The 142229-nt window shown below is 40.7% G+C and overlaps 1 protein-coding gene and 1 long non-coding RNA gene across 2 annotated transcripts; one reads left to right on the top strand and one right to left on the bottom strand.

Moving 5' to 3' along the window:
• Positions 1-14065: 14065 nt before the first annotated feature.
• On the bottom strand, positions 14066-14357 carry LOC134202866 (uncharacterized). The gene is made up of 3 exons (XR_009977363.1): positions 14315-14357; positions 14173-14250; positions 14066-14112 (listed from the first exon to the last, which is right to left on the bottom strand). It is a non-coding gene; the product is annotated as an uncharacterized LOC134202866 (long non-coding RNA).
• A 6596-nt stretch (positions 14358-20953) lies between these two features.
• Positions 20954-97851, top strand: LOC134202857 (uncharacterized). Its single transcript, XM_062677840.1, has 5 exons — positions 20954-21698; positions 82754-82916; positions 83034-83176; positions 83286-83427; positions 96566-97851. Exons 1-5 carry the CDS (start codon positions 21647-21649, stop codon positions 96825-96827), a joined length of 762 nt encoding a protein of 253 aa, XP_062533824.1. The 5' UTR covers positions 20954-21646; the 3' UTR covers positions 96828-97851.
• Positions 97852-142229: the final 44378 nt, after the last annotated feature.

The raw sequence follows: 142229 nt of genomic DNA, 5'->3' as shown, positions 1-142229 counted from the left end.
CTCGAATTTCTCCGGAGGTATTTCTGGAGGAACAGCCAGAGGAACTCCTGGAGGAACTTCCGGAGGAATTCCTGGAATTTCTCCGGAGTTATTTCTGGAGGAACTTCCGGAGGAATTCTGGAGGAACTTCCAGAGAAATTCTGGAGGAACTTCCAGAGGAATTCCTGGAGGAGCTTCCGGAGGAACTTTCGGAGGAATTCATGGAGGAATTGTTGGAGAAACTTCCGGAGGAATTCCTGGAGGAACTTCCGGAGGAATTCCTGGAGGAACTTCCGGAGGAATTCCTGGAGGAACTTCCGGAGGAATTCCTGGAGGAACTTCCGGAGGAATTCCTGGAGGAACTTCCGGAGGAATTCCTGGAGGAACTTCCGGAGGAATTCCTGGAGGAACTTCCGGAGGAATTCCTGACGGAACTTCCGGAGGAATTCCTGACGGAACTTCCGGAGGAATTCCTGACGGAACTTCCGGAGGAATTCCTGACGGAACTTCCGGAGGAATTCCTGACGGAACTTCCGGAGGAATTCCTGACGGAACTTCCGGAGGAATTCCTGACGGAACTTCCGGAGGAATTCCTGACGGAACTTCCGGAGGAATTCCTGACGGAACTTCCGGAGGAATTCCTGACGGAACTTCCGGAGGAATTCCTGACGGAACTTCCGGAGGAATTCCTGACGGAACTTCCGGAGGAATTCCTGACGGAACTTCCGGAGGAATTCTGACGGAACTTCCGGAGGAATTCTGACGGAACTTCCGGAGGAATTCCTGACGGAACTTCCGGAGGAATTCCTGACGGAACTTCCGGAGGAATTCCTGACGGAACTTCCGGAGGAATTCTGACGGAACTTCCGGAGGAATTCCTGACGGAACTTCCGGAGGAATTCCTGACGGAACTTCCGGAGGAATTCTGACGGAACTTCCGGAGGAATTCCTGACGGAACTTCCGGAGGAATTCTGACGGAACTTCCGGAGGAATTCCTGACGGAACTTCCGGAGGAATTCCTGACGGAACTTCCGGAGGAATTCCTGACGGAACTTCCGGAGGAATTCCTGACGGAACTTCCGGAGGAATTCCTGACGGAACTTCCGGAGGAAATCCTGACGGAACTTCCGGAGGAATTCCTGACGGAACTTCCGGAGGAATTCCTGACGAAACTTCCGGAGGAATTCTTGACGGAACTTCCGGAGGAATTCCTGACGGAGGAACTTCCGGAGGAATTCCTGACGGAGCTTCCAGAGGAATTCCTGACGGAGGAACTTCCGGAGGAATTCCTGGAGGAACTTCCGGAGGAATTCCTGGCGGAACTTCCGAAGGAATTCCTGGAGGAACTTCCGGAGGAATTCCCGGAGGAACTTCCGTAGGAATTCCTGGAGGAACTTCCGCAGGAATTCCTGGAGGAACTTCCGCAGGAATTCCTGGAGGAACTTCCGCAGGAATTCCTGGAGGAACTTCCGCAGGAATTCCTGGAGGAACTTCCGCAGGAATTCCTGGAGGAACTTCCGCAGGAATTCCTGGAGTAACTTTCGCAGGAATTCCTGGAGGAACTTCCAGAGGAATTCCTGGAGGAACTTCCAGAGGAATTCCTGGAGGAACTTCCGGAGGAATTCCTGGAGGATCTTCCGGAGGAATTCCTGGAGGAACTTCCGGAGGAATTCCTGGAGAAACTTCCGAAGGAATTTCTGGAGAAACTTTCGAATGAATTTCTGGAGAAACTTCCGAAGGAATTCCTGGAGAAACTTCCGAAGGAATTCCTGGAGAAACTTCCGAAGAAATTCCTGGAGAAACTTCCGAAGGAATTCTTGAAGAAACTTCCAAAGGAATTTCTGGATAAACTTCTGAAGGAGTTTCTGCAGTAACTTCCGGAAGAATTTCTGGAGGATCTTCCGGAAGAATTTCTGGGGGAACTTCCGAAGGAATTCCAGGAGGAACCTCCGGAGGAATCCCTGGAGGAACTTCCGGAGGAATTCCCGAAGGAACTTCCGGAGGAATTCCCGGAGGAACTTCCGGAGGAATTCCTGGAGGAACTTCCGAAGGAACTCCTGGAGGAACTTCCGGAGGAACTTCCGAAGGAACTCCTGGAGGAACTTCCGGAGAAATTTTTGTAGAAGGAATGCAGGAGGAATTCCAGAAGGAATTCCTGGAGGAACTTCCGGAGGAATTACTGGAGGAATTTCCGGAGTAATTCCTGAAGGAAATTCGGAGGAATTCCCGGAGGAACTTCTGGAGGAATACCCGGAGGGACTTCCGTATGAATTTGTCTTGTTTATCTTATTTGTCCTATTTGTCTTATTTGCTTTATTTGTCTTATTTGTCTTATTTCTTTTATTTTGCTTATTTGTTCTATTTGTCTTATTTGTTTTATTTATTTTCGATTGTTTATCTCATCAAATTCCTATATTTGATTTCAATTTATATATTTGGTATCCTCGTGTTCACAAATAGGAATACGCTTTTTTCTAGTGTCACGCTAGATACAAAGTTGACGGACTTTCTACCGCTCTCATCGCTCCTTTCCTGCCGTGCACCACAAGAAAATATGCTGTTGGCTGCTCTCCCGAAATGGTAACTTTTGTATGGAATTTAAAAAACTTGGTTGAAGTAAAAAGAGCTTCCTCCAAAATTTATTGCGGTGACATATACTTTATATTACATCAAAATGATCGTTGGAAAAATTCAAAACTTTTGTCAGTTGGGTTTTGCGAAATTCGGTTCCTTTGTGCCTCAAATCATCGGAGAGAGGTACTGAGAAGCGATAATTTCAGTTGTACAATTTTTCAGTATTTAGAGCTTAATTCAAATTTGGGAAATAGTAGGTCCATGAAATTTTGTAGGAACATTCCTTGATAAATTTCAAAGAGATTGTCAGTTGGGATAAGCGAAATTCGTTCCCAGTTCCGAGTTATAGACATTTTAGTACGAAAATAGCGCTCTACCGCGAGAAGGCTTCCCTCAGACCTTAATTCTGGGTGCCCAAATAGGATCGGAATCCTAAACGAAATCCAGCTATGAATACAGCAACCAAATTGCTGTAGACAAAAAGCAACGCGCAAATCAAATACATTTGCGGGATTTGACTGATGGACCCCAATCTGATTATGAAATCTCGTCATGTCTCGCAATAGGCAACATATTGGACGTTTCTCTCGGGTCACAGGGAGATCGTCAGTTATTTCAATTTGTTGAGTGTGTGACTAAATGTTTATTTTATATATTTGTAAGACTTTTCATTCAATAAGTACCTCAATGAATGTAAAAGTTACCCCTTTTGAACCTATAAAGAAAAAGAGCCGCTGATGTAGAGGACTAATGAAACGACCCATACGAACTAATTATATAAGTTAGCTAATTCTGCTGAATTGCGTAATCATTACATTGTCTACTTTAATCTAATTTAATCATTACCGAGTGCTGTAGGATTGTTGGCAATAAAAAAAAATTGTCATTAAAGTACACTGCACAATGGTCCCAGAGTCGAATCTAGCAAGACAAAAATGTTTGCGCCAAAACTATTAATTTTAGATATATAGTGTCTTTGGGAAAAAAAATTCATATTTTTTGACGATTTTTTTCCATGTAGTGAAATTAGGGTGGTACCTATATTACAGAAGTTCATAATATCAACTTTTTAAGTTTTCGGTAAAGTCTTGTGCAATGTTCCACAAAGTTGTAGAGCAATTAATTTTGAGCAACTTTGCCGAAGAAACCATTTTTCTATCACTTATGGTTCGCAAGTTATGAGCTTTTTAATAAATACGTTAGGGCGGTCCCTAAAAATCGGTATTCTTCACATAACTTTTTATACATTCATTTCTCGCATAAACTTTGTTCCGAGCACTTTTAGGACTTTTGAAGACGCACATTTTTGTTAAAGAACCATGGATCTATCTCTTATAACAAAAAAGTTATTCGAGTTTTTGTATGAAAAACATGTTTTCTTCATATGCGTATATTTCAAAATGGAGCAAACCGATTTCCAATCTATTGGTTCTATTCGAAAGCTCACACTTTTCTGCGTTTATGGTGGGAAAACTGAGAGAGCGTTTTCTGTTTATAGCGTTTTATTTTATTTTGAAAAACAAAATATGTTTTTAATCGAAAAACGGCTATAACTTGATAAATAAACGAGATAGGTCCATGGGTCTTCAACAAAAAGATGTGCCTTTAGAAGTTCTAAATGTGGTCCATACAAAGTATCCCTCAAAAATCAATACATAAAAATATATTTATAAAAAACGGTTTTCGTAAGGAAATAAACGTTAGTTAGATCAAAGAAGGCTGGTCGACAGAGCGTATGATTTTTTTGACGTTATTGTGCCTTGCAACAAAAATTACAACTTTCGTGATAATTTTCCAAAGCTCTCATAGATGTGAAAAATTTCTCCGCAGTACAAATAGCACGTGCTATCCAAGCATTCACCGCTAGGATGCACCACGTGGCGGCCAAATGTGAAGATTTGATTTTAACGTAATAGTAATAAAAACATTTCAGTAGCTAACCAATGGTCATCTTCGCTTTCTCCCACTGGCGATACCGAAAAAAAAACTAATCAAAACAAGATAGTCTTGTAACAAAGGCTATACTCAAAACTGACGTATTTTTAACGCTACATATCCAACAGAAAACCAAGCTACTACCATTAATATGCATAGTAGCCTGATTTCCTGTTTGATGTTTAGCATGGCACACAAAAGACATGGCAGTCTCAACGCGTATGTAAACATTCAGTATGAATGAAGAGAAAATGCGCTCTCTAGTTCGGCCTACTTTGATCGATCTAACGTTCATTTCCTTACGAAAACCGTTTTTTTTAAATATATTTTAATGTATTGATTTTTGAGGGATACTTTGTATGGACCACATTTAGAACTTCTAAAGACACATCTTTTTGTTGAAGACCCATGGACCTATCTCGTTTATTTATCAAGTTATAACCGTTTTCGATGAAAACATAGTTTTTTCAAATGAAATAAAACGCTTTAAACAAAAACGCTCTCTTCAGTTTTCGCACCATAAACGCAGAAAAGTGTGAGCTGAATAGAACCAATAGATTGGAAATCGGTTTGCTCCATTTTGAAATATACGCATATGAAAAACATGTTTTTCATACAAAAACTCGAATAACTTTTTTTGTTATAAGAGATAGATCCATGGTGCTTTAACAAAATGTGCGTCTTCAAAAGTCCTGAAAGTGCTCTGAACAAAGTTTATGCGAGAAATGAATGTATAAAAAGTTATGTGAAGAATACCGATTTTTAGGGACCGCCCGAACGTATTTATTGAAAAGCTCATAACTTGTGAACCATAAGTGATAGAAAAATGGTTTCTTCGGCAAAGTTGCTCAAAATGAATTGCTCTACAATTTTGTGGAACATTGCACAAGTCTTTACCAAAAACTTAAAAAGTTGATATTATGAACTTCTGTAATATGGGTACCACCCTAATTTCACTACATGGAAAAAAATCGTCAAAAAATATGAAATTTTTTTCCCAAAGACACTATATATCTAAAACTAATAGTTTTGGCGCAAACATTTTTGTCTTGCTAGATTCGACTCTGGGACCATTGTGCACTGGAGACTGTTTTGACCGCGTATATCCCGATAAACACCTAGATAGCAAAATCCACGAAAAGTAACTCAAACGGAAATCGATTTCGCGCGGACTCCACGGTATCCACAGTGTTTTTTTAAGCCCCTTGCATTTATTTTATGACCCACGCCGGTTCAAGCCGCCGCGCCGTCACCGCCGATAAAAGCAATCGGCACGCCGCCGCCGCCGACGCTGCTCTTACCTTGTGCCCATCTTCAAATCGGGCAAAAAATCGGACATTCGTAATTACCGTGGAATAGCCATTATCTCTTGCATTCCCAAACTTTTTGAATCTATTATTAATGAAAAATTATTTTCACAACTTAAAAACAGAATTACAAATAAACAGCACGGATTTTTTAAATGTAGCTCAACCGCTACAAATTTAATAGAATTCATTGATTATACTCTTCATGCGATGGATAATGGTAACTACGTGGATGCTCTGTACACTGACTTTAGCAAGGCGTTTGATCGCATTGACATTCCATTGTTACTCTTCAAATTGCAAAAAATTGGAATTGAACCAGGACTCTTTAGATGGCTTGAATCTTACCTCACAGACCGGCAACAAATAATTAAATTTAATAGAAAGAAATCCAATCCCATTCAAGTCACTTCAGGAGTTCCACAAGGCTCCAATCTTGGCCCTCTTTTATTTATATTGTATGTAAATGACATTTCCCTCATTCTCAAAAATATAAAGCTTTTAATTTATGCCGATGACATAAAGTTATTTATGGAAATAAAAAATGAAGGCGACATTATCGTATTCCAGAATGAAATACAGATGTTTTATACATGATGCAGAAAAAGCCTATTTCAACTAAATGTAAAGAAATGCAACATCATATCATTCAGCAGAAAAAGAACAACACCAAATACACAAATTGTACTAGGAAACAAAACAGTAGAAAGAAGTGAAAGAGTTAGGGATTTAGGAGTGATTTTAGATTCAAAACTAACTCTTGTTGATCACTAAAACACAATTATTCACAAAGCTAATAATATGCTAGATTTTATCAAGCGCTTCTGTTTCAACTTTCAGGATCCCTACACAATCAAAACACTATATATTTCATATGTACGATCCATACTGGAGAATTGTAGCATTGTATGGTCGCCTTACTTAACCTCACATGAAGAAAGAATAGAATCAGTACAAAAACAATTTCTACTATACGCTCTTCGTAAATTAGGTTGGACGTCATTTCCTCTTCCATCTTATGAATCACGTTGCATGCTTCCCAAGTAACAATCTCAATGCTTCGAAGATTTATGCTAGTTTTATAGAGGTTTTATTACGGCATATAGAAATGCTTAAAGTTTTATTTTGGTTTTATTCAGTTGTCATTTAATTAGATCCGCAAGAGTACTTGAGAACTACGTTTTGAATTCCAATATAAAACCACAGCTCCTTAGGTTTTATAATGCTCCTGTGTTCCTCCTCAGAGCTAAAAAATGGAACTGACATAAAGCCAGCAGTTAAGTTATATGTTGGTTTTGATCAAGACTTATGAAAGCTGCCAAGCTTCGTAGAGTCCTGTATAAAACCCACATATAACCTTTACTCCTGAAGAAGACCTGCATAGGAATACGAAGCTTGAAACTACTACTATGGATAGAAACTAAATTTTCAGCACAAATTATTTGACCCACGGAAGTTTTTTCATTTCGCTTTCAGTCGAAAATGAAAAAAAACATTAGTTTTTTCTATGTCGTGAATTATGTAGGGGAACTGTTCCGATCTCCATCTCACTCACTGAAAATACATTCATCTTATCGGGAAGTAAAGAAATACGGCACCAATTTCTTCGCTTCTTTTTGTCAACATGCGAACTCCTGCTGAAAAAAATCACAAATCAAATACCTTTCCATTGCTCTGCTTTCAATGGGATGAACATCGGAGCCATGAGTTGAAATCCAGGAGCAGTTGGCTTATATATTTAAGTCGTTGAAAAAACTTTTCAAACAGCATTTGCTCATGAAAATATGTATTTAATCCATACATGCTTTGCCAATTTAACACGAGTAAAACACTTTTATGGTACAAAATATACCATTTAACAATTGCCACTATATGCTTTTTAATTGAAATACTTATTTTTAGTACTTTCATTCGATGCCGAGGGCAGAAAAAGTTTGTTTATGATTTTTTTATATCTGTCTACACTTTCATGTTGTCATTATATATAAAACTACCAAGCTTTAGGTTTGACCAAGATAAAACTTGCTAGTCGTAACATGGTCTTGAAAAAGGCCAAGATAAAACCTCTAGGTGTTTGAAATGCCCAGATAGGGCCAGTTCAGGAGTGATGGTTATATAGAGGCATTTTTTATGCAATCAAAGTTTTATTCGAAAAAATGTCGCCGATATGAAAAAATAATGAATTTCATAATCGAAATATCATGCAAATTTCTGTTTCACCTTTTAAACGGTAAAATTGGACAACCTAATAAGTTTTAGGAACAATGCTTTGATTATTTGATCAACCAAAGTGGTTATTCATTGAAATTATTTTTAAAGTAATTAACTAAGGCAATCAATTAAACTTGAAAAATTCTAAATAATAACAAATTAACGAAGCGCATTGTTAAAATACTGATTATTTATCATGGTTTCACCATGAAAAATCCCCGGCATGCCTTCAAACATGCATAGAACACTCAAAGCCAGATATGAACTTTTATTGAACTGGCTGATAATAATTCTTTTATTTTTGTTGTTGACATGTAATCCATGTATTGTAGGAAGAAAAGCATATTTTTTCGAGTACAAACAATAAACAAATAGTCAACCTGTGAGATGACAACTGTTTCATTATCGGCTTATTTGTTGTTGTATCATAGTCATGAAGTGGTTGTATCATGGTTATATAGTGGTTCTCAAAACCACCAAGTCTAGAGGAGGTTTTATGTTGCATGTTTTATGTGGGACTTGAAGTATATTATAAAACCGTTGGTTCTGAACTGGAACGCATATTAGGTTTTAATGATTGCAATAAAACTGGGCCAACTGGCTGTAACATGGTTTTATAGAAATCTACAGGAGGTTGTGGAAACTGCGAGGACTGCATGGAAGGTTTTGAGATTAGGTTTTGGAGAACGCTATAAAACTCTGATACAACCTTAATTGTTACTTGGGATAAACATACAAACATTGAAACAGCGTTGAGAGTTTGCAACGGTTTCATTTGTTAACGATATAGTATCTCAACGTGTTGACTCAACTGAAATTTTGTCGAAATTAAATTTTTACATACCTTCTCGGCTACTTCGACATAGGACTTTATTTTTCACTAACCACCGCTGAACAAATTACGCCAAATTTGGACCTCTTAACCGAATGATGGCTGTTTATAATCAACACTGCGAAGCTATTGACTTAACAATGTCTCGGCATTACATTAAAAAAATATTTTCAAAGCACGAACATAAGGAATTCAACAATTTAAATTCATAATTACAAACAACTTTGGCAAAAAAAAATTTTTTTTTTAATGTTTTTTATTGTATTTCATAATCTACTATAGCATTACAAAAGAAAAAAAAACATGTATATGTATTTGTACTAGTCTACGTCGGTTGACGAAATAAATAAATAAATAAAAAAAGTGACTGCCACGCCGCCGCCGGCGTTAATGTGGCCGGTGCACAGGTCTTCGTTAAATACTCATTGTAGGCTAATCTACGCATCATATTGTCCGCAATCTCTCACTCAACGACCTTATGTGCTAAAACTTGGGCATCGACCTTTCCGGATTACCTCTAAGATTCGTTGATCTTTTACAACTTTTGGGGAGAATGATCGTTTCCTTTCTTTCGAGAAGAAGGGAGGTTTTTACCTACACGGAGAAAATATGTAGGCGTGGGAAGAGGCGATATTTTACCTCCACGAAATTTTGTGATTGGCAACATTTTCAGCAACAATGACCATAGAATCTCGCACTTTGATCTGATGATCATTGTTTTGATCTGACTTATCTCGTTCATGTCGTGTCGGCCTACGACTGTCTACGGAAGACGCAAGAGTAGTTCTGCCTTGTACTGGATGCATTTGTCATACCCTTATGTCATTTTTGTCTGCGGAAAAATATATAAATTTTGCGGCTGGTGTTCAAAACTCGTTAAATCCTAAATTATGTGCATCCTGAGAATTTTTTTTTTAATCTTTATTTGAGATGATTTCAGCCCTATAAGCTGGCTCACCGCAACACCTGAGAAACTCTTGCGGATTTGCTTAACGCAATGCAAGCAAATACCTACACAATTCTCGGAGAGACGAACGGATTCTGACTTCAGTTCTTTGAAAGTTCTTCAGTTCTTTGAAGACTTCATTCTTCATTGAACTTTCACGTTATATAGATATAGGTACACACAACTTGTTTCAAGTATATCTTTCTACATTTGTCGTTTTTTTGCACGAGGAGATATTTTGCTCGCGTAACATCTATCTTTAAAAAAAAGCTTCCGGTTTCCTCTACTGTTAGTTTAACTGTAGCTCATGTTTATTGCTTTCAGTAAGCTCTTTCTTAAACAGTACGATTAACTTTGGTTGTTGAATGTGCGGAAGTTGAAAATTGTGTAAATCATATGCTCTGTAATCCGTATCAAATGTACTAATGGAGAAAAATAGTTCAAGTTCAACCGTGCTGGTAGGAGGCCAAGTGGAGATGTGTGTCACACAATGTAGATCTGTTGATACGATGATGGGATTATTGGATATAAATGATATGTCGTTTGTTCTGTTTGAGACGGGAAGGCATTTTACGCTGTCATAGATTATGATAAACGAATTAGAAACCAGCTACTAGAGTTGGATGTTTATTGATGTGAATGCTTCAACGGACAAAATATAGAAACATAAGCTATGAGACCTGTTGTCGTATGTATATGTGTGTGGATGTTCATTTCAAAGTTTGTACGAGGAGGAAATTGTCTTAAGTACTTGTTGCACTTGTTGAATGTCTAGATAAGAAAATACAACTAGCAAACAATTTAGATTGATGTCGAAATGCGTATCTGTAAACTACAAATGGATTTCTACTAATAAGTATTATGCCAAACAAAGAAATTCAACTTAACGGACTCCTAAACATACTTTTCTAATCAGTATAAAGCAAACTTAGTTCCGGCAGGTCAACGTTTTCGGTTCCAGTGAAAGATTCAAAAATCAATTGATGAAACCTTCTAATGTTGTTACTAATACGATGGAGCTAAAGAAAAAGTTTCTATTTGTTTTTCAACGGACGGAAATTTGACTCCAGATGGATATTCCAGCCCAGCCATAACTATTTTCAAGTCCTTAAGGTGGTTATACAACAAAGCCACAAATCGGCCATCTTGGAAACAACGTACTTTTTCTTCTGATTTTTCAAGGGCACGAATTGAGAGAACCACAACGCCCATGGGGATAAAACATCCGTAGATCGTTGGCTTACTTATGCTAAACAATCGACTTTAATTTCAGCATTGTACGAAAATTGTTACGCTAGATTTGAACTTTTGATAATATGAGTAGAAAACCGTGTGGTGAATTTGAAATTCACCACATGACTTGATTGTATAATCACCTTAAGTGCTAACTCATGTTTCCCATCATCGTGATTATTATTGGAATTTCTTTCCTCTTTCAACATTTATTAAATACTAGCAGACCCAACGAACTTCGTTTCGCCGAAAATTGATTAATTCTATGATTAGTTCTCGAGTTATGAAGAAATTGGTGTTTCATTTGTATGGGAGCCCCTTTTTCCAAAGGTGGGAGGGGTCTCGAATCTTTTCAAGAACCTTCCCCGGCCCCAAAAATCTTTGCATACAAATTTTCACGCCAATCGGTTCAGTAGTTTCTGAGTCCATAAGGGTCAGACAGACAGAAATTCATTTTTATGTATATAGAGAAGAGATTTAGAAACGAGCCATACAATCGCACGCACGCGTGATTGAACTTGATTTATTTTTGTCTCTCGGTTTGAACACCTTTTTCTTTTCATGTTTACTTAAACTATTTTCCACTCCTTTTCTACTTCCGGCTGCATGATTTCTTGCCTTTCTCGTATACTAAGTACAGGCATACCTCGATAGTACGTACCCTCGATAGTGCGTACCCTCGATAGTACGTATCCTCGATTGTACGTACATTTTACCTCGATAGTACGTACATAAAAAAAATTTTTTTTTTCGTTCAATTTTCTGTACGATTTTAGTAAAAATTTGAATATGCTTTGATCATGGCACATGCGGGGTCCTTCATATGTTACGTAATAAACACCATCGTGAGGTTATAACGAATTTAGTAGCAAAACTTTGAAAAAGGCAGCGTGTCATAAATGTTTGCCAGTCTTACGTAACACATATTATACTATCATTTTGAACAATTGAAGAAACATCTGAAACAGCAGAGCGATGCGGAGCGCGTCTAAGCCCTCATAAAGCAGAATATCAGCAAGAGGAATTCTTTTGTCTTGGACGCATTCGCACACGCACTCGCGTGAGTTTGTCACGGGCATAAGAGTGTTATCAGCAATAATTGAAATTTTATGGGTGTGATTTTCTTAGAAAGCAGATTAGCTATCCACTTAATTGTTATGTTTATGAATTATTATGTTTATGAATTATTATGTTTATGAATTATTTTATCTATCAAGGAAATTAGTTCCAGTTCTAGAACCCTTCCCCAAGCATTAGTTCATCTGATAGACCAGAAAATATTTCCCCGAGGAGTGAATGGTGAACATTGGTGATTTATAAAACTGAATTTTCGGCAAGATATTTTACTGTTTAATTAAGTTTACATTAAGTTTAGTTCCACAATTTTCTTCTTGTCTACAATGGATCAATCTCCACGAAATTGCTGGTGGGGATTCTCATCGATTTGTTTTCGCCGAAAACAAATCGATGAGAATCCCCACCAGCAATTTTTTTCTTGAGAAACAAATTAGCAGCGTTACTAAAATGAGGAAAAATTTTGGTCGAAAATTTCCTCTGAAACGTTTTACTGGGATTTCCGAAGAAGCTTATCCTGGAACAACAGTTCCTCCCAAGGGTTCTTCCTGGGATACCTTAGTAGTTTGGTCGTAAATTCCATACATGATTTAACTCAATATTCTATCAAGACCTGCGCGCGGATTGAAATTTTATCGACGGTGAGGCGTGATAGATCATTTTCACCCAATGGCAGTGGTGGTGATTAGCGGCGGCGTGAGTCAGCGTGAATCAATTTCGTGTATTACAAGTTTTCCGGAATTTATCTGGATGTTCCTTATTTTCTGTGTAATTTCTTCAGCAATTCACTTAGGAATTCTCTTAGAAATTTCCATATCCCCTTTCTCAGAACTTCCACAAGAAAATCATTCAGAAAATCCCATGTAAACTTATAACTCCTTAGTAACGTTCCTGGATTCAAATGTGAATCGGAAACTCCCAGGGTCGTTTTATGCGAATTGTTTACATTTCGATACAGGGAAGAGTCAGCATAATCACAACATAATTTTAGATGAACTCTCGAGGTTCATTTACCAGGGTTGAAACCAACTTGCTAGCTCGATCTTACCTTTTCTACCCTCTGAAAGATTTCAGAAAACGAGGGGTGGGAAACTTTTGTTTTAAAAAGTTTGCATCGAATATAGGGCGATATTAATTAAATAATGTGATTTCTAAGATCATCAAATTTCTTTTCCTAATAGAAAGCTAGGTGGTTTTAGGTAAAACGATTGTTGTACAAACATCATGCTATTTATTTAGCTTACTTTTGGGTACCTAGCTAGATTTGCCTAACCTCGTGATCACGATTTACGTAACTGCCTATTGCACAAAATTTAGGTTTAATTAATAATACCAGCGCGACTTACGGTTTATCTGGATGCTGTGGATCGGTGGCTAACTTACGGTGATGGTGGGGAATCTCTGGATCGATCTGCTACACATTAAAAATCGCCCGAATGAACCAATAGTGATTGACCAATTAACCGACTTGATGGTGGAGCGACGGTGGAGAACCTCTGGTGGGAAGCGCAGCAATTATTTCCTCTTTCGCTACGTGGGGGAAGACCGGGTCTATTATCGCCGGGCCCGATTCACTTCCAAGATATTCCAGCGATTGATTCGGCCTGTCGATTCAAGATGGCGTCTCCAACAATGGCGTCGAACTCCGGATCCGAATGGTCTAACAAAAGTCCGAGAAACGTGGTTGGACAATGGTGATGTCGAGGATCCCTCTTCTGCTATTTACCCCAAAGGAGTACCAGCAGGGCAGATTTCTGGCTCAGGGATTTGATTTGTTCTGGAAAATTCCAAATAGATGCAAGTTGGGTGTTTGGGACCAGTTTTTCCCGGAAATCCAGACGACTGGCCTAAACAAATGGAAAAAGGCCTCGTTAGGCCTGTTCAGGTTGATATTAGTGACCTGATAAGATTTCATTCGACGACTTTTACAATCATTTTGATCCATTTACCTTTTTCCACTAGGTTCAGTGGCACGCAATTCCCTTGGAATGCGAACCGCTTTTATTAGCCACACAGCACCCTGTATATAGTACATTTATTTTTAGGTTAAGTTTCTCTAACACTATTAACATTTCTTTACCTTTAATAATTTACTAACTGCACTACTAACACTTTATTTTAAGCTTTTTAACAATTAGCTTTTAAGGAATAACTATAACTAAAAGAATTAGAAACAAGAATTACTCAAAAATCACACATGCTTTTTATACAATTTTCACTACCTCGACTTTTAACACGCGCCGCGCACTTCTAACTTTCTTGAAGTCTTGAGCCAGAAAGAAAGAATTAGTTCAATCATGCTAGCAAGAAGTCTATATTTAATAAGTATTGGTAATTCATTCGTATTGAATAATGATTTTGACAGCCCTCTAGTGTCCATATCGAGAACCATATTGATTTTATGAACTGAAATTCCCATATACGGTTTACCTTAAATTTGTTTCGAAAATGAACTCCCGCGACCTCAGACATAGATGGCAGCACCTATTCCATTAGACCAGTGGCGTATAAAGGAGGTCGCCCAAATTCCCGCATTTGGTGGAGCCAATGCGATAATTTTGAAACCATCGGTTACAAACTCCTCCGCGCATTCTCTCTGGAGTTACTCCAGAAATTCCAACAAGATTTCTCCATTAATTACTTCGAGGTCTTTCCAGAAATTTTCATAGAATTTCTTCAGAAACTCACGTGGAAGCCCTTGATACTTTCCTGCAAGAACTCTCCCGGAAAATTGTTCCCGTTTTTTTTTCTTCAGGAATTCTCTTGGAAATTCCATGCAAAATTCATCTGCAAATTCATCTGGCTACAAAAATTAAATTTCGTCAAAACCAGTGTTGGAAATACTTGCTTCACGAGTAAGAAAAGATTGTTCTTCTTCTTCTTCTTCTTCTTATCCTTATTGGCATTACATCCCCACACTGGGACAGAGCCGCCTCGCAGCTTAGTGTTCATTAAGCACTTCCACAGTTATTAACTGCGAGGTTTCTAAACCAGATTACCATTTTTGCATTCGTGAAGCTAGCTCGATGATACTTTTATGCCCAGGGAAGTCGAGACAATTTCCAATCCGAATCGAACCCAGCCACCCTCAGCATGGTCTTGCTTTGTAGCCGCGCGTTTTACCGCACGGCTAAGAAGGGAAGAAAAGAGTGTATACGTAAAGGCTATATGATCACTCTAAAATCAAACTTTTGATAGAAGGCTCGGAGTGTATGTATGTATGTGTGTGTATGTGTGTATGTGTGTATGTGTACAAAATTTTGTAGACACATTTTTTGAAACTTAGCATTGGCCGAATTACTCGCAACAAGTTCCATTCGACTGAGAATCCTGTCTCATTGTTCGCTATTGAAAATTGGCCATATTGGACTATGGGATCAGAAGTTATGGCCAAAATACTATTTTCTATGCACAAAACACGCTAAAAACACTCACTCATATTTTTTAGTATTTTTTTTTTGAGAAAGGCACCAACACCGCTTGGTGGATTAATCAGAGTTTTTTATTTTGCGTTTACTTCAACAAACTTTTAAGATTGCTGTGAACTATGGCGGCGTAACAGACTTGCAAGTTATTAGATAGTTCAAAGGACTAGTTGGAAGTTGGTTAAAAGTGCACGAGCAAGTAACAAGTAACTACAGAACAGTATGACGACCGGCGGCAGCCGCAACAAACAACACCAACAGTGAGCAAGTGTTTGAAATTGAATGAAAAGTTTCTGCGAAACGATTATTAGTTTTATTAGGGTACATAAATCATTTCAGTGGGTTCTCGGTGCGGTGCGGGAAGCAGCCGCTTCCTGTCGGCACGGCAACTGACTGCACTTTTGAGGATGAGGAAAATTTCGTGATTTTTTTATCCAACACCGGAGTGCAAACTGAATGGCGGCGCTAACGGATATTTATGGTCTCTTTCTCATTGCCTTGGCAAAAGTTTATGAACTTTGTGAGTTGGAAGCATATCGCTTTAATTACTCGAAGACTAGGAACATGAAGGTAATTAATGTTGCTCAATTAACGTAAATTGTAATTTTTATTTTCATTTTCTACCTTCAGTACATTAAATCAAATTCTCCGCGATTCCATTTAACGACACACAGTTCAAAATTCATTTTGCTCTAAGGGAAAGTGTCGAATCATCACGTTTTGACTTTGGTACATCAGCTGTATCCTTTTTTCCAGCCGGCCATGGCGTCGGACTGTCTCAGAGTTCTAATTAAAAATAAATCGTCAGCATCGTTGCTGGTACCGGCGCCAGCCCCGGCCAAGATTAGAATGATGAATGGATTTTAAACAAACTCTTTGAGCAAGGCTCATGGGTGGAGAATGATTCATTCATAACGCTGGCTATCTTCTTTCGGTTCACACCAGAAACACTTCAAATTGTTGTTTTGTTTGTTCGTACATAATGTTGTTAGGTCTAAATAAATTAACAGATGAGAAGACTTGTTTGATTTAAGATTAATTAGAAGAGAAGACTTCCACAATCAGAGTTAGTATGAGTTAGTGCTGATCCCTTTTTCTAGGGATCGCTTGAAAAAAGTTGCAAGGTGCACATTGTTTTTTTTTGCATATTTTTCCCTTCAAAATAATTTGATCCTTCGTCTTATAACTGTTGACTATTTTCGAAAATTCATATGGTCAGAGAAGTTTTAGCGCCTCCCCAGATTCTTAAGTTGCGGTGAAGATGAGTTACATATATACGTTCAAGCCATTATTGCCTCAAATGTAGCACTATAGCACTTAGTCTAGTCGAGGAATAAATCACATGAAAAATGTCCCAGCCAAGAAGAGTAAAACTGTAGTAGGCAAGGTCAGGTTGCGTTTCGACGTCGCATTGGGTCCGTTTTAAAAGAAATAAATTTCTTAAGCTAACTAATATAAAATAAAGACTTAAATTAAAAAAAAATCTATTTTATAAAAAAAAATAAATAAATAAAAAAAAATAAATAAAAGAATAAAAAGAATAAAATGATTATTTAATATACATTTGTTTCAAAGAAGAAAACTTTAAACATCAAAATTGCAATTGAAAGCTTATCAAGAACCGTAGAATGGTAAAACTTTTATTAACTATTACGAAACCTTCGAAATTATAAAAATCTCTGGACCATTTAATATCAAATTCCAAATTTATTTCAAATCCAATCCAAATCCAATCCATATCCAATCCAAATCCAATCGATATCCAATACAAATCAAAATCCAAATCCAATTCAAATCCAAGCCAAATCCCTACCAATCCAAATCCAATACAAATCAATCCAAATCAATCAAACCAATCCAAACCAATCCAAATCAATCCAAATCCAATCCAAATCCAATCCAAATCAATCCAAATCAATCAAATCAATCCAAATCAATCCAAATCAATCAAATCAATCCAAACCAATCAAACCAATCAAATCCAATCCAAATCCAATCCAAATCAATCCAAATCAATCAAATCAATCAAATCCAATCAAATCAATCCAAATCCAATCCAAATCCAATCAAATCAATCAAATCAATCCAAATCAATCCAATCAATCAATCCAAATCAATCCAAATCCAATCCAAATCAATCAAATCAATCCAAATCAATCCAACCAATCCAAATCAATCAAATCCAATCCAAATCAATCAAATCAATCAAATCAAATCCAATCAAATCAATCCAATCAATCCAAATCCAATCCAAATCCAATCCAAATCAATCAAATCCAATCCAAACCAATCCAAACCAATCCAAATCCAATCAATCCAAACCAATCCAAATCAATCCAAATCCAATCCAAACCAATCCAAATCAATCCAAACCAATCCAAATCCAATCAAATCAATCCAAACCAATCCAAACCAATCCAAATCAATCAAACCAATCAAATCCAATCCAAATCAATCCAAATCCAATCAAATCAATCCAAACCAATCCAAACCAATCCAAATCAATCCAAATCAATCAAATCAATCCAAATCCAATCCAAATCAATCCAAACCAATCAAACCAATCAAATCAATCCAAATCCAATCAAACCAATCCAAACCAATCCAAACCAATCCAAACCAATCCAAACCAATCCAAACCAATCCAAACCAATCAAACCAATCCAAATCAATCCAAATCAATCCAAACCAATCAAATCCAATCCAAATCAATCCAAATCAATCCAAACCAATCCAAATCAATCAAATCCAATCCAAATCCAATCAAATCCAATCCAAATCAATCAAATCAATCCAAACCAATCCAAACCAATCCAAATCCAATCCAAATCCAATCCAAATCAATCCAAATCCAATCCAAATCCAATCCAAACCAATCCAAATCAATCAAATCAATCAAACCAATCCAAATCCAATCCAAACCAATCCAAACCAATCCAAATCCAATCAAATCAATCCAAATCAATCCAAATCCAGTCAAATCAATCAAATCAATCCAAATCCAACCAAATCAATCCAAATCAATCAAATCCAATCCAAATCAATCCAAATCCAATCCAAATCCAATCCAAATCGAATCAAATCAATCAAACCAATCCAAACCAACCAAACCAATCCAAACCAATCCAAATCCAATCAAACCAATCAAACCAACCAAATCAATCCAAACCAATCCAAATCCAATCCAAACCAATCAAATCCAACCAATCCAACCAATCAAATCCAATCCAAACCAACCAAACCAATCCAAACCAATCTAAACCAATCCAAACCAATCCAAACCAATCAAACCAAACCAACCAAACCAACCAAATCAATCCAAATCAAACCAACCAAATCCAACCAAATCAATCCAAATCCAACCAAATCAACCAAATCCAATCCAAATCCAACCAAATCAATCCAAATCAATCCAAATCCAGTCAAATCAATCAAATCCAATCCAAATCAATCCAAATCAACCAAACCAATCCAAACCAATCCAAACCAATCCAAATCAATCCAAATCAATCCAAATCAATCCAAATCCAATCCAAACCAATCAAACCAATCAAATCCAATCCAAACCAATCAAATCAACCAAACCAATCAAATCCAATCCAAATCCAATCCAAATCAATCCAAATCAATCCAAACCAATCCAAATCAATCCAAATCAATCAAATCCAATCAAATCCAATCCAAATCAATCCAATCAATCCAAACCAATCCAAATCAATCCAAACCAGTCCAAACCAATCCAAACCAATTCAAATCAATCCAAATCCAATCAAATCCAATCCAAATCAATCAAATCCAAATCAATCCAAATCAATCAATCAAACCAATCCAAACCAATCCAAATCAATCAAACCAATCCAAATCCAATCCAAATCAATCAAATCAATCCAAACCAATCCAAATCCAATCAAATCAATCCAAACCAATCCAAACCAATCAAATCAATCCAAATCCAATCCAAATCAATCCAAATCAATCCAAATCAATCAAATCCAATCCAAATCCAATCCAAACCAATCCAAACCAATCCAAACCAATCCAAACCAATCCAAACCAACCAAATCCGATCCAAATCCAATCCAAACCAATCCAAATCAATCAAATCCAAATCAATCCAAATCAATCAAATCAATCAAACCAATCCAAATCAATCCAAATCAATCAAATCAATCCAAATCAATCAAACCAATCAAATCCAATCCAAATCAATCCAAATCAATCCAAATCAATCCAAATCCAATCCAAATCCAATCAAATCAATCCAAATCAATCAAATCCAATCCAAATCCAATCCAAATCCAATCCAAATCAATCCAAATCCAATCCAAATCAATCAAATCAATCAAATCAATCCAAATCAATCAAATCCAATCCAAATCCAATCAAATCAATCCAAATCAATCCAAATCAATCCAAATCAATCCAAATCAATCAAATCAATCAAATCAATCCAAATCCAATCCAAATCAATCCAAATCAAGTCAAATCCAATCCAAATCAATCCAAATCAATCAAATCCAATCCAAATCAATCCCAAATCCAATCCAAATCAATCCAATCAAAATCCAATTCAATCCAAATCCAATCCAAATCCAATCCAAATCCAATCCAAATCCAATCCAAATCCAATCCAAATCCAATCCAAATCCAATCCAAATCCAATCCAAATCCAATCCAAATCCAATCCAATTCTAATCATCATCATCATCATCAAGGGGCGTAACATCAATCATTCAGCCTGATTGTTTCGTGCACAATATTAATTTTCTAATTTAGAATGCAGCTGAGCAATAAACACTGGAAACGGGAATAAGGACGTTCCATGTTTTCCCTATTTTTGTAATTCGAGGAATGCGTCTCTAACCGCCAAGCGCCTAGGAACACTCTGAGCTGTTATTTCCTCGAAGCAAATATACTTAATGGTAATTCTACAGAATGACACATTTTGCGATTAACGAACATTATAGACGAACACCCATCATCTAATATATTTGTTTAATTCTACGAATCAATCTCCCTATCTTGGCCTAACGAAAATCATCATCAAGTAAGAAACTCATTGCTCTAAATTGGTTCGCACTAAGCAACAGCCCAATTCACAACGCACTCCAAAAACAAATCTCCATGGAAGTGTAGTCAAGTACCTATAGTATGCCCACACGGCTTCTAATATTGGATTTCACTTCCGCAGAACACATCCCCGCCAGTCAGGCTTCGAGCGATACATTTAAGGAACCGAAGGTAAACAAATCAACCGGCAAATGAGGTTTGAGTGGCCGCGACCACGTGTTTTGCGGTGCGCATGTGCTCGCCTCTGTGAGCGTCCGGAACTTATCCGACACAGCGCGGATGCTGGCACGGAGATATTGGACGGTACACAGTTAAAAAGTACCACATTCCATGGCGTGCGGCTCAGTCTACCGGTGACTTGCGATGAAGCGGAACCAGCTTTTTGGAGTGTCTTGTTCGCGAGGGAGATACCAATTTCAGAAGTGACGAGATTTATTGGCCTTAAGCGATTGAATCAAACGTTAATCAATCAACTCGTCCATAGCCCGGGGGGGTTGTGTTTATGTTGACACAACAGTGCGGACAAACATACGATAGTGGAAAGAAAGGACTCTCGAGTCTCGTGCCTCCGGGTCTGGTGGCAACGTCAGAAAAAAAAGTCACTAATCGTGGTTGTTGGCCAAGCGGACTAGTTGGGCCTTCGTGGCACCGTTCAACCATCCAGCTGGTGTGCTTTGTGTGGCGATTAGTTCTTTTTCATCCGGTGTAGTGGAAACCTTTCATGATGTAGGATGATGCTTCATCACCACTTACAGAAGTGATTTATCAACAGCACAAAAACGTATCGAGCCACATCGTTATATGAAGTGTGAAAGTGTATGCAGATTGTACGGAGGTTGAGTGAAGTAATCCGTTAGACATGGTCAGGCCTTCTCAGAACCATTTTAGATGATTTTCAATTCGGTCAACAGTTACCACCAGTAAAGGGAAAATAGTTTAGCTAAACTGGTTTCCACGGCAGGGATTTGTGAACATTCCTGGTTTTTGTATGGTCTGTGATAACGGATCGAACGCTTGAGTATAAGGAGCTAAAAACGCGAAGAGGATACATATTGAAAAATGCTTTCCATTCTGTGGATTACAACGACGCTGCTGACTGCGAGTTTTTGTGGTGAGTTATATCAACTTCATCCTTTGTCTTCCTCGTACGATTAATTGCTGTTGAAAGGGTTGAATATATATGAAAATAGTGTGTATTTTTTCAGTACACTTCAGTTGCGACCAAGATTGTCATATAATGCCGGGATGTCCTTTGCTGTATCGCTTTACGCACAGAAATACTCATATTTCTAAAATAACAGCCTTTGAACGAATGCGTTGTGGGCGTCTTTCTGTCTGGGTAACAATTTTAAAATAATATCTATGAAAAGAAATTCATGTCTATGCTCGAGCAAAATCTGACATCATAATGAAAGCAAATAGAAAATATATTTTGATGTTGATATCACAATGAAATTATTTTGATGTCGACATTGAATTGAAATTATTATTTGTTTTCAAATTTTAAGCTTTCTTGATTTCCTTACATACTTCGATCTTATTTCGCTATAGACTTCTAATTTGCATGATATGACATTAAATTGAATACATATTTTGCTATCGGAAACTAACATCAACATTAGTTTTCGATTTGCTCATAGACAGCAGGAATAGTTTTTGATTTGAAGTAACAATAATATGTTTCTGTTATATTCTTCTTCTTCTTCTTCATGGCATTACGTACCCCACTGGGACATTGCAACTTTACAAGATTAATCGATGTTGATTTTGTAACAAATTGAAAGTTAGTGCTAAGTAAAGTTAAAGTTAAACGTATGTTAAACGTATTGTTTCAATAAATTGAAGTGTTTGCCTTGGACGTCACGTTTATTATATAATTGGACATGGACACTGGAAGCGCCAGCAGAATTCTGGTAAAGGTGGGGCACCAGCATTTTTGGCGTAATAAGTTAATTCATAATTTGGCGTCAGTAGTAAGAATTATAATTGGAAGCGTTAATCAGTCAAGCGATAAATCAATTTAAAAAAATGTCAGACAATTTAAGTGTAACGAAGTTAATTGCATTTTATCGTCATTATTTGGAAGCTCACTAAAATCTGAGTGAAATATTTTTTTTTCCAAAAACTTGCAATTCCAGCAATTCCAGAGTCAAAACCGGGGTTTACTACTGATCTGAATTCTTCGGATGTTCTCAAGAATTCCTGAGGAATTAACGTCTGCCATTCTTCAGGAAATACCGCCAAGATTACCAGGAATACCTTCGAAAGAAGAAATCTTTCCGAAATTTCATTAAGAAATTCTTTGGAAATTCCTTTGAGAATTCTGACAGAAATTAATTTGAGAATTTCAACAAGATATGTTTCAGGAAATCCTTCAAAAATTATTTTGAGAACTCCTACAATAAATTACGCCAGGAATTCCTTTTGGCATTTCTTCGGAAAATTCTCTGGAAAGACCTTTGTAAATTTATCCGGAAATTCCTTGGAAACTTTCTCCAAGAAACACTGCGGAAATCATCTTAGTAAAAGCATACGAAATTTCCGCAGGAATTATTCCAGAAATTTAGTTGGAAGAATTTTTCCGAAAATTTATTGAAGAATGAAATAGGAAATACTAAAAGAATTTTCCGAAGAGTTTCTAACGGAAATTTAAAAGGAATTTCCAGATGAAATTTCGGAAAGAATTCTTAAAGTAATTTCCAAATGATTACTAAAAGAATTTTTGAAGTGATTTCCGAAAAAAAAATCTTGATGGGAATCTCAATATCTAATTGAATTTACGGAGGAATGTCCGAAGGGATTCCTGGATGAAATTTTGAAGGATTTCCAAAGTTCTTCCATCTTGCGAGAGGAATCTCTTAAGGAATTACTGGAAGAATTTCTTTAAAAATTCCTGGTATAATTGCTAAAACAATTCCTTCTGAAAGTTCGAAGGAACTCCTAAGCCAATTTTCATAGAAATTTCAAAAACAATTTCAAAAAAAAAAATCGGTAGAAATTCTCCTAAGAGAATTTCTGGAGGTTTCCCTGATGAAATTTCTGAAGGTATTTCAGAAAAAATTCTTTTAAAAAAATCGTTATGAAAATTTTGAGAATTTAAAAAGAATTTAAAAAATGCAAGTTTTCTTTAAGGATTTAAAAAAAGATTTTTCTATAGGAATTTTTGAAAGAATTCTTTAGGGCAGCGGTTCTCAACCTGGGGTACATGTACCCCTGGGGGTACCTTCGCTGGCCCTAGGGGGTACCTCTGACAAAAATGCGTAATGGCGGACATATTACAATTTCAATCAAAATTCATTGATAAAGTTTTGATAATTGTGTTTCGAAATTGACACAACCACCACAATGTATGAAGGGCTGAGGAACCAAAAGTTTCAAACGAACAAAACGTCGAATGAACAAAATGATTTTATTTTTCACTAAAACTCGGTTGTTTTGTTGCAAGAGGATTAGAAGCATCCTTTTACGTCTCTCAGAAGCCTTCTTCCAAGCAGCTCAAAGGCTTCCTTTCAAGAGGCTCGGAAGCCTCCTTTCAAGAGGCTCGGAAGCCTCCTTTCAAGAGGCTCGGAAGCCTCCTTTCAAGAGGCTCGGAAGCCTCCTTTCAAGAGGTCCAGAAGCCTCGTTTCAAGAGGCTCAGAGTTTCCTTTCAGAGGTTTGGAAACCTCCTTTCAAGAGCTCAGGAAGCCTCCTTTCAAGAGGCTCAGGAAGCCTCCTTTCAAGAAGGCTCAGGCTCCTTTCAAGAGGCTCGAAGCCTCCTTTCAAGAGGCTCAAGCCTCCTTTCAAGAGGCTCAGAAGCCTCCTTTCAAGAGGCTCAGAGCCTCCTTTCAAGAGGCTCGGAAGCCTCCTTTCAAGAAAGGCTCAGCCTCCTTTCAAGAAACTCAGCCTTCTTTCAAGAGGCTCAAGCCTCCTTTCAAGAGGCTCAGAAGCCTCCTTTCCAAGAGGCTCAAGCCTCCTTTTAAGAGGCTCAGAAGCCTCCTTTTAAGAGCTCAAGCCTCCTTTCAAGAAGCTCAGGCCCCTTTTCAAGAGGCTCAGAAGCCTCCTTTCCAAGAGGCTCAGAAGTTTCCTTTCAAGAGGCTCAGAAAGCCTCCTTTCAAGAGGCTCAGGAAGCCTCCTTTCAAGAGGCTCAGAGCCTCCTTTCAAGAGGCTCAGGCCTCCTTTCAAGAGGCTCAGAGCCTCCTTTCAAGAGGCTCAGGCCTCCTTTCAAGAGGCCTCAAGCCTCCTTTCCAAGAGAGCTCAGGCCTCCTTTCAAGAGGCTCAGAGCCTCCTTTCAAAGAGCTCAGAGCCTCCCTTTCAAGAAGGCTCAGAAGCCTCCTTTCAAGAGACTCGAGCCTTCTTTCAAAAACTCAGGAAGCCTCCTTTCAAGAGGCTCAAGGAAGCCTCCTTTCAAGAGGCTCAGAGCCTCCTTTCAAGAGGCTCAGAGCCTCCTTTCAAGAGGCTCCAGGCCTCCTTTCAAGAGGCTCAGAAGCCTCCTTTCAAGAGGCTCAGGAAGCCTCCTTTCAAGAGGCTCAGAAGCCCCTCCTTTCAAGAGGCTCAGAAGCCTCCTTTCAAGAGGCTCAGAGCCTCCTTTCAAGAGGCTCAGGAAGCCTCCTTTCAAGAGGCTCCAGGCCTCCTTTCAAGAGGCTCAGGAAGCCTCCTTTCAAGAGGCTCAGAAGCCTCCTTTCAAGAGGCTCAGGAAGCCTCCTTTCAGAGAGCTCCAGAAGCCTCCTTTCAAGAGGCTCAGAGCCTCCTTTCAAGAGGCTCAGAGCCTCCTTTCAAGAGCTCAGGAAGCCTCCTTTCAAGAGGCTCGAAGCCTCCTTTCAAGAGCTCAGAAGCCTCCTTTCAAGAGGCTCAGAAGCCCCTTTCAAGAGGCTCAGTAGCCTTCTTTCAAGAGGCTCGGAAGTTTCCTTTCAAGAGGCTCAGAGCCTCCTTTCAAGAGGCTCCAGAAGCCTCCTTTCAAGAGAGGCTCAGAGCCTCCTTTCAAGAGGCTCAGAAGCCTCCTTTCAAGAGGCTCAGAAGCCTCCTTTCAAGAGGCTCAGAAGCCTCCTTTCAAGAGGCTCCAGGCCTCCTTTCAAGAGGCTCAGAAGCCTCCTTTCAAGAGGCTCGGAAGCCTCCTTTCAAGAGGCTCGGAAGCCTCCTTTCAAGCGACTCAGAAGCCTTTTTTCAAGAGGCTCAGAACTCTCCTTTCAAGAGGCTCAGGCCTCCTTTCAAGAGGCTCAAGCCTCCTTTCAAGAGCTCAGGCCTCCTTTCAAGAGGCTCAGAGCCTCCTTTCAAGAGGCTCAGGCCTCCTTTCAAGAGGCTCAGAAGCCTCCTTTCAAGAGGCTCAGGCCTCCTTTCAAAGAGCTCAGGAAGCCTCCTTTCAAGAAGGCTCAGGCCTCCTTTCAAGAGGCTCAGAAGCCTCCTTTCAAGAGAGCTCAGAAGCCTCCTTTCAAGAGGCTCAGAAGCCTCCTTTCCAAGAAACTCAGGAAGCCTCCTTTCAAGAGCTCAGGCCTCCTTTCAAGAGCTCAGAAGCCTCCTTTCAAGAGACTCAAGCCTCCTTTCAAGAGGCTCGGAAGCCTCCTTTCAAGAGGCTCAGAGCCTCCTTTCAAGAGGCTCAGAAGCCTCCTTTCAAGAGGCTCAGAAGCCTCCTTTCAAGAGCTCAGGAAGCCTCCTTTCAAGAGGCTCAGAGCCTCCTTTCAAGAGCTCAGAGCCTCCTTTCCAGAGGATCAGAAGCCTCCTTTCAAGAGGCTCAGAAGCCTCCTTTCAAGAGGCTCAGAGCCTCCTTTCAAGAGGCCTCAGAAGCCTCCTTTCAAGAGGCTCAGAGCCTCCTTTCAAGAGGCTCAGAGCCTCCTTTCAAGAGCTCAGAAGCCTCCTTTCCAAGAGGCTCGAAGCCTCCTTTCAAGAGAGGCTCAGAGCCTCCTTTCAAGAGGCTCAGGAAGCCTCCTTTCAAGAGGCTCAGGCCTCCTTTCAAGAGGCTCCAGGCCTCCTTTCCAAGAGGCTCAGAGCCTCCTTTCAAGAGGATCAGGCCTCCTTTCCAGAGGATCAGGCCTCCTTTCAAGAGGCTCAGAAGCCTCCTTTCAAGAGGCTCAGGAAGCCTCCTTTCAGGAGGCTCAGGAAGCCTCCTTTCAAGGGCTCAGGAAGCCTCCCTTTCAAGAGGCTCAGAGCCTCCTTTCAAGAGCTCAGGCCTCCTTTCAAGAGGCTCAGAAGCCTCCTTTCAAGAGGCTCAGAAGCCTCCTTTCAAGAGGCTCAGAGCCTCCTTTCAGGCCTGAAGCCTCCTCTCAGAGGCCTCCTGAAAGCTCAAGCCTCCTTTCAAGAGGCTCGAAAGCCCTCCTTTCAAGGCTCGAAAGCCTCCTTTCAAGAGCTCAGCCTTCTTTCAAGAGGCCTCCAAAAGCCTTCTTTCAAAAGGCTCCTGGAAAGCCTCCTTTCAAGAGGCTCAAAGCCTCCTTTCAAGAGGCTCAAGCCTCCTTTCAAGAGGCTCAAAGCCTCCTTTCAAAGAGGCTCAAAGCCTCCTTTCAAGAGGCTCGAAAGCCTCCTTTCAAGAGGCTCAAAGCCTCCTTTCAAGAGGCTCAGCCTCCTTTCAAGAGGCCTCAGCCTCCTTTCAAGAGGCTCAAGCCTCCTTTCAAGAGGCTCAAGCCTCCTTTCAAGAGGCTCAAGCCTCCTTTCAAAACTCGAAAGCCTCCTTTCAAGAGGCTCAGCCTCCTTTCAAGAGCTCAAGCCTCCTTTCAAGAGGCTCAAGCCTCCTTTCAAGAGGCTCAGCCTCCTTTCAAGAGGCTCAAGCCTCCTTTCAAGAGGCTCAGCCTCCTTTCAAGAGGCTCGAAAGCCTCCTTTCAAGAGGATCGGAAACCTCCTTTCAAGAGGCTCGAAAGCCTCCTTTCAAGAGGCTCGAAAGTCTCCTTTCAAGAGGCTCGAAAGTCTCCTTTCAAGAGGCCCCGAAGCCTCTTTCCCAGAGGCTTGGAAGGATCCTTTCAAGAGGCTCGGAAGCCTCCTTCCCAGAGGCTAGGAAGCTTCCTCTCAAGAGGCTCGGAAGCCTTCTCTCAAGAGGGTCGGAAGCCTCCTTTCAAGAGGCTTGCCCTAGTAGCACAGTTCTGACCGATTTGGTTGCAGCAACTCTAATGTGACCAGATTAAGTCGCACATAAGTCGCAGTCACTTGTCTATGACAAATGTGCTACTCAGGTGGAAGCCTCCTTTCAAGAAGCTCAAAAGCCTCCTTTTCTAGAGACTCAAAAATCTCCTTTCAAGATGCTCGGAAGCCTCCTTTCAAGAGGCTCGGCAGCCTCCTTTCAAGAGGCTCGGAAGCCTCGCTTCAAGAAGCTAAGAATTCTTCTTTCAATAGGCTTGGAAGCATACTACCAAGAGGCTCAGAAGCGTTCTTTAAAGATGCAACGGAAGGTTCGAAAACCGCTTTAAAGAGGCTCGGAAGCCTCTCTACAAGAGGCTCAAAAGCCTCTAATAAAGAGGCGAGGAAGCCTACTCTAAAGGGACTCAAAAGCTTAAAGAAGTTTCCCTTCAAAAGGGCTCGGAATTATGTTTTCAAGAGGATTGGAAGCCTACTTTCGAGAGGGGGTACCTCAAATCATCCAAAAGTTCAAAGGGGTACCTCTCAAGAAAAAGGTTGAGAACCGCTGCTTTAGGGAAAATCTGAAGGAATTCCTAGAATTCCTTTTTTTAGTTTTCGAAAGAATATGTTGATGCTTCCCAACAAAAATTCTGTGTCTCTCTTTGAAGTAATTTCCTGATAATTTGCCGAAAGAATCCCTAGAAAAAATCCCGAAGGAATTCCTGGAGGAATCAACAGAGAAATTCAAGAAGTTTCTCTGAAATTTGTTTTGTAATTCCTGAGAGTAATTCTGGCGGATTGCTAAAGGAATTCCTTAAGGAAATTGCAGAGGATTTTGCAAAAACGAAAAATGTATTAACTCCTTGCATCAACATTTATTGAAGGATACTCTCAAACAAATGCTTCCAGTAATTCCTCAGAAATTCCCTTCCGAAACTCTAGTAAGAAATTCTTGGAATTCCTTTGAAATTTCACTTAGGAATTTCTTCAGAAATTCTTTTAGAAATCCTTCGGAAATTATTTTAAAGAGCTTCATCGAAAATTTCATCTGGAAATTCCTTTCATATTTCCTTTAGAAACCCATCCGAAAATTCCTTTATTATTATTTATCCAGACTAAGGCCGAAGTTGCCTGTGCGGTATATGAGAGTCTTCTCCATTCGGCTCGGTCTACACGTCGCCAACCACGCAGTCTACGGAGGGTCCGCAAGTCATCTTCCATCGATCGATCCACCTTGACCGCTGCGCACTTCGCTTTCTTGTGCCCGTCAGATCGTTGTCGAGAACCATTTTCACCGGGTTACAGTTACAGATTTTCGCGGTGTGAACGATGGATGGTTCTTCCAGCAGCTGATGCAACTCGTGGTCCATTCGTCTCCTCCACGTACCGTCCGCCATCTGCACCCCACCATAGATGGTACGCTGCACTTTTCTTTCGAAAACTCCAAGTGCGCGTTGGTTCTCTTCGAGCATCGTCCAGGTCTCGTGTCCGTAGAGGACTACTTGTACTTCGATGCACTTCGCCTTCGACGTGTTGATGACTAGTCCGATCTGCTTAGCTTCCCTCTTCAGTCTGATGTAGGCTTTCTCCATCTTCTCAAAGTTACGTGCCATAATATCTATTTCGTCGGCGAAGCCAAATAGCTGGACTTATTGAAAATTGTGCCACTCGTGTTAATCCCTTCGTATTACTCCTTCCAAAGCGATGTTGAATTGCAGACATGAAAGACCATCACTTTGTCGTAACCCTCTGCGCGTTTTGAAGCGATTCGAGAAAGCTCCTGAAACCCGATCCATCGTCGCTTTGATCAACCGTGTTAGTTTATCCGGAAATCCGTGTTCGTGCATTAGCTGCCATAGCTGGTCTCGATCGATTGTATCATATGCGGCTTTGAATTCGATAAATAGATGATGTGTGGGCACGTTGTAGTCTCGGCATTTCTGCAGTACTTGGCGAATGGCGAATACCTGGTCCGTGTTGGAGCGTTCGCCCATAAAACCCGCCTGGTACTGCCCCATGAACTCTCTTGCATTTGGTGCTAGTCGACGGCACCAATTGAGAGATTTTTTTTATAGGCGGCGTTCAGCAATGTGATTGCGCGGTAGTTGCTACAATCCAGCTTATCGCCCTTTTGTACATGGGACACATGACACCTTCCATCCACTCCTGCGGCAAAACTTCCTCCTCCTCCTCCGTTTAAATAGCTCTCCTGGTAGTTGGTCAACCACAGGGGCTTTGTTGTTCTTCAGCCGGCCGATCCTGGATTTCCTGGAGATCCGGAGCCTGCGCGCGATCTACCAGGTCCATCACCATACCGCCATCTTCGTCTGCCACATCGCCACTCAGGTGTTCTTCGTAGTGCTGCCACAACCTTTGGATCACCTCACGCTCGTTCGTAAGAAGGTTCCCGTTTATGTCATTACACATATCAGGCTATGGCACGTGGCTCTTATGTGAACGGTTCAACTTCTCATAGAACTTTTGTGCGTTATTAGCGCGGTGCTCCGTCTCTTCACGGTCTCGATATTCCTGCTGGCGCTTTTTCATCCGGAAACTCGAGTTTTGTATGTTCCGTGCCCGTTTGGATCGTGCCTCGTTCGCCCTCGTGCGGTGTTGTAGCAATCTCGCCCATGCTGCATTCTTCTCTTCCACTTACTGCTCACTTTCGCCGTCATACCAGTCGTTTCTCTGATCACGGGGGCACCGTGCCAAGTGCAGCGGTTGCGGTGTTACCAATGGAAGATCGAATATCTCCCCAGCCATCTTCAAGAGACGCTGTGCCTAGCTGCTCTTCCGCTGGGAATGCCACTTCCAACTGTTGCGCGAATCCTTGGGTTAGTCTACCGTTTTAAGCCGCCCAATAGGCCGCGGCGCCCGACTTCAACGCGTGTTGTACACCGTCGAGAGTTTTGAGCGCAGGCATACTGCAACGAGGTAGTGGTCGGATTCAATATTCGCACTGCGGTAAGTGCGGACGTTCATGATGTCGGAGAAGAATTCACCGTCGATTAGAACGTGCTCCATGTGGTCTTGTGGATATTTTTGCGGGGAAAAAGGTGCTTCGGACTACGCTTCGAAGTTTATGCATCGTTGGCCGTTGTCATTCGATACGGTGTGCAGACTATCCGGTCTATACCTGTGCGTTCATGTCGCCGATGACGATTTTGGCGTCCCGTGGGCATCCATCGTATGTCTGCTTCAGCTGTGCGTAGAACGCTTCTTTCTAGTTGTCAGGTCTCCCTTCGTGTGGGCAGTGCACGTTTATGATGCTATAGTTGAAGAAACGGCCTTTTATCCTCAGCTTGCACATCCTTGTGTTGATTGGATGCCACCCAATCACACGTTGGCGCATCTTACCCAGCACTATGACGCCGGTTCCCAGCTCGTTGGTGGTGCCACAGCTTTGGTAGAAGGTAGCCGCTCGATGCTCGTTTTTCCACACTTTCTGTCCTGTCCAGCAAATCTCCTGCAGCGCTACGACATCGAAGTTGCGGGGATGTAATTCATCGTAGATCATCCTGTCACAACCTGCGAAACCTAGCGACTTGCAGTTCTATGTTGCAAGACTCTAATCGTGATCCTTTATTCGTCGCCTAGTCTTTGCTGATTATATCGAGTCGCATTATCTCTTATATTGTTCGTAATTATAGGTTTTCCAGGCGGCTTATTGGGCCTGCGCAAACCTCCTGTCTCGTCGGAGGGCCGTCGTGTTAGGTCTGTTTTGTGTCCCATCTGACACCAGGACTTGGGCTTGTGCAGCTTTTTATAGGAATTTAACAGGACCCACTGTCAAACCCCACCACAATCTAGGCAAGCCCCACAACTTGCAGATGGCCTGGGGAGGGATCGTCAAGCCCTTTGGACATAGTCCCTGCTGCTCGAAAATTTCTTTAGGATTTCCTATTTCATTCTTTAATAAATTTGTGGAAAAAAAAGCTCCGACAAAATATCCGGAATAATGCCAGCAGGAACTTTATATGGTTTTACTAAAAGAAAAAAGAAGTTCCGAAGGAATTTCTGGATGAATTTACGAAGGCCTTTCCAGAGAGTTTTCCGCAGGAATTCTTGAAGTGGTAAGAATCTCCAAAGGATTTTCAGAAGAAATTCCTGGAGAAAATTCAGAGCGAATTAGCAAAGAAATCTCCAAAGCCTGAAAGATTTTCCGATAGATTTAGCAAAAAAATTTACTGAAGGTATTTCCGAAGGAATTATAACAAGAATTTACTATGGAATTTTTAATAAAATTACCGGCGAAATATCTATTTGAAAGAAATTCCTAGATTTCTTCAAAAATTATTTCGAAAATTACTTCACGAAATGCTTCGGAAGTTTTTCAAAAATCAATCGAAATTCTATTATTTTTTTCACAAAGATTTTGACAGATATACTCAATTACTTGTCATAAGATGAGTTTCTACTATACTCCCGCTTGTAAACTTCCGCTTGAACTAAGTGGTGCACAAGTGATAAAAGCATAATGGGTAATGCCTGCCCCCAAAGAGTGAGCTACCGGAAGTATGGGTAATCACACAAATAAGCCTAATATGGAACGAATGGTCAGTAGTGCAACGCACATGAGGTGCAGATGCAAGTCAGCTGCTTCGGCAATAGTGTATGACATACATACCCTTTTTACAGGCATACTCTTTTTGGGTCGAGACCGCACGGTGCGAACGTGGCTGCTTGAAGCTGTCGTGTTTGTCAAGAGTGGGGCCGATTGAAATTTTACCGGCGGCGGTGTGATAGATAATTTTCATCCAGCGGCGGTGGCGTACCGCCGTTGATGGTCAGCGGTGATCGGTGGCGCGCGGCGGCGTGAACTAGTCTCAGGAGTAGATGTTTTTTCGGAATTTCTTTAGCTCCCCAACAGAATCCTCAGCATTCCAGAACGTATTTCTCCACAAGTTCATTGGGAGGTTTATCAGGAAATTCCTCTGGACATTCCTCCAGTTATTGCTCCGGACGGTCATCAAAAATTCCTGCGGAAGGCCCTCCAGGATTTCCGGAAGTTCTTCCAGGATTCCGTCTGGAAGTTCCTCCAAGAATTAGTTTGGAAGCTCCTCTAGGAATTCTTCGAATAACATCTATGGGAATTTCTTTGAAAGCTTATCCAAGACATCTTCCCGGAATTTATAACAAATTCCATCCAAATTCCTCCAGTAGTTCCCCAGAAAGTTTCCTCAAGAGCTTCGTTAGAAGTTCCTCCGGAAGCTTTTCTAAGTATTCATCCGAAAGTTTCTCCATGATTTCCGCAAGTTCCACCAGAAAATAGTAGGGAAATTACTTTACGAATTCTTCCCGAAATTCGTTCAAAAGTTCCTCCGGAAGTTCCATCAAGAATTTCACAGTTCCTCCAGGAATCCCTCCGAAAGTTCCCCAAAATTCCTCTAAGAATTCCTCCGGAAGTTGCATCTTCCAAGAATTCTTCGGGAAACTTCTCCAGTAATTCCTTTGAAAGTTCTTCCAGGATTTTTTCCTAGTATTCCTACATAAGTTCCATTAAAGTTCTTTAGGGAATTTCTTCGGAAGTTTCTCCAATTATTCCTTCAAAAGTTCCTTAGGAAGTTATTCATTAAGGTGATTCAGGAAATTTCCACCATACAATGTCATTGAATGCGGGATTTCAAAGTTCATTAGTAAATACTAGGGATCCTATATTAAGAGATGGGCGAATACTTTTTCAGACGATTTAGCAACGCTGTTACTTGCGTAAACAACTGCCAGCATTGCCGCAGCGAAAAATGTTTAAGCTTGTACATGACTTTACATTTGAAGACACTTTTTTATTATTTTATTATTATATCCTCCAGCAGTAAATTTTCGCTCAAATTAAAGAGCAATACGAATGAATATGATATAAGGCATCAACACTAGACTACTTTCACTTGCGAAAGCAAAACAAACTGTTTATTCGATAAAACTTTTCAAATCCAAAACACAATTTACGCATCAAACCTCAAATAAAAGAATAACAATTGTGCGTTGCTTCCGACGTCGTGTGCACTTGAAAACCGCGAGTAGACTTAAATTTGGATTCCGGGAATCTTTTTCGTTATGAACTTGAATTATGTACTGAATTGCATGTGCCGTATCCCACTGGAATATAATTTTATCACAAGCACGTTAGGGGCATCCACCATGGACGCCACGCTTTTATGGGGGGATGGGGGTGTTGAAAATCACCGATTTTTGCGTGACGTACTATGTGAATCTTCCCTAAATTGATAAAAGACCAGATCTTGTCAAGCATTTGTGCATTTACGGCTATTAGACTTGTTTTTGTTTATAATAAACTTGAAAAAAAAAATTGTTTCATTCTCAAAGTTGTGGGAAATGAGGCTTTAATTAAAAAAATACGCTTTAAAAACGCGAAACATGCCATCTCCGCTTTGTGGATTAATATCCATATATAATCTTTTTTGTAATGTTCCGGTTCTGTATACACATTCAAAGCAATGGCTCGGAAAATTACTAGAGCAACGATGAAAGCATTTCCATGTCTGTACGTTATTCATATGGTTAGAGATTAACGATTGAAAAAAAAAAGATAAATCGCAATTTTCAAGCGCTTATATCTAATTATATGGGGTCTCCAGTAGCCTTGCGAGCGAAGGTGTAGGGTTACCAATCCAGAGATGGCGAGTTCGATTCGCGGTTCGGTCTTGGATGTTCTCGGGTTGGAGACATTCTCGACATCCTGGGCATAGTGTATCCATTGTACTTGCCACACAAGATACATTCTCATGCAATAATGGTGGGCATAGAAGAGGTTTTAATAAACAACTGAGGAAATGCTAATAGAAAACTAAGTTGAAAAGCAGACCAAGTTCCATTTGGAATGTTTTTGAAGAAGAAGAAGATATCTGATAATATGAAAAACGTACAAGCCTGTAAATGCTCTTCATCGTTGCTTGCTTACTCGCACCATTTACAGCACAAACCGAGGAAATTTAATGAAAAATGTGCGAAAATATATCTGCTAAGATCTGCAATCAACCTTCTCTGCTATCAACTTGATAATCTGCCTGAAAATAGTACGCACTGGAGCGTAGCTGTTTGGGTAAACGTGATAGATTGATCCCTCAGAGACGCATCCATGCCAGTAGGTAGTCTGAACATCAGACAGAAATTTAATTAGACCAACCATCGGGGAAGAACTAAACTTTAATCCAACGGATAATACGCTTTCCCGGGAATTGATGATTGAGCGTTTTTCTTCCGACCGCGCGGCAACACAGCCATTCACAGTCGAACGAAACCTTTCATCGTATTTTTTGGGAAAGTTGCCGTGACCGTTTGTCCATGCTTCTGGGAACAACGATGGATTTCCTTCCGCCTCCGTGCCGAAGCAGGATAGCGGTCGGTAATGATGACTTTTAATGGACCTAACAGAGCGGCAAATACGGCGTGAAACGAAAAGTCGGCAAAGTGATGACGAAGATTTGTTCGGATTAATGTGCTCGGTTCGGTGAATTAACACTTAGCTTTGAATGAATGTTCAATTGAATCGAAAATAGCATCAAGAAGGGAACGTTTACGCAAATTGGTGGAGAATTTTGCTCTCAAAATAGATCGGTACTTTATGAAAAATGTCTTTGTACCGTTGTGATTCCGTATCATTAAAGATTTGTAATCCTATAAAGTTGATTGAAAAGGACTCGCTCCGTTTTGTGTCGAGCTTTTTAGGCATAGGATAACATAATAGTTGACAAGGTCTTAATGTTGCAACATGTATTATATAAACACATCAACTTCAACATCAAAGATTGAAAGGAAAGAAAGTATGAACCTTTTTTTTTTTACAAGATATGTGAATCACGAGTAACCGATACTTTATACCATCCAAGACGGGATACACTTCCAGAGCATCAATCCATTTCAATCAATTGGATTGACAGGATGGTGTATGGGTTATTTATTCGCGAGTGTTATCCCTGCTCTGTCGGAACGATGAAGCACTTACTTGATAGGGGAATATTGAATCGCAGATACAAACAGGAAAACCGTAAGCAAACACACTTATGCGTGTACATGCGATTCGACATTAACCATGCCAGGCGACATAATTTGTTGCGATGGAAAATTTCTTCCGATTCAATTTCCTTCCTATTGAAGGTAAAGAAATACTCGTGGATCTAAGTGCTCATTCATTAGCATATGCAGCATATCAAGTAATAAGATTTGTTCTCTTAGAGCTAAAACTCACTAAAATGTCACGTGCTATTAGAGATAATGTCATTTGACATGGATTTAGCTCTAATGCCCCTGATTACAGATTTAAAACAATTTCCTGTCAGACAAAGTAATAGGATCATATAAGCGCTACAAGTGAGTTATCCTTCATAAATTGATATCTTGTTTCTAAAAAAAATCAGAAGGGTTATGTACAAGACGTTCGGAGATGGCGGGTCCGGTCTAGGATGTTTTCGGGTGGGAAACATTCTCGACTCCCTGGGCATAGTGTATCCATTGTACTAGCCACACAAGATACATACCCATGCAATGGCGGGCATAGAAAAGCTTTCAATTAATGACTGAGGAAATACTTAAAGAATAGGTTGAAAAGCAGTCCATGCTCCAGTTGGAATGTAGAGCCATAGAAGAAGAAGACTTTTGCCGTTATGTTCTGCACTTTGAGGAAAATTCATGCCAAATCAATCTTCCCTTGTATGAAATGGAGATCCTGGAAAGAACTGATGTTTCGTCAGTCTGCATCGTGCTTTCATGCTGTGCGGTTCTTTTTCTCTTAGCTGAAGGAAGTTTTTAATACTACCTGAAGCTGTTTTGATTTCAACAGTGCTTCTCAGCGCTATTTGTACCTACTGATCCCGTTACGATCTTTGCAAGGACCCGTGCCTTCGTTTTACGTTGGACCCGTTTGCGGAAGTAAAATTCCGACAAGCGGTGGTAATCCTGCAGGGACACCGTTCTGGGAAAAAAACCTCTTAGAAGGTCACGTCTCCACGCTCAGCAACGAGCATTAATAAAAAACATGAGGAAGGGTGAGTCTCCGAATTCTCCACTTTCTTCTTGGAAACAAGGTTTCAAGACCGTTCTGCCAAAGCGCGGAAAAAATAGAAGGAAGCTGGAGACATCCGATGTTCCTTCTAACTCTAACATTGGAAATATTTCTTCTCCTTTCGAACGGAGTAATCAGTTCGATTTGATTCATGACAAAACTGAGCAAATCGAATCTACCTCTCCCAGGTGATTCGATCCATGTGAAAAAGCAAAGGATTCCACCAATTGTGGTATCTGTTGCCGAGTTTTCTGGCTTTAGGAATGAGATTTTGAGTAACCTTCAGGGGATCAAGGTTTCATTTCAGATTGTCAGGAAGGGTGACTGCCGCGTTTTGCCGAGATCCTTTGACGATCGCAAACGTCTGCTTCAGTATTTAACTGAAAAGCGGCATATATTCTTCACATACGACGACAAAACTGAACGATGGTTCAAAGTCGTCTTGAAAGGTCTCCCCAGTGCAGTGATAATAAATCCCTGGATGAGATTGAAATTGCAATTTCTCAATTTACTTTCACCAGTCCAAGTAATGAAGATGAAAAAGAAATCACGCTCTGGTACTTCCCAAAGGGGTATTTCTCAAGAATTTTATTTAGTTCACTTGCAAAAATGTGAACTAAATAATATGAAAAGTTTGGAAAAGGCCTGTATTATGTCCCATGTAGGTGTAACATGGGAACATTTCCGAAGTCCTGGGGAACCCCATCCAGTGCAGTAAGCGCCAAAAGTGGGGTCACGGAGCCAAACATTGCCAGAGGGATGCTAAATGCATGATTTGTGGTGGAACCTCTCACGCCAAGGACGCCTGTCCTGTGAGAGAAGATTTGTAACTGTTCGCAAAATCGTATGAGGTTTTATATAGCTTTGTTACTTTTTTTTATTTATTGAACGGCTACTCAGTCTTGCACTTATTACAACGAGTTTTTTAATTACCCGACGTTTCGACACGGGAATTGTGTCTTTTTCAAGAGGATCCCCGTGACGAAACGCCGGGTAAATAAAAAAACTCGTTGTAATAAGGGCAAGACTGAGTAGCCGTTCAATAAATAAAATTTAAACGCACAGTCGATCCATAATCAGTTTTATATAGCTTTGGTGGCTTAAGCGCCAATCTCGCGTGCGAGAGACCGCCAGTTTGTTGATTTGCTCGACTTTCTTGAGACAATTTCTCAGGGGAAATCCTTGAACGGTTGTTGGCTGAATATTCCAAACCACTTGCCAACGAAAAAAGGCTTGCTTTACCTTATTGCCCCTCGTACTCGCTTAAGCTCGTTCAACCCAGTACTCACTTTCCGCAGAGGAATAGAAGTCTGCAGAAACCAATCTACAACGAAACTACTGGAAACGTAGGAGAACAGTGAGTTCTTAACGGAATTGCTGAAAATAAAATCAATTGGTACCCAGATCTTCTAAAACAACATATTTTATTATCAAGGTAGTTCATTCGGGTTGGACGACATGCTAAATGGACTTAATGTTTATATGGGAAACTTCATGGCCATGATAACAATGATTCCACGTACTGGCGTTTCCGGCGGGGTGCCGAAAACGGATGATTTTCCGATGGGGTGGTGGGGACGAAGATTATTCGTCCGACCGTGCTGATGACGTCGTTGTCCTCGGAGCGTCTTGTTACCGGCGGCTTGCCAGTGGGCGATCGCTGCTCCACAAGATGGCGGTGTGAGCTCGTGCGCAAAATGGCCGAATTAAAGGTGCGGAGGGAGTGGTGGCTGGACGGAAGACTTTCGATTTTCGATCCTCGAGAGCGTCCGGAATACCGTTCCCTCGAGCTAGTAGCCCACTTTCCCTTACGACCCGGCTCCACGTACCTTTCCGATTCACCGGGTGAGGACTAAAAGGAAGCTACTAACTCTTGGTTCAGGTTTGGTCCAGTGTACGATAATACGACGTACGGGGACCGTGCTCTCGGAACCTGACCACCGGGGGTTGTAGCGTACGGGTGGTGATTCTACGACAGTTTTTGGCGACCGTCGGGTCAGTTTTGCTGGACTGACTAGCGAACTTCACTCCTCTCCGTTTAGCTACCTCGAAAGGCGGACCTTAGCGGACACACGAGCTCGAATGGTCGCTCTGCGATCCTCAACAAAATCGACGGAAACCCAAAACTGACTCCGCTGGTCGCTTTCCGAATTCCAGCCCGTCCAAAAAAGCGCCTCGCGTTGGAGAATGACGAATGTTAATCAAAAACCAATTAGAATCTATTTACACGAATTACCCTTTTTTCCCTGGTTAATTCTCCAATAGCCGCACTGGCGAAACTAGCTTCTATCTGGAAGCCACCAAAAGATTCATTTCAAAACACTGCTCTCAATCTACCTTCGATAGACTTGAAGGTACACACGTTCCACTTTTGAAAATCTTTAACTCCTTTTTCGGAACCGCGATACTTCTACTCTTCGAGTTGGACCGAAAATGAACGAACTTAAGGGTTCTATCCTTCAGGAAACCTTGAAGGATAATTGCTTATTCTTTCACGATTTTCGAATGGCGATAGCATTGTGGCGCCTTCCTAGATTTAACCTTCTGTCTGTGCTCAAAAAAACTTACGTTGTCTGTGCTCTGGGGTCAAACTGACCCCAAATTGAAATTGCTATAACTTTCTTAATGTTTGGCCGATTTTGGATTTTTGTGGCTGTTTCGAAAGATAATTTAATCATCTTTCAGGTCGTTACCAAAGATTGACTATTGGTGGGCGGGTACATCGCGGGGAGGGGTTTTAGTGAACAAGGGTACAAAAACAGTGATTTTTCATGAATATTTTAGTTATATCCGAAAATCCTTCCCATTTGGAACAGAACCTTTTTAAAAAAGGTTATAGGCGTGTGCTTTGGGATGAGGCGTTGATAAGTTTAGAACTTGGCCGCCAGGTGGTGGTATATTTGAATTCATTATTTTAGACTACTCAAGTAATTCCGATATATAGAATTCTCCTCAGTGTAAATATTCTTATCGCACAAATTTGAAATTTGTTAAAATGGCGTCTTTAACAAAGGTCGTCTAATGGGAATGGACTGTCTTGTGACGGAAGTAATAATTGGGAATTTTACAAACAGGCGGAAAATTGGCTGATCTTTGGTTACGCATGTAAACCCAAAGGCCTTAATTCCAGGGTTTTCTTGGATGACCTAAAATATATTCTGTGAACATATTCTATTATTTGCAGCATCGCTGGAGCAGGTATACAAAGAAAACTTTTGATGAACTCTACCACAACATTCATGTTTGTCAAAAAAGATGCAAACCAAAATACATCAGATCTCACATGGAACAATATACTCAAATATAACAGTTCACTAGCGCCGCATCTTGGAAGAAATGCTCATTATATTGAGCACTGCTTTGTAGTCCTGGACATCCTGGACAATGTTGCCGAATAGGTATGAGGGATCTCAAGCTAAAGCAATATTTCAAACATGCAAGAATATTGCAAGTACACTAGCCTATTTGTAAATTTCCTAATTATTTATTCCGTCACATGACAGACCATTCCTACCAGACGAACTTTGTTAAAGACGTCATCTTTACAAATTTCAAATTTGTGCGATAAGAATATTTTCAATGAGGAAAATTCCGGAATTGAGTAGTCTAAAATAATGAATTCAACTATACCGCCACCTAGCGATCAAGCTCTAAACTAATCAATGTCTCATGTCAAAGCACACGCCTTGAAAAGGTGCAGTTTAAAATGGGTAGGATGTTCTAATATAAGTAAAATGAGCATGAAAAATCACTGCTATTGTACCCTTTTTTACGAAAACCCATCCCCGCTATATACCCGCCCACCCATGGTCAATCTTAGGTAAAGTCCTGAAAGATGATTAAAATATCTTTCGGAACAGCCCCAAAATCCAAAATTGGTCAAACATTAAGAAAGTTATAGCAATTTCAATTTGGGACCCCAGAGCACAGACAACGTAAGTAAGACAAAGTAAGAAAAAAGTACACTGTAGCGCATATTTGAAAGATTTTTCAAGCGAATTTGCACCTAGGAGACAGATCTCGGCGAGTTTTATCAAATTACCAAAAATTAGGAGAATCGGTTGAAAACTAAAAAAATGGCAGCCACTCAAAGTGGCCTGGGGTCATATTGACCCCAGAGCACAGACAAAAGGTTAAGCAAATGGTTGAAAAAGAGCTCTATACTTTCAGGAGCCATTGTTGCATTCACTGAAGCAGCCAAGACACAAACCGCACGGAACATTTCATTACCCAAGACAGTCAAGCAGTCAAGCAAAGACATATAGTCATATTTTGGTCTCGCTTTGGATTTCAAATCGATTAACGATTTCTATCATTATTTTACTTGAAAAGAAAAAAAAACGTCCAAAACTAAATGAATTCATAAGAAAAATAAATATATACAAAAAAAAAACAAAATAATTAATTTACAATAATAATAATAAGCTTTAATTCAATTTATTTATTATTTTGCTTAAAGGATAAAAACGTCAAAAGCTATTTACTTTAATTACAATAATAAACTTATTTCAAAATTTATTTACAAATGATTTTGCTTAAAAAAATAAAAACGTCTAAAGCTTTTGAATTTCTTTTCAATATTAATTCAAAATATTCGTCTATCGTTACAGATCCCAATAAACTTAAATGTGCCAATTGTGGGGGCAATCATAAATCCAATTTCTGGGAATGCCCTTCACGCAAAAAAGTTTTGAATTCCCGTGCAAAATTGATGACGGGAAATTCCAATAGGATCCCAGATTCACCGGGTAAACATATTTCAAACGCTCAAAATCCGCAATCATTTGTCGGTCGAGCAATTCATACCCACCACAATCAATGATGCAATTTTGCTCCTTCCTCTTACCGGGTAACGAACAGTTCGTTGAATTCTAATTTTTCAAACATGCCTACCTATGAAAGCATTGCTGGAAAAAAATCATTTCTGAAAATTTACCGACGATGAATGATTTTCATACCCATTCATCAGCGGAAAATAACGTTCGTTATGACGACTCAGGTAGCACGTCTGTTTCCGACTTTGATTTTCTAAATGAACAATTGCATCACATGATTAATGCAATGTTAAGAGCAAATACCAAAACTGAAGCTGTTCAGGCTGGTATCAAATTTACTCAATAAATTGTTATTGGACTTCGTTTTAATGGATCGAAATAGTTCTTTGAAATTTTTAAATTGGAATGCCAAAAGCGTAAGGAAGATGAATTATTCAACTTCCTATCAGTTCATAATGTGCACATTGCCATTATAACCATTATAACATATTCAAAACCTAGACTCTTCATCATAAGAGATCCAAATTATTTTATTTACCGAAATGATCGTCTTGACAGCGTCGCCATTGTCATTAATAGACGTATTAAACATAAATTATATAATATAAATTATATGCTTTGTTTGAAACCAAAGTTTTCGAAACCATGGGAATTTCTGTTGAAACATATTTTGGACAATTCTCTGTTATTGCTGCCTACTTGCCTACTTGTTGAGAGCTGATCTTCAAATTCTAACTCGCAACAAATCCAAATTTTTCATAATTGGTGACTTCAATGCCAAACACCGTTCATGGAATAATGCTCAAAGCAATTCCAATGGTAAAATTTTATTTGAAGATTGTTCTGCGGGGTATTATACTATTCAATATATCAATGGACCAACTTGTTTTTCTTCCAGTCGAAATCCTTCTACAATTGATTTAGTTTTAACGGATTCAAGTCAGTTGTTGTGGTAGCTTATGCTGACTTTGACTCTGATCACCTTCCTGTGACGTTTGAAATCTTACAAGAAGCCATTAACAATCCAATCAGCTCTACTTTTAATTATCATAGAGCTGATTGGGAATTATATAAAACGTATATCGATAGGAATTTTTATGTTGATATTCCTCTCGATATATAAAGGGATATTGATAGTGCTCTCATATCTTTGACAAATTTAATTGTCGAAGCCAGAGGCATTGCAATTCCTAAATGTGAAATTAATTTCAACTCCATTATTATTGACGGCGATCTTCAGCTACTGATCCGCCTTAAAAATGTGAGGCGAAGGCAATACCAAAGAACTCCCCGGGCAGAAATCATGAACAGAATAACAAAACATGATATGGACTTGATTGATATAAGAGATAAAAGAACAGGCAACAATATCAAAAATTTGCACCGAAATATCATTTCAATATCAAGATATGCTATGGATAAGAACAAACTAATGGCACTTGATATTGATCACTTATTACAAATAACATATCTTGATATCCTTATGATATTTTAGTGCAAAATATTGATATTGTCGTCTGATCTTTTATCTCTTATATCAATCATGTCCATATCTCATTTTGCTATCTTATCAACATTTGATATTATTGAGCTATTTGCGTCTACTCGGGCGCGATCCCTCGTTGAGAGTTATTTGGCGAGATTTGCAAAATGAAATTAGAAAACGTTTCGCTATTCTGAGAAATACCAACTGTGAGAATAATATCTCGAAGTTGGCTCCCAGTTCGAAACCCTTTTGGAAATTAATGAAAATTATTTTAAAAAAACTCAAAAGCCAGTTCCAGCGCTTAAAGAGGGAAATAAAATATTATTAACAAATGACGAAACGGCTCAAAAACTTGCTCAGCAGTTCGAGAGTGCCCATAATTTTAGTCTAGGTCTCACTAGCCCAATTGAGGATCAGGTTACATGGAGCTTTGAAGACTCTCAATCAAGAGAATGTTTTTGACCCGTTGGGAACTAATTTGGATGAAGTGAGATCTGTTACTACAAAATTTAAAAATATGAAAGCCCCGGGTGATGATGGTATTTTCTACATACTTATCAAAAAACTTCATGAGAGCTCTTTATCCTTTTTGGTTAATTTGTTTAACAAATGTTTTCAATTGGCATACTACCCAGATAAATGAGAAAACGCCAAATTTGTTCCAATTGTGAAGCCGGACAAAAATCCAGCTGAGGCTTCTAGTTATCGCCCAATCAGTTTGCTTTCTTCAATAAGCAAACTGTTTGAAAATATTATTTTAAACAGTATGATGGTTCATATTAATGACAATTCTATTTTTGCTGATGAGCAATTTGGTTTTCGCCATGGGCATTCCACCACTCATCAGTTATTAAGAGTTACGAACTTAATTCGGCTCAACAAATCTGAAGGATATTCGACTGGAGTTGCTATTCTTGATATAGAGAAAGCATTTGACAGTGTTTGGCATGAAGGTTTGATTGTAAAATGGGCATGTAAGTATCATCGTGCTAGCCTCTTGATATACAAATGCAAAAATGGTAACCTGGCTTAGAAACCTCGCAGTATATAACTGTGGAAGTGCTTAATGAACACTAAGCTGCGAGACGGCTCTGTCCCAGTGTGGGGATGTAATGCCAATAAGAAGAAGAAGAAGAAAAGTACCTGTAAAGGCTGGTGTTCCTCATGGCAGCATACAGGAGCCTTGCATAACATTTTTACTTCTGACTTACCTGACTTACCACCAGGGTGTCAAAAATCTTTGTTTGCAGATGACACGGGTCTCTCAGCCAAAGGGCGAAGCCTTCGTGTCATTTGTAGTAGATTGCAAAAAAGTTTGGATATTTTCTCCTCTTACTTGCATAAATGGAAAATTTCTCCGAATGCTTCCAAAACTCAGCTTATAATTTTCCCACAGAGAGCTTCCTATTGGAAACCTTCTAGCAAACATATTGTCACTATTTAGGACTTCTGCTAGATCAAAAACTTTTAAAAGTCACATTGAAGGCATTCAAGCCAAATGTAACAAATATATTAAGTGTCTATATCAACTTATAAACAGAAAATCAAATTTTTGTCATGAGAACAAACTTTTGATTTACAAACAAATTTTTAGACCAGCCATGTTGTATACTGTGCCAATATGGACTAGGGACACGGCAGGTATTTCCGTCCATCGCCATAGGGGCTCAAATCAATGAAAGCAACGTCATTTTGCTAGAACTGCACTATACCAGAACGTTTCGCCTAAGCTTACGATTGGGTACGGATGAATTTGACAAAAAACTTCTATTTGATTGATATTTGAGACTATGACGATAAGACGAAAATGCCTGCCTTAACCCTAGTTGCTGCAATACCAGAAAGAAGGCACTTCAGAGGATTCAAAATAAAAACCAACTTAATTCACCGAGTGGTGACACTGCTTTTCTCGCATTTAGCCAAGACACCAACCTTATATGGCGCTTACATAGTTCGATTCCGTTTTCTTACTAACTTTTAAACACAATGGTCGATCGTTATCAAATTCAATAGTGATCAACTAAGGTTTGTCCCCCGTCGAATGCAACTTATTGCGAGAAAATCGGTTAAGAATTACTATATGAAAAAGTGGCTAATGTTTTTCGGTTTTCATGTGCACACACACACACACACGGACAGACAGACATTTGTTCAGCTCGAAGAGCTGTGTCGATTGGTATATAATATCATGGGTCTCCGAGACTTCTATAAAAAGTTCGATTTTGGAGTGAAAAGATAGCCTTTCGGTACAACTTTGTTGTATGAAAAAGGCAATGATTCTGAAGTTGCATCCGTGGTATAGTATACCAATGAACTTCATAGAATTTCTAATATTGAGACATTGCAACAAATGTCCAATAAAATAATTTCCCATTTTAGACAAAAATCGTTGCAATCTTCTATTGTAACGATTAGCCTTAGTATAAATTAGGTTAAGTTTAGTTTATGTTGAAAACATTGCAACTTCTACATGGTTCAATTTAACCAGGGGAAAAATCATAACTGCCTGAGGCAATTGAAATGTAGTAATAATAACTAAAATGTATTATAGCAAATAAGGAAATAAGGATGATAGTGTTAAGAAAACACGGAACACCTAGTCTAAGAGATGAATGCATGTATAAGATAATTAACAAATAAAATTTATTTAAAAACAATCTAGGGATATTGGATAACACAGCAGTTCCGTGCCCCTTCGGAGAGATTCCGGAGGCATCAAAATTGAACATTTTCAATATACTACAAACTCTAAAAGTATGGATTTCAAGCATCCGCGGTTTGTAAGACAAGTGGGATTAAGACATCCAAATATGTATCTGGGCATATTGACCCCGCTCTTTTAGCAGGACAATAATCACGCAGAGTTTCATTGTTACACGCTATAAAGATACAATTTATTAAGATTTCAGTAAAACACATATAGAATACAAAATAAAATATATCTACTTACAACTTCGGTGTTTCTTATACAAAACCGAAGGTTTTAATCCGTTCTAATTATAAGCACCCATTCTGCTATTTATCGCATCTTGTCAACAATATTGGAAGCAAAACACTAAAGCTAACACTTGGACGCATACAAACGAGATAGACATTATGTCAGGGGTTTACAACACAATTCTCACGTAACAAGCGTATTCAAATTACAAAAAAACAACTGATTGCCAATACCACAATGCAGTACAATGAATCTTTTTGCCTTTCTCGTATACTAAGTATACGTAAAGGCTATATGATCGCTCCAAAAACAAACTTTTTATAGAAGGCTCGGAGACCCATAGTGTTATATACCAATCGACTCAGCTCGACGAATTGAGGTGATTTATTTATTTATTTATTTATTTATTTATCCATCAACAGGCTTAAAATAGCCCCAATGATGTTGGTAATAATATAAAACAAAAACAGAGATACAAATCAGGTCGGCAAATAGAAGTAAAACAAAATAAAAATAGAACAAAAAATAACTAACAATAATCTACATTCATCTTCACAGTATTACGGACACCTGTTAGAAAAGAATGACGAAAACTTATGACGAAGCATATCACGTGTACTGTTGAAGTCGAACAACGGTGCCACTCTATTAAAGATCCGTTGTAAGCCACTAACTCCTCCTTGCAGGCCATAATTGGTACGTCGTAGAGGCAACCGAAGCATTACACTGTTGCGAAGCGTGCGTTGTTGAACGTTAATATCGATTCGCTCCAAGATGGCTTCACAATCGATTCGACCTTGAAGCGTATCAGCAATCGTCATTGCTCTTGCTGTATCTCTTCTGGTGCGGAGCAGCTCAAGATCTTTTAAACGACATCTGCTCTCGTAGCTCGGCAACTGGAACGGATTCCTCCAAGGAAGCTTTCGAAGCGCAAAACGAAGGAAGGGGCGCTGGACGGATTCTACTCTATCAGAGCCATTGTTGTAGGCTCCAGACTGCTGCACAATATTCCAGTGTGGAGCGAACGAGGGCACAATACAGAGACTTCAGACAATATATATCGGTAAAATTTTTCGCTGTTCTGAAAATAAATCCCAGCGTCTTTGCAGCTTTCTCGACGATATACGAGACATGCTGCTTGAATGTTAATTGCGAGTCTAAAATAACTCCCAGATCCTTCACTTGATTTACGCGCCCGATTGTCGTACCGTGCAGGTTGTAGGCGAATGTGATCGGTTGCCTCTTTCGCGAAAAGGTGATAACGGAACACTTGGTAGGATTCAGTGTCAAGCGGTTTAGCAGGCACCAACTGGCGAAGAGATCTAGTTGCTCTTGTAGATAGTAGCAGTCGGCGATTGATTGGATCAAAAGGAAGATTTTTAGGTCGTCAGCGTACGATAACCGGGGGCTCTTTATGATCAAATGCGCATCGTTGAAGTAGAGTAGAAAAATCAGTGGACCTAGATGACTTCCTTGTGGTATACCGGATGTTGCAAAGAAGCAATCAGATCTGAAGTCTCCAATCGCTACCATCAGTTGTCGGTCCGACAAATACGATCTAAACCAGCGAAGAAGGTTGCCGCAAATACCGAATCTATCAAGTTTTGCTATCACGATGACATGGTCTATCTTATCAAATGCGGCGTAAATGACATCTGTCTGAGCCCGTTCAATAATGCTATCGGTGATAAACGATGTCAGGCACAAAAGGTTGGTGGTCGTTGAACGTCCAGCAGTAAAACCGTGCTGATCTGAGCAGAGGTGTTGTTTGCAATGCGAGAGCAACGGTTCCATGATAATCAGCTCGAAGAGTTTCGACAACGCACTCAGCGAAGATTTGCCTCGGTAATTGTTAACGTCACGCTTACTGCCTTTTTTGTGTTTCCAGCAGGATGGAAATTCGCCGCTGGATAAAGACGAACGAAATAAGCGCTGAAGCGGTACTAATAAGCAGGAGATATGTTTCTTCAAGAACGATGCTGGAATCCCATCTGGACCGGGACTGTTCGATGATTTCAGTTGAGACGCAGCCCTGGAAATTGCATCCGCGTCCACATTGAATGTACCAAGCGTTTGTCCAACCAATGGCACATTACTAGCGAGGGTGGCTTGATTATCACTTACAGCTTCATTGCTAAATACGCTAGAGAATTTCTCTGCGAAAAGACGACACGTTTCTTGGGTGGAAGTGGCTATTTCGTCATCCAGGTGCATCGAGGATGGAAACCCAGACTCCTTTCGCTGTTCATTGACATATTTCCAAAAACGTTTTGGATGAGAGCGTAGCCTACGCTGAATATCTTGCTCGTATTGGAAAAACATCTTTGATTGGGTCGCTTGTACTCGTAATTGAGCCTGACGTAATGATTTCTAAGCGGTACTGTACGGTGCCTTGTAAACTTACGCAGGGCAGCTCGTTTAGTTGATTTCAGTTTGCGTAATGAAGTCGTTTGCCAGGGACAGTCGGTTTTCCTGTCTCGCACAGTCTTTGGAACATGTCGATCAATAACGTAAGTTAAAATATTTGAGAAAATTCGCGCCGCAGTTTCGACGTCTTCTTGTTCCAGAATACTCTCCCAATCTAATGAAGACAATAACTCGTCGATACTTCGATTATCGGCTCTTGAGAAATTGTATGAAACAGTTACATCTGAAGCATTGAAATCATGCGCCGCATTATGAGCGATCGTCACAAGCAATGGCGGGTGATGAGCAACCGATTTTACCAGAGGGGCAGGAGCCTGAACTACGGACGGAGCATGATCATGATCACTGGCAAAACATGATGATGATGATGATGATGATGATGATACTACCATCTATTGTAGCAAGGCACCTGCCGATAGCACTGGCCATATCTGACAAACGATTTGATCATGATTATATTATTGTTTATATTTCATCAAACTCCTGTATGAAGGGCCAAAATGGGTGGGGTGGTTCCATAAGCAGAGACACTTATGCGAATCCACGGGATGAATAGAGAATCTCCTTCCAGAAGAAAGTTCGTACATACAATAATATAATCTGGCCCTCGTTTCCCAGATTGACCCAATAGATGGGGAGAAGAGCCCGCCCTTTATCCACGAGATGTTAACAATAGGAAGTTGGCGATTCCACTCTTCCTATCCAAATCGCTTCACCCGATTGAATGGTACTTTTATATAATCATATAGTTGCGATGTTATATACACAATGGAATATATATAATGGAATTCTCTCACCGAATTTCCACATGTTTGTCTCGGATCGACCGTCATGCCTTTATATAAGTAGTTGTCTTCAAGGATGGAAAAGCCAATTATTCGTCGAGGAATATCCTTGTTGAATTCATTAAATATGTTTCGTTTTGAATTGTAAATTTAGAATAGAGTTCTTGAATCCTGAAGAATAAAAGCAGTATCAAAAATTATAACACTAGATTTTTGTGTACTCTGATTTTGCCCATCCAATTTTAAAAATATTGTTTTTAGAAATTATATGATGCATAAACGTGGTAAGAGCAAAGCAATTGTATTATATTATAGATTAAGTAAGGATAAAATCATAAACGCCCAAAAAACGAACTAATTGGATATTCTAAATTAATTAAGTAAAATAAAGTGATACTTGGGTGATATGTCCGACTTGGTTTGCTGCAATTTTGCGTGATAAGATCCAGTTGCTGGTGCGTTTTTGTCCCCAAGCGGTAAACTAATCGATGGAGGACTTGGAACTGCTACCAGATTAATTGCCAGTGCTGTTAACGCCCTTTCCGAGATGCTATCTGCTGCTGGTAGAATGGCTAGATCCGGACGTACTGCTGATGTTGCTGGGGCTTGTCCATTTTGCGGAAAAGCTCGAGTTGCAGTCGAACTATTGCCAGATTAATTGAGACGACTACTGCACGACGCTTCGTGAGGAAAGCTAGCGTGAAAATTTTCAAGGGGAAATAGTGTATTTCTTGGAGAATTCTTCGATTTCACACGGTTCTAGGCACTTTTTTTACGTTATTCAGGTATCTAGGCACTTCACTGTCACACTGAATAATTTTTTGGTATCATTTTCTCTTTAATGAAAACTAGGAAAACTTGAAATATTGGAAATCTAGAAATCAAGGAAAATGACGCATCGAAACACAAAGTGGGGCCCTCCTTAGCCGTGCGGTAAGATGCGCGGCTACAAAGCAAGACCATGCTGAGGGTGGCTGGGTTCGATTCCCGGTGCCGGTCTAGACAATTTTCGGATTGGAAATTGTCTCGACTTCCCTGGGCATAAAAGTATCATCGTGTTAGCCTCATGATATACGAATGCAGAAATGGTAACTTGGCTTAGAAACCTCGCAGTTAATAACTGTGGAAGTGCTTAATGAACACTAAGCTGCGAGGCGGCAATGTCCCAGTGGGGGATGTAATGCCAACGAAGAAGAGAGAGAAGAGAGAAACAAAAAGTCACTTCCACTTTTAACCATGGCATACAGGTCCAAGCAAACTAGATATTGGTCACAAACTAGAACAAACTAGATGTTGGTCACGCGAACAGATATAAGGACCTCAGGCATAAAGGATGGTAAACACAAAATGCACCAAAAACAGCCAACGGTATAAAGAAGGTATTATGCCAAACGTCATGGACCCAGCAATCTCATAATTTTTCATCAACACATTTCCTAAATGAGTGTTCAAGAAGTTCTGAAGAAATTCCCAACATTCCAACATTTTCACATTCCGGAACATTTTTCTTCTTAGGTTCCTTAAAAAAAAAACTGAAATAAAATTCAAAGAAATTTCCGAAAGAATTCTTAACCAAATTTCCAAAGAAATTTCTAAAACAATCTTAGAAGAGTATCTGAAGAAATCTGCAACGTATTTTATAAAGGTATTTCCGAGGGATTTTCACAAGACATTTTCGAACAAACACCTAAAGGAATTTAAAAAAATCGTGAAAGAATCGGCAAATGCATCTCTAAGGAATCTCCGGAACAATTTCTTGAGATGCTTTAGCAAAGAAATTTTCAAATAAAATCCTGGAGGAAGTTCTGAAGCAATTCTTAAAATTCGGAGGATTTTCCGAATCTATGGAGAAATTTTCAAAAGAATACCTGGAGTAATTTCCTATGTGATTCCTGAAGGAATTTCGATTAATGGGCTGAAGCAAATTCTGGGTGAACTTGCGAAAGAATTCCTTGAGGAATTTCTTAAGTAATTTACAACATTGTTTGGCTACCAAAAAATCTTAAAAAAAAAATCGCAATGTTTACTTTTTTGAGTAGATTATTTTGCTGCTAAAATCTATATATGGCACGTTTCGTTACCTGGGAATTAATGTAAAACTCCTGGAAAAAATCAGGGAATTTTGTTTTTACAGATGAGTAGACACCCTGTCGAATACAAATAGGTTTCAAACATCTTCCAGGCCAAACATTTTGAATTAAGGGAGTCAAACGCAAAGGGGTGTAAGTGAGAAAAAGTTGGTTTTGAGAAAAATGGGTACAAAGTTTTTCAATATTTTTTTGTTTAATACAAATTGTATGGAAGATCAAAAAATACTTATTTTCTGTGAATTTTCACATTTTTTATAAACATCATACAAACTATATCAACATATTGCCGCAAAGCTCGAGAACCAAAGTATTTTTTGCTGTACTCAACTCAATTTTGACCAAAATGTCACTTACATCCCTCTGCTTCTAACCCCCTCAATTGCGATTATACGTGGCGATGTTCCAGGTATATTCTGACAAAGTGTGTCTATTATATTCACACGTAAACCTTGATCAAAAAAGTGCGTCTGGACTGTACAAAACATCTGTTCAAAATATACATTGTTTTTTGCCAACATATTGATTCATTGGATGGAGATCAGTCACTCAACAACATATTTTGTTCTACTCCATCGTATTCTTTCAATTTTCTGTCATACTCTATACTAGTTTTTATATCACTACTAAATAGTTCCAGGAAGTAAAATAATCTCCAGAATGTTTCACTCATTTGTGTGTCTTAAATAAATTTATGACAGCGCTGTACAATAACAACATGCTGACAAATTTAATGGTGGTAATACTTGTTTCACATAAATATTGTAATGAATAAACTTATTCACAATTGAACTAAGTAAAAAACTTATTTTTATAAAACTTGGTTGTTTACCTGGGATCTATTTTCTGGTATGATCACTGGTTAGTAAACGACACTATGTACTATATAGATATACTCCGCGGTTGTGTTGGCCCTGCTCAAATATAGAATGATAAAGATCGAACTTACCAAAGTTACTTCTATAAAAGCGTTGACTGTACCAAAGCTTTTTACTTCCGCTCTTACTTTGTGTATGTAGCCTGTAATGAGCGAGTTCTCCAGATCAGCCTCAGAGTGTTCGATGGAAAATACACATCTCAAGCGGCGATTATTTCCTGCGCATCTATTTTGTCGATCCAGTTTCATCTACTGCTTCAACCTCAATTTTTGATAGAACTAATTTAACTTGTGCACTCGATGGATTCTTTTTTGATATTTAATTTTGATATTTTTGATGAATTTTCAATTCTTCTTCTGCTTCACAAAGTTTTGTTCATAATTTATTTTCATCATTATTGACAGAACACGGCCATGAAAAATTTCATGATCACTGGCAAAACATAGGTCCAAAATACGGTTGTTTTCATTGACGACAGAATTCATTTGTAATAATGTGGCGGAACTGTAGCTGTCGAGTAGAGTCTCCGCACCAGCATGGAAAGTGCTATGTTCAGTGTCCGGGAATAAAAAACCGGCAGGTGAAGATTTCCAAGAGATTTGCGGCAAATTGAAGTCCCCTAGCACGATAATTTCGTCGATTGTGCTGGCTGTTTCGATAATTGAGAAAATTGATTGACAATGAGCATTAACGTACTCAACGTCCCTGGTTCTATCAGGAGGAATGTACAGCGCGCACAGAAAAAGATTACGGTCACCAAGCTGGATTGTTATCCAGATCTGCTCGAGACTTGCCCATGCGGTTTTCGCAACGATTCGTGCATTCAAGCCGGTTTTCGCAGCAACCAAAACTCCACCACCTGTAGATTTCCGACTATTGTCACGGCAACGATCGCATCGAAAAACTTCGTAGTCCGAACCGAACACCTGGCGTGTTCTCATTGAGCCAAGTCTTAACCAGATCAATGACGTCGTAGCAATGGTCGGCGACTGCAAGGCGATAGTCCTCGACGGATAAGTTAGTTCCACCAACATTTTGATAATACAGCAGTAAGTTGTGCGGTAGACCGTGGCTGTAAGTTGAACAACAATCAGGCGGCGGAGGGTTCACTGACTTAATATACTTGCCTGCGGAAAGTGTTCGGAAGACCCCTTCACCTGACTCAAGCACAGGGCCGGGACGGCTGTTGGTCGCTGGCTGCAAGGGCTCGACTGTGATGAGTAGGCTTGGGGCTTCCTCAAGGCTACAGGCAGTTGTGCGTCCCGGTGGAGAAGACATCGTGGAACCATGATGAGAGGCGTTCGAAGTGAGGCCAGCAGCCGTTTGATGAACTAGTGCCGAGTAGTTCAGCTGTAGATCAGTACTGGAAGTCGAAAGTCTTATAGCCGAGGGGCTGCTCGATAATGCATCGTACTTGCCTTCGAAAGAAGAGCGGAAGACCCCATCACCTCGCTCATGCACAGGGCCGGGACGGCTGTAGGTCGCTGGCTGCAAGGGCTCGACTGTGATGAGTGGGCTAGGGGCTTCCTCGAGACTGGCGGTAATTGTGCGTCCCGGTGGCGATATGGAGAGAGAGATAGCGGCCGGGTAAGGACCGTCTAGGTACGGATGCTGTCTAACAGGTTCGATTGTAGGAAGATGGCTGAAATCGGGAGAAGATTCAGGAGGCGTGTTGTTCAGCGAAAAACGGTACTTGCCTGAGAGTTGATTTTGGAAGACCCCTTCTCCGGACTCAGACACAGGGCCGGGATGTCTGTTGGTCGGTGGCGGGAAATGCTCGACTGTGCTGAGAGGATAGGGGACTTCCGAGATACTTGAGGCAAGTGTGCATCCCGGTGCTCCAACGAAGACATGGATATTATTCACTCGATCATAATTGCTTCCTCTACCGTCGGGAATTCCAGCGGGTCGTGAATGGCTGGTGATGATTTTGGTCGCCAAAAATTCGCCGATGAACTGTCACCAGAGAATTCCCTAAACAGAATTCCTTTTGGCCAGGTAGATGTGGAGAGCGCTCTTGGTTTCAGTTCAACATTCATACCTACTTTGAATGAGACGAAGGATAATGTACTAACGTCTCTACCTTTTGCTACCAGCCTTGTAACTTGAACGTCATCCGCATCTAAGCGTTTTTTGGCAAGGGCGGCTACTTGCTCCACCGAGACGTCAGGTGCGATTCTCGACAGATACAGATTAAATTTCGGTTGATTTTTAGGAACTGTCCTGATTTCCAAAGACGGAGATACGGAGCTACCGGATCCTTGAAGAAGTGTTGGTCTGGAAACCGAGGGTGTGTTATTATTCACACTAAGAAGCCGTCGTTTCTAGGAGAAACGCCGTTCAACTCCGATTCTCTGGGAAGCCATAGGAGTAAGTGAGTTCGAGTTAATCAAGGTAGCAAAATTATTCCGAATCTCTGGTTTTAGCTCGTTGAGAATTTCGGTTTTGAGATTTTCCAGAATATCTCCATGCGAATTCAACGCTTGCTGTTGACCCGCATCATGAGCGGCTTTGACGGTATTACGAAATCGTGTGTCCTTCATCAGTGTGGTACATGATGGACAGAACCAAAATACCTGATGATTTTTCATTACATGCTCAAAGGCGTCAGAAGACATGCCGGTGCAACTAGGATGGAATGTAGCGGTGCAAAACCCTCGACATTTCACGTGGCTCTCTGATGCATCACCAGTGCAGGAATGACAAATAACGGACATTTTATGACTTTTCGATGTATCGCGACACCAGACAACTTTATATCGAAAAACCGGTAAGAGTATGCTTCTCCGATTTGTTATTATTTCTTGTACGGTAGCCGAAAAAGTCGCCGCTAGGAGACACAACACAGCCAAAATTTAACCACTGTTTTGCGAGCGATTAAAAATATAGCGATAATGGTTTGTTTCACTTTCACATTCAACTTTCAAGTTCACTTAATGCGCATCCAAATATACAACACTTTTTTTTTTTTTTTTTTTTTTTAACTAATTTTATTTGCTAATTATCTAATACATGCATTCATCTCTTAGACTAGGTGTTCCGTGTTTTCTTAACACTATCATCCTTATTTGCTATGTTACGCTTTTAGTTATTATTAATACATTTCAATTGCCTCTGGCAGTTAGAATTTTTTCTCTGGTTGAATTGAACCATGTAGGAATTACAATGTTTTCAACTTAAACTAAACTTAACCTATTTTATACTAAGGGTACAAGGAGTTAATCGTTGCTATAGAAGATTGCAACGATTTTTGTCTAAAATTGGAAATTATTTTGTTGGACATTTGTTGCAATGTCTCAATATTAGAAATTCTATGAAGTTCATTGGTACTATACCACGGAGGCAACTTCAGAATCATTTTCAAAATTTTATTTTGAATCCTCTGGAGTGCCTTCTTTCTGGTATTGCAGCAACTAGCCCATATTGGCACAGCATACAACATGGCAGGTCTAAAAATTTGTTTGTAAATCGAAAGTTTGTTCTTAAGACAAAGTTTTGATTTTCTGTTTATAAGTGGATATAGGCACTTAATATATTTGTTACATTTGGCTTGAAGGCCTTCAATGTGATTTTTAAAAGTTAATTTTTGATCTAGCAGAAGTCCTAAATATTTAGCTTCGCTAGACCAATTAATTGGAACCCCATTCATAGTGACAATATGTCTGCTAGAAGGTTTCAAATAAGAAGCTCTCGGCTTATGTGGGAAAATTATAAGCTGAGTTTTGGAAGCATTCCGGGAAATTTTCCATTTTTGCAAGTAAGTGGAGAAAACATCCAAACTTTTTTGCAATCTACTACAAATGACACGAAGGCTTCGCCCTTTGGCTGAAAGGCCCGTGTCATCTGCAAACAAAGATTTTTGACACCCTGGTGGTAAATCAGGTAAGTCAGAAGTAAAAATGTTATACAATATGGGCCCCAGTATGCTGCCTTGGGGGACACCAGCCCTTACAGGAAATCTATCAGATTTAGTATTCTGATAGTTTACCTGCAGCGAGCGATCTGATAAATAATTTTGGATCAGTTTAATGATGTACAGAGGAAAATTAAAATTCATCAATTTTACAATCAAACCTTCATGCCAAACACTGTCAAATGCTTTCTCTATATCAAGAAGAGCAACTCCAGTCGAATATCCTTCAGATTTGTTGAGCCGAATTAAGTTCGTAACTCTTAATAACTGATGAGTGGTTGAATGCCCATGGCGAAAACCAAATTGCTCATCAGCAAAAATAGAATTGTCATTAATATGAACCATCATTCTATTTAAAATAATCTTTTCAAACAGTTTGCTTATTGAAGAAAGCAAACTGATTGAGGATAACTAGAAGCCTCAGCTGGATTTTGTCCGGCTTCAAAATTGGAACAACTTTGGCGTTTTTCCATTTATCTGGAAAGTATGCCAATTGAAAACATTTGTTAAATAAATTAACCAAAAAGGATAAAGAGCTCTCAGGAAGTTTTTTGATAAGTATGTAGAAAATACCATCATCACCCGGGGCTTTCATATTTTTAAATGTTCTAGTAATAGATCTTACTTCATCCAAATTAGTTCCCAACGAAGGGTCAAAAATATTCTCTCGATTGAGAATGTCTTAGAAGCTCCGTGTAACCTGATCCTCAATTGGACTAGTGAGACCTAGACTAAAATTATGGGCACTCTCGAACTGCTGAGCAAGTTTTTGAGCGATTTCGCCATTCGTTATTAAAATTTTATTTTCCTCTTTAAACGCTGGAATTGGCTTTTGAGGTTTTTTTTAAGAAGTTTCGTTAATTTCCAAAAAGGTTTCGAACTGGGATCCAACTTCGAGACATTATTCTCAAAGTTGGTATTTCTCAGAATAGCGAAACGTTTTTTAATTTCATTTTGCAAATCTCGCCAAATAACTTTCAACGCGGGATCGCGAGTTCTTTGGTATTGCCTTCTTCTCACATTTTAAGACGGATCAGTAGCTGAAGATCGTCGTCAATAATAATGGAGTTGAATTTAACTTCACATTTCGGAATTGCAATGCCTCTGGCTTCGACAATTAAATTTGTCAAAGATACGAGAGCATTATCAATATCACTTTTAGTATCGAGAGGAATATCAACATCAAAATTCCTATCGATATACGTTTCTATAGAATCCCAATCAGCTCTATGATAATTAAAAGTAGAGCTGATTGGATTATAAATGGCTTCTTGTGAGATTTCAAATGTCACAGGAAGGTGATTTAGAGTCAAAGTCAGCATGAGTTACCAATTGGCCACACAGCTGACTTGAATCCGTTAAAACTAAATCAATTGTAGAAGGATTTCGACTGGAAGAAAAACAAGTAGGGCCATTGGGATATTGAATAGTATAATATCCCGCAGAACAATCTTCAAATAAAATTTTACCATTGGAATTGCTTTGGGCATTATTCCATGAACGGTGTTTGGCATTGAAGTCACCAATTACGAAGAATTTTGATTTGTTGCGAGTCAGAATTTGAAGATCAGCTTTCAACAAATTCTTTTGCTGCCCATTGCATTGAAAAGGCAAGTAGGCTGCAATGAAGGAAAATTGTCCAAAATTTGTTTCAACAGAAACTTCCAAGGTTTCAAAAACTTTGGTTTCAAACGAAGAAAATAATTTATGTTTGATACGTCTATTAATGACAATGGCGACCCCACCACAGGCGCTGTCAAGACGATCATTTCTGTAGATAAAATAGTTTGGATCTCTTTTAATGGAGAGTCCTGGTTTTAAATACGTTTCAGTTATAATGGCAATATGCACATTATGAACTGAAAGGAAGTTGAATAATTCATCTTCCTTACCCTTTAGAGAGCGGGCATTCCAATTTAGAACTTTCACACAATTATTTGGATCCATTGAAACGGAGTCCGATAACAATTTTTGTGTGTACTTTATACCAACCTGAACAGTTTCAGGAATGGTATTTGCTTTGAACATTGCATCAATCATGTGATGCAATTGTTCAGTTAATCAAAATCGGAAGCAGTCATGCTACCTGAATCGGCAACATGACCGTTATTTTCCGTTGGGACATGGGTATAAACCTCATTTTGAGAAGAGAAATTTTGTCTACCAGCAGCGATGTTTGCATACGTAGGTACATTGGAAAAATTGGAATTTACTGAAGTGCTTGCTACCCGTTGACGAGCGGCAAAATTTGTTTGTGAATTGTGGTGGGTATGAATTGCTCGACCGGTAACCGGTTTCGAAATTTGAGCGTTTGAAAAATTTCTACCCGTCGAATCTGGGATCCGATTGGAATTTCCCGTCATCAATTTTGCACGGGAATTCAAAACTTTTTGCGTGAAGGGCATTCCCAGAAATTGGATTTATGATTGCCCCCACAGTTTGCGCACTTAAATTTATTGGAATCTTCTCTCACAGGACATGCGTCCTTGGCGTGAGAGGTTCCACCACAAATCATGCATTTAGCATCCATGTGACAATGTTTGGTTCCATGACCCCACTTTTGGCACTTACGGCACTGGGTAGGGTTTTGGAAATTTCCCCCAGGCCTGCGGAAATGTTCCCATGTAACACGGACATGAGACATAATACAGGCCTTTTCCAAACTTTTCATATTATTTAGTTCACTTTTGTTAAAATGAACTAAATAAAATTCTTGAGAAATGACCCTCTGGGAAGTACCAGAATGGGATTTCTTTTTCATCTTAATTACTTGGACTGGTGAAAATCCAAGTAATTGAGAAATTTCAATTTTAATCTCATCCAGTGATTTGTCATCACTGGGGAGACCTTTCAAGACGACTTTGAACAATCGCTCAGTTTTGTCGTCGTATGTGAAGAATTTATGGCGCTTCTCAGTTAAATAGTGAAGAAGACGTTTGCGATCGTCAAAGGATCCCGGCAAAACGCGGCAGTCACCCTTCCTAGCAATCTGAAATGAAACCTTGATCCCCTGAAGGTTACTCAAAATCTCATTCCGGAAGCCAGAAAACTCGGCAACAGATACCACAATTGGCGGAATCCTTTGCTTTTTCGCATGAATCGAATCATCTGGGCTAGAGGTAGATTCGATTTGCTCAATTTCATCATTAATCATATCGAACTGATTGCTCAGTTCGATTGGAGAAGAATTATTTCCGATATTAGAGTTAGAAGGAATATCTGAATTCTCCAGCTTCCTTCTATTTTTTCCGCGCTTTGGCAGGACGGTCTTGAAACCTTGTTTCTTTGAAGGAAGTGGAGAATTCAGAGACTCCCCCTTCCTCTTGTTTTTGTTAATACTCATTGCTGAGCGTGGAGACGTGACCTTCTAAGAGGTTTTTCCCAGAACGGTGTCTCTGCAGGATTACCACCGCTTGTCGGAATTTTACTTCCGCAAACGGGTCCAACGTAAAACGAAGGCACGGGTCCTTGCAAAGATCGTAACGGGATCAGTGGGTACAAATAGCGCTAAGAAGCACCGTTGAAATTAAAATAGCTTCGGGTAGTATTAAAAACTTCCTTCCGCAAAGAGAGAAAGAACCGCACAGCACGAAAGCACGATGCGGTCTGAAATATACAACACTAAATACTTCGAGTGAATAGCGACAAACTGACACAAAAAGGTAAAATAACTACAACAATTTACTACTAAATAAACGATAAAAATACGATGGGGACTGATTTTGGATGTTCGTACTCGGACCTATTCCCTACTATTAGTGTCTGTTTGTGTGTATGTATGTATGTGTGTGTGTATGTGTACAAAATTTTGTAGACACACTTTTTGGAACTTAGCATTGGCCAAATCACTCGCAACAAGTTCCATTCGTCTGAGAACCCTGTTCTATTGTTTGCTATCGAAAATTGGCCAGATTGGACTATGGGATCAGAAGTTATGGCCAAAATACTATTTTCTATGCGCAAAACACGCTAAAAAACACTCACTCATATTTTTTTGCACGAGAAAGGCACACCGCTAGGTGGATTAATCAGGGTTTTTATTGATATTTTATAGACCTGATCTTATCTACTACAGCCCCCACATAAAAATGGCGATTCTCGCTTTGTTTTCGCTCCTTTCGTGTTGGTTACTGCATAGCTGTGTAGAACAAGTTGAAATGCATCATCAGAGCCAGTCCATTTGGAGCTTTCTAATAGAAATTTATCATGAGGTATACCATCCCGAATCTGTTCTCTATCATGACAGCTTGCGAAAAAAATTTCTCGCGGTATGCTACATATCGTATATGTATACAGATATGATAAGTGAGAGACTTGTCCTTTCTCTTTAGGATTCAATCCCTGACTCCACTTGTTTTGCAAAATGCTAAAGATTGATACCCATATTGCCATAGTTTGTGACATTTCGAAAATGGCCGATTTTGATGCTTCCGGAAGCTCCCCAAAGGGCCTCGTTACCCTAGCAGAACAACCCAGACCAATTTGGTTGCAGCAACTTTAATGTGACTAAATTTAATTGCATATGGGTCACAGAAACTTTTGTGTAACATGTGTGCTGCTTGGGTACTGTCCCCAAGGTTGCCAATGTCCCCAGAATCATGTCCGGATGTCAGAAGAGATTCAAGAGAAGACAACGTGAGTCACCCACCACGAGTTTGTGTCGGTGGTGACGAAATCGAGGTGTTCAATTCGTGTACTTGGGCTCACTGGTGACTGACGATAATGATATCAGCAGAGAAAATCGGAGACGCATAGTGGCTGGAAATCGTACGTACTTTGGACTCGGCAAGAGGCTCCGATCCAATAGAATTCACTGCTAGAGTTTGCCGATTCGTACCCAACTGACTATCTACAAAACTAGACTCAAAACTTAGACTCATTAGAAAAATGGTTTCTTCGGCAAAGTTGTTCAAAATTAGTTGCTCTACAACTTTGTGAAACATTGCACAATTCTATACCGAAAAATTAAAAAGTTAATATTACGAACTTCTGAAACATAGACGTACCATCCAAATGTCACAACATGAAAAAAAATATCGTCAAAAATATGATTTTTTTTCCCGTAGACGCTATATAAAACTAATAGTTTAGGCGCAAATATTTTTGTCCTGCTATATTCGACTCTGCGACCATTGTGCAATGTCCCTATCCCATATATCACAGGTTCACATATTTTTTGTCATTTTATCTTTAGGAAATTGCTCTAAATTTGTGTTCACTGCGAATCCATAGAGGTGCACTAAATATATTTTGCTGGTAAAAATAGGAAATTTAAGGGACTTTGGGGTCACATAAGTATCTAAATGGATTTTATATGAATTTTTCATGTATTCTGTAAAAATTATTGATATTTACAGATAATTGTTAATATTGTTGTCCCAAAGTGTTGAACACATATTGATAATTGTTGCCGAACAATAACTAATGTAAGTAATCGTTTCGTAAATGTTTTATTTTATTATTTATTGGGTTGGACCTCTAAAAATACTTTTAAAAAAATGTAAAAATAGCGAGATTTGATATATATATATATATATATATATATATATTTTTTTTTATATTATATAGCGCGTAAAAGAAATTAGCTAGACCCAGAGCCGTAGCGTGGCATCCCAGCGCCCTTGGCGAAACATTCATTGGGCGCCCCTTTTCAACTAAAGAAAAAAATGTACAACATTTTACATTTGGATAAAAAATTGAATTTCAGAAATTGAAGATGCTGGAAATCCTTCAAAGAATGTTTGAAATTTCAAGGTATTTTTTTACTATTCGCAAAATATGCTAAAAACTTAGCAGAGCCATGCCAAGTGATTTGAGAAGAGTGACGGGGATGTATTTTTTCGTGAACTTACACACTCCTAGAGGTCAATAAAATCAATAAAATCCAACTCTGAAGTGAGATGGTCAATGATAAGAGTTATTGTCGGACCTAGTTGGATCACTAAAAACCCTATGGACGCCATCAGATCTATTCAGAATATCCGGATAAAGAAAAATCCAAAGCCGGTCGATGATTTGAAGGAATATTACTGGACTTAGTTACTTAAAAAAATCCTGACGTAAGTATACCGATAATGGCCCAAATCGAAATCAGACCAACCCCAACAAACATTGGAAGCTAGTAAAGCACTTAAATATTAAGTCAAAAATACCCTTCTTCTGCCAAAAAAAAACTAGCACTTCGTTGAGGCTAAGATCAAGAAGAATCCAATTATGGAGTATTTCAATGGTTTGAAGACACCATTGGATTAAGTCAGTTCAATGAAATTCTGCTAAGTAGTGGGTTGATCGATGATCGGACTCCTTATTGGACCTAGTCGCATAAAAAAACCAAACTCTTGAGTTGATTGGTTGGTGGCCGAAACCGACATCGGACCTATTCGGATAAAGAAAAACCCCGTTAGGGAGTGAGTCTGTCGGTAAATTGGAGGCACTCTGTAAATTGATGAGCAAATAAAATTTAACTCTAAAGAGAGTTAGTTTCCATCGAAGTCGCTATCAAAAGCTTCAAAACTAGGAAAAATACAATTTTGGACCAATATCTGGTAATTTTTTGAAAAAATCAGTAATGAACGCTGAGGACATTAAGGACATCCCTCTTCAATCACCTAATCCAAATCAATTTAACAAAACAAATATTTTTAAGCTTTCCATCTCTTATAAAGAACCCAATGATGAAGTCAAGTTCTATTATCTATTATAAACGTACAACTCGTGATGAAAAAATCATCCTTTTGCAACTATATGCACAAACTACTATGTATTTTTGGATCACATGAACATTTTTTGAATAAAACAAGCAAATTCATCTCGTATCAGAAAAGAGCCAGCTTAGGGATGCAAGGCAATAATTATCATGATAACAGTGGAAAATAGTTCTTCAGAACTTGGTTAACCGGTTTGGTCATTGGGTTGTAGCCCCTGAGGGAATGGTCTGAGAAAAGCTGAGTTATTTCAAACCAATTAACTTGAGAGTAAATAGTCCTCACTACTGCTTTAAATCACAGTTCCGGGGAACCCTGGGTGATATTGGCAAAATGGAACTAATCTGATTAAGCAGTGCAGGTATTATACTTCAGTATATTCAAATAACAATTTGAATATAATAGTTTTGGATTTTGTTTATCAAGCTGGCCTTTTTTAACCGCTTCTGGAAGTTCTCGAGAAACCAGAATAGATGTTAAAACTTAAAAATGTTCTATCCATATGACATGTTGATGTGGAGATAAAGAATTATTCTTGTTTGCACTACATTATTCAAAATATTTTCAAAGTCAATTTCTTGTTGGTTGGCCCCTAAACTAATACATCAGGCTGGGTGTAAAGGACCCATAAATAAAAAAAAAATGAGGCATTCCACGGGGGCATGTCAGTCGATCCTGAGCGACCATTTCGAAAATATTTGAAACTCTGCACAGTTTTTCAATTTCATCTAAATCGTCATTTTTCGATATCAAATCTTCATATTGAGTCACGACTAACTTTTCAAAAGGGTGTATGTGAAAATGGTTCAAAAATATTTAAAAAGCTGCACAGCAAAAACGGAATGTTCGATTGTTATGATTTTTTCAGCAAAGTTAGACAACTAGATGGTGATTCTTAAGAAAATGTGCACAGTAAAAAAAAAATTTTTTTGCCTTTAAAAATATCATTTTGTCACAAAACTCAAATATCTCAAAACCCTATCTTTTTCGAACGTAATTTTTAGGGAAAACGGTCCATTATATTAGCTATCTACCATAAAAATTTGGTGATGGTAAACTAATAAACAAAAAGTTATGACATTTCAAACATTTCACAATTTTCACATTTAGTAAAAAAAATTTTTTTCTGTGTAAGTTATTTCGAGAATTGCAGTTTGATGCAGATTTTATTGTTAAGGGACGTGATTTAAACAAGTTGTTTTCATGATATTTTGATTTAATTATTCATAGCATCTATAAGAAACTTAGACACGATCCAGTGTTGTGATCAAAAGTATTGATAGTGTCATAATTTTCATTGCACGTGACTGGCGAAAAATTCTTTTAATAGTGTTGAAACCTGTTGATAATAACGTTGATAGAAACATATCAGAAATGTTATTTTTAAGACAAAAGCTGCAAAATCAAAGATTTATATACACGTGTACGTCTATAGTTTACCTTGAAAAAATATACCTCTTAGAGAATAGACTTTATGATCGGGAGGAAACGGGTATCTTCAACAACAACAAATGCATGATAGGTACATACCATGACAATGTTTCACGAAAAAGCAAAAAATTACTACTACTAAGGTTGTTAAAGCTCTTATAGTAATTTTTCTTCAGTCAAGCAAATGACACCAAACTAGTCAGTAAAAACTTAAAAGTGATTTTTGTTTATTGAAATATTACGAACAACATGAGTAGCCGCTTTCTCAACTGTTGTAGGCCGTTTGATGGAAAAAGTGTTCAAAAGAGTTACGAAATCTCACCGAAAGCACCATAGATAAACTGAAAGCGACTGGTTATGCTCCAATGTCCACATTGAATACAAATTTACGCATTTGCACGTCCTGCCGTCTAAACGTTGACAAAAGAGCAATCTGTATATCATCGGTTGAGCAGAGCGCAGGAAGTTCGAAAACGACAGCAACTGAGGAATTGCCAGATGTATCGACAACAACTGAGGAATTACCAGAAGTATTAAGTGCTGAGAGCCTTGCCACCGTACCATCAGCGAAATCTGTTTCAACAAATCAATCGGAAGATGAGTGTATCCAAAAGGTCAACATCGAACGCTTTAACGAGGGCATAGCTGGGATAAAAGTGACTCTGATTAAATGGAAAAAATACCGTGAAATAAACGAAGCTGTACGAAGAAACCTCTTCAAATTAGGACCTGATGATGTGGAAAATACAGACTACGATGAGGTAATTATAAATATGAAGGAAAGGTTCTCGAATGCAGCCACGACAAGGAAAGAAAAATTATTGATTTTGTCGATGCTGCCAAGTTCGTGGTCTATTCAGGATGCCATTGATGAGTTCAAAACCAATAGAAATACAGTAAAAGAGGCAAAACAATTGAAGAATAACTGTCTTTCAACCAAAAAATACTAGGTCTAGTACTGCATTAACAGATGAGACAAAAGAAATAGTAGTTCAATATTTTGAAGATGATGAAGTAAGTCGAGCTATGCCTGGTCAAAAAGATTATGTATCAGTAAAAAGATGGAAAGCGTCAAGCAATCCAAAACGATTAATGATGACGATTTTGAAAGAAGCGTACACACGCTTCAAGGAAATTCACGATAATATTAAAATAGGTTTTTCCTCATTTGCAAGCCTTCGGCCAAGGCAATGTAAGCTTCTTTCCAATTCAGGAACACATAATGTGTGTGTGCACAACCCATGAGAATATTAATCTTATTTTACATAGTTTGAAAAGAATCAATTTAACAAAGGATATTAAAATGTTAACTGGTAGTCTTTGTGTGAAAATACAACATCAAATTGCTATCTACGATCTTGTTCGGATTGTCCAGATTCTTCATCATTGGAAAATACTTTATTCGCTGAGTTTGAAGAAAAATATATTGATCAGTTATCATTTGAGCAATGGGTGACCACGGATAGGTGTGACATAGAAACTATTGTAAAACCTGTAGATGAGTTTGTGTCATATTTTTGCTTGAAATTAGAAAGTTTAATCCCTCACGATTTCATTAAAACAGAACAATCCAGCTTTTTAAAAAATACGAAAATTACATTACAAAATGGTGAATTTTTAGTCATTTGTGATTTTTCTGAAAATTACAGCTTTGTATTGCAAGATGAAGTGCAGTCCCATCACTGGAACGTACAACAAGCTACAATTCATCCATTCGTTATTTATTTTAATGGAAGTACGCAAATTGAACACTTAAGTTTTATTATACTTTAAGAAGAATTAAGACACGATTCGGTATCCGTGAACTTGTTCGTTGAAAAATGATTAACTTTTTACGCGTTGATAAGCATAAAGAAGTCAAAAAGATGTATTTCATGTCTGATGGAGCAGCGTCGCAGTACAACAATCGTAAGAATTTTTCGAGCCTATGTCAATTTAAATCAATGTACGGAATTGATGCAGAATGGCATTTTTTTGCTACATCACATGGCAAAGGTCCTTGTGATGCTATTGGAGGAACAATAAAGCGCATGGCCACAAGAGCAAGTTTAGCCAAAGAACGTGAGCATCCAATTAAAACTGCGAAAGAACTTTTGATTGGGCAAATCGTAGAAAAGAAAAAGATTTAACCAAATTATCATTTTGTTTTACTACTACTGAAGAGTACGAAATAAAGGCTTCAGAGCTCAGCGAGCAATTTAATAACGCGAAAACGATCCAAGGAACCCAAAAATTTCATTGTTTCATTCCATTGTCGGAAAATAAAATTAAAGCAAAACTATACTCAAACTGTGCTGATAATCATTCAAAAGTGTTCGATATTTTAAAAATTGAATAAAAAAATAAAAAATAAGTATTAATAAACTGTTTTCATGATATCATAACCCATACCAAAATTCAAACCCAAAACTCTTAGAGTTTCTATAACAACATTGTGTAACTGCCACATTTAATTTAATACTTAGGATAATATTAATTCATTTTATTTATTTATGCATATAATATTTATACATATAATATACATAATATCGATGAATACATAAATATGGAATATCATACAAACAACTTGTTTAACTCACGCAAGGCCCTTAACAATAAAATCAGCATCAAATCAGGATTCTTGAAAAAAAAAACACGGAATTTTTTTTTTGTTTACTATAAGTGAAAATTGTGAAATGTTTGAAATGTCATAACTTTTTGTTTATTAGTTTACCATCACCAAATTTTTATGGTAGATAGCTGATATAATGGACCGTTTTCCTAAAAAATTACGTTCGAAAAAGATAGGGTTTTGAGATATTTGAGTTTTTGTGACAAAATGATATTTTTAAAGGCAAAAAAAATTTTTTTTTACTGTGCAAATTTTCTTAAGAATCACCATTTAGTTGTCTAACTTTGCTGAAAAAATCATAACAATCGAACATTCCGTTTTTGCTGTGCAGCTTTTTAAATATTTTTGAACCATTTTCACATACACCCTTTTGAAAAGTTAGTCGTGACTCAATATGAAGATTTGATATCGAAAAATGACGATTTAGATGAAATTGAAAAACTGTGCAAAGTTTCAACTCAATAGAAAATCATGAATTAAAAATTTTCTTAAATTTTGATGCTGTTGCTTGGAATCGCTCAAATATACAATTATTGTTCTATTTCTCATACTGTGATTCTTGATTTCGGCGCCCCCCAATAGGCTGGCGCCCTTGGCGGGGGCCAACCCGGCCAACCATACGCTACGGCGCTGGCTAGACCCCGAAATCGTCGAAATTTTTTTTCTCAATATCTGGCGATCATTGCTTGTAGATCAGTTGTAGAACTTACGAAATTGACTGTCGTAGGCATGTGGCTTGGCTCTCCCAGCAACTCGTATCGGGTCAGCGGCAAATAGTGCCCGACGGGGAAGTCTTTACAGTGAGTTTTTAATTTTCAAATTTCTTCTCCAACAACTTCCAGGCCACCTCATAAGTAACATTCGCATAGTCCACTGGAATGCTTTGCGTGTTGTACCAGAATGCAAGTACGTTATATATTGCAAGAGAACTCGACATCTGTTGGTTGGGTGTACCCCTGTTGAATATTTTCGCTTTGTATTTTAGAAAACAAAGAAAATGGAACCATATGGCAGAAAAAATCATTTTTTTCCTAAACGTATATATGTAGGGGAAACTGGACACACATGATCCCCGGGGACACATGATCCCCCCTGTTTTCTCGAAAACTAATCACATTTTTATACCAGTGATATGTTCAAATGAATCCGTTAGATAGAATATTGAATCTGAGTAACATTTGATATTAGTTACTTTATGTATATGAGTTTTAGAGCGGTTTTATTATTTAAGCATTCTCAATCCTTTTTTTCTTCAAAGGAGAAAAGTTTAATAACTTCTAATATGTCCAACCAAAACGTACCAAATTTTTACTGGACAAAGTTTTATTATTGTAGAATTGAATAAATTCATTCAATTAACTATTGCTTATTTTCCATTGAATACAAAAAACAAAACAAGATAAATACTCAACATGGACACACTTGATCCCCCACAGTTTGGACACACTTGATCCCGATATTGCATATATTAAGGCGTTTGTTGTATACCGTCGCATATTATTGTATTGTATGTAACTAATTAGGCTAGATGTACCAGTTGTGGCTATAGCACCAGTTGTCGCACTAGTGCTTTATATGCCAAATTACCAATCAAATCACCGCAAACCAAGTTCACATCGATAAAGCATATTCATATGATACGATAACACCTTTGGTTTCCTCCAAAACAAGCAAAGCACAATTGTAAAAATTAGTTTTGCCTAATTTTTTACGTCCTTTGCACCAGTTGTCGCACTAGTGATCCCTATTTGGCCAGTCCCATAAGAAAACAATGGGATTTGCCAAATAAGGAACCAAAATTAAGAATAGTGCCACAACTGGTACATGCGTTCCTATTATGGATTAATCAATTTTAAGGATAATAACAAATTTTATTGTGGTTTTCACAGCTGTTCTAAGGAGCAGGAAGTAAAACCTTTCGTTTGATATATAAAGTCCACCCACATGCCTTTTACTTATTTAAAAAAAAAAAGTCTCTTTAGTTTTGTCATTCAGTATTGTCTGTACGCGCAATTTGAATTTCTCAATAGGCTTATTTTATTAACCAGAAAAAAGTGAAGTTGAACATGAACATACTTAGTTTTGATTAGTTTTATTAAATGCATTTTAACATTATTTTCAATGAAAAAGAGTGTAAATTAAGCTTTGAAAATACTCAACAAATCACAGGGCTTAAAATCAGTATTAATTTTTTTTCCGTTTGAACTAGGAGAAGTTTGCTTACAATCACCATTTATTTGTAAATCTTCTTAAAGAATTTTTAATAAAAGACTCATTCAACATCTTTTGGTCAGTCGCTTAAGAGAAATCGCATTTGTGTAATAATAACATGTACAACAAAAATGATGATGCGTGACAGTACCATATTGATGTATGAAGTCATCATCCTGGCATGATCACGGTTGTGGTATTGATAGTAGTCTGGTGATCTCGATGTACCGTCGTCGGGAGAGGCGATGGGTCAAATAGGGGTGATAATGGGTCACTGTTTCAGCTACTTAGAATGCTTGTAGAATAGATTGAATGCATCTGAGGACAAGAAGACCAAAATATAAGAGACCTTTTTGAACAATTCTGCTCTACTACCTCTAGACTGCCGGTGAGAACGATGACCCATTGTCACCCCCGATGGCGGTATCACACTCTTTTTATATTGGTCCTAAAACTGGTACATGGCATTGGCAGTGTGGTCAATTTTCAGAGATATAATAGCATAATTAGATTCTAAAATTACAAAGATATATTTATGTATCGATCAACCATTTTTGGTATCATAACTGTATCCATCAAAAAGAGAGATCCTCTTGGGAACATCATGGTTGTCGTGATATGACTATAGTCTTACTGTCTTTTAGTGGAGTCTTTTAGTGGAGTGAATGGTTTTCAGATAAATCATCGTCACCATGCAAATTTTGTTGCTATAGCAGACATTCTATCTGTCACTATAACTCTATTCGAGAACTAAAATACTTGCCTTGCTTAATACTAACAATATTTAATTTTCGCACGACTGATATTACGGTAGACTATGAAGAATTGTTAGGATTTGAGGCTAGACCAATTCAACCTTTCGTTAGACTTGGAAGAACCTAAACATGTTCAGCTCATAAAGGGATCAATTTCCCCCTGTATGGGGATCAAGTCTCCCGCAAGTTTTAAATATGCCAAATTTTCTATCTTTCGGCAAAATCGATTTTTTGGTAACTTTCATGAACAAAACATTGCTTCCAATGATGTTTTTGAATAGCTTATTAAATTCTTCATCAAGTCCATCAAGAAGCGTGCAATTCTGTGCTTGTTACATCGAGAAATATCCTAAACAAAAAGTCCGGGGATCATGCGTGTCCAGTTTCCCCTATTCAATTTACAAACCCTCACGGAATGTAGAGCGGATAAACGGAAAGGCAATTGCCCAAAAGATAATGCTTACTCACCCTGAAGATTGCCACGTGGTGGAGCAACGTTGGCCTCTTCGGACTGCAAAACACGCGCGCGGTAGGTATCCTTAGTTGCACATGTTTTCATCTCACAGTGTGTAGATTCTAAGTAGGGTCTAAGAGTATGTGCGTGCGTGACATGTCCTCCTCTATCAAGCGAGGACTCATAGGATCAACATATTTGAAATAACTCTACGGCAATGGTTACTCTGATTCTCGATAGGATTTGGTTCCATATCCACGTCCACGTGCTCGGGTATTATCGACTTTGGATGTGAGACTAATTTGCATAATATAGCGGATAGTTGACAATTCTGTTCAATGCTGTTACCGACTTCTTATTTTTATTGCATAGCAATTGTCGTCCGAGATATAAAACATTTGTAATGAAACAGAAAAATGGATTTCAAAGTAATGAAAGCGTTTTGTTTCATCTCGGATCCTATCTACGAGAGTTTCCTTTAATAGCTCGATTCCTCTAACATTCATACTCTCGAGATAACACCACGCACAAACCCAAACAGAAAATAGAGGCTCGCCTCCTGATTTGCATGAACACGCACGAGGGAGTTACATGGTGGGAATTGCTGTGGCAAAGAAAATCCAAAGGATTCTATCCCAGGCCTCTTTCTGTTCCGAATCAGCATATTCGACAAAGGGGATTCGCATTGGCTCAACCGCTATGGGAATATATTTCATTGGAAGACACGCATATGTACATACGGTCTTATCGATGAGAATCATTTTGTTCGTGCCATGTTATTTTGTACAAACATAGGATCCAAATTAATTACGTCAAGAAATGCGAACAGGTACGTATGGAACGTCAATGATTTATGACAACTTTAAGCAATGTTGGAATGGATTTACAATTGACGTACACCAAGGTGCATCATGAAGCGTATGTTCAATTCAAACGCAATTTCTAGTTGAGAGGCACTCCTGCGCTTTTCAATTATAAATCTAGACAAGTTGTGTATGTGCTGTTGTGTACTTTGAAATCCATCCATCCCAATCCAGACAGGTATTTTAATCTACGTAATTCGTTCTTGCTTACAAAAAAATCGATATCAAATAGTAGAGAATCAAATATGAAATTGCTTTATCGAGGTATCATACCAGTAATTGGACAAAACTGTTTTAAAAATTAATGACAGCATCTGAACTAATTCCTAGTACTAAAAATAGTAAAGCAACAAACTTTTTTAAAGATCGTGCTGCAACTCTTCCAAACAACAAGAGCTTCTGTAGGTTTCCCCATAAATTCGAATCTAAAATATCCTAACCAAGTTAAATCAATCAAGGGGCATTATGCGCTTAAAACAGCTATAAGCTGATCAAAATAGTATTGATTTCATTTTCCTCTCATGGAAATGTGGTTTTCAACCGAAGGATATCCGCTGCACACACGGACAGAAAAACGAAGGCGGGAAATTGTCCTAGCAACGCGATACGCAGTTCTGGGATGCGAGCTTCCGGAAGACTATCGAATACGCCATGTGCAAAAACTATTACGGTAATCATCCGGACGCAACGTTATTGCAACTGACAAATTGGAAATGGTTTTTTTTAGAAAGCAGCTTCCTTACATGCTCACAGTTTATGGCAGATTGAGCATGCCGAGAATAGTGGTCTTTTTCATACCCTCCAGACATGCTGGCGCTCACTGTTTCTATGGCTTCTCTTAACAGGCTACTGAGTCAAACCATTTACTGTTAGTTACTTTTTATTATTAAATCAATCGAATGGATAACTCAACAATCGACTAGTATTTTCAATCAATTATCAATTTAACGATTCATTATTCTCGATAAGCACCACTCATCCAGTCGACCTAATTCAATGAAAAGGTTCGATTTAAATATGGTTTCATATTTAATAATCCTATAAAGGCCACCAAACGTCGTCGGCACCACAAACAGAAGGGCATTGAAAGTGTGTTCTATGGGGTTTTAACTCAAGAATTATATCAGAAAATCATTTATCAACCTTTTCATCATACCCAAGTCAAAAACATTTTTCAATCATTATTGTCGATTACTTGTGCTCTGCAGTCAACATTTCTGATCCTTTCATGGTGCTAATAGTTTTATTGATTGGCTGTATGTAAACTGGGGAAATGTGTGCCTCCTGAGTTTTAGTTTTTGTTCATATACATCACAAATATCATCACAAATACAATATAAAAGTAAAGTGGTTTCAAACACAAAGATTATGTGATACAAAATTTATAAATAAAGGAAAAAAATCGCAGAAAACTCATTTCGATGGAAAATTTGCTCTCGTGTTCATTGCTTTCTAACATAATTGCCGAAAAGGTTTTTTTACAATAACGATTGAAAAACTTTATCACAAAAATTGTTAAAAATGTTAAATACGCTCTGAGTGTCTACCTCAACCACAAATTCGCAATATTATGGAGTCTGCAACTCTGAAAATGACAGTTTTACTATTTCTATATGAAATAATTAATATTAAGCGTCTTAGGGGAAACATTTTACAAGGTTAAAAAAATTAAACTAATATATCATCAGATACGTATTTCGTTTTCTATTTGAAAACTTCTTCAGTGTTTTGTTATCGACTCGTTATCGAAGACGATAACAAAACACTGAAGAAGTTTTCAAGTAGAAAACTAAATACGTATCTGATGATACATTAGTGATTATAGTTTGGAAGTTTGAAATTTTTTTAACCTTATTTCTATATGTTTTATTGCTTCCTCAAGGACGGAAAGCCATCAACATATCCAATGGAGTATTCTATTTTGTTTATGTCACATCAAAGTGTCCATTTTGAAGTTTAGATCCAGAAACATATATAAATTGAAAATAAGTATGAAACTGCACAAAAATAGGGAAAACGGCTGTTTTGTCTTGAAGCGCATTTTATCCCTTCCACCCCAGGACAACCGAAAGCTGTTGCACAGTACCGCAATCAACCGTGTGTCAAAACCAGACCACCCTTATTTCTCCGTACCATTAACCCTATCGGTACCTATTCTGTGGTAAACTGTTGTGACATTTTCTATTATGAAACATTGGAAAAGTTCAAGGAAAACCGTTGGTAATTTTTAGCATCAATTATGGAAATGAAAAAATAAACCACAATTAGAAGAAGGAAATCGCCCAACATTTCGCGGTATTGTCGACAAACAGCAAGAGGAATTCGACCAGTGAAATTAAAATCAACATAATTTTGTTCACGCTTGTTCCTAGCATGATTGCTGTTCATCTTTTCGGTGGAATCAATTTTGGTCTCTCTTGAGTTTAACTTTGAAAGAAAGCTTTCAGCCGTCTAGTCTAGACAATCAATGCGGGATATTTTTGGATAAGGTTTTCTGCTATTCCATTAGCCAGGGTTAGCACCCATCCACCGCCCTAGTAGGCACTCTTGACAGCCCGAAAATAAAGGATTTGCTGCTACTTGTTATGCTATTTTGACGAACCTAATCCAAGAAATCTGACAGAAGGAAAGGAATCAATGTTCGAGTAGGTATAGGAATGATGCGTGATCCCATAAGATGGGTAATGGATTCCTGCTCTTACTTGGAAATGTTCGAGGGTGAGCTCGATTGACGTATCCAATTATTTTCAAAGTGCATTTGTATGTACGAGCCAGATGATAACTTTATCAACACCGGCGACACGACATCTTTTGACATCCTTGTGTTAATGTGGCGTTCTTAAAGCTGGTAAAGCTTCCGTTTCATTGAACCAAAATGTGTATCTTGTTTAATTATACAACACTCAACCAGAAGGTTTTTCGATTTTTTTTTGTATTTTAATTGAATCTCACAAGATCTATTAATATCATGTAGTAAACTAGATGAAATCCAATTAATATCCAATGGTAATTTGATGTTTCGGAATTACATGAAATTACGTTTTAATTTGTTTTCTCAAGCTTTGTAGCAGATGATGTTTTCTCATACAAATTTTCTAAACAAATCTATTGTGAAAACGGATGTAATCTGTAGACATAGCTGCTTTAAAATACATTGATTGATTAGATAATCTTTATTAGACTTTCACAGCTCTGGGCTGGTTGATCTAATGACGATAGAAAGGCGAGTTAGTAGGATTCGTGTGAATAAAACAATTGATATTAGTTTAGGCACCCCGAAATCTAAGACGATGTCGAATCAGTCTATTAGAGTACTAGGTACTCTATTACTAGGTACAGTCTATTAGAGTACTAGAGTACTCCCTTTAAATCTGGCCGAACGGCTTTTTTTAGTGTTCTTGGTGACCCGTCCCCGAACCTTTGGGTTCAGAAGGGTTGTGTATAAGACACGACCGCAAGGTGGTGCATCGGAATCCTTACACCTGAGCACTTCAGAATGCAAATAGAAACGCCCGTCATTGAGACAGGTTCACGAGGGCCTCTATGTTTTATGTGGTCAACTGTATTGCATTTAAAACAACGAAAAATATGATAAAATTGTGAACAAAATCAACACATACTGAATCGAAATTCGTCCATCGTGGACGGATTTTGAAGCACAGGATCATAATCCGTAAAACTATTTTCTAACTAAATATTTTAATTAAAGCAGACAAAAGATATTTTAGTTATTAGATAAAGATTGTCGCTTCGGTTCCCTTTGTTCTGCTGTCCGGAACATGTTGGGTACCAAGCTGTCAAATCGTATGGATTTTCCTTCTTTGACATTTAGCTCCCCTATCCTCGCCAGCAAAAGATGTTATCTGGTAACTAAAATATCTTTTAAGCAGACCCATTGGTCAGCCTACCATTGTAAATAGTTCAATATGCATCTTTATAAGAGATCCTTTTGATTTTTATTCTGCAAATCTAACTCTATTAATTTCGATTTACCATTTAAACACAGTCACTTTAGATACAATTATACAACACATATGAACAAGTGGCACCTGGAACATCGCGTTTGCTAGGTGGCGATTTGTTTTTTTTAAATAAAATTGTGTTATTTTAATTTCAGAGCCTACTTTTCATTCAAATGGCCAGAAAGCTTATTGTCAAATATATAATCAGGATTTAACTTGAACGATTTATAAATGAATTACTTCAAAGGGGTCGTACACTTATTACGTAAGCATTTTTTCTGGGTTTTTCGACACCCCCTCCCCCCATGTAAGATTTTTTTCACACAAAAGATTTTTTATTTATATGGAGCGTAAGATATTGACCGACCCCCCCTCCCCCCATAAGTGCTTACGTAATATGTGTACGGCCCCAAACTTCCTTTAGTTTATTGATATCTCACGAAGTGGTCCGATTGCGGTGCTGTACGGACTTCAGTCCTTTACGGTAGACATTCAACAACGTAAGGAGAAAGACATCGTTGCGATATTTCTGCCGTAACCAAGCAACTATGTTTTGTACATTGAAGAAATTTAAATCAAATTCGTCTCGGCTTAAGCTTTCATTGTGTAGAATGTTGATCCTGAAAAGAACCGATTAATTCCCAATAATGTGTCTTTTGAATCACCACTCAATAGTCCGACGCGCGCTTGTGATTCTGCTGCCGAAGTTAAATTTCTGCTGTTGCCAAGCGATGATGATTTGCACTTTGATGAAAATTTGTTTCGGCTCAACATTTTCTACTAGGTTTTCTATTAGGTTCTGAAAAGAACCGATTTATTTTCAATAATACACTTTCCCAATTAACTGCAACAAAATCAGATCCTGAACCATCACAAGAGTGGAAAATGTCACTGGAGTGCTGTTTATGTCGACGATATCCACTCGTTAGATTGCCACTGAACCGCTACAGATGCAGAAGGCACCACCAACGATGGTGAAACCGCTGCCGACGCCATTGTTCTGTCCGCTCTCCGTGACAACTCACCGTGGATCCTCGAGCAGAAATGACGCACAAGGGCGAAATACCCAGAGAAAATTGATTATTTATTTATTCAGACTAAGGCCGAAGTGGCCTGTGCCGTATATAAGAGTCTTCTCCATTCGGCTCGGTCCATGGCTACACGTCGCCAACCACGCAGTCTATGGAGGGTCCGGAAGTCATCCTCCACCTGATCGATCCACATTACCCGCTGCGCACATGCGCCCGTCGGATCGTTGTCGAGAACCATTTTCACCGGGTTACTGTCCGACATTCTGGCTACGTGCCCGGCCCACCGCGATCGTCCGATTTTGGCGGTGTGAACGATGGATGGTTCTCCCAACCGCTGATGCAACTCGCGGTTCATTCGCCTCCTCCACGTCCGTCCGCCATCTGCACCCCACAATAGATGGTACGCAACACTTTTCTTTCGAAAACTCCAAGTGCGCATTGGTCCTCCACGAGCATTGTATCATATGCAGTTTTGAAGCCGATGAATAGCTGATGTGTGGACACGTTGTATTCGCGGCATTTCTGCAGTACTTGGCGAATGGCGAACACCTGGTCCGTGGTGGAGCATTCGCCCATCAAACCCGCCTGGTACTGCCCACGAACTCCCTTGCAATTGGTGCTAGTCGACGGCATAAAATTTGGGAGAGTTCCTTGAATGCGGCGTTCAGCAATGTGATTGCGCGGTAGTTGCTACAATCCAGCTTGTCGCCCTTTTTGTAGATGGGACACACGACACCTTCCATCCACTCCTGCGGTAAAACTTCCTCCTCCCAAATCTTGGTAATGACCCAGTGCAGCGCTCTAGTCAGTGCCTCACCACCGTGTTTAAATAGCTCTCCTGGTAGTTGGTCAACCCCAGGGGCTTTGTTGTTCTTTACCCGGCCAATCTCCTCCTGGATTTCCTGAAGATCCGGAGCCGGTAAAATTATGTTCTGCGCGCGTTCTCCCAGGCCCATCACCAAACTGCCATCTTCGTCTGCCACATCGCCATTCAGGTGTTCTTCGTAGTGCTGCCGCAACCTTTGGATCACCTCACGCTCGTTCGTAAGAAGGTTTCGGTTTATGTCCTTACACATTTCAGGTTGTAGCACGTGGTCCTTACGTGAACGGTTCAACTTGTCATAGAACTTTCGTGTGTTATTAGCGCGGTACAGTTGCTCCGTCTCTTCACGGTCTCGATCTTCCTGCTGGCGCTTTTTCCTCCGGATAATCGAGTTAGGTCTGTTCCACGCCTGTTTATATCGTGCCTCGTTCGTCATCGTGCGGTGTTGCAACAATGTAGCCCATGCCGCATTCTTCTTTTCAACGAACTGCTCACATTCACCGTCATACCAGTCGTTTCTCTGATCCGGGAGCACCGTGCCAAGTGTTGCGGTTGCGGTGCTACCAATGGCGGATCGAATATCTCTTCTTCAGCCATCTTCAAGAGACGCTGCGCCTATCTGCTCTTCCGTTGGGAATGCCACTTCCAGCTGCTGCGCGTATTCTTGGGCTAGTCTACCGTCTTGTAGCCGCACAATGTTTAGCCGCGACATCCGACTTCGACGCGTGTTGTACAGAGTTTTGAGCGCAGGTATACTGCCTCGAGGTAGTCGTCGGATTCAATATTCGCACTGCGGTGAGTGCGGACGTTCGTGATGTCGGAAAAGAATTTACCGTCGATTAGAACGTGGTCGATTTGGTTTTCCGTTTCTTTGTTAGGTGATTTTCATGTGGCCTTGTGGATATTTTCGCGGGGGAAGAAAGTGCTTCGGACTACCATTCCGTGGGAGGCTGCGAAGTTTATTCATCGTTGGCCGTTGTCATTCGATACGGTGTGCAGACTATCCGGTCCGATGACCGGTCTATACATTTCCTCCCTTCCTACCTGTACGTTCATTTCACCGATGACGATTTTGACGTCCCGCAGTGGGCATCCATCGTATGTCTGCTCCAGCTGTGCGTAGAACGCTTCTTTCTCGTCGTCGGATCACCCTTCGTGTGGGCAGTGCACGTTGATGATGCTATAGTTGAAGAAACGGCCTACACGCAGAAGAATATTGTACGATTGAAACAACTATTGCGATTGTTGCATCAAACCACGTGAACTTTGTTGTATGAACCTTCAAAGTTGTTGTTTCAATGCTGATTCACTGCTTTATTCAACTGAACATTATTGTTGTTTCAATCCTGCATCGCATGATTGGAACAATAATAATATCGTTCTTTTGACAACCATTCCATGATGTGGAAAAACTGTAGAAACTGATCAACATAAATCATCCTATCTACATGAAGTGAGAATGGAGCAGAGGTAATGTGAATGACTCTCACTGCTCGCTTTTACACACTTTCTGTCCTATCCAGTAAATCTCCTGCAGCGCCACGACGTCGAAGTTGCGGGGATGTAATTCATCGTAGATCATCCTGCCGCAACCTGCGAAACCTAGCGATTTGCAGTTCCATTTTCCAAGCTTCCAATCGTGATCCTTTATTCGTCGCCTAGGTTTTTGCCGAATATTTCGAGTCGCATTATCTCTTATATTGTTCATAATTAATGGTTTTCCAGGCGGCTTATTGGCGGCAGAGAAAACGGAACGGCCCGTAATTTACATAATTCTGATGTCTGTGTTGGGAATGCATGGACGGAATTGATTGGTTCTAGCACACTTAGTAGAGTAGAGTGAGCAAGAATGCGCACTTAGTTTTAAATCGTACATGGGGCTCTTATGAAGCAAGCTTCTGCATATGAAATCAATGTCAACGATTCATCTACTTTTCCTTTATGTTATCAGGCGGAAAAAAATATTGAAATTATTTAAATTCATTTTAGTAGAACCCCAAGTGTAAGACACGTGAAAAACGCCGGTGGGGTAAGAGTGCGCATTGAGTGGGGTAAGAGTACGCAGTTTTCCAATCATGTGTTTTAAGTATGTATTTATATAAATAAAAATTAACAGCATTTAATTTATGTTCATTGAAAGTATATTATGGTACGTTTAGAGATTACGTTACTCTGAAAAGGGGAGGGGGTCCTAGAAACCCAAAGAACAAAGTAGATGCTGTGTATATTCATCATTTGCCTTCAATAATTGTTCCATTCCAGGTGACCCAAGAATTTCCTGGAGTCTACACACGTAATCAAGGACCATATTTGGTATATTAAACCAAATTTCGTTGCAGGTCATCCAAGAATTCCCTGGAGTATAGGTCTTGGTCTACCAGCGTAACCGAAAAATGTTTCATGCTCTATATGATCTATACTGATCCAAACTCAATATGCCTTAAGCATCCGTTCTTTCCAGGTCATCCAATAATTCCCTAGACTCCTCAGTTGCGGTTTCATCCTCCGAGTATTTGTCTTTCACTTGCGTCTCAAATGCAGGCATATGAGTTGTTCTTAAATCTCCAAATTGTCCTAGAGTTTGAATCAAATGGACAACCGAATCAACCAAGTCTTTCATGATGTCTCTTGCCGCGGTAACAACCCAATTATGTCATCTGAGTATTTTTCTTTCATCTGCGTATCAAATCCAGGCATACGAGATGTTGTAAGATCTCCAAATTGCCCTTGAGTTTGAATCAGACCACCGAATCAACCAAGTCTTCCATGATGTCCCCATCTACGGTAACCACCCAATTATGTCTTCCGAATATTTGTCTTTCATTTGCGTCTCAAATATAGGCATATGAGATGTTCTAAGATCTCCGAATTGTCCTAGAGTTTGAATAAAATGGTCTGCCGAATCAATCAAGGCTTTTATGATGTCAATGGCCGCGGTATCAACCCAATTATGTCCTCCAAATATTTTTCTTTCACTTGCGTCTCAAATCCAGACATATGAGTTGTTTTCGGATCTCCAAATTGTCCTGGATTGAATCAAATGGTCTACCGAATCAACAAAGGTTTCTATGATGTCAACAGCCGCGGCATCAACTCAATTTTGTTCTCCGAGTACCTGTCTTTCACTTGCGTCTCTAACCAGGGCATACGATATGTTGTAAGATCTTCAAATTGTCCTGGGGTTTGAATCAAATGGTCTGTTGGAACAAGTCAGACAAAAATGGTTGTGGCAATTTGATTGTGATTAAATCCGGTCACATATAAATTGGGCCATTCCCTTTTGGATCCATAGAACCAAAGTGAATACGGATTCAACTATTGTTCCAGTGCCGATCATCTATGAATATCATCCATCCCTGAAATATAAGCTTTGCCGTCAACATGCGTAACCAAAAGGCTGTTATCTCTCAAGAAAACACTTGCTCATACCCGTTTTGATCTATAGGACTAAATTGGATATCTCTTCAACTATTGTTCCAGGTAATTTAGGAAAGTCATGGAGTACAGGTCTTAAGGTCTACAAGATTATTGTTTCTATAGAACCATTTATAAATGGTTCATCCCCTTTTGATCCATAGATCCATATTAGATACGCATTCAACAATTATTCCATTCTATTTCATCGAAGAATTCTCTGAAGTGTAGGCTTTAATATCTACACGCAAAGCCAGAAGGTTGTTATCTTTTTTCAAAAATGGTGCATGGTCTTTTTGATGCATGGAACCAAATTGTAAACATCAGACACCCCTTAAAATGGTTGCATCCCATGTGATCCAAGAATTGTGTGGATCATATAGCATAAGGTTTACACGCGTAGCCAAAGATCTGTTATAACGTTTTTAAAATGGTTCATTCCCTTTTGATCCTTAGAAAAACATGGATATACCTTCAAAAATTCTTTCATTTCAGTTCATCCAAGTTCATCCTTAAATATATGCCTCAGAAGACAAAATTTTGTTGACACCGCGGCTGGGGGCATCGTGAAAGCCTTGTTTGATTCTGTAGACCATTTGATTCAAACTTCAGGACAATTTGGAGATCTTTCTACATCTCATATGCCTGGATTTGAGACTGGGTTGATGGGTTGGTGTGAATAAAACTGGGTTGATACCGTGGTTGGGGACATCATGGAAGCACGCAAACGTACCAATTGTGTTTGGCCCATATTTGATACAAACTCCAGAACATTTTGGAGATCTTACAACATATCGTGGATTTGGGACGCTAGTGAAAGACGAATACTCGGAGAAAATAATTGGGTTGGTACAGTGGCATGGGACATCATGGAAGCTTTGGTTGATTCGATAGACCATTTTACTGAGACTCCAGGACAATTTGGAGATCACACAACATCTCATATACCTGGAATTGAGACGCAAGTGAAAGTCAAATATTCGGAGGAAATAATTGAGTTGGTACCGAGGCTGGGGACATCATGGAAACCTTGGTTTATTCGGTAGACCGTTTGATTTAGAATCCAGGACAATTTGGAAATCTTACAACATCTCGTATGCCTGGATTGGAAACACAAATGCAAGACAAATACTCGGAGGACATAATTGGGTTGCTGCTGATTTTTTTGTGTAACGGTGCTTCGTGCTGCAGCGGATCGGGCGAGTTCAAAAGCTACCAATGTCGTTGGCTTGTGGTGACTGCGTAGACGCATAATCGGGTACTATCTGAGTTGTTTGCAATTGAGGCGGGAGGTGAATAGGTAACAAATTGACGCAAGAAGGAAGCCAAGCTTGGTAAGCAACATGTTTAGTTTTATAACGCTCTTGGAGACCATTATTCACTCTTCAAGAGTGCCTTAAAACTATAGACACTATAGGTTCCATAGACGAGCTGAGGCGAAGGCGAGTGTAGCCAAACGAACTGTCAGTTAGTGTAGCCAAACGAGCATGACGTCACTATTGCAACCCAAGCAACGCAGCGTATGACGTCAAATTCGCGTGGTACACTGTGAAAAAGTGGAAAAACACACTTGATCGGAATAACCCAACCGTGCCTGCGCTCGTCTATGGAACCTATACAGTGTCTATACTAAAAACCATTATTGAACCAAAACGTTACTAGGGAGGAGCGCAAGAAGTGGTTGGAATAATAATGGAAGCTTTGCACCGCGCGGCTGTTGTACTGTTTTCAAAAGCCCAAACCTAGGAAACGCCGCAATGTTATCTCCCCATAAAAATTGAATAAGGGGAGCGCCACGTGTACTTTTGGGCAAATGTGTTGAAAGCGTGTCGTATAGAAAAGTATAGTTATTACTTGAGGGGGAACAACCTTCAACTCGATTTTTCGTCGACTTCTGGAATAATGGCTTGGTGTACAAGATTCAAAGATGTCTTCCAAGCGTTCATCCTCTAGCCTGATCCCTCTTTTGAAATAAAACCTCAGTTGCGTTTCTTGAAAATCCTTGATTTTCGTCTCATCCATCCAAACTATAAATCAGATCTGTGCATGTAATAAATATATTGTAATTGTAATTAGGGCCCGTCTTTTTTTAACGTGCAAAGTAATTAATAGTACGTGTACGTGCGCCTCTCGGGGGCAATACATTATAGTGAAAATAAAATTCTGTACATTTTCTGCGTTGCCGTCGAATTCAGAGTAATTTATGTACTCTGCTTCCTGGTATGGAAGCGCAAACAGGCTATGATTAATTTATTCTTCAGTCAAGGAGTGATTTTAATTAATTATATGCTGAAGGTCAAAAAACATCGCAACATCTAAAGTTAGACTAGATTGGAAATTCAAATAAGCAATTAAATAAAGCAATAAGCAACACGTGTGACGTCAAGCAATGAATACTGAAAAGCATATTTTTCTCATTACTATTGTATCATACCATCGTGGATAAAAATATTATATTGGGAAAGCATGTTTCAAATCATGTTGTCTAGCTGTAAAGCTTCTTGAAATCATTTTGATGCTTGTTTCGTAATGATTTATAACAATTTACTATAAGAAAAACATTCCATGCCTCACATTTTTTTCAGATTCTCAGCAGCCGACAGCAGTTTCCCTTCCGAAGCCCGTCTGTGGTCAGGTAACGCTGATGATGGATAACTGCTTCCACAACACCACCCCCCAGGTGTCCACCGATATCCTGTACTCGGTGAAAATTCCGGAAACGGTTGAGGAAATCGACAGCCGATGTCGGTGAGTCAGCCACCTATCTCTAAGTAGTGTGCCACAAGTATAAAGTTGCATTTTAGTGATGATTCATGTTTGTGGCTTGGATATCTATTTTTTCTTCTCGTATCGTTTCCTATCCAGGGTGTTTTACCGAGGCATGGATTGCATCCAGAGCTACCTGAATGCCTGCGTCGAAGGCAAGGACCGGCGAATCATCGAGAACGAGGTGTTCGGGGCGCAGAAGATGTACGATCATCTCTGCAGGGACAAGTCCTTCCAGAACGGTAAGGCAGGATGGATGCTTGTGAAAATTGTCAGAAGGTTCACAATTTCCATTTTAACGATAATTTGTGTGGTTTTCTTTCGGATCTTTCTTGCTCGCCCATACGGCAGAGTTTTTCAAACACAAGGGTTGCTTTCGCCACGTGCACAACGATTGGGACTCGTGCTCCCGCAAGTTCACCAACATTCTGAAGGAGGAAATGACCAGAACGACGCAGCAGAGCTTCAATGTGCAGTATATGCATTTTTGTTGGTAAGAATGATATTTGCTATGAATTTTCATCCGATATTCTCTAGGCGTTTGGCATGTGAAAGTACTGTTGAATAATGTGATTTAAAGGAAACTGACCTTGCATCTGGGAACGTCAAAATGACTTTTTAGCAGTTGGGATGGCTTTGCAGTTACTCTGTGGAATGGAGTCAAGATCATGTTTTGAATTATAATTTAAATAAATCATTGCTAACAACTGAGGCCCAGAAGCTACTGAAGATTTTAAAATCCGAAGGTGCAGCAAATAAAACTTTTGCATGAAAGTTATTAAGAAAACTGGCATATGATCCTGAGATTTTAGTACTTCGGATAGAAAAACGGAAATTTCCGTATCAGCATTGGGTAGGTGGATGAATTATATTGTTTTCGTGTATAAGACAACCCAAATTTCAGGAAAGTTCAAGTACACTTAGATTTCCTTGTTGAATTATCGTGTGCTGAAATTGTGAGCAAATATATTACTTGGTTTTAGCAATGAATGAATGAATAAGCCGGCTTTTTAGACTAAATCATTATTAAAACTTGGCCGATTAAACAAAAACCTGGTTGTAAAGAGTAAGCAGATAATTGATAGATTCTGGATTCCCGTCAAAGCTACTCAGGAATTCTTTTTGATAAAGTTTTACTCTCCATTTTTTGCTAAATGATATCTATATTTATAAAGATACATGTTCCAACTTCAATCAATAAAATATCTTCCATTTTACTTCTACTCTATTTCTTTAAGAACTGCTTGTAATTAATGCATCAAGTATGAGTACACTGGATTCTGTTTTTACACGATTTATATTTTCTCAATTTTCCACTCATTCTAAATGTTTAACGCATATCAATTATCATGTGATTTTTCTTTGATTTATCCTGGATTTTTTGAAACATGTTGCGAAGAGTTTGGTGGTAAATTGAAGTCACACGATAAAAAACACGAGCGAAAAAAAATCGTGTAAAAATAAAATTCTGTGTACTTTCAGATTTAGCGATACTGATTCAAGAGAAAGCGGCCTGATTAGTGTAGGGGAAGTTTATATTCTGCCATCGCGGGTGACAATGGGTCCGGGGGTTGACAATGGGTCATCGCTCTCACCGGCAGTCTGGAGGTCGTAGAGCAAAACCGTTCAAAAATATTTTAGTCTTCTTGCCCTCATATACATTCAATCTATAATCTATAATTAGTAATTTAAAAGTACTGTAAGGAGTTTTTTTTAATTTCCCACTACCTAAGTTTCTGAAAATTTATTTTCTCATTATTTTGTTAGAAAAAAAGTTGAGAATACGTTAAGATTCTGTCTCATTGAATTTGAGTGACTGAAATTCATTGAGTTGAATAAAATTCATAGGCAGTATCCTAAATGAAATATTAAAATTGTTTCATCTAGGGATCCTATATACGATTTAGCAACGCTGTTACTTTCGTAAACAAACGCTGCCAGCACTTGCCGCAGTGAAAAATGTTTAGGCTTGTACATGACTTTACATTCGAAGACACTTTTCGATTATCCTCTAGCAGTGCATTTTCGCTAAAATTAAAGAGCAATACGAATGAACACGATATAAGGCATCAACTAGACAACTTTTACTTACGAAAGCAAAACAAATAGTTTATTCGATTAAACTTTTCATGGAATCTATTTCACCAAAATCGCAATACCTTTCAATCTGCAAAATAACGATGTTCATTTGGCTCAGATTTTGACAGCTCTCAATGCTCGATTGGCTCAATATGAAAGCGGCCATATCTATGAATGTAGGATCCCTAGTTTCATCGAACGCAATACACCCCCAAAACTTGAATAATTTTAGCTATGAAAGCTTCTCTTGAAGGTGGACAAGTTTCTCGAAAGAAAGAAGCTGGAAATACTTTCAAATGATATTTACTGGAAAAGCTTTCCCGGAATTAAGATTACCGAAAGCTGGAAGAGTTTTTCAGGAAACTAAAAAAAATCCCCGGGATCTGGTAAAGCTTCTCCTGAAGCTGAAAAAGCTTCCCCGGAAAACTATCTGGAAACTAAAAAAGATTTTTTTTGAACTTGATAAGGTTTCCCGGAAGCTGGATAAACTTCCAAAGCTGAGAAAGCTTGTTCGTAAGCTGGGAAAGCTTCTTCGGATAATGAAAAAGTTTCTCCTGATGCAGAAAAAGCATCTTCGGAAGCTAGATAGGTTTGCCGGAAGTTACAAAAGTGTCCCTAGAACCTGTAGAAGCTTTTCTGGAAACTGGAAAAGTATCCCCTGAAGGTAAAAAAGCTTCCATGATAAGAGGAAAAGCTTCTCCCGCTACTATAGAAGCTTTGGTGATGCAGAAGAAGATTCTTCCGAAGCTGAAAAGTCTTCTCCGGAAGCAGGAAAAGCTTTTTCGGAGCTGAAAAATCTTCTTCAGAAGCTGAAAAAACTACTTCGAGAGCTGGGAAAGCTTTCCCATAAACTGCATACGTAAAGAAGCATACCCGGAAGCTGAAAAATCCTGCCTGGAAACTGGAAAAGCTATTTCTGATTGTGGAAAAGCAAGTTCGGAAGCTAAAAAAGCTTCTTCGGGAGTTGCAAAAAATCTTTGGAAGATGATAAAACGCTTTATAAAGTTTCTTTGAAAACTGGCAACGCTTCATCCTCAGCTGAAAAAGTTTACCCGATGAGAGAAGCTTCCTCAGAAGCTGTAAAATCTTCTCAATTAACTAGAAACTGGAAAGCTATTTCTGAAGCTGAAAAAGCTTCCCTAGAAACGGGAAAAGCTCTTCCCAGGAAACTGTAAAGCTTTTCCTGACGCGAGAAAAGCTTCACGCGAAACTGGAAACTCTTCTCCGGGAACTGAAAAGCTTCCTATGAAGCCGGAAAGCTTTTTTAGGATATGGAAAAGCTTCTTCGGAAATGAAAAGGTTTTTCTGAAGCTAGAAAATCGTTTTTAGAAACTGGGAAAGTTTTCCTGGAAACTGATAACTCCTCTCCGGAAACTGCAAAGCTTTTTCTGAAGCTTTAAAAGCTTTTTTGGAATCTGGAAAAGCTTCTCCGGAAACTGTAAAGTTTTTTTGAAGCTCATAAAGTTTTTTTTTGGAAACTGGAAACTTCCCCGGAAACTTAAAACTTTTTTCCCAAGCTGAAAAAACTTCGCTCGAAATAGGAAAAGCTCTTTGGAAACTGGAAATCTCTTTCTGAAACTGGAAATGCTTTCTTTGGAACGGGGAAAGCTTTTATTGATGCTGGATAAGCTTCTCTGGAAACTGGTAAAAGCTTTCCACTAAACTTGAAAGCTTTTTATGAAGCTGGAAATAGTTCTTCAGAAACTGGAAAGCTTTTTCTGAAGCTGGAAAAGCTTCTGCGGAATCTGGAAATCTTAACTGATGTTAAAAAAGCATCCCTGGAAAATGGAACAGCTTCTCCGGAAACCTGAAAGATTTTTCTGGGCTGGCTGTGAAAACTGGAAAATCTTCTCCGGAAACTGGCAAAGCTTCTCTGGAAACAGGAAAGCTTTTCATGAAGCTGAAAATACTTCTCTGGAAACTGTAAAATCTTCACCAGCGACTGGAAAGCTTTTTCTGAAGCTGAAAGGCTTCTTCGGAAACAGGAGTTCTTTCTAAAAGCTCTAAGAGCGTCTCTTGAAGCTGAAAAGGCTTTACTGGAAACTGGAAAAGCTCCTCCGGGAAATAGAAAGCTTTTTCTGAAGGTGGAAAAGCTTTTCTTGAAACTGCAAAAGCTTCTTCGGAAACTTACTAAAGCTGAAAAAGCTTCCTTAGAAAATAAAAAAAAACTTCTCCGGAAACTGGAAAGCTTTTTCTGGAGCTGTAAACGTTTACCTCGAAACCAGGTAGTCTTTACCCCATGATAAATTTCTTTTAAAAAGCTCCAAACGCGGGAAGCACTGGTTCTGATGATGCATTTCAACTTGTTCTACACAGCTGTGCGGTCCGAAACACAAAATTAGCGAAAACAAAGCAAAAATCATCACTTCTGTGTGGGGGCTGCCTATCCGATTTTGTTTTCTCGCACTTGTATACAAGTTTTGCTATCATGGCTTGTTATGATTCGGAACAGTTTTTGCCTTTCTTTTATTGTTGTTCGTTATCTATTGAGAGCGTTTTCTGCAAACCCTGCTCGGAACTAAAAAGCTTCTCTGGATGCTGGAAAATTCTTCAGAAAGTGGAAAAACTTCCCCGAAAACTGGAAAGATTTTCATAAATATGGAAAAACTTCCTTCGAATCTGGAAAAGCTATCCCTGGAAACTGGAAATCTTTTTTCGGACCTGAAAAAGCTTCTTTGGAAACAGAAAAAAAAGCTTCTCCAGAAAATGGAAAGCATTTTCTCAAGTTGGAAAATCTCCTCTAGAAACTGGAAAATGTAATTTTTTTCGAAGCTGTATATTAGAAACTTTTAGTAACTGGAAAATCTTCTCGGGAAACTAAAAAGCTTTTTTCGATGCCCTCGAAATAGGAAAAGCTCTTCTTCGGAAACTGGAAAGCTTTCTCTGAAACTGGAAAAGCTTTCTCTAGGAACTGGAAAAACTTCTCCGGAAATTTGAATTCTTTTATTGAGGCTGGATAAGCTTCTCTGGAGGCTGTTAAAAGCTTTCTAAGAAACTTGTAAGCTTTTAATGAAGCTGGAAATAGTTCTCCAGAAAATGGATTTTTTTTCTGAAGCTGGAAAAGTTTCTTCGGAATCTGGAAATCTTTTCTGAAACTGAAAAAGCATCCCTGAAAAATGGAAAAGCATCTCCGGACACTGAAATAAAATTTCTGCGGCTAAAAGAGCCTGCCTCGAAACTGAAAAGGCTTCTCTAGATGCTGGAAAAGTTTCTTCTGAAACTGGATAAACTCCTTGGAAACTGGAAAAAAAATTGAAACCGGGAAATCTTCCTTGGAAACTGATAACTTTTCTCCGGAAACTGGAGTGCTTTCTCTGAAGCTGGAAAACTTTTTTTGGAAACTAAAAAATGGTTCCTCACTAAATGGAAAGCTGGAAAATCTTCGCTGGAATCTGGAAAAGCTTCTCCGGAAACTTAAACTTTTTTAAGCTGAAAAAGCTTCTTTGGCAACTGGAAAACTAAAAAGCCTATAAGTAAGAAACAGGAACACTAGAAACAGGAAAAGCTCTTCCTCGGAAACTGTAAAGCTTTTTTAAAGCTGGAAAAGCTATCTTTGAAAACGGGAGAAACCTCTCCGGTAACAGGGAAGCTTTATCTGAATCTTCTCCGGGAACTGTAATTTTTTACTGAGCCTGAAAAAGCTTTTTGGAAACTGATAAAACAATTTGCCGGAAACTGGAAAGCTTTTTATGAAGCTGAAATGCTTCTCCGGACACTGTGAAGCCTTTTTTAAGCTGAAAAAGCTTCTTTGGTAACAGGAAAGCTCTTCTTCGGAAACTGTAAAGCTAAAAAAACTTTCTTTGGAAACTGGAAAAACTTCTCCGGAAACTGGCAAAGCTTCTCTGGAAATAGGAAGGCTTTTCTGAAACATTTTCGAAAACTGGAGCTTTTACTGAGCCTGAAAAAGCTTCTTTGGAAACTGAAACAAAGATTTGCCGGAAACTGGAAAGCATTTTATGAAGCTGAAAATACTTCTCCGGAAACTGGAAAAGCAATCTCCGGAAACAGTAAAGCTGGAGAAGCTATTTTGGCAACTGGATAATCTTTACCAAAAACCCAAAAAACTTTTTTCGAAGCTGAAAAGGCTTCCCTGGAAACAGGAAAAGCTCTTCCTCGGAAACTGTAAAGCTTTTTTAAAGCTGGAAAAGTATTCTATGGAAACTGGAAAAACTTCTCCGGAAACTGGCAGAACTACTCTGGAAACAGGAAAGCTATTTCTGAAGCTTCTACGGGAACTGGAACTTTCACTGAGCCTGAAAAAGCTTCTTCAAAAATTGAAAGATTTCCCGGAATCTGGAAGCTGTTTATGAAGCTGAAAATACTTCTCTGGGAACTGAAAAAGCTCTGCCGGAAAATAGAAAGCTTTTTCTGAAGCTGGAAAGCTTTTACTGAGGCTGTAAAAGCCTCTCTAGAAACTGAAAAAGCTTCCGCAGAATCTGGAAAGCTGGAAAAGTGGAGAAGCTTTTCTGGAAACTGGAAAAGCCTTTTCTGAAGCTGAAAAAAACTTGTCTCGAAGCTTGTAAAGCTTCCTCGAAAACTGGTAGGCTTTGTCTGAAGCTTATAACGCTTCCCTGGAAACTGGAAAAAATCTTCCCGGAAACTTGAAAGCTTCTTCTGAAGTTGAAAAGGTTTCCCTGGAAGCTGGAAAACTCTCTCTCTCTCTCTTCAGGAAACAAAAAAGCTTTTTCTGAAGGTAGAAATCTTGTTTGGAAACTGTGAAAGCTTTTTACTTACTTGATACTTGATGGGCTACAGCTCTTCGATGAACCTACGCTGAATGGAGTATCCTTCTCCACTGGACTCGATCCTGGGCCAATAGCTTCCAGTCGCCCTGAACATTGAGCGCCCTCAGGTCCTCTTCAACTGCAAAAAGCCATCGTGTACGCGGCCTTCCACGAAGCCTGCAGCCTCTTCCGGGTTCTCTACTAAATATTATCTTCGCTTGACGTTCTTCTTCTTATACACCTGGTACAATTCGTGATTCATGCGACGCCGCCAGATACTGTTCTCCTGTTTACCGCCGCAACACCTTACGCTCAAACACTTCGAGAGCTCTCCGATCAGCCTCCTTTAACGTCCATGTCTCATGGCCGTATAAAGCCACCGGAAGAATCAGAGTAGTATACAGCGCGAGTTTTGTTTTCGTTTGCAGACTACGGGACTTAAGCTGGTTACGAAGTCCGTAATAAGCCCTATTTGCAGCTGCAATACGCCTTTTCACCTCGCGGGTAACATCATTATCGCACGTCACTAATGTTCCAAGATACACAAATTCTTCTACCACTCCAAATTTTTCACCATCCAGCACTATTTCGCTACCACCACCACTAATGAACCCACGTTGATTGCCAGCGACCATGTACTTCGTTTTGCTGGTATTGATCGTGAGTCCAATCCTCGCTGTCTCCCTCTTAAAAGGCGCAAAAGCCTCTTCCACGGCACGGCGATCAATTCCGATAATATCGATATCGTCCGCAAATCCCAGGAGCATATGCGATTTTGTGATAATGGTACCGCTTCTTTGCACACCAGCTCTCCTAATCGTTCCCTCGAGCGCTATATTGAACAGTAGGTTCGAGAGTGCATCACCCTGCTTTAATCCATCTAAGGTAACAAATGACGTCGATATTTCATCCGCAACCCTTACACTTGATTTCGATCCGTCCAACGTTATACGAATCAGCCGTATCAGTTTCGCCGGAAAACCATGTTCAAGCATAATTTGCCATAATTCATTCCGTTTCACTGAATCGTACGCCGCCTTGAAATCAATAAACAGATGATGTGTCTGCAAGTTGTACTCCCGGAATTTATCAAGGATTTGTCTCAGGGTAAACATTTGATCCGTCGTTGATCGGCCCTCACGAAAACCTGCTTGGTATTCGCCGACGAAGGACTCTTCAAACGGTCTCAATCTGTTGAACAGAATACGGGACATTTGTTTGTAATCGGTAATTGGCGCACTCCAGTCTGTGCCCTTTCTTAAAGAGAGGGCAAATGAGGCCGTCCAACCAGCTAGCAGGCATTTCCTCGTCTTCCCATATTTTCGACATAATATGGTGCAGAACTTCATAAAGCTGCTCACTGCCATGTTTCAGAAGTTCAGCCGGGAGCTGGTCCTTCCCCGCAGCCTTATTGTTTTTCAGCTCTTTCACAGCTTTTTTAACCTCATCTAGTGTAGGTGACTCCACAGCTTGTCCATCGTCGCTAATATTTATTCTGTTCACCGATGCACCGTCACTTCCTCCATTCAACAAAGTCTCGAAGTGTTGCTTCCACCTGGCAGCCACTTCAGTTTTATCTGTCAGCAAATTCCCTTGTTGGTCGTTGCACATGACGGGAGATGGCGCTGTCTTTCTCCGCTCGCCATTGACAGACTCATAAAACCTCCGCATATCGTTCTGCTCCATTTTTTCATGCGCCTTACTAATCACTTGTTCTTCATACTCTTTCTTCTTCCTGCGGTGGGTTCGTTTTTCGGCTGCTCTTGCTTCCTTGTACCGATCTCTATTCGATCGAGTACCTGACACCAACATCCGGCTTCTGGCAACGTTCTTCTCGTCTGTTACTCTCTGACACTCCACATCGAACCAACCCGTCCTGGGTCGCCTCTGTGCAGTGCCTACCACTTCTCGTGCTGTTGTACTCACCGCTCCATGGATCGACTCCCACAGATCGTTGATGTTGTCGCTAACGTTGATTGCACTTATCCGTTCGTCGAGCTTCTGGCGGTACTCAGCCGATACTCCTTCCGCCGACAATCGCTGGATATTGTAACGCATCGTTCGCTGTGATCTTTCGTTCGATACAGTTGACAACCGTGATCGAATTTTACTGACAACGAGATAGTGATCAGAGTCAATGTTCGGACCTCTGAATGTCCGCACATCGATAACATCCGAGAAATGGCGCCCATCCACCAGAACATGGTCTATCTGGTTGCAAGTTTCACCATTTGGGTGTCTCCAGGTGTGCTTTCGGATGTTCTTTCGTGCAAAGTAGGTGCTACTGATGGCCATCCCTCTGGCAGCAGCAAAATTTACTAGCCGTAGGTCGTTGTCATTGGTGGCGGAGTGAAGGCTCTCCCTACCGATTATGGGACGGAAAAAGTCCTCTCTACCGACCTGAGCGCTAGCGTCTCCGATAACAATTTTCACGTCATGCTTTGGGCACTCTCCATAGGCTTTATCAAGACATTCATAAAACGTGTCCTTCACGTCGTCGGATTTATCGTTTGTCGGTGCGTAAACGTTGATTAGGCTGTAATTGAAGAATTTGCCCCGTATCCTCAACACACAGATTCGTTCGCTAATGGGTTTCCACCGCATCACTCGCTTCATCTGCTTGCCCATCACTACGAAACCAACTCCATGCTCTGCTTTTTCACCGCCGCTGTGATAGATGTTATATTTGAATGCAGTATTGGTCGTGGGGTCCACGGCTCGAAATTCACGTTCTCCGGATCTAGGCCATCGGACTTCTTGAATAGCAGCCACGTTCACTCCAACCTTCTGCAGTTCACGAGCCAGAAGGCTCACTCGTCCAGGTTCATTCAGGGTCCTGACATTCCAGGTACCGAGTTTCCAATCATAGTCCTTATTTCGTTGCCGGGTCGGTTGCCAAAAATAACGTTCTCTTTTTCTTCTATCTCCATTTTTCGTGGTATTTGAGAACACGCGATGATGGGGCTGCCACCTTAGGTATAGCTGACGCGATACAGCATTTCGTTAATCAGCCGCTGGGTACCAGGCAGACGCTGTTTGAGCCGCACCTCCTGGTGAACAGACGCTCGAGGCGTACCTTCTCACTCTAGCTGATGTCAGAAGGACAACAGTGCCCAGGCTGCACTACCAGCTAAGTACACAACCCTTAGCTGGCGGTCTTTTGTCATCGGACGACCCGTGGAAGCGTGAGATAGGGACTTGTGGGGACCAGAGCTCTGTTGGGCGCTGTATGGAGCTGACAAATCTTCCCACGAAACTAGTAAAGCCTCCCCGAAAACTAGAAAGCTTTTTCTGATGGTTAAAACGCTTCCCTGGAAACTGAAAATGCTTTTGCCTAGAATCTGGAAAGCATTTTCTGGAACTTGAAAAGTTTCTCTGGAAACTGGAAATCTTTTTCTGAAGCGCGGATTATCTTCTTTGGAAAATCTTCTAAGAAAATTGGAAAGCTTTTCCTGAAGGTGGAAAAACTGGAATAGCTTTTTCTGGAGCCTGAAAAAATCTTCTCTTCAAACTGGAAAGTCTTTTCTACAGCGTAAAACGCTTCCCTGGAAACAGGAAAAGCTCTTCTCGGAAACTGGAAAGGCTTTTCTGGAACTGGGAAGCTTTATCTAAAACTGGAAAAGTTCTTCCTCTTCCTCGAAAATTTTCTCCGGAATCTGGAAACCTTCTTCTGAAGTTATAAAAGTTTTCCTGGAAAATGGAAAGCTCATACAGAAACCGTAAAAATTTCTCTGGAGCTAATAAACTTACTTCAAAACTGGAAAAGCTTCTCTGGATGCTGGAAAAGCTTCTTCAGAAACTTGAAAGCTTTTTCTGAAGCTGTAAAGGCTTCTCTGAAAACTGGAAATCCTTCCCCGGAAACTGGAAAGCTGTTACTGAAGCTGGAATAGTTTTCTGGAAACTGGAAAAGCTTTCCCGGAAACAGGAAAACTGTTTCTGAAGCTGAAAAAGCTTTGCATGAAGGTTTACATCAAAACTGGAAAAGCTTCTCTGGATGCTGGAAAAGCTTCCCCAGAAACTTGAAAGCTTTTTCTAAAGCTGTAGAAGCTTATTTTAATCGAAAGCTGTTTCTGAAGAAAAAGCTGTTTCTGAAAAGCTGGAATAGCGTCTCTGGAAACTGGAAAAGCTTCTTCGGCAACTGGAAAGCTTTTTTTGAAGCTGGAAAATCTTCTCTGGAAACTGGAAAAGCTTATCCGTAACCTGAAAGCTGTTTCTGAAGTTGAAAAAGCTTTTTCTGAAGCTGAAAAAGCTCTTTTGGAAACTGAAAAAGCTTCTTGAGCTGAAAAAGTTTCTCACGAAACTGGAAAAGTTTTCCCGAAAACTAGAAAACTTTTTCTGAAGGTAAAAACGCTTCCATGGAAACTGAAAATGCTTTTCCCGGAAACTGGAAAGCTTTTTCTGAAGTTGGAAAATCTTCTTTGAACACTGGCATAGCTTTCTCATGAGCTAAAAAAAGCTTCTTTCCAAACTGGAAAAGATTTTAGCTTTTCTCGAAGCTGAAAAAGCTTCCGTGGAAACTTGGTAAGTTTTTTTTTCGAAACTAAAAAGCTCCTATTCGGAAACTGGAAAGCTTTCTCCAAAATTGGAAAAGCATTCCTGCAAACTGAAAAAGCCCTCCCTCGGAAACCGGAAAGCGTTTTCTGGAGCTGGAAATGCTTTTTTGGAAACTGGAAAAGTTTTTCTGAAGTTGAACCATCTTTCCTGAAAAATGGAAAAGCTTATCCAGAAACTCCAAATGATTTTTCTGTTGCTCAAAAAGCTTACTTCAAAACTGGAAAAGCTTATCTGGATGCTGGAAAAGCTTCTCCAGAAACTTGAAAGCATTTTCTAAAGTTGTAGAAGCTTATTATAACCTTTCCCGGAAATGGGAAAGCTGTTTCTGAAGCTGGAATAGCTTATCTGGAAACTGGAAAAGCTTCTCCGCAAACTGGAAAGCTTTTTCTGAAACTGGAAATTTTTCTTTGGAAACTGGAAAGCTGTGTCTGTAGCTGAAAAAGCTTTTTCTGAAGCTAAAAAAGCTTCCTTGGAAACTAGAAAAGCATTTCCGTGGAAACTGGAAAGGCTTCTTTGGAAACTGGAAAGTTTTTTTTCCGAAGCTTAAAAGCCCTTTCTCGGAAGCTGGAAAGCTGTTTCTGAAGCTGAGCTTCTCTGGAAAATGGAAAAGCTTATCCGGAAACTGGAAAACTGTTTCTGAAGCTGAAAAGGCTCTTCCTGAAGTTGAAAAGGCTTCCTTGGAAACATGGAAAGCTTTTTTCCGAAACTAAAAAGCTTCTACTCGGAAACTGGAAAGCTTTCTCTAAAATTGGAAAAGCTTTTCTGGAAACTGATAAAGCTCTCCATCGGAGAGCCTTCTATGAAACCGGAAAGCTGTTTCGGAAGATGGAAAATCTTCCCTGGAAACTGGAAAAGCTTATCCGGAAACTGGGAAGCTGTTGCTGAAGCTGAAAAAGTTTTTCCTGAAGCTAAAAAAGCTCCCTTGGAAACTTGAAAAGCACTTCCATGAAAACTGGAAAATCTTCTACGGAAACTGGAAAGTTTTTTTTTCCGAAACTAAAAAGCTCTTTCTTGGAAACGAGAAAACTTTTCTTAAACTGGAAATGCTCGAAAAAAAACTCCGGAATCTGTAAAACTTTTTCTGAAGTTTATAAGGCTTTCCTGGAAAATGGAAAGCTTATCCAGAAACCGTAAAGATTTTTCTGAGGCTAAAAAAATTTATTCAAAACTGGAAAAGCTTCTCTGGCTGCTGGAAAAGCTTCTCCAGTAACTTGAATGCTTTTTCTGAAGCTGTAAAAGCTTCTCTGGAAACTGGAAAGCCTTGCCCGAAAACAGGAAAGCTGTTTTTGAAGCTGGAATAGCTCCTCTGCAAACTGGAAAAGCTTCTGTGGAAACCGGAAAGTTGTTTTCTGAAGCTGGAACCCCAGAGAATTTTCCAGCGAAACTGAGTAGGAAGAGCTTTTCCGGACGATTCGATCAGATTCTTTGGAACGCTGGCAAAACGGGTAAATTTGTTAGAACTTGCTCGAAAAGTTGCTTGAATTTGCACGAGAAATTCATTTAAATTTAAAAGAATGCCACAAAATTTCTCCCATAAGTGTTATGAGATACTTGTAGTTTTTCTTCGTTTTTCGATTTAGTCATAACAATTTTCATTCGAAGGATCGTTGAAGTTTTTTTTATTTCCTCCTATTTCCAAAGACAGGGGTACGTAAATGCATGCAAAAAGTAAGAATTGACGAGCTTTACTTTAGCCTTTCTAATGCGTTTCTCTTGTTATCTTTTAGAATGCAAAAGGATTGCTTAACCATCGGCAAAACAAACTTCCAAGAAGTCTGTATTTTTTTCCTTTTATCTCTCATCTTCATTACTGAATTATGATTGGTTTGTAAATTCTGTGTAGAAAATCATCTTCTACTTCTTTTGCAACCTTCAACCTTGACTTCGTCATGATACCATATTTAATTCTACCACTTGAAGTGGTGGAATCAAATGGAAGAACGCTCACTCGTCTTATTACAAGTGGAAGCATTCCACTAAACCACTCTAAATAATGTTCTATACTTCAATCTTGGTTTTTCAACAATATGAATGTACGTAATCCCAGGGAAGCTCATACCAGTGCAGTAGTATTATAAGTTTCGAATCGGCTGTGGAACTTTTTAACGACAAGAAAGATTTATGATGGAAAGCCTTTTCTCAATCAACCTAATCCTTTTGAAAGAATAAATTTCACCTACCGACAATCGTAGCTTTATGCCCATTTCCGTAGTGAGAACAAGCGCAAGAATTTTCTATTTCTCACACATTTCTTTCCGTTTTCCCACCCTCTAGCGCCCGTTACGGTTACGAAAACTGTGTCTTCACCAGTGCCAAGTACAAGTGCAAGCCCGAGTCGGCCGTCTTTCTGCGGAAGATTGCCAAACTGCTTTCCACGGATCGGCACTTTCTCAACTGTGATAAAATCGAAAGCGAGATCTGCTCGGGTGGTGGCCGGAGGATTCACACTTCGTCGGCGCAGCTGGTCACTTTGGAACTGGTGCTCGCTGCGATGGTGCCCCTGGCGACTGCTCAGCTGGTGACGGCATGGCGATAAAAGGGTGCGGTTGGAAGTGAGCCTGGTTTTCAAAGTGTGACGACGGATATAAATTCGCGATCGGTTTTGAGATGTTTTTGGTCTCGCTTAGGTAAGAGCTGATATAGGTTAATGTGATCGAAATGTATATTGGAAAGTATATTTAATTGATGTTGCTGATGCACGGACACGAATTGTGAAGAATAGAAAGTTCACATGCCAAATTCTATTGTGCCAAATGGGGAACGCCTATAAGAAAGTTTGTGTTTAGAATTAAGAATATTGACGGATTTTGTCTAGCTGCCTGTCAAATATTGGCGGAACTTTCGAAAGCCAGTAGAAATTTTTCGGATATTAAAACCCTGATTAGTTAGACAATTTAAGTTTTAACGAGTGATGAATAGACATGGAATAATACTAACTCGTCTTGTGACATTTGAAGCGTTCTACTAAAAAGCCCTCAATTCATTTTCTGTTGAACTTAACTTTGTGTTTTTCGTGAGTCTTATTTCACCTCCGGTGCTGAGCCACCCATTTCCAAGTTTTTTTTTTGTTTCCTCAACTTTATCATGTTGGATTGGAAGATTGTTTATAACCTTAATATTGATATTAACCATCAATTCGAAATTTGTAATGTGATCCTGAAGTTCTAAATATTTTTCTAATGCATTTAGTAACTTTATAATGCGTTTATTAACAAATAACTCATAGTAGATTCTGTAAGGGTGATGCCAAAGTCGTAGATAAACGGGCACAAATCCTGGCTGATAAATAATAACGTGTTTGACCGTATAATGCCTAAATTAGGATCTAGTTTCGAACATAATTTGATTGTTATTTATGATCCGCTAAATGCATTGTACAATAAAATCATCATGGTAGAAGTTAACTGTTAGTAATAGATGAACGAGCCGTTTTCGATTAAGGATATGGATTTGAGAAATAGTGTTTCACTGCTTAAGACCGAACAATATAAAGGAAAAAGTTCAAAGACCATTTTTATTCACTAGAAAAATGTTTGTCTCCGTCTGTCAATTTCTAAGGGATTGTTGATTTATTCATTTGTGAACCAATGCATAGAAAAGCATTTAATTGAAATTCCGAAGTAGAAATATATATTTCTATTAACTTTACCTTTGATTTACTTTATCTTCTGAAACATCCGAACTGAGTCCAATGATGGTTGAACACACGTAATTAATCGCATGTGAAAAAGCGTCTCTTGATGAAAATTTTCCAGCAGCTTAAACATTACAATTTCACGCCTGCGGTGCCAATTAATGGGTTCGATTGTATCATTCGATTCGCAGTAGGTACCGATGAATAGGGTTGGAAATCGTGGTGTCGATGGTGTGAACATGCTGATGACAGTTCATAATTAATGCTGCACTGAAATTGTACCCTTCTGAGGGTGATAAGGTCTCGGATGGGGCACGACCTTCAGCATTTCGATTCAATACACTGCACAGTGGGGAAAATGCGACTCAAAAAGGTACCTATTTATTGCGGCTACTTGCTGCGCCGGAATAATACCATTCCAAAAGGGAAAATCCACGACAAATCGAATGGTGCTATTTTCATTCGCCGGAAATTATGGGAAATGGTCGTTTTGCCCCATTTACCCCTAAAAATCATATTTTTTCTAAGACAGCTACAATTTAAAATCGATTGCGGCTAGCTATTTCTATGTTTTCTGATTATAATTAAGTAGAAAATACTAATGGCTTCTACTCCGGCCTTATACCATGACTGGAAGTGGCCCATTTACTCCTGGAATCATATTTTTCTATGACAGCTACAATTTAAAATCATATTCAGCTGACCATTTCTTTGTTTTTTATGCTAGTTTAGTAGAAAATACGAATGATATAAATTCCAGCCATGAAAAATGACTGGAAGTGGCTATTTTGCCCCATTTACCCACGAAAATCGATTTTTTTCTATGACAGCTACAATTTCGACTAACGATTTATATGTTTTCTGATGTGATTTTGTAGAAAAACAGTGTAAACTATTCCGACCTTATACCATGACTGGAAGTGGCCGTTTTGCCCCATTTACCCCTGGAATTGTATTTTCTATGACAGCTACCATTTAAAATCAAATGCGGCTGACTATTTCTATGTTTTTTTATGCTAGTTTAGAGGAAAATATGAATGGTATAAATTTCGGCTTTGAAAAATGACTGGAAGTGGCCATTTTGCCCCATTTACCTTCGATTTTTTTCTGGAAGCTACAATTTAAAATTGATTGTGGCTTATTATTTCTATGTTTCCTGATGCTAATTCCGGCCTTGAATCATGACTGGAAGTGGCCGAGTAGAATCTATTCCGACCTTATATCACGAGTGGAAGTGGTCGTTTTGCCCCATTTACCCCCTGGAATCGTATTTTTCTATGACAACTACAATTTGAAATTGATTTAAACTAACGATTTCGTTGTTTTCTGATGCTAATTTAGTAGGAAATACAAATGGTATAAATTCCATTTTTTTATGACTGTTACAATTTTAAACCGATTATGGCTAATTATTTTTCTGTTTTCTGATGCTAATTTGAAAGAAAATACAATTGTTATATATTTCGGCCTTGAATCATGACTGGAAGTGGCCATTTACTTCTTAAAATCTATTGCGGCTAGCTAATTCTATGCTTCCTGATGCTTAAAGTAGCCTCACACCTCAGGAAGATTTTCCGCTCTTACTAGCTTACTAGCTTACTAGCTCTTACTAGCTTTACGTAGCTGTGCTAGAAAAAATGATTTTTAGAGGCAAATGGGGCAAAACGGCCACTTGCAGTCATGATCCAAGGCTAGAATATGTAACAATAGTATTTTCTTACAAATTAGCATTAGAAAACATAGAAATACCTAGCCGCAATTGATTTTAAATCGTGGCGGTCAAACAAAAATTTTAAAGTGTGGCATATTGGCCATTTTTAGTCACGATTCCAGCTTTATAATTCCTACTGAATTTGCATTAAGAATCATTAAAATAATTAGCCAAAATCGATTTTAAGTCTTAGGGATCATATGATAAATTGACTTTTAGAGGTAAAGGGGGCAAAACAGCCATTGCTTGTGACAGTCCAAGGCCGGATTATATACAATTTTAAACATTCGTTTTTTCTACTAAATACGCATCAGAAAACACAGAAATCGTTAGCCGAAATTGATTTTAAATTGAAGCTGTCATAGAATGGGTGAATGGGGCAAAACGGCCACTTCCAATTATGATCCAAGGCCGGAATTTATACCATTCATATTTTCTACTAAATTAACATCAGAAAACATGGAAATAGTCAGCCGCAATTCATTTTAAATTGTAGCTTTCATAGAAAAATACGATTTCAGGGGTAACTGGGGCAAAACGGCAACTTCCAGTCATGGTATAAGGTTGGAATAGATATCCTTCGTATTTTCTACTGACTAAGCATCAGAAAACATAGAAATAGTTGGCGGAAATCGATTTTAAATTGTAGTTGTCATAGAAAAAATATGATTTTTAAGAGTAAATGGGGCAAAACGGCCAGTTCACATAATTTCCGGCGAATGAAAATAGCACCATTCGATTTGCCGTGGATTTTCCCTTTAGGAAAGGTATTTTTCCGGCGCAGCAAGTAGCCGCAATAAATAGGTACCTTTTTGGGTCGCATTTTCCCCACTGTGCACTGCTGGATGGTAAATACCCAATTAAAAGCTAACAACACGTAAGTATCTCGTTTCAAATGTTTGTGAATCATCCATTAATATTGAATTCCTCGAGCTTACTTATTTGCTCTGGCTCTACTAACCGTGCTGTGGTGTATTCATTATGTTAAGCTTTAATAACACTGGTCGACAGTAAAGTTGTATTCGCGATGCTCATGTGTTGCATTTGTAGTTCTCGACCATTGAAATCGACTGGTTATTGGTTTTTGTTAATTTATTGGGAAAACTCCGAGATTATTTGGTCACAAAGTAGGAAAGGGATCTTAGCTTGAACAGCGTTGTAGCCACTTGCATGTTGGCATGATCGCATGTTCCAATAAATTAAAATATTAAGTTATTAAGATAATTTAAGTTATTACGATATCTGAATGTCCCCATGAGTGTTTTTCAGGCAAAAATGGGCCTCCCAGGTGAGACGATAGGTAAGGACTATGAAAACTGATCAGTGGCATATAAGCATAAAAACATATGGAGACGCATGGTACATTTGTGCGATGATTCATCTTGTGACTAAACTTTTTATGCAAATTTCATCACATCCGTTTTATTGAATAAATGAACAAGTGTGCAAGTATTGTTCCCTAATTGCATGTAGGGAAGTACATGTTCGAATACTGTGATAAAGAAATCATTAGAACCACGATTTCGCGCAACTGGTTTCCACGCGTTTTCTAAGAGATTTGCACAATTGTCTTATCCACCTCATCTAGTTTCCTGTAGTTTGTTAATTTCTAGGGATCCTATTTTTTTGGTGGATTAGCTGAAGTACGGATGCTGTTATTTAAAATATAGAAAATTTTGATTAATTAAAATTGAATAAGCAAGCCCCAAAAGCCCTTGCGTATTATGTACAGTCCAAATTGGTTTCATGCAGATATTCTTCTTTATTTTTTCTGATGTTCAGATCATTTGCTCTATAAGGTCAACGTCGTCTGGTATCCAAACGTCTCTAGAGCTCTTTCGTAGTATTTGATTATAATTTATTCAGACTAAGGCCGAAGTGGCCTGTGCGGTGCATAAGATTCTTCTTTATTCGGCTCGGTCCATGGCTACACGTCACCAACCACGCAGTCTTCGGAGGGTCCGCAAGTCATCTTCCACCTGATCGATCCACCCTACCCGCTGCGCACCTCGTCGTTTTGTGCCCGTCGGACCGGCTACATGCCGGCCCACCGCAGTGGTCCGATTTTTACGGTGTGAACGATGGATGGTTCTCCCAGCAGCTCATGCAAAGCGTAGTTCATTTGTCTCCTCCACGTACCGTCCACCATCTGTACTCTACCATAGATGATACGCAGTACTTTCCTTCCGAAAACTCCAACTGCGCGTTGATCCTTCCAGGTCTCGTATCCGTAGAGGACTACCTACTAATGAGCGTTTTGTAGATTGTCAGTTTGGTACGGTGGCGTCATGCGGAGTCCACAGTACGTACGATTTGCAGCCACTATGCCACTATGTCTTCGAATTTCTCTGCTGGTATCATTTTCGGCAGTCACCAGTGAGCCCAAAAACACAAATTCTTTTACCACCTCGGTTTCGTCACTACCGATGCAAACTTGCGGTGGGTACTTCGTCTTCGACGTGTTGATGACTAGTCCGATCCGTTGGCTTCCCTCTTCAGTCTGATGTAGGCTTCCTCCATCCTCTCAAAGTTACGTGCCATAATATTTATGTCGTCGGTGAAGCCAAATAGCTGGACGGACTTATTGAAAATTGTACCACTCGTGTTAATCCCTGCTCTTCGTATTACCCCTTCCAAAGCGATGTTCAATAGCAGACACGAAAGACCATCACATTGCTATAACCCATTGCGCGTTTCGAAGGGACTCGAGAATGCCTATGAAACTCGAAATACGAACATCACCCGATCCATCGTCCCTTTGATCAACCGAGTCAGTTTATCCGGAAATCTGTTTTCGTGCATTAGCTGCCATAGCTGGTCCCGATCGATTGCATAATATGCGGCTTTGAGGTTGATGAATAGATGGTGCATGGGCAGTGCACAAAGTTTTCATTAATTTAATACTGAAGAGATTAATTATGATAGATTGTAAATCGGAAGAAAATTGTCAAAGTTATGACGGCATTTCTGCAGTACTTGGCGAATGGCGAGCATATAACTTATAACTCCTTTGTACGGTTCCTTAGCTCCAAACGTGAGTTAAGAAACTCCCAGGGTCGTTTCAGGCGATTTACTCAATCAGTTAGAGAAAACTTTCCAGCAAAACAAACAGCATAATCATGAATGAATGACGAAAGAGGTTCATCCACCAGGGGTGAAACCAATTAGCATTACCAACTTCACCTTTTCGAACCTCGGAAATATTTCAGCAAGTGAGGGTTGGGAAATTCTACCTTTTTCCGGGAATTTACACCGAAACGAGGATGATATGCAACAAAATGAAGGAAACTTTAGCAAACTTGATACTCAATCAAATAGTGAAAACAGTGTTATGAACTAGAATACAATTTTGTACACATATAGAATTTATTCACCTTTTAGTGCCTAATTTGATTGCTAGTTCCGTGATCACGACTCCTAACCTACTTTCTCTACGACCTCTTCTGACCTATTTAGCATGCTATTTATCAAAAACAAAACCAGCGCGACTTACGGTTGTTGATGGGGTGTGGGCTGACTCACGATGATAGGGAACCACTGCATGGAATGGGATGGTAATTGTACTCGCTCGTCAGCGGTTTGCGGGTTGGCGAATCTGTTACGGTTCCTGTAATGTCCGGAAGACGTCCGGTCAGCGACGGGCCAGTGGATGGTTCAACAATGGCAAATTCAACAGGGGCTTTGTTGTTTTTCAGCCGGTCAATTTCCTCCTGGATTTCCTGGAGATCCGGAGCCGGTGAAATTAAGTCCTGCGCGCGTTCTCTCAGGTTCATACCGCCATCTTCGTCTGACACATTGCCATTCAGGTGTTTTTTTTTATAGTGCTGCCGCCACCTTTGTATCACCTCACGCTTGTTCGTAAGAAGTAAGAAGAAAGTTCGTAAGAATGTCCTTACACATATCAGGCTGTGGCACGTGGCCCTTACGTGAACGGTTCTACTTCTCATAGTACTTTAGTGTGTTATTAGCGCGGTACAGTTGCTCTGTCTCTTCATGATCTCGATCTTCCTGCTGGTGCTTTTTCCTCCAGAATTTCGAGTTTTGTCTGTTCCGCGCTCGTTTATATCGTGCCTCGTTCGCTCTCATTCGGTGTTGCAGCAATCTCGCCCATGCTGCATTCTTCTCTTCTACTAACTGCTTACATTCACCATCATACCAGTCGTTTCTCTGATCCGGGGGCACCGTGCCAAGTGCAGCGGTTGTGGTGCTACCAATCGAATATTTCTCCAGCCATCTTCAAGAGACGCTGCGCTTAGCTGCCGTTCCGTTGGGAGTGCCAGTTCCAGCTACTGCGCGTAGACTTGGGCTAGTCTACCGTCTTTTAGCCGCCCAATGTTAAGCCGCGGCGTTCGACTACGACGCGTGTTGTACACCGTCGATAGTTTTGAGCGTAGGCATACTGTAAGGATGTAGTGGTCGGATTCAATATTCGCACTGTGGTAAGTGCGTACGTTCGTGATGTCGGAGAAGAATTTACCGTCGATTAGAACGTGGTCGATTTGGTTTTCCGTTTCTTGGTTAGGTGATCTCCATGTGGCCTTGTGGATATTTTTGCGGGGAAAGAAGGTGCCTCGGACTACAGTTTCGCGGGAGGCTGCGAGTTTATGCATCGTTGGCTGTTATTCTTCGATACGGTTTGCAGACTATCCGGTCCGATGACCGGTCTATACATTTCCTCCCTTCTTACCTGAGCGTTCATGTCGTCGATGACTATTTTGACGTCCCGCAGTGGGTATCCATCGTATGTCTGCTCCAGCTGTGCGTAGAACGCTTCTTACTCGTCGTCAGGTCTCCATTCGTGTGGGCTGTGCACGTTGATGATGCTGTAGTTGAAGAATCGGTTTTTTATCCTCAGCTTGTACATTAGAGTGATTCAAATTTTGACTTTTTCGCGCCCCTGTGCTTAAACGATTGTTTTTGCCGATTTAATAGTCCTCCCAAAATTTCAGCTGATTTGGATGTAATTTGATTGTGCACAAGCCATTTGAAGGTTATATAAAAATTACTATGAGAATTGCCACTTATGTAAAGGATCGTTTCGTGAAGCAGCCCAGAATCTATTTGAACATATTTAACCAATCGCTATCATAGAATAGATCCTAAGCTGAAGGTCAGTTGTTGTTGCGAAGCTATCTGACTTTTGTGAGCAAAATTATAAAGAAAACAGAAATGCTCATTATTGATATTGATGTTATTCTTTTACGTGTTAAATTGAATTTCCCACAATTCAGTATTTCCCTAATAACTTTTGTTGCCAGCATCAAATCGTTTAGCAACAACGACGATATTTTCCCTTGTTAAATTTCCTATGTTGCTAACGTATTCATATATTTTTGAAGCTTAATGGGCAATAATGGGGAACGGTTTTTCACAAAAGTTACGGTTTTCATAGTAATTTTCATATAAGCTTTAAACTGCTTGTGCTCAGTCAAATTACATCCAAATTAGCTAAAAATTTAGGACGATTATTAAAATAGCAAAAGCCATCGTTTAAGCATAGGGGAGCAAAAAAGTCAAAATTTGAATCACTCTATTGTACATCCTTGCGTTGATTGGCTGCCACCCAATCACACGATGGCGCATCTTACCCAGCACTATGAAGCCGGCTCCCAGCTCGTTGGTGGTGCCACAGCTTTGGTAGAAGGTAGCCGCTCGATGCCCGCTTTTCCACACTTCTGTCCTGTCAAGCAGATTTCCTGCAACGCTACGAGTTGCGGGGATGTAATTCATCGTAGATTATCCTGTTGCAACCTGTAAAGCCTAGCGACTTGCAGTTCCATGTTCCAAGCTTCCAATCGTGATCCTTTATTCGTCGCCTAGGTCGTTGCCGATTGTATCGAGTCGTATTATCTTCTATGTCGTACGTGATGGTTGCTTTTAAAGGCGGCTTATTGGGCCTGCGCAAACCTCCTGTCTCGTCGGAAAGCCATCGTGTTAGGGCTGTTTAGCGCCCCACCTAACACCAGGACTTGGGCTTGTGCGCTTTGAGCGGCACTCGGTCGCTTTGGCGGAGCCTACTTGCGGATTCATGCAGCTTTTTATAGAGATTTAACAGGGCCCACTGTCAAACCCCACCATATGCTAGGCAGGCGCCACAACTCGCAGATGCCCTGGGGAGGGGCGGTCAAGACCTTGGATATAGTCTCTGCTGCCCCCATCATCACTAGATGGATACTAATCATTTTCGGTAATAAAATCTGAGTATATCACCAACATTGCGTTTTTCTAAATTCGGTGCTTTATTTCCACAGCAGCACAGGCGTAAAAATTAACACCCCTCGGCACAATATTTTGTAATGTCCAGAAACCAGAAAAGATGGCTTAGAAATTGGTGGAAAAACCTAAGCAAATCGGTTGAAAAACCACTGAGATATGTATAGCCATTTGAAAATTTGCTATACTCCAACGTGGGGAGAATCTTGTTCTTAGGATGTATTTCAACTTGTTTTAAACAGCTGTGTGGTCCTCAACACAAAATGAGCGTGAACAAAGCGTTTTATCATCACTTCTCGGTGGGGGCTGTCTGTCCGAATGTGTTTTTTCGCATTTGATTGGCAAATTCAAACGTGAGCAAAAGAATTTAGAATGTTACTTGAATCAATCCTTTTTCAAGGGATAATTTACTTTATCACACATATTTATCCAAATTTATTTCAACTGTCCACACAAAACTTTCCCTACTCACGGAACCTTTCCCCCAGCGATAAGCAAGAAAATGTAATCAGATTGCTGCAAAAGTTACTGACAGTAAATCCCCTTAATCCTCCAAAGCTACCAGAGTAGATAAAATATTGCAAAAAAAAGTTTTGTTTTTAATTTACCCCGACTGCAATCGTAAAAAAAAGGCGCTAGGTATGAATTATTTCATCTGGAAGTTCGTTGTTGTACATTTTCATTTAACTTTCTATTCAACCGTCGGAGCGGCATTGCAAAACGAATTGGTTTCGGATACCGGATGGTCCCATTTACATATTAAATCCGGGATGCCCATTCTTTTCTGGTGGAACGCGAAAATGGGAGAATAAAAGTTGTGCTATTCAGGTTCGACACATAATCGACCCATTGCACCTTACTTTAAAATTAAACAAAAGTTGCAGTAGTCGGAAATAAATTGGATGAAAGATTCACATATTTTTGATACTATGATATTACATATTTTCGTTACATACATTTCGTTTGCCGTTTTGTTACATAATTCGCTGGGCTGGATAACCAATCCAGGGATGGCGATTCCTGGTCCAATCTAGGATATTTTCGTTTTTCTGTAAATTATAAACTGTAAAAATGCTAAAAGAAAATTAAGTTGAAAAGCAGGTCAAGTCCCAGTTGGAATGTAGAGCTATTTGAAGCAGAATTCAAATGATGTACCATTTGAATTAGAAGCCGAGGCCGTACACTAATAAAATAACGCATGGATTTTTTTCCTCCCCCTCTCAAATGCAATAAATTTCTAATTTTTAATTAATATATAATAATAATAATAATAATAAACACCATTACTGGCCTCTTTGCCTTAAACAACCGTAGAACATACTTTTGTAGTGTTTCCATGATCCTCCTACCTTTCCCAAATCATAGTCACAGTTTTGTTCCGGTAAGCTGAAAGCTGTTTTTTCTCCGTTCTTGTAGCTATCGAACGTTCCGCCGCCGGTACCCTTAGCATTGGTAAGACTATACAATGTAGACCATCCCACAACTAAGTATGGAGGTAAGTAATTTATGACTATGATTCTGGTGAATGCCGGGATAAGGATGGGAGCATCTTGACGGATGAACGTGTGGTGATCGAAAGGTGGAAGCAGCACTACGAGGAACATCTGAATGGCACTGAGAGTACAGGCGGTGAAAGTCGAGGCAGCGGAGGAGATGACTACGTCAGTTCTGCGGACGATGGAAGCCAACCAACCCCCACCTTGAGGGAAGTTAAGGATGCCATTCAACAGCTAAAGACCAATAAAGCAGCTGGTAAGGATGGTATCGGAGCTGAGCTCATCAAGATGGGCCCGGAAAAGCTGGCCACTTGCCTGCACAAACTGGTAGTCAGAATCTGGGAAACCGAACAGCTACCGGAGGAGTGGAAGGAAGGGGTTATATGCCCCATCTACAAGAAAGGCGACACACTGGAGTGCGAGAACTTTCGAGCGATCACCATCCTTAATGCCGCCTACAAAGTGATATCCCAGATCATCTTCCGTCGTCTGTCACCATTAGTGAACGAGTTCGTGGGAAGTTATCAAGCCGGCTTCGTTGACGGCCGCTCGACAACGGACCAGATCTTTACTGTACGGCAAATCCTTCAAAATGCCGTGAATACCAGGTCCCAACGCACCATCTGTTCGTTGATTTCAAGGCGGCATACGACAGTATAGACCGCGTAGAGCTATGGAAAATTATGGACGAGAACAGCTTCCTGGGAAGCTTACCAGACTGATCAAAGCAACGCGGTGGATGGTGTGCAAAACTGTGTGAAGATTTCGGGCGAACACTCCAGTTCGTTCGAATCGCGCCGGGGACTAAAGACAAGGTGATGGACTTTCGTGCCTGTTGTTCAACATTGCGCTAGAAGGTGTCATGCGGAGAGCCGGGTGTAACAGCCGGGGTACGATTTTCAACAGGTCCAGTCAATTTATTTGCTTCGCGGGTGACATGGACATTGTCGGCCGAACATTTGCAAAGGTGGCAGAACTGTACACCCGCCTGAAACGTGAAGCAACAAAAGTTGGACTGGTGGTGAATGCGTCAAAGACAAAGTACATGCTTGTGGGTGGAACCGAGCGCGACAGGGCCCGCTTGGGAAGCAGTGTTACGATAGACGGGGATACCTTCGAGGTGGTCGAGGAATTCGTCTACCTCGGATCCTTACTAACGGCTGACAACAACGTTAGTCGTGAAATACGAAGGCGCATCATCTGTGGAAGTCGGGCCTACTACGGGCTCCAGAAGAAACTGCGGTCGAAAAAGATTCGCCACCGCACCAAATGTGTCATGTACAAGACGCTTATAAGACCGGTTGTCCTCTACGGACATGAAACATGGACAATGCTCGAGGAGGACTTGCAAGCACTCGGAGTATTCGAGAGACGGGTGCTTAGGACCATCTTTGGCGGTGTGCAAGAAGACGGTGTGTGGCGGCGAAGAATGAACCATGAGCTCGCTCAACTCTACGGCGAACCCAGTATCCAGAAGGTAGCTAAAGCCGGAAGGGTACGATGGGCAGGACATGTTGCAAGAATGCCGGACAGCAACCCTGCAATGGTGTTCGCTTCCGATCCGGCAGGTACGAGACGGCGTGGAGCGCAGCGAGCGAGATGGGCAGACCAGGTGCAAAACGACTTGGCGAGCGTGGGGCGTATCCGAGGATGGAGAGATGCGGCCTCGAACCGTGCATTGTGGCGTCAAATTGTTGATTCAGTGTTATCTGTTTAGATGTTAACTAAATAAATGAAATGAACTGTGACAATGTTCGGACTTCGGATAACAACTTAACTCTCTGAACTGTGATTTTAGAATGAATTTTATTATGCAGAATTCTTATGCGGTAACCTAACGATAGACCGAAATGTGTTAGCAAAACAGAATGTATGAAAAGGAAAATGAGCCGCTTACAATATTTTGGAAACATCTGGTTGTAGTTAAAACATAGAGACGGAAAAGGTTTTTGTTGCTGACCGTGTTATTTTGAGGGTCGTGTTTTGTTGGATTGGAATTTGGGTTACAGTGTCATGGAGTGTTTAATTTATGACTAACAATAAATTGTAATGAGTGAAGGACAATTTGGTACATGTTTCGTGTTGGGTGGTTTCATGCATTTAAGGATGAGATCATATTACTACAGAGCGTTTTTGGCAAACCCCTTTTTCAATCGAATAGATAGCCTTGAATCGGTCAATTCGATTTGGCATTTGCCGGAACTTTTGCGATAGAGGCAAGTATTCTCAGACTATGACAATGGCAACGAATCGATTGGATTTATTTATTTTTATTTCGTATACATGATAATATGGGACATTTATCCATAATGTGGTAGTAGGCTGGACGATAAACATTTTAATAGCGTTGAATTTTGCATAGCCTGTTACCCCCATACACTTTATTGCAAATTGCATGCACAAAGGATTAAAACTTTGTCTTCTCTAACTTGGTCGATTGTTTTGCCGAACGCTTTTTGTGCATCGAAGTTGTCCAAGCCGTTCGACTACGACACAACACGAAGAACGCCCAAGGCCGGTCTCCCTCTGAATTTCAATTGGTCATCCACCGACAGAGTCTTATCTTCCGGTCTGTTTCTCCAATTATTTCAATATACACTGCATTGCGATGCGAAGCGTACCATATTGATCTTCAATAAAACATTTTAAGCCATCCTCGATTCATTAAGATGTATAGTACAGCTCATTTGAAATATAAAATAATGGTAGAAGACTGCATTGTGTTTTAGGTGGAGGTATAAAAATTGAATAATAATAAACACCATTACTGGCCTCCTTGCCTTAAACAACCGTAGAACACACTTTTGTAGTGTTTCCATGATCCTCCTACCTTTCCCAAATCATAGTCACAGTTTTGTTCCGGTAAACTGAAAGCTGTTTTTCTCTGTTCTTGTAGCTATCGGACGCTCCGCCGCCGGTACCCTTAGCATCAATTGGTAAGACAGGGTAAGACTATACAATGTACACCATCCCACAACTAAGTATGGAGGTAAGTAATTTATGACTATGATTCTGATGAAAGTTGAAAGCTGTATTCGCCTGCATCATAGTTAGATATGTGATCGCTATCTCCCCAGCTACCAATCGATTATTTGACCCAGTTCGGTTATTAGGATAGCACATCATGCGTTTTGCTTTTCCATTGAAACTTTCATCATAAGTACGCACTAAGCGGATTACGAAGCACACAATCACAAATTGATTAATTTTCGGAAGTTTATTTAGGACCTTTGTGTAGAAGTTTTCCGCACCTCCCCATACAGCGGAAATCAACTTTTCCTTTCGTTCGAATCAGATGTCAATCACGTTTTGCTGTCGAAATATTGGGCGACTCGAATGCCATCCACAGCCCCGCAGACAAGGAAATGTAATCACTTTAGAAGTACATCAAGGAACTTATAATTAGGATGATCCCACTAGCTGTCATCAGAGATGTAAACTCATCAATAATTTCCAATGTTTTCTGCGTCATTGTCATTGTTAAGTTTATAACAGCGCACCCACGTTCTAGGGCGTGCTTAGGATACAAAGTAAAATACAAAACCAAACTTAATGCATGCATCAATGTACCATTTTCTGAATAACTTTCAACCACAATAGTGATCAACTAGACTTGCTTCCTGTCGAATGAAATTTGTAGCGAGAAAATCAGAAGTTGTCCAATGGTTTTCTCAGCTTTGTAACATACGTGCGCGCACATACAAGCACACGTAAGGTGGTAAGGCCACCTGGAAAGCCGGCAATGCGCTGGCACAATACCATGGTGTTCTTCTAAAAAAGCGAGTCACGATGTTCGATGCTGCAAGGACACGCAGCTAACCTCGAGGGTGCGTCATGCACTGGCCCCCCTTTGAAGCATTACTTTCTGGTTGTACCGAAGGGACGATGGGCTTGGTGGCAATGGAAACGGTTTAGCTGGTCGGGGATGCAGTCCTGCCTCCCTCATTGGAGGTGGCCCCTAACCCAGCACTTCCTGGTCAACCCAGGATGTCTGTTGAGCAGATTCCCCCTCCATTGTTTAGGAAGAAAAAAAAAATACAAGCACACGTAACACCCGCACACAGGGACCGAATGTATGGAGCACACAAGTAAGCTTGCATAGTCGGTAGTGATAAAATCAATAAAGTCTTGCTAGGCCTGACAGGAGTGGCGAGGCAGATACCTCTGCGGCACCTCAGAATTAGAGGACACGAAAGTCTTGCTACACAGCTAAAAAAAATTATGTATATTTACGATTATTTTAATGCACATATTTAGAGCATGAAAATAAACGCAAAAATAAACGAGCACGCTGTAATTTAAAATAGAAATCATTTCGAAATTACACGATCGTGTAAAAATAAAGCAGATTTCATTGAAATTAAAATGAAAATAAATTTAAATTTACATTACGGTTTAGATTACATCAAATATAATTTATGTTTACATTAGACATTGTTTTACATGTCGTTTAAATTTCATTAATTTTTTCTGTGTATGTCTGGCAGCACTGTGGGGGGTGGTGGGGTGTTTCATAAATAGGAAACATGTAAGACTGATGGTGCCACTCTGTTGCAGGACGGAGTGACCTGATTGAGGACTATATGGTCTTTTTTTTATAGAGGGATGAAGGCAAATCAGACACCTGAAATAATCACTCAGGGAGTGGGGTTGGCGCGGAAGGCATTAGACCAGCCCGCCGGACCCACTAAACCCACCCAAACAACAAAAGGTTGCTTGAGTTACCCTCTCTACTAATTCCCCAGGTTCCCCAGGAACTGCCTCCCAGCATTACTTCTGGGGGATAGGCAGTACTTAATGTACTCCCTCATTCACGCTCACACTCATCCTATGAGTCTTACTTGGGTGCTCTCTCTAACACACCCTCTGACACACCCTGACACTCTTTCTGACGCACCATATGAGCCTTCCTATCCGGACACGGTTGTTTCCGCCAATATCTGCACCGATGTGGCCATGCGTCATCGCCATTCTGCCCGGCGTGTATCAACGTAGAGGAGACTCCAGAGCACGTGTTATTCGATTGTCCGAGGTTTTCGGAAGCACGTAGAGGAATGCCTGCCCTAAGGGCGAACAACATCGCAGAACGAATGTGTCACGATGAAGATACTTGGAATGTGGTAAGCAGAGTCGTGAGGTAAATATTGTCAGAGCTTCAGCGTAGATGGAGAAGGGACCAGCAAACAAGCGTCGGCTCGGAGGAAAATCCAGCATAGTGGCCTCGGGTCGTCGGGCGCCGGTGAACCGGAAGTCTTCTGCCAACCGGAATCGTCGGACCGACTTCGGCACTCGATCAGTCAACCTGCTGAAGAAAGCAGAAAGAAGAAGGAAGTGCTTCGGGTATGTAGGGCTCCGCCAGTGCGGACGTCATCCACCACCGGAACTGTCGGACCACCTCTGCAACCCGAAGACGAAGTCGGCGCAATGCGCGAAAGCGTCCCCTGCGATAGCCGCCGGTAGTCGGGGCACCATCAGTGCCGAAGTTTCCTTCACCGGAACTGGTGGACCACCCTCGACGCCGGGGGAAGTCAGGAGGATTCGAGTGAGGAAGTTTGTGGCACGACCGCCGAGGTATCGAGACAACGTAGCAGTGGATCTCAGCAAGCCAGTCGGCGAACTAGCCTAAGCTAGGGGCCGGAATTTTAGAAGAAGTGCATGAGCACAGCCCCCCCCCAAGTAGTCGCAGCATCCCGTGGTCCCGGAGGGATCGAGGCAAGGAGGATAAGGGACCCGGTTTATCCGGGAGGCACATTTTTAGCAGGTCGGGAGGAGCCCATCCCTGTTCGCCTTCGAGCATAGTGTGGATGCTAGAGGTGTCTGTCGCGCAGATTTTTGAAAGCCTTTAACCCTTGTAAAAAAAAAACCATATGAGCCTTACTTGGATGCTCACCACTGACATACCATGTGAGTCTAACTTGGGTGCTCACCCTTTACGCACCATGTGAGTCTAACTTGGATGCTCACCCTACCACCTGATTCACGCTCTAGCACACAAATCTGAGCCTTATTTGGGTGCTCACTCTAGCACACCCTGCCACTCCTCCTGACACATGCTCTGACACACCATGTGGGACTTACTTAGGTTCTCACCTCTAACATGCCACGCGAGTCTGACTTGGATGCTCACTCTACTCACCTCTGCCATGCCTCGAGGTGTCGATAGCGATAGGTACCAACAGTTCTACGCTACGACCCTCCTTACTCGGCATATGCAGTCCATACTAACACCTATGCGGTCACTTTTCTGCCATGCGTCGTGGTGGCGACTGCGGTTGCCACCCGCTGCGACACTCTTACCTCGACATGTGCAAACCTCTCATTCACTTCCCCGCGCTCAGCCTGTTTTCGCTCTAACTAATCAATCACAAGTTAGTCATGCTTGTCGACTGCTGCTCGGCGCGCCAGATTCTCTGCAAGCTGCAGGCAATCTGAGTGGTTGCAGTCGAAACTGCGTTCCACTTCTCCACCGCTTGACACATCCTCTGGATAAGGTTTTCCGGAGTTGTATCCCGGCCGCAAACGTCTAGCATTGCTCTTCTTTCGACGCCGAAGCGAGGACATATGAACAGTATGTGCTCTGCAGTTTCGTCAAAACCTGGGCAGTCAGGGCAGACGGGGACCTCCGCTTGCCCGAACCTGTGGAGGTACTGCCGGAAGCAGCCATGGCCTGACAGGAATTGTGTCAGATGGAAGTGAACTTCCCCATGGGGTCTCACCACCCAGCTTGATATGTTAGGAATCAGGCGGTGGATCCACCTACCATTCGGGGAGTTATCCCACTTGCGCTGCCATCTGGCAACCGAAGTCACCCTGGTACGCTCGCGGGCTCCTCTGGTGCCACGTAGCTCATAACACTCCTCGTCTTCCCGGACGACCAGCCCGACTGGTATCATACTCGCTATCACGCAGGATGCATCGTGCGATACCGTGCGGTACGCCGATATCACTCTGAGACACATCAAGCGGTAGGTGCTTTCCAGTTTCTGCAGGTAACTGGTTACCCCCAGTGCAACCCCCAGGACGGGCCGCCGTACCTAAGGATAGATGCGTCAACGCCTGCCAGTAGCCTACGTCTACTGGCGCACACCTTGGAGCTGTTGGACATCATCCTCGATAATGCCGCCACAGCAGTCGGAGCTTTCTTGCACGCATATTCGACGGGGCTACTGAAGGTAAGCTTGTCGTCTATGATGACCCCAAGAATCTACAGACTCTGCTTTGAAGTGATCGCGACGTCTCCCACGCAAGCAACAACATGTTGTGCCGACTTACGGTTACTGACGATAACCACCTCCGTCTTATGTTGAGCGAGCTCAAGGCCTCTCGCACTCATCCAGTCCGCCACAGTGCTGATCGCGTGTTCTGCGGATAGTTCTATTTCGGGGATTGACTCCCCGTAGACCTCTAGGGTTACATCGTCAGCAAAGCCGACGATCTTCACACCAGGAGGGAACTTTTGCTTCACAACCCCGTCATACATCATGTTCCATAGTACCGGGCTTTCCAAGATCCGGTACAGTCCCACTGGCAGGCTAAGCCGGTGTAACGAGAGCGCGATGGCATCCCAGCTTGTGCACAGTATCGAATACCTCGCCTTTTCCGTTGGATCGCTACCTCTGCAGTCTTGAGCACTGAGTTGATAGCGTCCATCGTCGACTTACCCTTCCGAAAACCAAACTGGTTGCTCGACAGGCCATACGTACCCTCTGCGTACGGGGTGAGCCTGTTGAGGATGATCCTCTCGAGCAGTTTACCCGCCGTGTCGATCAGACAAATTGGTCTGTTCGCCGATGGGTCGCCCGGAGGCTTCCCGGCCTTCGGCAGCAGTACCAAATTCTGCCTTTTCCATCTCTCAGGGACACGACACTCATCTAGGCATCTCTGCATAGCTAGCCTGAACATGTTCATGAGAGCGCTGTTTGGGACTCCATCAGGCCCTGAAGCTTTGTTCATCGCAAGGGAATTAGCCACTGCGAGTAACTCTTCGTTCGTCACCGGAGCTACCATTTCGGCCACACTCCCAGCGCCTTGCAACGCAGGAGGAGGCCAGGGACTTGTGGCTCGGGACGGGAAGAGTACTTCGATAATCCTCGCCAACCGGTCCGGTGACTGTTCGGGGGGTGAAGAGCCCCCTTTGGTCTTGGCCATCACGATCCTATAGTCGTCACCCCACGGATTCGCATTGGCACCTTCGCACAGGTTGTCGAAGCACGCTCTCTTGCTGCTCTTGATGGCCTTGTTAAGGGCCAGTCTCGCAGCTAGAAACACTTCCCGGCGGACCGCTCTTTCCTCCTCGGTGCGGGCTCGTTGCGTCCTACGTCTAGCCTTGAGGCAGGCTGATCGTAGGGCTGCAATTTCGGCACTCCACCAGTATACCGGGCGTCTGCCATTTCTTGGCAGGCCTTTCATCGGCATAGTAGCGTCGCACGCGCGTGATAGGACAGCTATCAGCGCATCCCAGCTTAGACTGTCGGTGTTGGCCTCCAGTCCCAGGGCCGCGGTGAAAACTTCGCTGTCGAAGTGATTGGTCTTCCACCCACGGACAGGGATCACCCGCCCTCGGACGCTGCACACCATAGTTGATCTTGAAGCGAATTGCTAGGTGATCACTATGGGTGTAGCCCTCGTCTACCCTCCAGTCCAGGTCCGAGACCAGACTGGGGCTGACAAACGTTACATCTATCCATGACTCGGCCCCATTCCTACGGAATGTGCTACTGGCTCCGTCATTGACAAGAACTGCGTCGAGTTTAGCAAGTGCCTCGAGTAACGCTTGTCCCCTCTGATTGGTGCAACGGCTGCCCCATTCCACTGCCCAAGTATTAAAGTCTCCCGCTATAACGAACGGGCTCCGACCTACTAGGTCGGACGATAGCCTGTGGATCATCTGGTTGAATTGTTCCATTGGCCACCTTGGTGGGGCGTAGCAGCTGCAATAGAACACACCATTGATCTTGGCTATCGCGACACCCTCCGCGGAGGAGTGTACAACCTCTTGAACCGGGTACCTTCCCGTTGTGCAGATTGCCGCCGACCTAGACCCGTCCGCCACCCAGTTGCCATTGTCGGCAGGGACGTTGTACGGGTCAGACAGGAGGGCGACATCGGTCCTCGACTCCGAGACCGACTGCCACAGCAGTTGCTGGGAAGATGCACAGTGGTTCAGGTTCAGCTGTGTTACTTGCACGGCTTTTTCCTATTGGCATCTCCGAAGGAACACGCAGGCCCGCCCATAGCATGGTTCCGGGCCTGCTTCTTACTGGCGCAGATGAGCCACTTAGGTGCCTTGTCGCATTCCTGCGCCTTGTGTCCCTCCTCTCCACAGCGACGGCACATCTTGCTTCGGTCTGGGCTCTTGCAGTCATAAGACTTGTGCCCGGACTCAAGACACCGGTAGCACTGTCCACTGAAGGTGGCTGGAGCACGCTTACTGGGCATACTGACCAGCCGATCTTCAGCTTCCCTTTCTCAGTGACCTTTTTGACATCAGCCACCGGTAGTCCGAGATATTCTACCTGCGTACCAAAGAGTCCCCCTCTTAGACGTACAGAGGACCACTCAACCTCTGTGCCGCACTGCTCTTTGACGGCAGAGACGACGTCTTCCGCGGTCGTGACCTCATCCAGTTGCTTACAATGGAGAGTGGCTTCCGCATCCAACGACCTGACCTAAGCGCCGTCACCCAAGAGCTCCTGGGCAAGCTACACAAGCTGTAAGCTACACCGCTGGATTGCGCGCCACGCTTCAGTACCAAGATCATTTCACCGTTCTTGGTGCGTCTGTCGCTGCGCTCTCCTGACCCAGGGCCGATATAGGCTATTGGCCGCTCGCAGCGATTTGAGGACATCGGCGTACTTGTCCTTGTAGGTTTTCACCAGCAAGACCTCGCCTCTGTCTCTCACCTTCTTCGCAGGTCGAAGGGGTGTTCGACTTCCGCACCCTACTGACCAGCTGCCAAGGATTTGCATCCCCTTCGGCGGATACCAATGCCTGGCGGGGGCCAGCTTGCGGCTCAGCAACTTGTGCCTGTTTAGTGCCTTTCACCTTTTTGGGCACACGCTCTTCAGGCTCCGGTGAACCATCCAGGCGACGTTTTGCCTTGATGGTAGCGCGTTTGAGTCGCTTCGAGTTTGGCGTTTTCTTACCCTCACTGGCAGTAAGGGCGGTCGCTTCTTTCACCGCAGTAACACCGCTAGGGGAGGAGAGGGCCTTGGTCTGGATACCTTTGGCTACCTTCTCTGCTGCCGCTACACACCTGATATAAGCGTCCTGTTCTTGTCTTGCGACTCGAACAGCTTGCCGAAGCACCAACAGGCTCTGTTTAAGCTCCTTGTTGGTGTTCTGCTTACCGCTTATGAACTCGATAACCTCATCGAGTTTCTCGGCCACCACCCGTATCCCTGGTAGTGGCTCATCAGGCATGCAAGCAGGGCTACTCCCCACCACCACTGGAGACTCTTCAGTTGCAGCTCTCCCTCTCTCTAATAGGGGATCTCGCTAGACCCCTTTTGTCATCGCAGCCTACGCCCAGTCTCCCACCCAGTAGGCAAAACTGGATGGCAGGATTGGGCAGCGTGCTACAAGGCCTACCACGGTTTTATGGGACGGAAGGCAGCCTAGCCATTAGCCCACTCGCCGTTTCGAGTCGGTGTCACCCGGCCCTACTAAGAGAGTAGAATGTCAGACTGGCAGCCCTCGCTTCACAATATTACAATATACCATACACATAGCCTTGACGTGCCAGCCAGAACCATAATTGAGACTTTACTGGCGTCAGTTTCAATGCGCTACCGCGCTCCCTCGTTTAAAGCTCATTTAGCCGACTGGTCATGATAACTAGTGTTGACCGACCATCGTTTCCAGTGGGTATCGCGCGGAGGCGAACTACACTGGCCACCAGAAGAAGAAGCCTCGGAGACTCATAGTGTTACATACCAATCGACTCAGCTCGACGAACTGGACACATGTCTGTCTGTCCGTGTGTATGTATGTGTGTATGTGTGTCCACAAAAGCTAAGTAAAACATTAGACAAATGTTCATACAGTGATCCTTAACCGATTTTCTCGCAACAAGTTGCATTCGAAAGAAGGTAAAGCCTTGTAGATCACTATTGAATTTTGTAACGATCGGCTTTTGCGTTCAAAAGTGATTAAGAAAATGGTTCATCGTGCCATATAAGGTTGGTGTCTTTGCTAAGTGCAAGAAAGGCAGTATCACTTTTCGGTGGACTAAGTTGGGTTTTTTAAGGCTGGCTTGCAGGGCCTGACACCAAACTTCCTAAATTCCTGGAGGACCATTCCTCCTTATTCCCGGTGGACCATGGTGCACAGTTTCACTTAGAGTTTCACTTAAGTTTACAAGGTGGAGGCGATATAGGCGCATTCCTCCATTTGACTGCATATTATTAATATTGCATATTATACTTAAGTTTACAAGGTGGAGGCGATATGATGTACACGTATATTGCCTCCACTTTGTACACTTATTCGCTATGATATACGATCTTGTGTTTGCTGGATCATGCTTTTGTGATTTTTATCCTAGATTGAAATCAAGGACCACACCCACCTTGATTTCTGATAGCTATCTTAATAAGGATTTCAAAAGAAAAAAATGAGTATCACTAGTATCCAATCTACGAAGTATGTACACGGTAACTATGCTAAGCTGCTATGCTATGCTATGCGACCTTTGGTCTAAGACAGTGATCCTGTCTTTCAAGTGAGCAGCCAAGACGATAGAGGCGAGCATCAGCAGATAAAGGAGCAGAATCAGCAGCAACGCGACAATTCGCGACAGCAGTTGGCCCGATAACAGCCGAAAATTCTTAACCTTAAAAGCTTGTCGAGCTCGTGGAGCACTTCTTGAAATACAACGCGCACATGAAAAGCAAAGAACTGATGTTAAGGATCCGTAAAGCCTTCGGCCAGCAATGACAGATTAGAACAAAATTGTAGGTGGACAAAAAGCAAAGGGAAGTAAACTTCATCCTGACACAATTCTTGGAGTACGTGATATTCGATTGTCCACGATTCAGTACAGAATGAAGTGGGATATTAGCGAGCAGTGCTCGTAATATAAGCCCCGACAACATCGTACAAAAAGACCAGAGGACATCGGGTAGCGATCATGGTGACACGGTCGGTTACAATGGACTTTCAGTCGACGGGGAACTTCCTATTTGTGGTAGGATAGATTCGCCGACGCGTTATACTGCGATCAAGCTTATTGGCTCAAGATTACTGAAGATTGGTTTCGGAGAAGTTTCCGCCGGGGACAAGACCGAGTAGATCGTGAAGCGTAATAGTACTGGTTCCGGGTCTTGTTCCGGGTCTGTCACCATTGAAACGGACGCTATGCTTACCTTGAATATCTGGACCGACTGGTCACTCGCTGAAATAAGAAAGATCAGGGCCGCTTTGGAAAATACCAATTAGATGCTAGGAGCAGTGGCGTAGCCAGAAAATTGGTCTAGGGGGGGTTTTCTGAACATTTTTTTAACTAACAAAATTTTTCTTCTAAAACTTTTGTCTCCTGGGGGGGTACTACGCCACTGGCTATGAGTGGTGAAGGTTATTCAACAAGCTTTACACGGAAGCGGGTCATCGGTTCCAAGGAAAATATCAATGTCGCTGGAGACTGGACCGAGTAGATCGTAACGCGTTAAATAATCGGTTTTGGGTAGTCGGAGCGCCTTTGAACAGAATGCTATGCTCCACCCGGATACTTCGGACCGACTTCGACAACCGGTTTTCCATTGAAGTAAGGAAGTGTTTCGTTGATCTAGGTGAGAGATTAGTGTTGGTTACGCAACATATTTCTACGGATACTTGCACGCCGGTTTCGGCACTCATCACCGTGGGACTTTTTGTTGTAGTAGGATAGATTGGCCACCGGGGACTATCTGACTAGGAACTTGGCTCAACAACAGCAGAAGATTCTTATTGTGAAAAGCTGTGACTTCTTCCACGAGATCGTCAAGAAATACAACGCGCACAAGGACACCAAGGAGCTGGTGTTAAAGAAAGCCAGAAAGCCTTCGGGTCAGCAATGACGGATTGGAACAATCTGACGCAGTGAGCAGAAAAAGCCGAGAGCAAGTTGGCTACAGCCAAAATTGCCGTTCTATCAGCGGCGCCGCTACCTTGATTGCTCCTAGGGCGACACACCAGTATACCGTACGGGACCGAAATCCGTCCACCTCATGAGATATCAATAAATTAAAGGAAGTTAAAAGTAATTAATGTAGAAATAGTTTATCTTTTCTGGTTCAGATTATTTATAGTAAGCTTTTAGGGCATAGAAATGGAAAGCAGGTTTTGAAATTAAAACAACAAAAATCAAAAACCAAACGCCACCCATCAAACGCGAAGTTTTTGCGTCCATTTTGTTTTCGGGTAGAGCATAATTGCACCAAAAGTAACTGTGTTTTAACTGCTAATTGCGAATCATTACATAAGATAAGCGGAATACAAAAAGAATGGATCGCTCATCAAAGTGCGTATCGAACTATTTACAGCGGTAGCTTAGTCAATCAGATTGCTTCAATTTAAATATTTAGTTAAAAAGGAGCTGTACGGATTTTGATCCTTTGATTCCACGGTGGACGGATTTCGAGTCAGGAGTAGTTGATTAGTAGTAGTCTTCATTATTTTATCATGTTTTTCATTGTTTTTAATGAGTAAATGTGAAACACTGAAATGTAGAAGCCTTCATGTTCCTGTGTCAATGACAAACGTTTTATTTACATTCGATTCCTATTTTATAATGACTTTTTCATATGACAAGGTGCTTAACTGTACGGATTACGATGCCCCACGGTATGTGCCTTAGAGGCGTAGATCCTCGTCAGGAGACGAGCGCCCAGGAGTTTTCAAAAAACAAAGATAGGATCTACTCAAACAATTGGCTGCCGCACAGCAACAGAGAGTATGCTATATGTACAGTAGGAAGATACCCTTACCAAGAAATAGTATATCGTGCAGCTACCTTCTGCTTTTTTTGCAGTCCTGCTTTAGCAAGGATCACAAATCGAGGAATCTACGATAGGGTTCCTAGTACCTACCCTTTTTGCCTTTCTCGTATACAAAGTATACGTAGAGGCTATAGGATCACTTCAAAACCGAACTTTTGATAGAAGGCTCGGAGACCCATAGTGTTATATACCAATCGACTCAGTTCGACGAATTGAGGTGATGTCTGTATGTGTGTGTACACAAATTGGCATTGTATTGATTGGCCATTGCGTTCCAGAGTTAGTAAAAAAATATTGTTTTTTTTTGATAAGGGTCTCCCCTTGGAAAAAAAAACCAAAATCCAAAAAAAAAATGTTTACAGAAGTCAATACATTACTCAAATAACCGCAAATAGACTTAAAATGAAGAAAAAGGTTAAATCTATCCCCCTAAAGTGCAAGTTTAACCTCTCTTATATGTTCTTCTTATTTTCATAATGCGCGAGAAAGGCACTACCAACGCTAGGTGGATTAATTTGGGTTTTCTAATACCGTTACTACGAGACAATACCGGAGTATTTTCTATATTTTTCGGTTTTTAAACTGAATTTCCTCTTTTTGTTCAACGTATAGAATCGATAATAATACATTTGGAAAGTAAAAAAGTTTTTTTTTAAATTTCTCGAAAACTCCATTTGAATATACTTTTTTTTTATCTTTATTAAAGAGACTTTCAGCCCTAGGCTGGCTCATCTCTGGGTAAGCATTATTGTTTGTGAGGTGCATACCAGTCTTATTACGTCAGTTTCCTTACCCATGGGGTCCAACACAAAGTCAGCTCTATTCTGTTGGTATCACTGACTGTCGCAAGTCGATCGCAAGCAAGCCGAGGATAACCATGTCGCCGGCCGGCATCGCCCGACCCGGCATTAGCAAGCAGTGAGCGCGAGTGACGCGTCCCGAGCAGTCATAGCAATTCGGAGCGCAAATAACGAATTGTAATTTGTAGCACATTTACATTGGCGATCCTGCCAGTTAATGTATTTGTTGTACCAATTTGTAGGCTGTAAGCCAGACACTGGTTGTGGATTAAGTTATTCGATGCAAGTTAAAAGCGGAATAGGTAAGACGTTTGTGGAATAGAAATTGTGACACGAGAATGATTTTTTGTGTGTGTTTGGTAATGAAAACCGAATTAAAAAAAAACTCATTTTGAATGGTAATACATATAACCATTCGGGAGGTAAGGAAAACCTCCTCATCGGTAATGAAAACCGATGGAAAAGAAACATTTCAAATGGTAATGAAAACCATTTGGGAGATAATGAAAATCTCTTCATCGGTAATGAAAACCGGTGAAAAAAAAAGTGGTCACGAAAACCATTCAGGAGAATGGTAATGAAAACCATTCGGGAGGTAAGGAAAACCTCCTCATCGGTAATGAAAACCGATGGGAAAAAACATTTCGAATGGTAATGAAAACCATTCGGGAGGAAAACCTCTTGATCGGTAATGAAAACCTTTCAGGAGGTAATTAAAACCTCTTAATCGGTATTGAAAACCGATAGAAAAAATTCGAATGATAATGAAAACAATACGGGAGGTAAGGAAAACTGGTAATGAAAACCGATTAAAAATGGACACATTTAGAACTGTATAGTGAAAACCATACATGCGGCATTAACTCCTTAATCGGGTAATATTAACTTAACATCTAACATTTTAAATTTCAATGAAAACTAATCTGGAGACGAAGAAGAACTCCTGATCGGTAATGAAAACCGATGAAAAAAATATTTTGAATGGTAATAAAAAACCATTTGCAAAATATAGAAAACCTTATCATACACGATGTTATTTTGCTATAGGCGTAAATTTCTGATACTTTTATTTCCAAAAATCGTATGAGGTGAACCGGTCTAGGGCCGAAAACCTCGTTAATAAAGACAATAAAAAAAAAAAAAAAAAATATTTCCAAAAATTCAATGTGTTTCACACTGTACCAACAAGGTGGTATTGAAAGATGGTTTGAAGATTGGGAATCAAACATATTTTTTGCCATGAAATACGTAGTACATAACGATAAAAGTAATAAAACAAAATGACGAGCAATTAGTGTTTTTATTCTCCGCCAAATTATTACTACCAAGTGCAGCACCAAGCGAAAATAATATCTTAAGAATATGGTATTGTGTAGTTGAAACCTATTTTGTTAAATGGTAGGAAGAACTATTTTCATTGGTTATGGAAACCTTAGAGAGGGGTGGCTAATTTGTCTATCCATCATTCATTCAAAATAGCGTCCAATGGTTTTGCTCTTATTTCGGTAAATGAATTAATTTATCTGAAGCTTCGTAGGTATCTACTATATGCTATACAAACACAAAAAGGCTCGAACAAAATTAGCTAATTGCAAGTTTTTGTCTGGAAAAGTTAAATACCGATAAATTAGCACATACTACAAATAAGCAAATAAGCAGTTGAATTAGGGTAGACCACCCAGAAAGTGGGTACAAAAAAATGATTTTGAGTAGAATCACATTGTACCGCGGATGACATGTGTTTCACCCTCCTGTGGAAACCATTTGTATTCATTCAGCTCAAAGTTGTTAAGTCCGTGGTGCACTGAATATCGATGTTTCAGATCGTTGATCTCTTGTTAGTAAGGTGTTCTCTGGTCAAGCCGTACCCAACAAGAAATTTGAGTTGAACAAGCTAGTTATTTAGCTGAAGAATACTATTTTTGGCTAAATTGCTTTACCTGCTTTTAAAGTTAGCTGGGTAGACCGAATACAAAGTATTTTCGGACAAAAGTTTGTTTAACGTTCCAAACGTCAAAAGATTTTGTTTTCTTATCAGGCACCATGAAAGCTTGGAATTAAAGGGCTGATAGTAGAAATACTAGATTTAGATGTAGGTGGAGCCGCCATCTTGTTTCCGATCGGAACGTCAAAAGCGGTTGCAATCCGGCTTGTTGTCATTTTTTATGCGCAAAAGTTAAAGTAAGACAGTTTTTCACTTTTTTGTTCTCTGGTTATAGGGTTGCTAGCTGATAATTGACAAAGAGTTTTATTCATTAGTTATGATGAGATTGTCAATGAATTAATGGAACGTGTCTGTGTTTGTCATGTTCAGCGAGAAATATAGTGAAGTGGCGAGACATTGGCATTAGATGCCTGACTGGCTTGAAAAGGAATGATGTCCAGACAAAGAATGCTCTGAAATTTTCAAGTGGGTCCTTTCTACTAAGTGAATGGCTTGAAATAAGAACAGCAATGGAAAACTACGAAAATAAAATATCCGATTCTTTGATTAAAGGTTAATTATTGGGTTGCATTTAGAAACGCAAAATGATCCTCAATAAGCACTTATACATCCTAATATTTAATTAATCAATGATGAAAGAATAAAAATAGGAAGAGATGAGTAAATATCTACTGCATTGGATTTTTTTTTTAACATTTGGTAGTAGTGTTACATATGTCCATAAATTGAACCGAGGATATTTTTTTTTATAGAGGAGAAGGAGGATGTGAGGTGCATACCAGTCTTATTACGTCAGTTTCCTTACCCATGGGGTCCAACACAAAGTCAGCTCTATTCTGTTGGTATCACTGACTGTCGCAAGTCGATCGCAAGCAAGCCGAGGATAACCATGTCGCCGGCCGGCATCGCCCGACCCGGCATTAGCAAGCAGTGAGCGCGAGTGACGCGTCCCGAGCAGTCATAGCAATTCGGAGCGCAAATAACGAATTGTAATTTGTAGCACATTTACATTGTTCATTCCAGTCAAAACTTAAAATTAAATAATGCAAATACATTTCATTTTTTATGATTTTTTTCTACCCATTCAATCCACTTATCGACATCGTCGTACGGCGAGGGCTCATCCAAGTAAACAGCGCTGCTAGCATGCTCCATTGTATCATCGATCTTCTCTGTGCAATCGGACTTCTTTCTCGGTGGCGATGTGATCGTGCGGCTTACATTTGAATTCACGCGTTGTTGCTCCTTTTGTTTTTTTCTCTTCTGTGTAGGGGTAGCGGGGGTAAAGTGAACAGGCGGGGTAAAGTGGGTAACTGCTTGTTTATCCCCTGTTTATGAATTTAGCGTATTATTTTCCATGCTACACCATAAATTAAGCATTTCATGCTCTCCGAGCTATTTCAAATCATGAAATATCTATTTAGCAGCTAGATTTTAGCAAAATTCTGCGCGCTTTCGCAAAATGCTAGTTTGATGTAATTTCGGCACTGTTGCATTTAAGGTGAAGGTGGGTTGAGTACCAAAACAAAGCTTTGATAGTATTGGTACAATAAAAACTTTCATATACTGTAGTAGTATTGGTGTCGTATTTATAAAAAAAAACAAAGAATATAAGTGGGGTGGTTCAAAAAACGACCCAGCACCACCACGCTCACTCGATTCCGTCGCATGCTCCGAGTGTCCTCAAAAAACCGATTTGAACAAAAACTGGTTGAGCGCAAGCCGGTTTTAGTTTGTATGAAAACTATTTTTTAACTAGACAACTGTATGAAAACTGGAATGGGAAACTAAACCTTTTATTACACTGGCTACGGCGCTTTCTCTCCAAACGCTGGCGAAAAGAGAACCCACATAGCTGAAAGCAACATTCCAGAGACTTCAGTGAACGAAAACCGCACCGCAGGAAAGATCCATTGATTACGTAACGCAAATATAGCATTTTATACTCCACTCACCCCAATGTCACACTTTTTGTATGAAGTATCTGCTCCTGGTACGATAGTGTAGACTAGACTAGACTAGAAGTATCTGCCCCTGGTGCGATAGATATCACAGACAAATTCTGGGTATTTTGTTGAATTGCACGTTTCACTGATGCCTTCTGAGAAGCCTAATTATCATGCGAAAGAATCGCAACCTCGATTAAAATCGACTCCGATCTATTGGAACGACCATTCAATATGGATTGTCTATGGATTTGAAGCTCTTAAATATTTCATCCAGTCATATGGTCTCGCCCCTCGCCATCGCTCAATGACGGGGTGCCAGAATCAGAATAATGTTAAATTCAACCTTGCCATATCAACTGTCATACAAACCTGAAACGACCTGCGCACGGTAAGCCTCTATTCAAACCAGCCCAAACCATTGGATGACACCCAAATTATAAATCATAATCAACTGAGCGTGGCGAAGCAAAATTATTTTTTGAGCCACCCTACTTATTAGTTTGCTGCTGCCGGTGCCGGTGCACCGCGGTGTTTACATTCGCTCCGCGATCAGTTTTTAATCGTTTTTTTCGGGCAAAACTAGCAGTTTATACTAAGTTTTCAGTTCAAATAAGTGAGTGATTCCAAAAAGTGGTGTTTAATTTGCATTCTATCTACATTTCGGGCTGCTCATGCGCGGAGAAGTGAGTAAAAAAATGATTTTTCCAATGCCCTTTGAGAAGAAGTGAAGTGCAGTGATGAACGCACCAAATCGCGAACGGCTATTAAATTGGCACGAAACTGCTGATTTATGCTACAATTCAAGCCGGAATACATAGGATTCATTGAAGAAACATGTTCATTATCACGGGAAGCAAATAAATATGTTGTGAACAGGTTAGTAATTTGAATATTAAACTTTTGTTCGATGCTGTTCGATGCATTCGAATGTTGGTGGGAGAGGAGTGCGGGAGGTGTGGGGTTGGCCCGTGGAAGGTCCGGTGCCATATTGGCTGCCATCGTGGTACTCTTCCAACTATGTCCTTAAGTCCTGCTTAAAAGTGTTTTCTCGCGAGTTTAGTGCCATATCATCACTGTGTGATTGCTCACGAACGTAGAACAGTTGTGTAAGCGCACTGGAAAACACGTCCGACCGATAGGAAGACAACGATTGCACTGAGAATATACTTAAACTTCCTATTTTTTTCGGAATTTCGTCAGAAATCATGTACGTATTTTTTTTTTGAGAATATCTTCTGGAAACCAATTGGGAAATCCATCCGAAATTATTTCAAGAATTCATCCAAAAATTTTTATAGTGATTCAAATAAGGAATTCTCTTACGAATTTCTCCAGAAGTTTCTCCAACAACTGAATTTCCATATGTTTTTTTTAGAAAAAATCCGAAAGAATTACTGGGAGTGGGTGAGAGTTGGCTTAGAAATTATATGTAAATTCAGGTAAAATTTCTGGGGATGTATTTTATGAAGAGTTCTTGGAGGAAAACCTGGCGGACATTTTACGGGACTATGCGTAAACAAATTTTAATGATCCCCATGATCGTTTCTGGAAAAAAATATGAAGAAATTTCGAGAAATTACGTTCGACATTGCGATATTCAAGTCAGAAAAAATACATCGCCGACTCCTAGGGAAATTCTGGACTACGTAGAAATTTTTAAAAGGTATTTGGAGGAATTGCTTGAAGAGCTTCCGAAAAGATTCTTGCAGTAATCTTCGGAGGAACTACCTGACTTTCGAAGAAATTCTTAAGTAAACATCATGAGGAGTTTTGAAGGAATTATAATTGAACTTTTGTAGGAATACAGCTTAGAACTTTTGGAGGCACTTTCCGAGAATTTGCTGGAGAAACTTTCCGAAGAATTTCTGGAGAAACTTCTCAACTGATTTCGGGTGGAACCTGGAAAAACTTCAGGAGGAATTCCTGGAGCAATTTCTAAATGAAATCATAAAGGAACTTACGGAAGATTTTTTGGAGAAACTTCTGGAATAATTCTTGGAGGAACTTCAGGAGGAATTCTTGGAGAAACTTTTGGAGGAATTCCTAGAGAAGCTTTCGGATGATTTTTTGAAGGAACTTTTAAAGGAATTCATGGAGAACCTTCCGTTGGAATTTTCGGAGGAACTTCTGAGGAAATGCTTGAAGAGGTTTTCTTCGGAATTCCAGGAGAAATTTTTGGGGAACTTTTATAGGAATTTTTGAAGAAGCTTCCCGAAGAATTTCTGGTGGAGCTTCCGGAGGTACTCCTGGTGGAACTTCTAGAGTAGCGGTTCTCAACCCTTTCCTTATGATTTCTCATGCTTCCGATCCTCTTGAAAAAAAAGTATCCGAGCCACTTAAAATGAGGCTTCAGAGCTTCTTGAAAATGCGCTTCCAAGGCTCTTGGAAGAAGAATTTCGTGCCTCTTGGAGGAAGCTTCAGTGATTCTTGAAAGACGGCTTCCAAGACACTCAATGGAAACTAGGAGGCTTTCGAGCGTCTCTAAGGTAGGCTTCAGAACCTCTTGACAGTCGCTTTTGAGACACTCCAAAGGAGTCTTCTGAGCATCTTGAAAGTAGACTCCGAAGCCTCTTGGAAGAAGAATTTCGTGCTTCGTGAAGGGAAGCTCCCGAGCTTCTGGAGTGAAGGATTTGGAGCCTATTAAAAGGAAGCTTACGAGCTTCTTGAAGGGAGGCTTCTGTGCCTCTTGAAGGGATTCTTGCGCTTTTCTCGAAGTGAGGCTTCCGAAAGCTTCGAAGGGAGGCTTTAGAGTATCATAAAAGGCGGCTTCCGAGCCACTTAAAAGGAGACTTCTAAGCCTCTCAAAAAGAGGTTTCCGAGGCTCTGAAAAATAGGCTTCTTAGCCTCTTAAAAGTATGCTTCCAAGTCTCTGGAAAGAAGAATTCCGAGCCTCTTGAAGGGAAGCTTCTGAGTCTCTTGAAAGGACCCTTCCGAGCCTATTGAAAGTAGGCATCCACGCGTTTTGAAAAGAGGCTTCCAGGCCTTTTGAAAGGATGCTTCCGAGCCTCTCGAAGGGAGACTCAAGAGCATCTTTTAAGTAGGCTTCAGAGCCTCTTGAGAGGCAGCTTTCGAGTCACATAAAAGGAGGCTTTTGAGCATCTTGAAAGTACGCTTCCAAGCTTCTTGAAAGAAGAATTTTGTGCTTTTAGAAGGAAAGCTTCAGAACCTTTTCAAAGGAGGTTTCCGAGCCACTTGAAGGCCTCTTGAAAGGGGCTTTCCGAGTCTCTTGAAAGGAGCCTTTCAAGTCTCTTGAAAGTAGGCTACCAAGCCTTTTAAAAGAGGCTCCCGAGTCACTGGAAGGGCGGCTGCCGAGCCACTAGAAAGAGGCTTCTGAGCTTCTTGAAAGTAGGCTTTAGAGCCTCTTGTAATAAGGCTTCTGAGCCTCTTGAATGAAGGTTCTTGAGTCTCATGGAAGAAAGCTTACGAGCCTCTAGAAAGTAGGATCCCGAATCTCTTGAAAGAAGGGTTTGAGCTGCTGTCGAATGGATGCTTCCGAGAAGCGTAGAAGGATGCTTCAAATTCTCTTGCAACTAAGCAACTGAGTTATTTGAAAAAAAAAAAAAGCCTTCATGCCTCTAAAATGGAGACAGATTTTACGACCGTGATTGTGGTGAATGATTTGTTTATCAGCTTTATCGGTCAGCACACAATCGAAGCGTGAATCTTCTTGCCTAACGTCCTGGTTGTGGATGGCTTGATTGGTGCCAAGACAGGCAAAAAGATCCCGGCAACGATCTCCCCGTGTGCTGTTCTGTTTTACATTTAATACTATCGATCGGCAGGTTTATGCGGAATTCGCACTACCACTCATGGAAGTATGTCCATATCGTGACGTGTTCTTCCAATAACCCGATTTCGATCTTATTGTATAGAACCTCATTTTTTTGTTATTAGCCAAATTTTATTTTCATAATTGAAACAGTTTTAACGGCCGTGATTGTGGTGAATGATTTGTTTATCGGCTTTAACGGTCATTTCTCCTCAAAGTATGAGGGAGTAGATAATCGAAAGATTGAAAATCATCAGATTAAAAGCCGTTCGCTAGGGCGCGATCAAGTATGAAACGATAGAGGGTGAAAGGGAGAAAGGAAGACCATTTATTGAACAGCGCACAATCGAAGCGTGAATTTGAGTAGAAATGACCGATAAAGCCGATAAACAAATCATTCTAAAATGGAGGACTCTAGATTCAGAAGCATGTTAGCATATTATTGAATATTTTGTTTCGAATACGTAGATTGCAGTGAAGATTTTTTTTTTAAATTTGTTCATTCAACGTTTCGTCCTTTTAATCTTCTGTCACACAGCGCTACATACACTATGCTGGTTTTGGAAGGCAGGATTCAATAGGCTTTGGTCTCTGATTTTTTTTTAAATTTTGAAAAATTGTAATACATCCGCCATTACCCATTCTTGTCCGAGGTACCCCCTGGGACCAGCGAAAGTACCCCCAGGAGTACATGTGCCCCACGTTGAGAACCGCTGTTCTATAGGAATTCCTGGTGGAACTCCCATAAGAATGTCTGGTGAAACTTCTGGAGGAATTCCTGGAACAACTCGTTGAGGAACTTCCGCGGAAATTCTGAAAAAAAAAATTAAGCTTGAAATCTGTTCACGCCGACCCACGCTGCCGATCACCAACGGCGTGACACCGCCACGCCGCCGACGCTGGCTGAAAATCATCTATCACGCCGCCGCCGGTAAATTTTCAATCGGCGCACAGGTCTACTTTTAAACTAAATGACGCAAGTGAATTCAAGAAAAGAAAAATGGAACATCGGAGCGAAGAATCAAAGGTTTGCAAAGAGAGTAGCCAGAAACCAGTTTTTCTGATGCAAATAGAGTAACCAGAAGTTCAAACTAAAAATGAACTCCGAGAATGAGGTACTGTTTAAATTATCGGGGGTACACGGTTATTAGGATTTTCGGCGTTTCAGTTGGCAATGATTTGGAATTATCAACATTTTCATGTGACTGAAACGCCGAAAATCCTAATTATCAGCAACCATCCGAAACCCCCAAAAAATCATGTTGATTATGCTTGTGACAAGGCAACTAAAGCGATCACACCATTGAACAGAATCATATCGAACAGTGCTGCGATTAGTAGCAGTAAGAGGTGAGACTCCTGGCCAGCGTATTTATATCAATACTCAGATACGGAGCTCTAGTATCCTTTGAGTGCTTTATGTTTATATAAAACATACGATTGTAAATTACTTGTGAAAAAAGTTATTAACAAATTAGTCCCATGACATTGATATGACATTTCCCGTCACTGATCACGAGGAAAAATTTAACACGACTCAGGCTGACGAGGAAAATCGAACAGGCTGAAGGCCATGAGAGTAGCACATGCGTATCGTACCATGTCAATCGGTACCATAGTAGATCAGTATGTAACATAATATTATAGATCCCCGGGCTCTCAATAAAAAGTTTGGTTTTGGAACGTACATATAGCATTTACGTATACACCCGATTCTGTTTTTACACGGATTTTTTTTACCCGGCCGTGTAAAAAAATCCCATACAAAATTTTTGCAAAGTTGCTCCATTTTGCATGATTCGTCGAGAAATCATAAAACTTTTTTTACACGGATTTTCAAATTTTGAACTGAAAACTTTGTTTACACGGAACGCATCTCCCGTGTAAAAAAAGAATCGGGTGTACTTTGCATACGTAAAAGGCAAAAATAATCAGAAATGTAATGTATCATGATCTTATGTTGATAAGGTCAACTTAATACGTATTGTTTTCTTGGCTTTACAGTCTTATTATTGTATCAGACGAACTATAATGTTCTTGTTCCGACGTTTCTATCCGTATTTGGGACCTTCTTCAGGGATCTAAAATTTTTTGTTGTATGTTTATCCTGTATCTGTTGTGCATTTGGGAATCCTGTCACTTTGTTCTATGTTATTATATGAATTTCGGGTAGTTTTTTTTGTCTAGCTTTTACTCACTGTGTTATAGTCTCTAACCGGAATGGGATATCGGCTTATCATTGGTTAAGATCTCTAATTTTGTTCACTTCAGATAAGTTAAACTGTTGGTTCCATTTTACCTTTATTTTAGTACAGTCTCCTAAAAGAATTCATAATACAAAACCATTTTTTCTAGCACAGCTTATAGATAACTATTGATTTTGGAAGCAATTGTGCTTTATAACCTGAAACAAATGGGAATCTATAAAACAGACTCTTTGCTTCATTAAAGGCAAAGCAGCAACAAAAGCACTCACAAAATAACAGTTTCAAACACGTTCCCTGACTAGCATCAGTGGAAAGTGCTCATTAAGTTCAAATGCCATTGCTAGAAGCATTCCATTCAGCCTAATTGAGCGTAAAGCCATATGCCCTATGCGCTTTGCTAATTTTTTTTCCCGGTCAGTGAACATTGAATTTCAATAAGTGCCCTGTAGGAAATAATTGAAATTCTCAGTGCCCAGTGACCACACTAAAAACAAGGTAGCCAATAGATCCTGGATGCTTTTCTCTCTGGCTTGTTGATTCTTTCGCTATTGAAATCAATTTTTGTGAAGAGTAGTTTCCAAGAGGACTACCCGCCCACAATCTCCTATATTATTATACTTGACTCGAACGAATCAACTAGCATTCCATTTGATGGTTTGATCAAAACATCCTTCCAAAGCAATAATTTCCTCGGTGGTTTCCCTGAATTGAAAATTGCCGAAAACAGGGTATCATGAGGACGAGCGCTGTCTAAAGAGCAGTACTCCGAGTATAGTATTATTTTTAGAATTCATCTACATTCACAGCACCATTGAAACGAATTCAACATCGCAATTTGCGTCTTGATTGTTACCTATTTGCAAATACTCATGCCAGTTGGTTGGAAATATATCGTTACCTAGGCAATAAATGCAAAGCAATAGTCGTAAATATATTTCTAGGATCCCTTTTTTTTCGCGACGCCACTTGTTCGTTCGCGCAACATTGCATTCCACCGTTTGCCATTTTTAAATTGCAAAAAATAGTGTAAGCCCTCGGAATGTAGGTGCCATGAAATACGGCACGTTGCACCGGATGCTTGCGCCGCTGCCGAGAGGTAGTTATTCCCGAAAGGAAGCGCCAATCTAGGACTATCTAAGCAAGAGCAAACCGGTTAGAGTCAAGTGGCGACGGTTCTTCGTCATACTTACCTCTGACGGGGCGCAAACTTTGAACTGTCTCGGTCTAAATGTGTACCTACGGCGGACGTGTCGATGGGATACCAGTGAATGTAAACTGTGCTATAAAACGGAAATTAACCCGTAAATGCCCAGGACGAACTTTTAATTTTGAAAACCATATGGTTGGGGTTCAGCCAAACCGCACCAAGCGGCTTTTCGACTGACTTGTGATATTTTGTTCGTACAAGGACAACGCAAATAGTTTCATTTCGATTTAAGCATACATTTGCAGTAGGATATCCTTAGTTATGGGGTTGAGGGATATCCGATACGATTTGTGATCAATTAAATTTGCTAAATGAAAGTTTTAGCAGAAAAATCGCTAATTTTTTGTTGGCGCTTGGTGGTTTTTAGAGGTTTTTACTCGGAATTTTCACTAAAATCAAGGGGAATAGTTCTACTTTTAGGCACATGCAAACCCTCCTCTCCGGACCCTCCCTACTTTTTATGGTTGAGAAAACTAGGTGGCCCAAAGCGTAATTTTAGGCAGTGATGTATGAAACTGGTCATATTTGGAGATTTAATAGTCTGTTTAACTGTCCGTATGCACAGAGCTATTCAATATGATTCAATTGTATGAGATTTGTGCAAATAATTTAACAAAACTTTTTAAGGCCTCCAATACATCTGGCAGATTGTGGTGAAGTTGCTCTGAATTTTTTTTTTTGTGCCTGAAGCATGAACTTATAGTGATCCAACAAGTCCATATAAGTCCCTAGAGCCCGTGCGAGTGTTTCACCATTAAAATATGTCCAACTCAGATGTTCTAGGTTCCCCAAATTATCCGGAAGTTGAGTTCAATTGGTCTACCATGTCAACTACGCTTGATATCAAACCAACAGCGACCCAGTGTGTCAATATAAGTCCTAAGATCCCATGCGAATGCTTCATCATTCAAATAAGTAAAACTCTGATGTTCTAGGTTCTCCAAATTGTCTGGGAGTTGAGTTCAATTGGTCTACCAGGTCAATTACGTCTGGTATCAAACCGATAGCAACCCAGCGTGTCCATATAGGTCCTTAGAGGTCATGCAAATGCACCACCAGTCAAATAAGTACAACGCAGATGTTCTAGGTACTACACATTATCAGGGAATTTAGTTCAATTTGTCTACCATGTTAACTACGCTTGATATCAAACCGGCAACGACCCAGCGTGTCATGTCCTAAGAGCCCATGTGAATGCTTCACCATTCAAATAAGTACAACGCAGATGTTCTAGGTGCTCCAGATTGTCCAGGAGTTGAATTCAATTGGTCTACCAGGCCAACCACACCTGATATCAAACCGACACCAACCAAACGTGTCTTTAAAGCCCATGCGAATGCTTCACCATTCAAATGAGGCCAACGCAGATGTTCTAAATTCTCCAAATTGTCCGGGAGTTGAATTCAATTAGTCTACCAGGTCAACTACGCCTTGTATCGAACCTATAGCAACCTAGCGAGTCCTTATAAGTTCAAGAGCACGTCTTAGTCTGCAACCAGGCGTGAATCATTCGCCAAGGCTCTGAGATGTAGACATGATGGGTTGTTTTAGAAATAGAATCAGTCCTGATTGAGCAGGTAGACCAGATCATCTAAACTCCAGAATCTACAATTGACCTTTTTGAATAGTGAATCAGTCGTTACATTTATAGAGACTTATATGGACGTGCTTTGTTGCTTTTGGTTTTGAACCAGACATAGTCGAAGTGGCAGACCAATTGATCTGAACTCCGGAACAATCTGTAGAACCAAGGACTTCTATTATGAAGTTATTTGAAAAGTGAAGCATTCACAAGAGTTTAGGAAAGTATTCGTACATGTATTACAGTCAAACCTCCATGAGCCGATGTTCTATGACTCGATATCGACTCATGGAAGCAAATAATACCACATTGAAAAATACTATCCGGGGTAAATCAAGCGACCAGGTAGTAGGGTTATTATTGGAATTCCAATACATTCTGGAGATAATGTCTTCAAAAACCATGTCGTTATTGAAGACATTATCTCCAGAATGCGCAATATGCCATGCGCAATATGCTGAAGATCGGGCTTACAAGGTCTACCGAATGTTCAATTCACTCCACATATCAAGCTCTATCTGGAATAAGGGCGAATGTCGCAAGAGAGGATTCTCTTCGTCGACTTCCCCTCTTTTTAATAAAAGTGACAAGCAGCGGATTTATTTGTGGTTTATCACCTCAGCACGATAGTAAATAATGCGAACTTGCATTCTGAGGCGATAAACTTCAAAGAAATCCTCTGCTTGTCACATTTATTTAAAAGAGGGGAAGTCGACGAAGAGAATTCTCTCTTGCGACATTCGCCCTTTTACCAGCTATTATATACATTGCAATTTACATCTTACGAAATGATGTACTAGGCAACAAAATCTACAAACTACATTAATACTATGTTTTTGCCTTTCTCGTATACAAAGTATACGTAAAGGCTATATGTTCGCTCCAAAAATGAACTTTTTATAGGAGGCCCGGAGACCCTTAGTGTTATATACCAATCGACGCAGTTCGACGAATTGAGGTGATGTCTGTGTGTGTGTGTGTGTCAGTGTGTGTGTGTGTGTGTGTGTGTGTGTGTGTGTTTTCTTCCTAAACAATGGAGGGGGAATCTGCTCAACAGACATCCTGGGTTGACCAGGAAGTGCTGGGTTAGGGGCCACCTCCAATGAGGGAGGCAGGACTGCATCCCCGACCAGCTAAACCGTTTCCATTGTCGCCAAGCCCATCGTCCCTTCGGTACAACCAGAAAGTAATGCTTCAAAGGGGGGCCAGTGCATAACGCACCCTCGAGGTTAGCTGCGTGTCCTTGCAGCATCGAACATCGTGACTTGCTTTTTCAAAAGAACACCATGGTATCGTGCCAGCGCATTGCCGGCTTTCCAGGTGGCCTTACCACGCCCTATGTCCTCGGAAGGTGGGCAGGGTCGACTTCGCGCCTGCTTCCCTCTGCACGACTGGTATCAAGAATGATGATGCCGCGTGCACCCTAAATTGACCTTTCTGCGATAGGGCCTATTCGCCAGCACACAGAGGGACTTGCCGACACGGTGCCTACGCCTGCCCCAGCCTTGACGAGGACCCCTTTCCGTCCTCGGGCTCGGAACCCGCCCGGTTGACCGACGCCGCGAAAGCGACGATACCATGTTGTTTTTCACGCGGCCACTTGTTCGATAAAGGGATCGAGTTCGACCACAGGGCACCGGTATGACCCATGAAGCCGACTCCGAACCCTTGGACCACCTCTTATTTGCGCCTGAACTAGCCATCCCTCGAGTCCACGCGCCACCTTCTGTGTAGCTCCGAGACGATTTGGACGATAGCCGATAAAACGGCGTTCCAGCCAACTTCATCTTTACACATCCTCCGAAATAGGTTGTCCGGGGTAGTGTCCAGACCACATGTGGCAAGCATGTGGTCACGCATTGTGCGAAAACGCGGGCACACGAACAACACGTGTTCCGTCGTTTCCTCTAAACCAACGCACACCGGACACTCGGGCGAAGCCGAGCAAGCCAGCTGCTTTACCTGCACTTTGATTTTGCAGCACGCTTAAACGCCGGGCACATCGAACGCTCCATAGGGTGCATGCTGTTTACAGCTTTGCTGGAGCAAATCAAACAATTGGGAGGGTTCGTGCAGCATTGTGCCTTATGTCCCTCCAATCCGCAGCGTCGGCAGAGATTGCTTCTGTCAGGGCCTTTGCAGTCCCATTGCTTGTGCCCCGGTTCCAGGTACTTGAAGCAAACTTCGGGTTGCTCGTATATGCCCACAGGGCATACCGACCATCCCACCTTGACGCTCCCTAACTTGACTACCTTGGAGGCGTCCGCTGCAGATAGCCGAACCAATGCTACCTGCGTCCCTGCCGGACCTTTCCGTAGCCGAACGGTTGTGGTGGGCGTCTCCACTTCACACTGTCGCCGCAGTGCCGTGACGAGCTCTTCGACTTCAGTGATCTCGTCCAGGTCTTTAACCCTTAGATTCACCTCCGTCGTGAGTGTCCTCACCTTGACCGTCTCGCCTAGGACCTCCTCCGCCAACTTCTTGTAGGCGGCGCCCTTTTGCGAGACGCCCCGCTTCAGCTCGAGTATCATCTCGCCCATCCGGGTACGTCTTATTCGACGTACGTCGGCGCCGAGTTCACCGAGCTTGACGTCACTCCTCATCGCCTTCAAAACATCCGAGTACTTAGCCTCGTCCGCCGTGATGACTAGGGCATCGCCCCTGGAGCGATTGGCGCCTACCCTAGACTTCTTGCTACCCTCATTCACCTGGGCCTTCTTTTCGGCCCTTGGCGTTTTCGGTTTCCTCTTGTTCTTGACCAGGGTCCAGGAGGCGTCATCCCCCTCTATTTCCCTGGTCTGGTGCGGCTGAGAACTTTCAGCCTGCCGTAACCCCTTACCACCGTCTTTCCTGAGTGGACGGACCTTTCCAGGTCCTTCCTCCCCCGGTTTTGGAGGTACCTGACCGGGGTTCAGCTTCCCAGCCCCACTACCCTTGTTCGGGGTAGTAACCCTCCGCGTTTTGGAGCGGCCCCAGGGAGCTCATCCCCTGGAGACTGTCTCCCCCGTTTTTGTGTCTGCTCCGTTGGAGCAGTCACCCCCGACGTACCCGCAAATACTTGAGCCTCAGTCTGGGTAGACTTTGGCACCACCGTCTTCGCTGGCACGCCTTCGATCGATTCGACCTTGCCCGAGTCCGCGAATCCTTGGGCCTCAGTCTGGGTAGACCTCGACTCCACCGATTTCACGGGTTTACACTTGCCCATCCCGACCGCCCTCTCCAGCTTGGCGTCCAGCATCGACTTTCGAAGTTTCTGCAAGCTCCTCTTGAGGTCCTTGCTGATGTTATGCTTCTATGACGCAAAGTCGATGATGGCGTCCAGCTGTTCCGTCGCCACCTCGAAGGCCGAAAGCCCATCGCGTTTGCGGTTCATCGCCTCCACAAGCCATGGGCCGTCAATAACCCCTACCGGCGTTTTTCTAGCCGAGAGGAAGGTTGAGTGACCCACGCTGGCGCTGCGCACTGAGCTGCCGACTATTGCCTCTGGCCTCCTAGGCGGAGACCTGAACAACCCACCTCTTGCGAAGGGGTTGTTGCCTACACCAAGGTGAATACAGTACTAGGTGCTCCAATCTGCCAAGTTTGTGGAAGAGAAGAAGGCGGGGGTGAAAAATTCATTTTCCGTGCCCAACGAAAACAAACCGGCTGGCTCTCCCATACTAAAATCCAAGATGGCTGAATCGTGAATTTGGCAGATTGGAACACCTAATGGTGTATTCATCTTGGCCTACACTACTACCACTAATTGAAGAATTGACTTGGTTTTCCATTTTGGTCCCACGAGTTGCTCGGGAAAAAAGGTCCACCACGCCAGAGCCCAGCATGACGCGGTAAGGGACAATTACTGTGGAGGGTGCCCAGGTACCCCACAGGCTCCGTTAAAGGCCTAGCTTATTATTTCACCCCCCTGGCCATGCATCCCCTCGGCACGGGTCGCTTGACGCCTTGGGATTAGGGGTTAGGGACGATGGTCCCGGTCTAACTCGCAGTGGCCATGGGGAGGGGTCGTCAAACCCTTGGACAAAGTCCCTGCTGCCCCCTATGTGTGTATGTGTATGTGTATGTGTGTGTGTGTGTGTGTGTGTGCGCAAAACTACTCAAAAAATGTCACTCATTTTTCGGGCACTTATCCTTAACCGATTTGCTCGCAACAAGTTGCATTCGACGCAGAAACCTGTCCCATAGTTTCCTATTGAAAATTGGACAGATCGGACTATGGGATTGAAAGTTATGGCCAAAATGGAAATTCATTCGAAAAAATCGCGTAAAACATGTCACTCATTTTTCGGGCATTTATCTTCAACCGATTTGCTCGCAACAAGTTGCATTCGACGCAGAATCCTGTCCCATTGTTTCCTATTTGAAATTGGCAGGATCAGACTATGGGATTGAAAGTTATGGCCAAAATACAAATTCATACGAAAAAATCGTGTAAAAAATGTCACTCATTTTTCGTGAACTTATCGTCAGCCGATTTGCTCGCAACAAGTTGCATTCGACGCAGAATCCTGTCCCATTGTTTCCTATTTGAAATTGGCAGGATCAGACTATGGGATTGAAAGTTATGGCCAAAATACAAATTCATACGAAAAAATCGTGTAAAAAATGTCACTCATTTTTCGTGAACTTATCGTCAACCGATTTGCTCGCAACAAAATGCATTCGACGCAGAATCCTGTCCCATTGTTTTCTATTGGAAATTAGCCAGATCAGACTATGGGATCGAAAGTTATGGCCAAAATACAAATTCATACGAAAAAATAGCGTAAAAAATGTCACTCATTTTCGGGCACTTATTCTAAACCGATTTGCTCGCAACAAGTTGCATTCGATGCAGAATCCTGTCCCATTGTTTCCTATTTAAAATTGGCCAGATCAGACTATGGGATTGAAAGTTATGACCAAAATACAAATTTATACGAAAAAATCGCGTAAAAAATGTCACTCATTTTTCGGGCACTTATCTTTAACCGATTTGCTCACAACAAGTTGTATTCGACGTAGAATCCTGTCCCGTTGTTTCCTATTGAAAATTGGCCTCATCGGACTATGGGATCGAAAAATCGCTTATGGAAAAATCGCTATTATTTTTCAGGCACTTTTCCTCAGCCGATTTGCTCGCATTAAATTGCATTCGACGCAGAATGTCTCATATTTTCTTATTGAAAATTGGCCAGATCGGACTATGGGCTTAGATGTTATGGTCGAATTACTATTTATTGTGAAAAAGAGTTCAAAAAATCTAGCTCACTTTTTTAGCACTTAGACTTCATCTATTCCCCAAGCAACACAAGTTCAACAAATCTGGTTGCAGTAACCATATTGTGACTGAATCCGGTCATATATAAGTTACTGTGATTGATGTGCAATATGTGTGCTTCTCAGGTCGCTCGCAACAGATTGCATTCGACGCAGAATCTTGTCCCATTGTTTCCTATAGAAACTTGGCCGGATCGTACAATGAATTATTGGCAGTGGCTGATTTTCTACCCGCTGCTGCCTCATCCAGGCGCTATATAGCCAAAATAGGCGCAAAATAGCCAGCATGAGTTAACCGCCAGAAATTTGTATGGCGAAAGACATCTAAGGCGGGTTTACTCGAAATTAAGATTTTTTTCGAAAAACTATTTGGTACCGGTTAAGTAGGAAGGTGTCCGCTACTACGCCTACCAAATATGTTTTCGATAAAGGTGATTAATTTTGAGAAATCGAACATTAGATGCCTTTCGCCATACTGATTTCAGGAAGTTAACTCCTAGTGTGCCGCTGTAAGTACGCTCAAAGCAGGCGATTCATTGGGTCAAAAGTTATGGCGAAAATACTAATTTTAAAACTACAAAATAAAATGCCATTTTTTGCTCTTATGCTCATGCGTTTGGCGAGAATTTTTTTATGCATATAAACAAATATGAAAAATAAGACCAATCCACATATTGGTGTTATTTGAGATTTTTTCAAACCTTTTGAACGAACGAGAAAGGCATCATCACCGCTAGGTGGATTAATCTGGGTTTTTATTCTTCATAACAGATTACCAAAAAGCATTACGATTTACCTCAAAAGTGTACACAATTAGACTGTTCCACTCTATAACCGACATACAAATATGATTGCTCGCACAACTGACTGGCTCTTGTTGGTCGACTTCTTGCCACTGGTGAAACTTTGATGCACTTCCTGTGCCTCGTGGCATGTACTTGTACAGTGTACAGCAGGGGCAGATCTCCACCAACAAAATGCATTACCCCATCGTCATTGCTACTTTATGCGGCTCCGGAGGTTATGCACCCATAAGCTCGTAATGGACTCTTTATTATTTCATCGATTCTAATTTCCCTATTGGCCGATGGTTCCGCCGATGCTACGATGATGGTTCGGCACAGTCAACAGAACACAACCCGCCTGATAGATGATGCGATTCCAGCTTCAGCTTCCTGGAAGGGCTTCTATGTAGGTTACATGGACATACGTGACATTGAACGAATTTATTTGCTCTTTTCCTGGAATGGACAATCGAGCTGGAACGATGAAACAACGTGACACTTGCTTTATTTATTGAATCGAAATTGCTAGGAACGGCTTACAGAACCGGGCATGTTGGACTGCATGAAAGGGTTCTATACTAAGGTGTGAATGCTTGTCTAAGATAATACAAATGGGAAGTTTCTCAAAATAATCTGGGTAACCCTTGGTACCGTACCGTGTAGTGCTTCGATGAAGGTTAAAAAACAATTCTGATAGTGGGAAAGGTTCAAATATGTAAATTTCCTAATTATATTAGTTGCAATTGTCGTTTATGTGTATCAATGGTAGTTTTTGCGCGTTTTAACATTCACGGTAGGGGAGGTCTTGTGTTAAGTTGCTTACAGGACAGGCAAAATTGGTTCCATTCGCACGGTGTGCCTGTGACGGTTATTAACAAAAAAAAATGTCCATCCATTCTGAACTCGCCTTTCGAAAGATATAATATCCAGGCGTCTGCTGTGAAAATTTCAAAATACTTCATCTAGGGAATCGAAAGTTATAGCAGTTTCAAATTTAATGATTTTTGCGTTCAATATTTCACTAATATGCAACCATATATACCGTGAATTTCCTCCTGATTACATCCAAATAAATTATCATCAAATATGCAATTTGCAACCTCAACCAACTATAACCTAAAACCTATTCTTTGAATAATAGAAAAAAAAATAACAGAGGGTGTTAGAAGTAATATTGTTCTAATGTCAATGACAAAATAGACAATACAACTGTATTGTGGTACAACTGTATTCAAATTACAGAATTATTGCACTTCAATCTCCTAATCATACCAAAGTGTGAATATTGTCTATGATGATACAGTATACTACTACACTCTGTATGATGATTCTGCTTTTATTAAATATGATAATAGTTGGTAACATAGAATACCGTGCTGAAACAATTTTGTCTTTCATGGGTACT

Source organism: Armigeres subalbatus, unplaced genomic scaffold, assembly GCF_024139115.2.
Source record: "Armigeres subalbatus isolate Guangzhou_Male unplaced genomic scaffold, GZ_Asu_2 Contig149, whole genome shotgun sequence".
Lineage (NCBI taxonomy): Eukaryota > Metazoa > Arthropoda > Insecta > Diptera > Culicidae > Armigeres > Armigeres subalbatus.
This window is presented reverse-complemented; position numbering and strand designations above follow the sequence as displayed.

Bases quoted from the DNA above. Each gene is read 5' to 3' on its own strand.
- LOC134202857 (XM_062677840.1), top strand. From the start codon at position 21,647: ATGCTTTCCATTCTGTGGATTACAACGACGCTGCTGACTGCGAGTTTT. The intron at 21,699-82,753 runs GTGAGTTATATC...CATTTTTTTCAG, and splicing joins GCTGACTGCGAGTTTTTGTG to ATTCTCAGCAGCCGACAGCA. The intron at 83,177-83,285 runs GTAAGGCAGGAT...CCCATACGGCAG, and splicing joins GGACAAGTCCTTCCAGAACG to AGTTTTTCAAACACAAGGGT.